The sequence below is a fragment of the Cupressus sempervirens genome, chromosome 8, assembly GCF_028749045.1.
Source record: "Cupressus sempervirens isolate cs-2001-9-10 chromosome 8, ASM2874904v1, whole genome shotgun sequence".
In the NCBI taxonomy this organism is placed as follows: domain Eukaryota; kingdom Viridiplantae; phylum Streptophyta; class Pinopsida; order Cupressales; family Cupressaceae; genus Cupressus; species Cupressus sempervirens.
In genome coordinates this window covers 486,172,577-486,316,755 of record NC_143125.1, presented here as the reverse complement: position 1 = coordinate 486,316,755, position 144,179 = coordinate 486,172,577, and the positions used below count along the sequence as shown (strand labels likewise).

Genomic DNA, 144,179 nt, shown 5'->3' with positions numbered 1-144,179 from the left:
TCTACATGACAACTCATATGAATATAAAAACTCCTAGGTGTCTACATGACAACTAATATGCTAATGCATTAACCTAAGTAAACTTAAGTAAAGTGTAATTAGTAAATACTTATTTACACCAACACCCCCCCTTAAGTGCAACTTAGGTGAATGCACTTAAGCTCACAAAAGCTAGATGATAATGAAAGATGGGTCTTGGCTACTAGGTTGTGTTAGGTACCCATGTACAATATGCAAAAATCATGCAAGCTCTCATAAAGTGGAGAAAGAGAGAAAACATCATGGGATAAACCCACCTCCAAAATGAGAGAAGAAAAATAAAGTAAGATGCATGTATGGATGGAGTAGTCAAGACCCTGCCATTATGACATACATCATGCATATACAATAGAGAATCCCTCCATAAGAAGGAAATAAGGAGAAATGAAATCCCCCCATAGTGAATGATCTCCTACAAGAATGATGAGTGATTGAAGACAAAAGAGAATCCAATTCCTACAAATAACATTTCTCCCTTTAGGAAGATGATACACCAAATGCAAATGCAAGAAGGCTTCCCATTATGGATAGGAAGATGGAAGGGGAATCCATAGGAAGCATGTTGTCTTTGAAGTCTAAAGATGTGTCACCATGTCTTTGAATAATGAAGATGTCAAAAACTAATCAAGATCAAGTCCAATAGAAGATGGTGATAGACAAGGAACCAATGGCAACTACTCTGTATAGGAATGTGGATCAAACTCCAAAGACCAAGATGCCTCCTCAACAAAAGTAGGAAGAGAAACAAAGAAGTCCCCCCTCAATGTAGAATTTTCACCCATGAAATATGCTCCTAGATCAATGTAGAAGTTGCACCATGAAAATTGAATGATATTTCTCCCTTTAGGAAGAAATGGTGTCACAGGTGTACAAAATAATCCTCCCCAATAAATAGGAAGAACTCTTAGAATTTAATCTGTCTTAGGAAATTGCATAGGAATCTACAACACATGAGTATGATTAACCATGCAACCTGACATCTCAAGTGAAGTTTGAGATTCATGTAAAGCAATGTCCAAAGACTTAAACATCTTCTTTGAAGTGAAAGGGACCTACTACAAATGTTGTAAGAAAGTATCCACAATCATGTCAAACTCAAAAGAAAGATCAAGTGGAGAATCATGAGGGTTAGAGTGTTCCCTCACAATAACTGAAGAAGGATCATCCTTAATAAAGATATGTATATCATCAATAGTGTCTCCCATATCCTTAATGTGGGACTCCACAAACAAACCTACAATGTCTATCAAGAAGTCATCCCAAGGAACTGAGTCTTGAAGACAATGAATATCTTGCTGCATTGAATCATGTGAATCCATGACTATGTGAATATAAGCATCATTAGAAATAATAGTAGATGTAGTTATCTCAATAGGATAATTAGTAGCTACAACTAGAGGTAAAAGATCTTTTGGGAATGGAGGAACATGTGGATCTCCATACTTCTCCCAAAGATAGATCCAAATATCATAAAAATTAGTTGACTTCATGTCATCAAGTGAATCTATAACCTCCATATTCATATGTAGAAAAAGTGCATGACAAATGATTGTAACAATGTCACCATTGTATGAAAATATTTTCACATATGGCAATGCATTACGCTCACTAAGATAAGTGAGAACTAATTCACTACATTGCTTATAGTTTTGTGTTGTCAAGGTAATTAAATCTTCCTCATCCATGATGTACTAATCAATGAAATCCCCCCTAAATAGATTTTTGGCACTTTATACTAAGTGCATGTACAATTGCCACTTGTCAAAATGAACCAAAGTGGACTTTTGATTTGATGGTTACAATAGAAAATATGAAACTATATATGACTCAACAAGATAAGACATAGGACATCTCAAAGATCTACTTAATTACAAGTGCCAAAATAGGCCAAAAATGACCAAATTGTAAAAGTATCATGTCTACTCAAAATTACTCCAAAATGATACCAAATATGGAAAGTAGACAAAAATTATGCACTTTCAAAAAAAAAGCACCTGAATATGTGTCCATATGAGCCCAAATGAAGCCTCTAAAGTTGTAAAAATTGGGATTTGCAATTTTTAGAAAAATTTAGGAACAAAGATCTTAAACAACATACACCAATATGTAGATCATGAAATTCTACCCCAAAACAAAAAAAACTTGCTCGAAAAAAGGATTTTGTATGAGGGAGATATCGTTGTTTGAAAATCATCTCTATAATTATTTTTCCTGAATCATCACTATCGCACCTTCAAAAATCAAATGACTCTAGATTTTACCTCAGATGTCTGATTTTGATGAAACAAAAGTCAATTTGGGGGTTCTTTGACCTTGTAAATGTGATGTCAACATCTAATTTGCACCACCAAGTTCCAATTTTGACCAAAATAAATAAATCTCTCCAATCGCTTTGATACCATGTAAGAATTTAATATAGTTTTGATACCATGTAAGAATTTGCCTAAGGAAACAATTCAATGCCAAGATCAAGAAGCTCAATCAATAGCACAAGAGAGACAAATGATGATCAAATGAGAATGGATATCAAATGATTGGATATTAGATAATTGGATGAATACATTATAGAAGTGCCTTGTATATAAAGGCAACTGATATGAGTAGGAGTCAACAAAGAGATAAGCATACCAACTAAGCACATGTCCAGCAAGAGTGGATTATACTCTATTGTGCATGAATGTAGGTGCAACAATGAGAGGATAAGAATGCAAAGGTGTATCTCATAAAGAGATGTAGTAGACAACATGTGCTCAATTGGAGTACAAACTATTGTGTTGTCTACATGACAACTCATATGAATATGCAAACTCCTAGGTGTTACATGACAACTAATATGCTAGTGCATTAACCTAAGTAAACTTAAGTAAAGTGTAATTAGTAAATACTTATTTACACTAATAGTTTTAAAAGAGGATATGAAATGATAATGCTCTCTCATCAATGGGAAAAGATAGATATTCTCCTTAATCTTTGTTGGGAGGCAACATGTCTCTCCAAGGAAGGAATCTTTCTATGGATTTCTTTACAAAGGAGAATCCTTACATCTGATAGGTTTACTCATATGGGCTTTGTGTGACCCTTGAGATGTTATTTATATGAAAATGAATCTGAGATAGATGAGCATTTACTCTTCCTTCATCCCTTTGCTAGAAAATATTGGGAATAGTTATGTCAAAAGCTTAATTGGTCAACAACCTTTCCTGTCAACTTTAGGAATTTTCTTTATTGTTGGCCTAAATATGGGAATTCCAAGGTTTACAATAGTTTATCGATAATTTCTCCATCCATACTTCTATGAGAAATATGGAAGGAGAGAAATAGAAGAATTTTCACAAAAAAAAATCTAGATTTAACCTTCTTTCTCAATAAAGTGGAAGCATGTATTATAGAGGTAGAAAAATAATAACCTCAAAAATGATCATAAGGAAGAAGGTTCTTTCTCTAAGTGAGATGTAAAAATACACAAAGAATTGGTTAAAGGCTACTAACCCACCTTTTATCTATTCAAAATAAAATTACCAAGCTAGGGAAGATTGCAAATGGGTACCCCCTCTAGTAGGTTGGGAAAAGCTTAATTTTGATGGGGCTTCAAGAGGTAATCCAAGACCTATTGGATTAGGATGCATTACACATTCTAAAAAAGATTCCAAGCCCTTAGGGGTTCTTTCTAATAAATTAGTGGAATTAATGGTCTTGATTGAAGGTCTAAAACTTAGTTTGGAAATGGATATTAGAAAGTTAGTCATTGAAGGGTATTCACAAATTATTCTAAATGCAATAAGGAAAATAAATATTCCTAATTGGATTTTAAACTCTAAACCTGAATACACATTAAAAATAGTTGATCAATTTGAAGAAATTAGTATTAAACATATATATCAAGAAGGAAATAAAAAAGAAAATATATTAGCCAACAAAGGAGCAAATGGTGAAGATTCTCTCCTATTTTTTAAAAAGTTGTTCTAAATTTATAACCTTAAAATAATAATCAAAGATACATTTATTAATCAGTTTAAAAATCTACTATTTAGCTATAGGATAAATTTGATAGCAACTCCTCCTATACCAGTCACTAAAGTAAGATATCAATTAAGAATAGGAAATAAATACCTAGGTATAATTAAGGACAACAAAAATGTTATAATAAGGATACAACAAAGATTATAGGTATAGTCATTTTTTAATCTTAAATATTATACAGTCTTGATTTCTTGTTAAAATGCTTTCTCTAATAATTTAAGGGTGACCTTAAAGAATTAAATCTTTCAATTAGTTAATCTAACAACAATCTTATTCAAGAAGTAATGTTTGTAGGCCATTTCATGGAGACATACAAGGCAATATGTAGTAATAAAAGGAAGTCATAATCATAAAAAACATATACCAAAGTTATAAAGGCCACTATCACAATCAAGAATGCAAAATGGGAACTCTTAATGATGTAAATAGGGGAATTCCTCTAAATTAAACATGTGTCACCCTTTTAAAAAAGGAAAAGGTTAACAAAAGTATAATTGTTCAACTTCAATGACATAAACATGGTATTATTATTATTTATAATCTGAAAATGAAGTAAAGTAATGAAATATGTAGAAATGGACGAAGTTTAGGACAACTATTTTTAATGATTATTTGGAATAAGAGTTGACATATTTTTCTAAATTTTAAGGATGATTTTTTACTTGCTAAAAAATAATGAAAATTAGGGGTCTAGTTCCCACCACAAAACTATATGAAAATAAACCTTTTTCTCTTTGATCTAAGAGTATGCTATAGATTACATATATATGTAGCTCAATAAAAAATAAAAAATGGTTTTTGACCTATATTTTCTCTTTTATAGGAATTCAAATTTCAACTCACTAAAAATCAATAGTTTTATCTCCCACCAATTTTTTAAAAACTAATCTATCCTAACCAAAAGAAAAATTATACATTCTAGAAGAGGATTCTCTCCTCTAGAACATCATATGTTTTTCTACTTTTTTATGACATTTACTATTTTTTCTTCTCAAAATCAACATCTTCTCGAGAAATATGTCCTTGTAGTATTTTTTAATTACAATATACTATATATAATTAAAACACTATAAACTCCATCTAAGAATATTCTTGACTTTGAGCTCTATAAAATATTGTTTATATCTTTAAAAAAAATTATTAAAAAGAGTAAGAGTTATTAAAATGTCACTTTTTTGAAATAATTCTATTTTTTCAGTAATTGGACACAAACTAGCATACAACATGCATTTAACATACATTAAAAAATAGAAAAGTATGACAACTTATATAACTTAGCTAGAATCAACTTTTCTAGATCATTTGTTTAAACAAAATTGATTTTTAGATAGAAATACTCAAATTTAGCCATTCTGATAAGTCAATCTGATAGGTGACACAACTTTGTACTTTTACCCATGAACTATGTAAATAGATTAAGGATCCCTAGATTAACTGGAGGAACCATGTAATTAATTAATTAAAATTTTTGGCTTAGGCCTTTGCCGATTATTTTTTTTAATAAAATAACCTTTGTATTATTGTAATAATTAACAATAATTTCAAATATACTCTACTCGATATTAAAACGTATTAATAATCAGTTTTAACAGTAATAATAAACCCACTTTTGTCAAAAAAATAAAAATAATAGTTTCAAAAGGTATAACTACATATGGTAACTAGGCTATGTTGGAAATATTCAAGACTAGATAAGTTACTAAGAGGGGAGGGGTGAATTAGTAACTTCAGAATTTTTCTTTAAATTCACCACAAATCCATCTATACTACTACATACATTAGTACTGAAAGATAAAACATTCATTACACAAAAGAACACAATGTTTTGGTGACCTAGAAACCTTCCGAATAGAAAGTAAAATTGGGGTGGGGATGGTACCCACAAAACTTCACTACTGCAGCACAAAGTTGGCCTGTTAAGGCTTACATTGACCACTTCTAGTGATCTACCCTATTAGGAGCACAAAGGACTGCCAGGTCCACCTTGTTAGAGGATTTAAAAACATATAATGAAGTATGCACTTGGTTAAGAGATTTATACAAAAGACTATTAAGTCTACCTTGTTAAAGGATTTAGAAACTGATTCACCTATTAGGATGAAGCAGTGGATCTACTTACAACTAATTTTTGATAAGATCCTTTATGTACTAATCACCTTATGTGATAGATATGAATTTTCTACTCTTGTATTGACCTTGCTGCATTCCTTAAACTGCTGCTGATAATCCTTCACATGCACTTCTCAAAAAATACTTCATAGTACTTCAATACAATTATATCTTATAATGCATCTTACATATATGCCTTTCCAATTTAGAAAACTGCAAGGTTGGCCAAAATAGAAGTGAACAACACATTACAAAGTTGGCCCAATAGTAAATAACTTGAGTTCACTGAACTGACTCGATGACCTTCTGACACTCAGTGTCCATTGCATTACATGGCATTGTCATGCATTTGGTAGAAGTGAAGGTTTAGTTCATACTAATCAATCGATGTAGTTCTAAACTCGATGACCACTGGTGACTTAGTAGATGTAGTGTCACTTAGTAGTTATTACATGCTAAGTTTACCTTGCTTTACTCGATAAACACTACTTCTTCCAATGCTCAGTTTACACTGAATTTCCATAACAAAAACTTACTACTCGGTAGATGCTATGAAGCTCAGTAGACACTGCTGGTCTTCACATTGCCTATATTCAATTGGTAGCCACTATTCTGCTCGGTGTAAACTGATGAACACTTTGAAGCCTGGTTAACACTAGAATGCTCGGTGAGCATAGGAAACTAAGTGTTGAGCTCGGTAGCTACACTGATATAGATAAGTGTTGTCACTAATGGCAATAATAACTTAATGCCAACAATCTCCCCCTTTGGAATTAGTGACAAAACACTTATAAGCCAAAACATATGTACATAATTTGACTCACTGAATTTTGGTTTTTCAAAATTTATCTTTGTAAAGTTGTTGCATATACATTCCTACATATATCTCCTTGATCACACATAATGTATATACAAAGATACTTATGTAGATAGCTATACACATGCTGACTCTATTGAGTGCTATCTCCCCCTTTCACTTATACTGATATCTCTTCTTATATACAATGTTTCCCCCCTTTTTTCTTATACCAATATCTCCCCCCCTTTTTGACAGTAATGCCAAAGGGCTACATATACTATTTATATAGTTACACAAAAATGAGATAGAAATTATTGATGTACCTTGAGAGTGAGGGTGAATGAGTTATCCCAATTCTCTTGCAAAATTTGGTAGGTGGAGAGGGCAATTTGAACTTCTGTTGATAATTTGATCATGTGATCATCCACTGAGAAGTTTTAATCTTGGACCAATGTTTTCCAATGAGCAATATGTTTCTGCATTGTATCCATTATTGGTAAGACCATGTTTTGAATATCAATCAAGTTTTCTCTTATTCTTGCTTCTTCTCTTAGAAGTTCTGCCTACACGTCTGCTAGATATTTCACCTTGGTGTGATGAGAGGAGTTGGAGCAGGGGTTAGTCTACAACTTTGATGCACTTGATTGCATATCAACATCAATCTTATTTATCTTCTCCTTTATTTCTTTAGTAAAACTAGAGACATCACAAAGTTTAGCAAAAAGTGATACTACACTATTAAAAGAATTTTCAAAATTACCCAAAAATGTGAACAACTCAACTTGTTTGATTGCAATCTGTTGAGCAATATGCTCTAGCACCTTGTCATCAAACTTCCTTTCAACCTTTTCAATTAGTTTCTCTTGTCTAGAAGAGTCCTCATTATATTTCTATACAACCTCTTCTAACTGAATCAAAATGTTTTGAGTGGAATCCACTTCAACACCTATAGCTTCTATAATTATATTCTTGGCATTCTCAATTATTCTATACTCCTTATCCCTTTTAGACCTTAACTGCTTCTGTGTAGCTTTCTTCTCTATGATTTAACTTGCTAACCTCATCTCTTCAATAGTAGCAGTGTTAAAGTCAATCTTAGGTATTTCTATCTTTGTGTCCAAGTCAATGTCTTCTTCAATTTCCTTTCTAGTGATCAAAATTTTCAATGGTTTCCTTTATTCTACTTTTTTGATTACTAGTTTGACCTTTGGAAAAGACACAATAGTGGAGATAAAAGTGCTAGTGGTGAAAAATGGGATAGGAGTTAAGGATTGAATACCAATAGGAGTACTAACTGAATTAAAAACTAAAGCACTTCCCAAAAATGGTGCCACACTTGGTAGAATACCAATAGAATATCTGAACTAACTAGAATTGAAGTGGATGCAGATAATGCTGATGAAGTTTTTTTTGTAGAGCTAATTGGAATCGATGAAGAAAAAATTGTAGAACTCACTTTTTCTCTTACTGATGATGCAAGAGCAGAGGGAGCTAACTCAATAGTTGAAGAAGCAATAGTTAGCTTAGTAGATGAAGTGCCTGACACTTCTATTGTAGATACCTGGAGCTGGGAGGTGGCTGGTGAAGATTGAGCAATTGATGTTATTGTTGTGCTCACAATCTCACTAGTAGAAGCTATCTCCACAGATGTGACAATATTTGGTGGAGTGTGAGGAAGAGATGTAATTACTTCAACTGCTATTCTAACTGGATCACCTTCATCCTTTTCTTCTTCTTCCTTCTCTTCCATTAGAGCATGCAATTCTTTTGCTATGATTATGATTGAAGGAGTATTTTCATCATCATCATTGTTGTCACTACTGTCATCATCTTTAATTTCAACAATTTCTTTTGATGGCTTGTTGAGATGATATATATCTCTTCAAATGTCTGAGGCATGCTTAACCACTAATTTTATATTCTTCATTAATATGAAGCATGTATTAAGCATTAGAATCATTCTATCTTCATGCTCTTTTATTGCCTTCTTCACTTCTACATTAGTCAAATTTGGTATCGACTATCTCAATTATTGTTTAAAGATGTCCTTTACAATTTGCACCATGTTCTCCCATCTGACTTTGATTTTAGCAAAAGGATCTTCATGGATTTGAGGTTGCATTTGTGTAGGGAAGTATTTCCAAATACCCATCTTTTCCATAGCTAAGTCCTCAATCTCTTTTTCTCAGCTGGAGTCCAAGTCTCATATTTGAGAACTTTGAAGTTGCAAATTCCTACTCCAACTCTTAGTTATTTCCTTCTTTCCTAAAATGTAGGTGTAGGGCAGATAAATACGGGTTCATTTTTACCTTTCCTAGTTCTCTCGGTGAACACTATAGTTGGCTACTTCTGAGGTTTGGTGATAAACACTCTACCTTTCTTCCTTGTTGGTTCCTCTTTCTCTGATTCTTCCTCTTCTTTTTCAGATTCCTCCTCTTCATCCTCACCCTTTCCCTCAGTAAGCATTAGAGGACCTTTAGCTGTCTTTAATTTAGCAATTCTCTTCTTGCCTCTACTGAGAGCTTGAGGAATCTTAATACTAAGCTCTATCCTCTTCCTAGCTTCCTCATATGTGCCAAATGTAGGAAGATTAGGATTGGCTAGCTCATTTTCTAATGCCTCAATGATGTCTCTAGCTTCATCAATGTTAATTTCATAAGGTAATGGTTTTACCCATGCCACTCTTGGTATGACTGCTTGAATGTACACTCTGTCACAGTCCACCATGAAACATATATCATCCTTGTAATCTTCGACAAGCTTGGGTGGGATCCAAAATCTATTGTTCATTTTCTCCTTGAACACCTAAAAATAGTTATCCAACACCTTTTCAAAATTTTCACCCATTTCTTCAATAAATTCATTTATCTAATAAAGAATAGGGGTGTCTTTCCTCCACATGACTGTGCCCTTAGATGGAAATAATTTTTGAACATAAAAGAATAAGAAAGTAAGAAATGAACCAAACTTGAATGGATTGTTCTTGGAAGTCTTCACACTATCAATGTTTTTGTTCAATTGCTTTAGTAGCACATCTAACAGATCATATTCAAGGTTCTTTACAACTTTGTATGCTAGGTCAACTACCTCACAAGGAACACTATTCCACCAACTCAAGCTATAGATCTTGTGTGAAATGATGTGGATGCCAAACCTAAGCTCTATTTCAATGACTTTATTTATTTTCAAACCTCTACCATCCCACTCGGCCAGGGTTTTCTTTTGTAGTTCCTCTCGACCTAGGGTTTTGGTTGTCTTAGCTTTGCTTAGCATTGGTGGACCCATAACCTTGTGTATCATCCTCTTTGTAATTAGAATGGGTTGCTCCAACAATAATTGTCCATTGTGGAACTGACTCAATATGTACCTTATCCATTTTACTCGGAAATTCTATAGCAAGTGAGGGATATGAGTTAATCCTTTCATTTCCAAATGCTTATGCTTGGGTTTCAAAACTCTGTCAACACACATTTCAGCTAGGGCATTATCCATTTCTAATCTCCCTACTTCTTGAATAGTACATTTAAAATGAGTTCTTATGTCATTAATTAGGAGTACCTTTGATGAGATTTGTGACTGAGCACTGTAAGGATCAAGTGATTCAAAAACGCCCAAAATGAGCTTGAAGTTTGGTGCTTTCCATTCGATGCCCTTAACCAACATTTTGGAACCCTTCTTTAGTTTAGTGTTGCTTCTTCTAGTAGATGGAATTACTACTTGGTAGATGATAGAATTCATGAATATCTCACTACTAAATTTCTTGAAAACACTATAATGCTCTTTCAAATCGCTCTGCTCTTTGAATGATGTGGATGTGATGAAAAAATGAAGTCAAAATTGCCCCTTTTGTTGAGAAATTTTCATAAATGCTTAGCACCATAATGGCATAGTGCATGATAGACTATCATCCACTAACCTAACTCAGCAAGAGTATCAACTCAACAAACAAACCAAATTTTCTTTACTCTCGACCTTGCTCGATAAGGTCTTCAACCAACTTTCCTTGGTGGAGTTTGATGCAACTCGGCTAAAGATAACCTTTCTATGATTCTTGTGTATCTAAAATACTGATTGGATCATTTGCATTCTTATATTTGTTGGAATTGCTTATGATTTTCTTGCTAAATAGAGCTCCAACACATTCTTAAGAATTTAGTTTGAGACGATGGAGTCACCCATCTCTTGAGTGACTTCACTTCCATGATTTGAGCTTGTATCCTTAGTAGATTTAGGAATCCATTGCTACTTCATTTGTTTCCTTATGTTGTCAGCCCTTGCTTTCTTTTCATCTTCAACTTTGCTTATATTCATGCAGTTTTTAGCTATACGACTGAGTTCAATGCATGTGTAACACCTTATAGTAGTATCATTCTTTCTTAGGTGATGCCTTGCACAATTTATGCCAATGTATCCATATTCTCCACAATAATGACATCTACACCAGGTATTGTAGTCCCATCCAAATATTGCCTTTACAAGTTGTTCAGTTGGGTTGAATGATTTTGATCTACATTGAGATGCTTTGTGACCATGCTTTTTTCATTTGTGACATTTACCTTAAAATTTTGGTTTCTCCTTACATTCATTAGCTTTGTGACCATTCTGATTGCAGTTGTAGCACTTTCCATTGAATTTTTCTTTTCCATTGCTCCAGCATTTGTTTAATGTATGACCAATTTTCCTACAATTATTGCATGAGGGTTTTTGATTCTTTTTTGCACCTTGCTTGGAAGATTCATCTTTTTCTTCATTGTATCCAAGTCTTGCTTTACCCTTTTGCCTATGAAGATTCTGCTCATTTTGCTAATTCAATTGATTCATGTCTTCTTGAGATTTCATCATTCTCTCATTGATCTATTTTTTAGCATTTAGGTCATTCTTCAATTTTTCAATGATTTTCTTTTTAGATCTTTGTTCTCTCATTGTTCTTTCATTAATTTCTCTTTCATAATTTAGATCATTTCTTATTCTTTCATTCTGTGCTTTGAGAATCCTAATTTCTTCATTTGCTTCAATGATTTGATCAATAAGGTCTTCATGTTGATTAGATTGATTTTGTTCTTCATTGTTTCTTGCTTCCAAGTCTTCTTTTGCCTTATTCCTTTGTTCCAAAATCTCACATAGCCTAATTGATTGAATTTCTTGTTCTCTTTTGAGTTTCCTTAGTTATTCCTATAGAGATCCATTCTTTTCTAGGAGTTCTTTGATTGCATTGTTTGCTTCATCTGAGCTGCTTGAAGGAAAAATAATCTTCAATCCTTTCTTCAACATACTTAAGGTCATGCATCTAATTTGCAAGTTAGTTTCTTCTTTTTAGGGATTGGGAAAGATGTTCCTTTGCTTCCTTTAGTTGAACTATGGTTATCTCTAGATCTAGCTTTTCATTTTCAATTGCCTTGTCAAGTCTGAATATCTCCATTTGTCCTTAGATCTTTGCTCAAGTTGTTAAACTTTATCCTGAGAATCACAATGCTTTGATACCAATTGTTGGAAATATTCAAGACTAGATAAGTTACTGAGAGGGGAGGGGTGAATAAGTAAATTCATAATTTTTCTTTAAATTCACCAAAAATCCATCTATACTACTACATACATCAGTACTGAAAGATAAAACATTTATTACACAAAAGAACACAATGTTTTGGTGACCCAGAAACCTTCCAAATAGAAAGTAAAACTGGGGTGGGGATGGTACCCAAAAAACTTCACTATTGCAACACAAAGTTGGTCTGTTAAGGCTTACATTGACCACTTCTGGTGATCTGCCCTGTTAGGAGCACAAAGGACTACTAGGTCCACCCTGTTATAGGATTTACAAACATACAATGAAGTATGCACTCGGTTAAGAGATTTATACAAAAGACTATTAAGTCTACCTTGTTAAAGGATTTAGAAATTGATTCACTTGTTAGGATGAAGCAATGGATCTACTTACAATTGATTGCAGATAAGATCCTTTATGTACTAATCACCTTATGTGATAGATATGACTTTTTTGCTCCTGTATTGACCTTGCTGCATTCCTTAAACTGCTATTGATAATCCTTCGCATGCACTTCTCAAAAAATACTTCATAGTACTTCAATACAATGATATATTACAATGCATCTTACATATATGCCTTTCCAATTTACAAAACTGCAAGGTTGGCCAAAATAGAAGTGAACAACACATTACAAAGTTGGCCCAATAGTAAATAACTTGGGTTCATTGTGTTAGAGTAAATAATTAATTAATTATTAATTATTTGTTCTATTTACTTAAGCGTACTTAGTTTAATGTATTTATTTAATATTTAGTATTTAATGCATGTAGTGATGAGTTTTTGACAACATGGGAGTTTGTTCCCTTCTAGCATGTTCCACCTTTTTGTGGAAAAGTGCTTAGTTTATCCTCTACCACCTTCTAGCTTGTTCTGCAAGCTTCCATGAGGCCTTTATATTCAGGCTCTCTCATTGTACAACATGTTGCATTCTCATTGTAAATACATTTTCATTGTTTTGCAATATGTTTTCTCTCATGTCCATTTAGGGTTTTTCCAAGCTCCACCTCTTCCTTCTTGGTTTCCCTTTCATAGGTTATTTTACATGTAGGTGATCTTGGTGACTACAGAGTTGGATTTCATCAACTCCTACATGGTATCAGAGCCTCCCTGCTGCTGCTTTGTTGAAAGATTTTTGAAACCACGATTCAAAGACACAAACCCTAGTTTTTTTGTGCTTTTTTCTTCAATCTAGAGGAAGAGCATTTTTTGGAGCACTTTGGTCCCAAACAGACACTGCTATTGGATCCGAAAGGCTATTTATAGTCAGGATTCATATAAAGCTTGTCAATTTTGGAGACAGAGCTCCAGGAGGCAAATTTTTTTTTGTTTCAGGCCCTACCGTACAAACTATACGGACAATTTGGCATTTAAAAAAAAAGAGAGATTTTTGGGTGTGCCATCATGGGACCACCCAGCAGCCAGTGCCACCACGAGGCTTCCAGCACTCTACCTACACCCCTCCATTGCCGACAGAGCCACCCTCCCATTGCTCAAAACCCACTCAGCTCCTCCAGTGGTGTTCCCCAGTTTCCTCTACCCACCTCCGCTTCTACAGTGCCTACCACTAGTTTTCGCTACTCTGCCTGGGTTGTGACACCAACTCTCCACTCCAGGTCTACTTGCTCACATAGATGTTATGTCACCTACTAGCATATTTTTTACTGCAGTGTCTGCATAATAGCCACCAATCAGTAGGTGACATGTAGCATGTGCTACGTGGCACTTTGCCATGTGGACACTACCATGTCACCCAACTAATGTCACCATTTTGCCATGCGGTGTCCACGTGGCATCTTTTTTGCCTCGATGAGCCATAGGCTATCAAATTTAATGGAGTGGAATGCTGACATCATCATGACATCATCTTGCATCACCCTCTTACACCTCTCCAAGGTTATTTTGACCTACCTTTGTTTTTTTGGCCATAACTTGACCATATGAAGGTATTTTTTCGATCTAAAAGAAGCATTGAAAAGTTGGTTCCGGTATGGAGACATTGATATAGGTATTTTTAGGTTTTGATGCAATTTTTTTTCCCTTTTTTAGTTGAAGTCCAAAGTTTTATTTTTGACTCTGACATGCATTTATTTTGGGTCTCGTGTTAATTTTTTGGAAACATTATATTTTTGAAAAGCTGGTTTTGTCACCTTTTCAAAAATGTGGTCTTTTTCCTTAGATTCTAGCCCATGCTCTTTCTATCATGTTTTTGGCATTTTTACTCTATGATGGATATCTTGGGTAGTTTAGGCCTAAGGATCATTTTCTTGGCATGGTTTCTTTTGTTTTAGGTTGTACTATCTTTTGTGTTAGCTTTTTTCCTATTTTGATCATTGTAGACATCATTTGTAAGCACTTTTTTGTATACACACTGAGATAAAGTGCCACTTTTGCATTTAGGTTCATGAACATTATTTTTTGAGATAGTTGTACATGCACTACTATTTTTATAGAGCACCATGGGACGGATAGTTGTTTGTTGTTTTAGGCCTTCTCCCTTTGTCAAGTGGGTGTCCCTTCCATGACAATAGCCCCATGCAGCATCGTTGTGACCGTGTCTTTATAGGTATTTGTACCTCTTCCTCTCTTTTCATTCTTGGTTCTATTTGCAAAGGATTTTGGCCCACCTTCTTAGTTACTTGTCATCTCACCCTATCTACATTAAGGGGGGGTTATGCTATTGTTCTAATGCATCCATGGTTCAATGGTTTGATAGTGTGAACTATGTATTTAGTGGTTGATCCTATATATCAGGCGATTGTAGTGGCTAGCTACCTATGCATTTCGGTGAGATGGATCATCTACCATATAGACATGCTCGGTTTGTGCCTTCTTCCATGGAGGTTCTTTAGATCAGCAATTTCTTTTAGATGGCAGATTTTGTGGCTTCTTCATGCTTCAGTGATGCTCTTCATGATCACTCCTTGTTCATGTTTTAGGGGACATTTCCCTAGTTGGAGGCTTCTTGTATTTTTCACTAGGTTTTTACCTCTTTTTAGGGGAGGTTTTTTCCCATGTAGTTTTCTCTCTTTCCCCATTTACAGAGGTTGAATTTTCTTGCATTGTACATGGGTACCTAACATGACCTTGTTGCCGAGACCCATTCTGCATTTTCATGTTAGTTTTGGAAGCTTAAGGAATTCCACTAAGTTGCAGTTAAGGTGGGGTGTTAGAGTAAATGATTAATTAATTATTAATTATTTATTCTATTTACTTAAGCTTACTTAGGTTAATGAATTTATTTAATATTTAGTATTTAATGCATGTAGTGATGAGTTGTTGACAACACAGGAGTTTGTTCCCTTCTAACATGTTCCACCTTTTTGTGGAAGAGTGCTTAGTTGTCAACCTTATCCTCTACCATCTTCCATCTTGTTCTACAAGCTTCCATGAGGCCTTTATATTCGGGCTCTCTCATTGTACAACACATTGCATTCTCATTGTAAATACATTTTCATTGTTTTGCAATATGTTCTCTCTCATGTCTATTTAGGGTTTTTCGCAGCTCCACCTCTTCCTTCTTGGTTTCCTTTTGAGAGGTTATTTTGCATGTAGGTGATCTTGGCAATTATGGAGTTGGATTTCATCAACTCCTACACAATGAACTAACTCGGTGACCTTCTGATATTCAGCATCCATTGCATTACACGACATCATCATGCACTTGGTAGAAGTGAAGGCTCAGTCCATACTGATCACTCGATGTAGTTCTAAACTTAGTAACCACTAGTGACTTGGTAGATGTAGTATCACTTGATATATACTGCACACTGAGTTTACCTTGCTTCACTCAATAAACACTACTTCTTCCAATGCTTGATTTACACTGAATTTCCATGACACAAACTTACTGCTTGGTAGACACTTCAAAGCTCAGTAGACACTACTGATCTTCACATTGCCTATATTCACTTGGTAGCCACTGTTCTACTTGGTGTAAACTACTGAACACTTCAAATCTTGGTTAACACTAGAATGCTTGGTGAGCATAGGAAGCTAAGTGCTAAGCTTGGTAGCTACATTGATATAGATAAATGTTGTCACTAATGGAAATAATAACTTAATGCCAATAGGCTAATATAAATATGAATATAGAGTGAGAAGAATAAGTGAAAAATGGATAGAAAGATGGAGATAAATAGAGAGGTAAAGATAGAAAGAGATCTAGGAAGATATAGAGGGAGACATAGAGAGTGAGAGACATAGAGAAAGAATTAGAATAAGATATAGATGGTTAGATGGATTGATAGGGAGATAAGGAGGTATAGAGAGGAAGAGAGGAAAACATGAGCAATAAAAAAAAACTTATTTGTGCTTCCATACTTGTTCCCTATACCCATTGCACACTAAGGTATGATTTTTAGTAATATTCTAATTACACCATAAGTGTTCTCCAATTTGAAAGAGGACATGTTAATCAATGGTCCAATTTTCTTAAAATGCCTTGCATGACCATTACATTGATCATGATTAGTCAATATTTCAATAGGTTTTATTGGTCAGAATAAAGTTTGCTTCTTAACATTTTGTACTGTCAAATTTTGTGCCTCTTCCTTGTAGTGTTCCCAGACTAACTATTTTATGTCTTATAAATATAGAGTTATACGTGCAATTAGACATAAGATCATATCTCATATTCGATGTGTATAGATGATGTCTTTTCTCTTTACATTGGGTGATTGAATGAAGTGTTTGTTTTTTATATAAGATATAATACATTCTCTCTCTCTCTCTCTCTCTCTCTCTCTCTCTCTCTCTCTCTCTCTCTCTCTCTCTCTCTCTCTCTCTCTCTCTCTCTTTGAGTGGCTTATCTAAATGAAATTCAAAGATCATATCAAGTACCTTGGAAAAATGGCTATAGAGTCATTACAATATGGAAAAGTCATTGATTCACAAGCAAGCTCAATATTTTAATGTTAGAAGAAGATTTGAGATTAATGGCCAAAAATAAATGTGAATATGATTATAGAAAATTAACCCAAATTTGATCTATTAAAAAGAAAATTACCAAGCCAAGGTAGATTGCAAATGGGTACCCCCTTTAGTAGGTTGGGAAAAATTTAATTTTGATGGGGCTGTTATCATTTTTTACACCCTGCCAAGATTCAAATTTTAAATGTTTTACCCGCCAACGGTCAATATGCAGAGTTAATATTATTTTAAATACCCAATCAAACCTTATAATATGTTCTGTAGCCCGCAAGTCTTCCATCGTCAGATCTAAAGAATATCTACGGTTGGCGAGATAGCGCCATGGGAAGTTGCATGGTGGATATATTAGTGACATAGCGCCCTTTTGCCACGTGTCCAGTGGGTCCCAGGCATGCCTTGTCAAATATTGGTGAGGATTCGTTAGACAGTTGGCATGTGGTCAGTTCCTTTTGGCTATGCACTAAGAAGTCAGATCTATCTTGCTCGTCGTTAGATCAGTTCAGATCAATGATGGGCGCTATCTTGCTATGGAGAACTGTGAGAATTTTAACCATAGCGACATAGCGCCTCGATGACACATGGCATGTGGGTCCATTTTCATCTTGTGGGCTACAGGATGAACAGGTGTGTTGTCTTTCATGGCAACTGTCAGAAAGGTTAGAGTATGTGGGAGGATCTTATTGGCCCATCCAATTAACCAGGTATGCAGTCCTGCAAAGAGTTTGAGCGCCGTAGATGTGAATTTGATCCATGATTGGCATCATGTCACTATTGAGAGTTGCACGATAGATACCCATAGCGACATAACACCTTGGCGACATGTGGCATACATGACGTAATGGGCCCGCCCTTCTTCAAAGTGATAGTACATCTCATCCTTAGTGACAGTTGTCAGATGAGCCAGAATACAGTGGTATTTTTTCATTGGTCCATTCAGCCAGCTCGAAACGTAGTTGTACAATGTTGTGGACCACTGTAGATCTAAGGTAGATCTATGACAGGTGCTATCTCGCTATGGAGAACTGTGAGAACTTTAACCATAGCGACATAGTGGCCTTTCGCCATGTGGACCAGGGGCCAGGTCTCACCAAGGTATGTGTGCCAAGGATTGCTAGGTGTCATTCGAGTGTGGTGCAGTTGCCGAGATGGTGCCAGGTATGATGGGCCCAGGTAAGAACAAGTGTAGTATTATAATGAGTCTTCACAATAGTCAAATTTCAGGAAGATCTATGGTTGGCATTAGCGCGCTATTGAAAGTTGCACACTATATACCATAGCAACATAGCACCTCAGTGACACATGTTAGGTGGGCCTGTGTTATCTCATGAACCTCAAGGATGATGCCAAGTTGTGCTAGGTAGATACCAGGTGTGCTGACAGCGTTTGGCAGGCCCAAAAGTTGAAAAGCAAAGTGTAAAACATGACGAGTCTCCACGATTGTCAAATTAAGAAAGATCAATGATGGGCACTATCTCACTATGGAGAACTACAAGAATTTTAACCATAGCGACATAGTGCCTTGGTGATACGTGTCTTGCAGGCCTATCCAACATTGACAGTTAATGACTGGCAGTTAGTGTAATCATCGCAACTAGAGTTGGAGGAGTTGGCACAGTTAGTGATGAAGAGATGGTCAACTATGTAGGACTTTCGCAAGGTGGAAAAATAAAAAGAGGTCATTGGTCCACATGGTCCATCCTACTTACAAAATTAGGTTGACTCACTGACTCTGCTGATTCACAACCCAAAAAATGAAGGTAATCAATTTTGTTGCACGATCTGATCTTCATGATCGATTCCAACTACCATGAAATGAATGCAGAATGAGAAGAACACTCCATCACCATCTTTTGATCCATTTACCAGGTCAGAGTGCAGTTATGGTGCCATTTTTGTCTTCTCAGGGCCCTGTTCCAAATCATTGTGTCTGGATCCACATCCAGATCAGATTTCCCCTTGATTGTTCTCTACAGAACTTAATGGTAGGTAGCTGCGAAGTCACTTCAGCTGGAAGAGATCTCAGTTATGCTTGAACTATAAAGGAAACTTTTGTAGATTTTGTTGAGGTCGGACCTTTCTCTGCCTTTTCTCAATTGTTGCTCTGCAATTCCAGTGTAAATTCCCCTATGCCTCTAAACTATATGATTCTTTATTTTATCTCCTTCAGCCATTGGTATGAAAGTGCAAGAACTCCTTGCCTTCGCCATTGTTTTATGAAAGTCTATAATTTGCATGACTGTATCTCTATTGGCTTGTGAATGGTATATAAGTGAATCTCTCTTTCCTTGTGACATTCATCTTGATCATCTTGTTCTGCATGTGGTTATTTTATTAAAGCAAGTCTGAATGTGTATATCCTTAGTTTCATTCTAGTTCAATAGTGCATATATGGGAAGAGATTGGTTTGAACACTCTATTTTGGTGCATCGCCTCTTTAGATTAGGCTAGGTAGATTTTTTTCATGCTCTCCTTCTCTCTTTTCCCCTCCAAGAGTAGTTAGGTGCACCCTGATAGTAAGAGGAAGCCGGCCTTCTCTAGAGACTCAACCTCATAGTTCAAGTCCCATAGCTTGGAGGTTGTTTCCATGTTTCACTAGGTTGTCCTCATGCATAGGCTTTGGACAAGGGTGCAAACCTAAGTGACAATAATTTTTGGCATGTCTGGTGGGACTCATTTTAGAAAATTTCAAGTCTACTGGTGTCAAAAGGGAAGATTTCAAGATTAATACTGAAGAGATAGTACCGGCTTCGCTTCAAGAGGCTCATTCTTCAAAGTACTTGGTGACTTTGAGCTTCAAACACATATCTGGTTCCAGACCAAAGTTGTAGTGATTCATGCCCAGAGCTGAGACAAGGACATCTTCTAGAGGTAATTTTCAATACCAAGAGCTTTCACTTTCAAACCCTAGAAGAAGGAAGACTAGAATATCCTTATAACCAGTTAGGAGCGCAGTAGTAACAAATACTCCTACAAGATCTATCTCTACTCCTCCTACTATTAGATCTCAGCCTAGACTGCTATCAACACATATCAATAGGTCACTTGTCTATATGGCATTGCCTAGAGCTCATACTTTTTCCACCTTTAATGGTGGGATCCCTCTCTTGTTAGCCCAAAGACATGACATACCAGTAGGTGCACTCAAAAGTATACCAGAATTTACTAGTGAAACTTCTACCTCCCCCTTAGAACACATTCAAGAGGTTGCAAATGTCTGCAATATCCATGGAATTACAAAGGATGATGTTGCAGTTAGGCTCCTAGCCTCATCCTTGAAAGGAAAAGCACTAAAATGGTATAAAGGTTTAGCTCATGGTTCTATAATAGATTGGGATGGATTAGGAGCAAGATTGTGCAAACATTTTGAGGATAAGAGTGACTATTTGTCACTTTTAGAGCAGTTGACTACTATAAAAAGAGCCCCCATGAAAGTATGACTGATTTTAACTATAGATTCCAAAAGACATGGGATAGAATACCTACTTTAGTGAAGCCTACCCCTGGTAATTCCTTCTTGCATTACCTTAGAGCTTTTAACAGTGATATTGCCACCACAATCCAAACTATGGGAGGAGATACCTTGTCTAACGCTTATGACATAGCAATAAGGGTGAAAAGCATCTTGATAAAAGGAGGTAAGTTAGCTCCAAGGCCTCCTATGCCCTTCTTCCTTGATGTTCCAAATCATCAACCAGCAATGGCTCCCCTCCCCACAACTTCTATATCACAACCCCTTACTCCAGTCCCTCAAGCTTCCACATCCTCACATGGGATAGATGAAATCAAGGGGATGATGCAATCTATGATGCAGAGCATGGAAAAAAGAGACAAGAACCTTGATAAAAGATTGCAAGATCAAGAGAAGAACCTTGATAAAAGATTGCAAGATCAAGGGAGGAAGATAGAAGACCAAGGAAGGAGGCTGGAGGATAATTTCTCTATGATGCAGAAAGTGAGCAACAAAGTGGTGACTTTAGAAAGATAGTAAGCTCAAGGTAGTAAGCCTCATCAATTGCAATATCAAACTCTGAATAGTGGTAGGCCTCCAAATCCTAATCATTGGAACCATTCTTTTGATCAAAGTAGGCAGGGTGGCTAGGCTTCAACCTCAAATGTAAACCAAAGTAGGGCCATAGTCCATCAAAACAATATGGCTAAAGATCAAGATTTTTGTCCCTCCTATAACTACTCCTATGCCTATTGTATGTGTTAGAAGGCCTCAATATCTTCTGATTGGTCATATATGTCTTTTAAAACTAGATATGGAGCTAATGCTTCAATCAGAGCAGAGCCTCAAGCCCTCCATCATACTGAATCTTACACCCCCAACCCCATCAACATGAATTTCCCTATTCTAGAGATGAATGAGAATGACATATTGAAGGAGCCCACCACTCCCCTGGTAGAGATACCTGATTTCTTCTTGGATGAGTGGGCTAATGCATATCAATTTGACCCTATGTTAGAGATCCTTGAGATAGGTCTCAGTACATATTGTATATTGGAAAAGGATGCCCTGGTTCTCAATCTTGTGGATGCTAAAGAAGATGAAAGTGGGATATGGAGTATGTACTTCGATGGATCAAGGAATAAAAATGGATCAGGAGCTGGTGTAATGTTAATTTTCCCTGCACAAATAAAGTATTCCTTCTCCTTTAGGCTCCAATTCAGTTGCACCAATAATGTGGCTGAGTATGAATCCTTGATCCAAGGTCTCTTACTTGCTCAAAAAAGAGGAATTCAAGCCTTAAGGGTCTATGGAGACAGTGAGTTGGTGGTTAATCAAGTGAGAAATCAGAATATTGCCAAAAATGGTTTGCTCAAGTCTTATAAACATAGAGTTTGGGATTTGCTTGAGGGTTTCAATGCATTTAACATCCAAAGCATGCCTAGAAAAGAAAATAGACATGCTGATAGACTTGCAGCAATAGGTGCATCTTATTATGTGCCAAGGAATCTTGAGGAGGAGAAGAAGCAAAAAATCAGAGTATTAGTAAGGCTTGCCATCCCTAACAATAACACCCACTGGCAAGTGTTTGAGTCTGATGAGCAAATTGTCAGATTCTTACAGAATGAGGCAAAATTTTCAGAGAGAAATTAGTCAAGACTACAAGATCAGTATGGTGATCAGATCATTCATTTCAGTTCTAACAAGTTGCCTAAAGGTCTCATTACTTTAGAGAGTGTTTTTAATCCTAATGATCAAGCAAAGGGCAGGGCCATGAACCTAGCTGCTGATGAGGATGACCATACTCCAGTCATGGTTGCTGATGGAAAATCCTTAAACATGGGGAAGGTATGTTCTGAAATTGAACAAGAAAATTTTATTCATCTATGTCAGGAATTTAATGATATATTTGCTTGGACATATGATGACTTAAAGGGTTTTGACCCAAGGTTATTTCAGCATACCATAGATTTAGTTGATGATGCAAAACCAATAAGACAAAAAAAAAGACCAGTGAATTCCAAGATTGAACCATTAATGAGAAAAGAGCTATCCAAGCTGATTGAGGCCAATATAATTTTCCCTATCAAGCACTCATCATGGGTAGCAAATCTTGTCCCTATTAGGAAGAAGAATGGGGAAATTAGATTGTGTGTGGACTTTAGGGACCTTAACCAAGCTTCCCTTAAAGATCACCACCCCCTTCCTTCTGTGGAGAAAATTTTGTCCAAGGTCAGTGGTTCAAAGAGATTCTAATTTCTTGATGGATTCTTTGGTTACAATCAAGTGCTGGTTAAAGAGTCTAACAGGTACAAGACTGCATTTACCACTAAATGGGGTACCTATGCTTTTTGTAAGATGCCATTTGGGCTAACCAATGCAGGTGCTACATTTCAGAAGCCAATGGAAATGGCCTTCAAGAAATTGATTGACAAGTTTATCTTAGTTTACCTTGATGATATCACTATGTATTCAAAGGATGTAGATGATCATTTTCATCATCTCATATAGGTATTCTTAAGATGTAGAGAGTTTGGGGTTTCCCTTAATCTAAGCAAGTGTGTCTTTGCTACTAACCAAGGAAAATTATTAGGGCATATTGTATCTAAGGATGGCTTAACTGTTGATCTAGAGAGAATAAAAGCAATACTTTCTCTCCCTCTTCCTAAACACAAGAAAGGGCTGCAAAGTTTCCTAGGCAGGATAAATTTTGTGAGAAGGTTTATCCCAAATCTTGCTACCATGGTGAAACCTCTTATAGCTATGCTTAGGAAAGTTATGGTCTTTGCATGGACCAAGGAAGGGAAGGAAAGTTTTGAAGAGATCAAGACAGCCATAGCCTCAGCCCCTACTCTCATGAACCCAAAATTTGAGAAGGATTTCATTCTGTATACCTTAGGTTGTGAGTCAAGCATTTCTGCTATCTTGACTCAAAAAAATGACAACAATGAAGAACAACCCATAGCTTTCTTTAGTGAAGGGCTTAAGGAGTATGAAGATAGGTACAGTTATGTAGAGAAGCAAGCCCTTGCAGTCGTCAGAGCTTTAAGGAAATTCAGACACCTCCTATCCCATAACAAGATTCATTTGTTAGTACCCCATGCCAATGTGAAGGATTTCCTTTTGAGCAAAGATATTAGTGAGAAAAGGGCTAGTTGGATTACAAGAGTGATGGAGTATGATGTCGATATCCAGGTCACTAAGCTGGTAAGAGGTAAGGGATTGTGTAAGCAGATGTTATCATCTCAAGAGCCTGATGAAGAAGTTTTCATGGTATTAACAGAAGAACAAGAAGCAAGAAATGATGGCCCAAGGAATTAGATGGATGACATGAAGGATTTCTTATTAGGGAATGGATACCCTCAAGGATTAGACAAAGCTAAAAAGAGATGGTATAGGCTACAGTCAATTCCTTATGTCATAGTTGATGATATCCTTTTTAAAAGAGATTTTAACGGAGCCCTATTAAGGTGCCTTGATATAAACCAAGCTGAAAGAATGATCAAGGAACTTCATGATGGTCCTGATGGTGGCCACTTCTCGGCTAGAACAACTGCAATGAAGATCATGAGGGCTGGTTACTACTGGCCATCTTTTTTCCATGACTATCATAAGTATATAAGGAAGTGTGAAAAATGTGCCTTCTTCTCTGGAAAACAAAGACTTGCAGCTCTTCCCCTCCAGCCTATCTAGGTGGATCAACCTTTTGCTTAGTGGGGGTTGGATTTCATAGGCCCTATCAATCCTCCTTCCAGTTTTGGTCACAAATGGATTTTAGCTGCTACAAATTACTTTACCAGGTGGAAAAAGGTAGTGGCATTGAAGGATGCCACCAAATCTTCAGTTGTTGAGTTCCTTGATGGAATTGTGACTAGGTTTGGTGCCCCTTCAACCATTATTTTAGATAATGCCAAGTCTTTTGTTGGAGCTCAGATTTGTGCATGGGTAGTGGATCATAATATCTATATGAGCACATCCTCAAATTACTATCCTCAGGGTAATGGTTTGGCCGAGTCATCCAACAAGAACCTAATTAGGATCATGAAAAGGACAATAGAGGATAATTAGAGGTGTTGGCATAAAAGGATGAAGACTACACTGTGGGCTGACAGGATAACACCTAAAATATCAATAGGGAATTCACCATTTATGTTGGTATATGGTAGAGAAGCAAGGCTTCCAATTTCATTGGAGTTCCCAGCCCTAGAACTAGCTCATCAACTAGAGTTGATTGAGGATGATGCCATGACAGTGAGAATGGAAGAACTGATGGAGCTAGAAGAAAAGAGAAATCAGGCCATGCAGACCCTAGAGGCATACCAGTAGTAGGTGAAGAGGAGTTTTAACAAGAAGGCTAGGGTCAAGATCTTCAGGGAGGGAGATTTGGTTCTGAAGTGGGATGCAAATAGGGTAAAACCAGGCTAACACTCAAAGTTTGATAAATTGTGGAGTGGTCCTTATCTAATTATCAGTTGTAAGTAGGCCAATGCTTTCTAGTTAAGCAGGCTTGAGGGTGAGATTCTGCCCATCCCAGTTAATGGGATTTACCTTAAGCCATGTTTCTGACAGGGTTTGGGGTTCCATGTATATAGTTAGTTTAGTTTTGTTCTTTTTTGTTCCCTATTTTCCAAGAAGTGCAGAAGCACGGGGTTGTCTCTCTGTGAGGTAGCAAGTTTTCAAAAATTTGAAAATTGTAGGGAGTTTTGGTCTCTGGTTCCAGTTGCAGAGACAGAGATTTCTGGGTTTTTTTCTCTCAGAACTAGGGTTAGGGTTTTGCAATGCATAGGATCTACATCTTTTTGACTTTGTAGCCCAATGGATGCTTTAGGCCATTGGTCTTATGCGTAGCAAGCTCGCATCCCCTGTGAATCGCCAGAAATGTTATCATTTTTTAGCCAAGATTCAAATTTTAAATGTTTTACCCGCCAACGGTTAGTGTGTAGAGTTAATATTATTTTAAATACCCAATCAAACCTTATAATATGTTCTATGGCCGACAAGTCTTCCATCGTCAGATCTAAAGAATATCTATGGTCGGTGCTATCTCGCCATGGGAAGTTGCACAATGGATATCTTAGCAACATAGTACCCTTCTGCCACGTGTCCGATGGGTCCCAGGCGTGCCCTGTCGGATATCGACGAGGATTCATCAGACAGTTGGCATGTGGCCAGTTCCTTTTGGCTATGCATTGAGAAGTCAGATCTATCTTGCTCGCCATTAGATCATTTGAAATCAACTATGGGCGCTATCTTGCTATGGAGAACTGCAAGAATTTTAACCATAGCGACATAGCACCTTAGTGACGCGTGGCATATGGGTCCATTTTTGTCTTGTGGGCTGCAAGATGAACAGGTGTCTTGTCTTTTGTGGCAGTTGTTAGACAGGTCAGAGTATGTAGGTGAATCTTATTGGCCCATCTAATTAACCAGGTATGCAGTCCTGTAAAGAGTTTAAGCATTATAGATGTAAATTTGATCCATAGTTGGCGTCATGTCGCTATTGAGAGTTACACGGTAAATACCCATAGCGACATGATACCTTGGCGACGCGTAGCATAGATGACATAATGGGCTCGCCCTTCTTCAAAGTGATAGTAGATCTCATCCTTAGTGGCAGTTGTTAGACAAGCCAAAATATAGTGGCATTTTTTCATTGGTCCATTCAGCCAGCTCAAGATGCAGTTGTACAATTTTGTGGACCATCGTAGATCTAAGGCAGATCTATTGCAGGCTCTATCTCGCTATGGAGAACTATGAGAACTTTAACCATAGTGACATAGCGCCCTTTCGCCACATGGACCAGGGGGCCAGGTCCTGCCAAGGTATGTGTGCCAAGGATTGCCAAGTGTCATTCGAGTGTGGTGCAGTTGCCAAGATGGTGCCAGATATGATGGACCCAGGTAAGAACAAGCATAGTATTATGATGAGTCTTCACGATCATCAAATTTCAAGAAGATCGATGGTTGGCATTATCACACTATTGAAAGTTGCACACTATATACCATAGTGACATAGGGCCTCAGTGACACATGTCAGGTGGGCTCGTGTTATCTCATGAACCTCAAGGATGATGCCAAGTTGTGCCAGGTAGACACCAGGTGTGCTGACAGCATTTCACGGGCCCAAAAGTTGAAAAGAAAAGCGCAGAACATGACGAGTCTCCACGATCATCAGATTAAGAAAGATCAACGATGGGTGCTATCTCGCTATGGAGAACTATGAGAATTTTAACCATAGTGACATAGCACCTTGGTGACATGTGTCTTATGAGCCCAGCCAAGGTTGACAGTTAACGACTGGCAGTTAGTGTAACCGTTGCAGCTAGAGTTGGAGGAGTTGGTGCAGTTAGTGATGAAGAGATGGTCAACTATGTAGGACTTCCATAAGGTGGCAAAATAAAAAGAGGCTATTGGTCCACATGCTCCATCCTTCTTACATAAATAGGTTGACTCACTGACTCTGCTGATTCACAACCCAAAAAATGAAGGTAATCAGTTTTGTTGCACGATCTGATGTTCATTATCGATTCCAACTACCATGAAATGAATGCAGAACAAGAAGAACACTCCACCACCCATCTTTTGATCCATCTACTGGGTCAGAGTGCAGTTATGGCACCATTTTTGTCTTCTCAGGGCCCTGGTCCAAATCATTGTGTCTAGATCTGCATCCAGATCAGATTTCCCCTTGATAGTTCTCTATAGAACTTAATGGCAGGTAGTTGCAAAGTCACTTCAGCTGGAAGAGATCTCAGTTATGCCTGAACTATAAAGGAAACTTTTGTAGATTTTGTTGAGGTCGGACCTTTCTCTGGCTTTTCTTTGCTATTGCTCTGCAATTCTAGTCTAAATTCCCTTGTGCCTCTAAATTGTATGATTCTCTATTTTATCTCCTATAGCCATTGGTATGAAAGTGCAAGAACTCCTTGCCTTCGCCATTATTTTATGAAAGTCTGTAATCTACATGACTGTATCTCTGTTGGCTTGTGAATGGTATATAAGTGAATCTCTCTTTCCTTGTGACATTCATCTTGATCATCTTGATCTGCATGTGGTTATTTGATTAAAGGAAGTTTGAATGTGTATATCCTTAGTTTCATTCTGGTTCAATAATGGATATATGGGTAGAGATTGGTTTGAACACTCTATTTTGGTGCATCGCCTCTTTAGATTAGGCTAGGTAGATTTGTTTCATGCTCTCCTTCTCCCTTTTCCCCTCCAAGAGTAGTTAGGTGCACCCTGATAGTAAGAGGATGCCGACCTTCTCCAGAGACTCAACCTCACAGTTCAAGTCCCACAGCTTGGAGGTTGTTTCCATATTTCACTAGGTTGTCCTCATGCATAGGCTCTGGACAAGGGTGCAAACCTAAGTGACAATAGGGGCTTCAAGAGGAAATCCAAGGTTTTATGGATTATGATGTATTATAAACTATGACAAAGACTCTTGGATTATCAAACATTCCAAGCCCTTAGGGATACTTTCTAATAATTTAGTGGAATTAGAGGCCTTGATCAGAGGTCTAAAACTGAGCTTGGAAATGGACATTAGAAAGTTAATCATCGAAGGGGATTCACAAATTATTTAAAATACAATAAGGCAAAGAAATACTCCTAATTGGATATTAAACTTTAAATTTGAATACATGTTAAAGATAGTTGATCGATTTGAAGAAATTGGTATTAAAAATGTATATATCAAGAAGGAAATAAAAAAGAAAATATATTAGTCAACAAAGGAGTAGATGATGTTGATTCTCTCCTAAAAATTTATCAAGTTATTCTAAATTTATAACCTTAAAATAATATTTAAAGATACATTTATTAATCAGTTAAAAAATCTACTACTTAGCTACTAGGATAGATTTGATAGTAACTACTCCTAAATTAGTCACCAAAGAAAGATATTAATCAAGGATAAGACATACATAGCAAGATATAATTAAGGAAAACAATTTTTTTAATGAGGATTCAACAAGGATTAAAGTTATAATCATTTTTTAAATCTTAAATATTATATGGCCTTGATTTATTGTTAGAATACTTTCTCTAATAACATAAGGGTGACCTTATAGAATTAAATATTTCAATTGGTCAATCTAACAAAAGTCTTACTCAAGAAGTAATGTTTGTGGGCCATTTCATAGAGAGAGGCAAGGCAATATGTAGTAATAAATGGAAGCCATAATCATACAAATCATATACCAAAGTTATAGAGGCCATTATCAAATCAAAAATACAATTTGGGAACTCTTAATGATGTAAATAGGAGAATGCCTCTAAATTATACACGGGTCACCCTTTTATAAAAGGAAAAGGCTAACAAATGTTTAATTGTTCAACTTCAATAACATAAAAGTGGTATTATTATTAAGAATTTGAAAATGAAGTAAACTAATGAAATACATAGAAATGGATGAAGCTTGTGATTACTAATTTTAATTATTATTTGGAATAATAATAGACATATATTTCTAATTTTTTAGGATGATTTTTTAGTTGTTGAAAAATGCTGAAAATTAGGGGTCTAGAACTTCCCACCTTAAAACTATATAAAAATAAACCTTTTTCCCTTTGATCTAAGATTATGTTATAGATTACATATATAGCTAATTCAATAAAAAAAAAGATTTTTTTGACCTATATTTTCTCTTTTATATTAAGTCAATTTCAACTCACATGAAATTGATAGTTTTCATCTCCCACCACATTTTTCAAAACTAATATATTCTAACCAAAAGAAACATTATACATTCTAGAGGAGGATTCTCTCCTCTAGAACATCATATGTTTTTCTATTTTTTTATTTTTTGATATGATTTACTATTTTTTTTCTCAAAATCAACATCTTCTCGGGTGTTAAAATATGTACTTGTAGTATTTTTTAAATTAAAATATACTAAATCTAATAAAAAAGACTATAAACTCTATATGAGAATATTCTTCACTTTGAGCTCTACGAAATATTGTTCATATGTTTAAAAATAATATCATTAAAAAAGGTAAGAGTTATTGAAATGCCACTTTTATGAAATAATTCTAGTGTTTAGTAATTAGACACAAACTAGTATACATTATGCATTTAATAGACATTACAAATTAGAAAGTTGTGACAACTTATATAACTTAGCTACAATAAGCTTTTCTAGATCATATGTTTAAACAAAATTAATTTTTAGATAGAAATACTCAAATTTAATTGTAAATTTAATATTTCTAGATTGTAAATGAACTATGTAAATAGATTAAGAATTCCCCAATTAACCAAAGGAACCATGTAATTAATTAATTAAAGATTTTGGCTTAAGCCTTTTTGTGATAAAAAATAATAATAGAATGACCTTTGTAATTGTAATAATTAATAAAAATTTCAAAATGTATAGTTCTACATATGATAACTAGGCTAATATAAATATGAATATAGAGTGAGAGGAATAAGTGAACAAAATAGATAGAAAGATGGAGATAAATAGAGAGGTAAATATAGAAAGAGATCTGGGAAGATATAGAGGGAGGCATAGAGAGTGAGAGATAGAGAGGAAGAATTAGAAAATGATATAGATGGTTAGATATTTTGATAAGGAGATAAGGAGGTATAGAGATGAAGAGAGGAAAATATGAGCAATAAAACAAATACTTAGTTTTCCTTCCATACTTGTTCGATGTACCCATCACACACTAAGGTATGATTTATAGTAATATTATAATTACATTGTAGATTTTCTCCAATTTTCAAGAGGGCAGGAAAAAAAATGGTCCAATTGTCTTAAAATGTCTTGCATGACCATTACATTGATCATGATTGTTCAAAATTTCAATAGGTTTTATTGGTTAGAATAAAAGTTTGCTTCTTAACATTTTGTACCATCAAATTTCACGATTCTTCCTTGCACTACCCCCATACTATCCATTTTATGTCTTATAAATATAGACTAATCCTTGCAACCAAACATAATATCATATCTCATATTCAATGTGTATAGATGAAATCTTTGCTCTTTGCATTGTGTGATTGATTGAAGTGTTTACTTTTTATATAAGATATCATACCTTTTATCTAAATGAAATTCAAAGATCAAATGAAGTACTTTAGGAAAATGGAGATGGAGTCGCTACAATACGCAAAATTCATTGGTTCACAAACAAGATTGACTTTTTAATATCAGAAGAACATTTGAGATTAATGGTAAAAAATAAAAGTGAAGATGATTATAGCAATGCTTCAATTTGAAGATTTTGTTGATTTAAGTAACTTTATCTTCAACTGTGAATACAAAGGGCATAAACATCACACATTAAGACTTAATTTCTAGGCTAACATATTTTAAATAGTCAAAGTTGACTTACTTTTCCAAGCTTAATTCTTCCATAAGTGTGTGATGTTTAAGAGTAGTTCCATGAAAAAAGTGAAGAATAAAAAAAGTTAGATGATTTATTTGATGCATTCAAATTTTTTGATGAGAGGAAAAAAAAAATCTCTTCTAAAGAAGTGCAAAGAGTGGTCTTGAAGTTGGGATCAATTCCTTATGAGCAAGTTGTCTAGAAGAGTTCCATAAAATGATATAGAGATTCAATTTAGGCTACACTTGAGTCTTAGATATTTAAGAGTTCAAAAATATGATGTGTGCTATAGTCTATATACAATTCATGTGTGTTAATATCTCATTATTTTGTATTCTTGAAAAGAACATAAATTTTCTTGTATGATGAGAGACACTTAAAGTTGTCCAAAATCCTTAACAGAAAAGCAAAACATATTCAAATAAGCACAACCAAGTTTTACAAGGACTTGAAACCTATAGTATAAAAGTTACAAAACTAGGTCTTATACGGACCTGAAACCACAAAATAAGACCAATAAACAAAACTAGGTTTTACAAGGACCTGGAACCTAGAGTTTGAACAAAAGGAACAAAAACTAGTTAAGAAACCCAGACCAGAGACCAGTTACTAGAACCACTAGCAGGAGCTATTGTAGCTCCTTGATCATTTTCACCACCTCCTTGCCTGCCTCCATAGTGTTTTGGATAATGTCAATAGAAGATCCCCTAGTTGCCTCAACTGCCTTCTTCCTTGAACTCTATCTTGTTCTTTTGCTTGGCCTGCTAGGAGACATGATTTTCTTATTATTTCTCTTACCTAAGCTAGCAGTAGCCACACAGATGCTTGAACTGACATGTTCCATCTTGTTTCCACTCTCTTTGATCAAAAAATGAAGCTTATGTTCATATTCCTTTATCTTCTTTGGGATATTACCAACCTGAACTTCCAACTAAATGATCTTAGCCCGGTTGGCTTCTTGGTCTTGTTGCATCTTTTGCATTCTTCTTTTTAGATTTATTAACTCATTGTACATCCAGGAATCACCTTAGAGAGAGGATTCTACCTTGAGCTTGGTAGTGTGAAGGAAAGAAAGAATTGCATCCTTACCAGTTGAGTCATCCTTCTCCTTTCCTGTATCTTCCTCCACACTCATAGCACCCTTACCAGTGAAGTCATCCTTCTCCTTCCCCGTATCTTCCTCCAAATTTTCCTCCCTAGCTTTCTAGGGTTGCTCAGTCTTGTTTTTATCCTCTTCTCCAACATTTTTCAACCCTATATTTTTGTCATTACTTTTCTTAGCCTAATCCTTTCAAGTCTCACCTTTGTTGCTAGGGTAACCCTCTAGATTTGAACTAGAGTCTCCCATATCTGTATTCTCCTGATTCTCCATTTCATTTCATCATTTTTTCTAAATTCTCAAACTCAGTAATTTCCTCTACATTTTTCTTAGACGTGTCTTGGTTTAGACTGTTCTTTCTCACACTAACCCCTTCATCTCCCTTACTCTTCCTTGAATAGGTTTCACTAACAGAACCACTCTTTTTCTTAGAGGGTGGGGAAGATACAATAGCCTTACTCTTATAGTAATTCTCAATTGAAAGGATTAGCCCTTCATGTAAAATTAGATGGGAGTCTTTTTTCCTATGGGCTTGAAGGCTTTGAAGCAAGGAGAACCTCAAATAAAATGGAAATGAGATCCTATCCTTATACTGAAAATGATTAAAGAACAAAAAATGAAATTTATGAATTCTTTTTGCCCATGAGAGAACATCCTACCAAATAACTTTTATTTGACTCAGTTGGTAAAAGTCTCCATTTTTCTCTAGCTTTTTTTCCTCCTATTCTATTTTGAGAAATTTTTTAAATGCAACATTGGACATACTAGTTTCCTTGCTGAATTTTATACCCTCCTTAGGAAGCCCCATGACTTTGGTAATGAAATCTTCAGACAAATGAACTGTAACTCCATGCATGGAAACCCTATCTTTGATCCAATTTTTAAAGAATGCCTCCATGACATGTGGTTCATAGTCATGAAGGCACTCCAGGTAAGTAGTGACATTACTCTTCTCTAGAATTTTCCAAATAGAGGCTTTGGCCTTCCATTCTTTACAATTCTTTGGTTCTTATTTTCTTGGTTCCCCGCACATTTTCAAAAATTTTGTTCCTCTATGAGAGCCCAAAGTCAAGGAGACTAGGAGATGTAAAATATTTGAAAAAAGCTAAGGTGTTTATTAAAACAACCAAGGTGCTCATTAAAACACTTATGTGCCAAGTAGGGGTAATAATCACTTTTAAGTACTTTCTAGGGAATATAACACTGTCCTCCATAACCCCACCTCCACTTATCATTAAATTGCTAATCATAGAAGATCTTGCCTTTTGTTGCTTGAGTTATATCATAGTTAATTAGATCTTTCAAATCCATGCTCCTTCTTAGGTCATTATGCCAAGTCATCTTACATTCCCATTGGACAACCTGGTTAGCAATCCAGTCAACCACAACATTTCCTTCACGGAAGGAATGAGAGAAAAAGACTTTATCAAATTTATCCATTAAGGATTTAATTTCCGTTATACTAGCTTCAATAGACTATGTAATCAAAATTTTTCCATTAAGCATATTTATGATATTCAAGGAGTCTCCTTCCATCTAGAGGTACTGGAAACCATTTCCACTACTAGCCTCATCATATAAAGAGCTGCAGTAGCCTCAACTTTATGACTAGTAGAAGTATCAATAGGTATAGCAATAAAATCTATAATATTACTAATGTGATCCCTCAAAACCCCTCCACAACCCACTTTTCCAGGATTTCCTTTAGTAGCACCATCTAAATTCCCTTTAATCCATCCCATAGGAGGAGCCCTCCACTTAGTTTGTAATGTAATCAAGTGTATAAAGTTTTTCATTCATATTTTTGATAAATCAAAAAAATTATTCACATGTTGTTAACATACCTAGTTCTCTCTATTTTCAAGAATTTCTAGAAGCTAAAAACTTTTAGCCAATTAGATTTTAGAAAACTAATTTCTAAAAATTAATTTTATTTTAAAAATTGGTAAATATCTCAATTACTATTGGAATTGATTGAAAAGATCATGAGGGAGATTGTTGTAAATGACTGAAGAGATCATATATAAAAAGTAATGGAACTGGTAAAGAATGTTCTCAATCATTGTTTTGTCATTGATGTCAAACTTGCTACTTGCAGGAATGACAATTGCTTTAGTGATCCAAATACTATCAATTGGTTGATTGACAAGGAGGAGGCAATCAATAAGATGTAACTAGAACACCTAGAGAAAGGTTGAAGTTATGATGTTGTAATGAAGTATAAGGATCAACTAAGCCATTGATGAAAAAGTGTATTGATGACATACTCTAAGACACAGAGAATGGGCACATTGAAACATATCAAAGATGTAAGGTTTTAGCTAAGTCATTTGTAAAGCCTAAGTAAGTCCATTAGAGAGAGAGAGTCAAGCAAGCAAGTTAGTGCCGACCAAATTCCTAGTTGAAGCTGAGCAAGTTCAACTTCAAGTGCTGAGTCAAGACAACAAGTGCCAAGTGAATGTCAGATGCCGAGTAAATATCAGATGCCTAGTGATCTTCAAATGTCGAGTAAAGATCAGATGCTGAGTAAATATCAGATGTCGAGTAAATATCAGATGTTGAGTGATCTTCAGATGCCGAGTAAAGATTAGATGCTGAGTAACGATCAGATGCTGAGTGAAGATCAGGTGCTGAGAAAATACAAGTGCCGAGTAACACAGAGATGTAGAGCATCAGTAAACCAATAGTGCCAATTTGCTGCATTATTTCAAAGATCGAAGATTCAAGCTGACAAGGTTGTTATCTTAAATTCTGTGAATCAAATAGAAGACAAGAGTGATGAGCTGGTGGCATAGAACACCATGTAGAATGTTTTTGAAGAATACAACTGGACTCTAGAAAAAGTTTCTAGAAAAGAGCAAGATATGGGGTAGATACATTGTATCTTACCTAATCCATTTGAAACCCTAAAGTTGGAGAGGGAGAATCGAGCAACAAAGGCAATCCAGATTTCTATTTAAGGAGTCATAAGGTTATGAAGGAAAGAGAGAAGAGGTCAAGCATGAAAGCATAAAGTGCTGAAGGAGGTGCTAAGGAGTAAGAAAGCACAGTTACTCTGCTTCAACAGATGACCACAAATATGGTTGCATTGGTATGATGAGTAAGAAGACTTAAGGAGATGAAGCTTGAGATGATAAGCTGTCAGAACTGAAGTGATTAAAGCCAAGCAAAGGATTGAGCTGAAGTGTGATCTGAAATTTGCAAGATATGTTGTAAGATGTATCAGATCAAAAAGCCATTATTTTTACTTTCTAGTAATTGTAATAGTTAGTTTAAATCCTATGGACTTAGGTTGGTTTAATAGCCATGTTGTGAATCATTTAACAGGGTGACATTCCAAGTGAATGATCTAAAGTCCTTTGACCAGGCCCATTCCTAATAGTATGGTGAAATCCTCTAACAAGGTCACATTTAACAGTGTGTTGTAAGCCTTTAACAGGGTAGGCCTTTAATAGGGCATCACTTTAGAAGAGTGAAAATCAAGTAGCATGTTATTGGTGGTTTTTCCCAAATTGGGTTTCCACGTAAATCACTGTGTCATGTGTTGATCTTGCATGTTTTATCTCTGCATATTGATTTACTATAATTTGCTAAGGATGATTGATTTAAGCTTGGATGGATGAAAAGTTTATGGATTCACTATAATTTGTGAAAAAGTATTATTAGGGCATTTGGACCTTGAATAACTGATTCACCCCCCCTCTTAGTTATTCTAAAGAATTCTAACAATTGGTATCAGAGGTTAACTACTGATTCATTTTAAAGGGACTATAAGCAGGAAAGATCAAAATGCCTAAGAGAGAAGTCCCCAAGCTCAATAAAGTCAACTTTGTTGCATGGAAAAGTTTGATGAAGCTACATCTTGGATCCATAGGATATTATGCCCAAAATTCAATTGTTACTAAACATGTTGATCTAACTGGTACTCTTACTGCAGAAGATTTGAAAAACAAATAGGAACACAACCAAACAATGTTGGAGATTACTTTTGCACTCAACTATGCTGAATTCGATGATATCAAAGGATGTGACACTGCATTCAAAATGTGGAAAGCCCTATCAGACATCTATGGAGGAGATCAAAATGTCCAAAGAGATAAAAGAGAAAGCCTTAGAGAAAAGTTTGATGATATGAAAATGGAGGAAAATGAGAATGCTGCTCAATATGGTGCAAGAATAAAGGAAGTGGTAAGTGCAATAAGATGTTTGAGTGGTCAATTGGATGAAGATACTGTTAATAGTAAGTTCTTAAGAACCTTGCTCCCTATCTATGCTATTAGAGTATCAGCAATATAAGAAGTAAGATGTGTACTAGGAAACAATCTAAGTTTTCAAGGAATAGTGGGTAGACTCACTACATTTGAGTTATCTAACTTCGACAACTACAGACCTGAGAATCTTGAATCTGCTTTCAAGGAAAAGCTATCACTAAAAGATGCTAAACAGGTGAAATCAAAGAAAGAAAATAAAATGAAATATGTATCTAGTGACAGTAGCACTGATGAGGAAGATGTGGAACAATTGGAAGCATTGCTAGCTAGAAGATTTCACAAAGGCAAAGGAAAATTCAAAGGTAAGATGCCTATCATTTGTTTCAATTGCAATGAAGTAGGACATATTGCTACAAGGTGTACACAGAAAAAGGATTACAAGGAAGGCAACAAATACAAATATAGAAGAGAAGATGACAAGAAATATTACAAAGACAAAGGCAAGAAGTGGTATATTGCTGAAGAGAATTCTGATGATAATGATGATGAAGTTGTTTATGTAGCCATGAAGGACCAATTTGATGAAGAAGAACCTATAGCACTGGTAACATGTATGAACAAAAATGACAGGTGGATCATAGACAATGGATGCTCACATCACATGACAGGAGACAAAAGTAAGTTTGTTAACTTTACTATGTGTGATGGAAATAGTATTAGATTTGGTAATGATAAAAACCATAACAATTGACTTACCTCAAGCTTTTGCAAGAATTGTCTCATGTTGTCAACAATGTTGATGAGGAAAATAGATAGAGAATCCATTCCAATGTAGAAATAATTTTAAATTAAAGAGATTGAATTAGAAATAATAGAGTTTAGGCTAAACAAAATCTATTAAGTGAAGAGTAGAAAATGGAAATTGTCAAAAGAAAAATTCCTTATCAAAAAATAGAAATTCTGGCAATGGTTGACAATTTCCAATAAGACTTTGACTATTTAACACTTTTAAGCTAGGAACCAAGCCTTATTGTAATGTTTAAATGTCTACATTTGAATTCATTTTTCTAAGGCTATAAAAAATAAAAAATAATCATTTCAGTTATATCTACACAAATGATGAATACATTTTTCTAGGTCTATCAAAAAAATTATCATTTCAATTAAATCTACACATTGTCATTTAAAAATTCTTCAAATTATTTGTACCTTCTGCAAACCTTTTGTATGTTACACTCAATAATAGTTGACATATGCCCTTCAAAAAAATAGCCACAACAAATTTTAAGGAGAATATTTAACAACATGTTTCTCATAAAAGGATTTGTTGCTACTATTGTTACACTTCCTATCTTCTAGAGTTGATATATTTTTAGGGGGAAAATTGGAAATTTGGTGTATTGGAGAAGATGATTAAAAGTTATTTTCAAATTGCCAAAAAAGAGAGCTTAATAATGCCTAAAATGAGACTTGAGTGTTATTGAAAGTATGAAAGACTAGCATGCATTAGGTTTTTATTTTTTCTTGATCCCATTTATAGAAAATGTGATGCCATTTTTCCCATTAACAATTTAATATTTTATGTTTTATTCTTCTATGAAGATTTGTTGTTAAATTGTTGTATGGGGTACCTCTGCATTTTGATGGTGTTTTACCTATGTCACTGTAGTGGAGAAGCTATTATTTATCCCCATGCTATGCAAGAGACAAAATTACCTAAATAATGATTTAATAACTAGCAATCACACCTTAGGTGTGATGGGGTATGCTTGTTGAAATATTTGATGCATGAGCGGTTACCCCTTGAGCCAAATGACCACCTACCACTTTGATAGCCTATAGGAACAACACATAGAAACATTAAATGTAGGTAGGTGAGTTCAAATCCAAAAATAAGAGGGAAAACATTTTACTAGAAGACAAAATGAATGAATATTATTCATTTGACCAGAGTAGAGAGTAAGAGAGAAGTTCAAAGTAGAGTGCAGAGACAAGAAGAAGATCAACATATCAGAGTAGAGGAAGAATATACAGAATAGAGATCATAGGATAGAAGGAAGGTTCACTTTCAATGTTTGTAGTAGCACGTGTTGAATCTCTCTGTCATTTTGTAAGTTCACTTGGTTTATCCTAAGTAGCAATGATTGCTCCAAGTGTTATTGTATGCAACCTTTGTGCTGTAAATTTGAGATTAAGTTTTATCAGTTTGAAGTATTAGTGTTTTTTTGGTTGAAGCCAAATGCTCCCAGATTTTGTAATAGTTTAACCTATTTTGAATAGAAAGCAAGAAAACATGCATACTTATTGATCCAACTAAGTTGATTCATTTTTGTCTCCCTTCTATTCACTATTGCATGGTGTTTTGTATTTGAGAAGTTCATACTTGCAAGTTTCATTGTTATCTTCTCTGGGTTTTTTAATGGTGAAAAAATTTAAACTGTAAATCTACAGTTAACACACTCGGTTCACTCCTTAACCGAGCTCTTCCTTTGTCAACTCAGTTTTCTCTTATTGAGTACACTCAACATCCTCTATGTTTCCTTCATGAACTAAGCTTCTCCTTTGGTGACTGAGATCACTCGACATCCATACTGCCAAGTTCACTAAACACCCTCTTGTGTCAAGTCTCCCCCCTTTTGTGTGCCGAGTAACTCAACACCTTCTCTTTGCCACTTGGCACCCTCTTGTGCTGAGCAAAGTTGTCACCTGAAACCTTTGGTTGCTAAGAAAAATTTTAAGTTTGTGATTTATTTTTTCACATGGTATCAAATCTTTGAGGCCTAACATCCATAGCGAGTTAGGACATTTTTCTAGGTATATTTGACATGGTAGGAGATGTAGGAAAGATATGGTAGCAACCACCATCCTTTAATGGATAGAATTATGATACATAGGCAAAGAAGATGAAAACCATAATGGTAGCTAATGATTTGTGGGAGTTTGTAATCAATAGATTCAATGATGTTATAGTCACAACACTGTATGCTACCCTCACAAACCATAAAAGAATCAGATGAAAGAGTCAAGGAGAAATGATGCAAAAGCATTAAGTCTGATAGAGGCAGCAATGATAGAGATAGTCTTTCCAAAGATTATAGTAGAAAATTACTCAAAGGAAGCATGGGAAATCCTTGAGATGAAATTCAAGGGGACTAATAAGGTTAGAGTAGTGAAGCTATAGATGATCAAAAGGGAATTTGAGAACGTTCAGATGAAGAACAATGTACCTATTGCAGAGTTCAGCTCATGAATCTCCACTTTGGTAAACTAGCTCAAATCAAATAGAGAAGATTATGAAGGGCAGAGGATTGTGGAAAATATATTAAGAAGTTTACCTCAAAAATATGACAGCCTTGTGTTAACTATTGAGGAAGCAAAGGACCTCACCACATTGACCATGGATGAGTTGATGGGAACTCTTCAAACACATGAGCACTAGATAAATAGATCAACAACAAATTCCCAAGAGTAGTCCTTTAAGGATCAAGGGAATTCAAGAGGCAAGGGAGAGGAAGAAATAGCTCTGGTAGAGGGTCAAGAAGTAGAGGTCATGGAAGGAATGGTCAAAGGAATGCTGATGCAAAAAGTTCAAGATGAGCTAGCAACCAAGAGGGAGCAAGCACCTCTCAAAAAAACTCTAGAGGAGGTAATAAGAATTACAACTCTAATATGAGAAATGTAGAATGCTACTACTATCATAAGTATGGGCATTATGCTAGTGAATGTTGGAAGAAGCAGGGTGATTAGTAAAATAAAAATGCAAATGTGGCTAATGTGAACATGAGAAATGCTAACAATCCCACAACCTTCATCATGTGTAACATTGGCAAAGAAGACAACCTTGAGGTATGGTACTTGGACAACAGTTGTAGCAACCATATGAGTGTTAATGAAAGTTTAATATTTTTCATTGATAAGACTTTCAAGTTGAAATTAAGATGGGAAATAATGGAACTATTCCCATAGTGGGCATAGGATCTATCATGGTCCACATCAAGTTAGGTGAGAAGAAGGAGATACATAATGTATATTTTGCCCCCAATATGAAGCACGATTTAATGTGTGTTGGATAACTCATTCAAAATGGTTACAAGATGCTGATGGAAAATGAGAAGCATGTCATACATGAAAAGGATGGAAGTAATAGATTGCTTGTAGCAATCCAAATGACAAAGAACTAGATGTTCCCTTTGAGGATAGAGACATGCTTCTCTTCTCAAGTTAGTGTTGCACCACCCAAGCATGCATGTACAAAAATAAATCAACAATCAACTCTTCAAATCATGATTGAAGACCCCTCCAAGCTTTGGCATCTTAGATATGTCCATCTTGGCCTTGCTGGTTTAAATTTGTTGTCCAAGAAAAGAATGGTAGATAGATTTCCAAGCATAGTAGATTCATATGACAAGTGTGAGGCTTGCATTTAGGGTAAGAAACATAGGCTTCCCTTTAATTATGGAAATTCTAGAAGGGCTAAAGCACCATTAGAATTGGTTCTTTTTAATTTAGTAGGCCCTATGCAAACTACTTCTATTAGGGGGGTACTTATTTTATGACATTCATAAATGATTTCAGTCATAGGACATGGGTATATTTTTTGAAGAACAAATCTGAGGCATTTCAAAAATTTGTTGAATTTAAAGCCTTGGCTGAAAAAGAATGTAGACACTATGTTAAGGTACTTAGATTGGATAAAGGAGGGGAGTATACCTCAAATTTGTTTGTAAATTTTTGCAGGCAGAATGGCATAAAGAACAAGCTTACAAATACTCCACAACAAAATAAAGTGGCTAAGAGAAAGAACAAGACCATTGTTGAAATGGCTAGAATCATGATGAAAGAAAAAGGGCTCCCAACTAAATATTGGGGAGAAGTTATAGCAACAACAATATATTTGATCAACAGGTATCCCACAAAGTCAGTTCGTGACAAGTTTCCTCTTGAGGCATGGTCAAAGAATAGATGAATAGTTGAGCACTTGAGAGTGTTTGAATGTGTAGCATATGTACATGTGCCTAAGGAACAAAGGTAGAAGCTAGATGACAAAGGTATGAAGTGTATCTTCATAGGGTATAGCTCAAAATCAAAGGCTTATAGGTTGTATGATCTGATCACCAAGAAGATCATCATTTCAAGAGTTGTGGAGTTTCTTGAAAATTAGTCATGGGATGGCTTGGTTGATGAATCTTCAAGCACTTCAAGAAAAGTTCCTAATATTGATGAGGAAGAGGAGGAAATTGGTGATGAGTAGGTTTATTGAGAAAAAAACATTGATAATTGTAGACAAAGGAAAAAGGTAAGCATCCCCTTACATGTTGAGTGACAACTCCAAGCAATTCAAGATTACCCCAAGCTAGTATGTAAAATAGTAGCAACAACAATATTGAAAATCTAAATCCTACTCTTACCTCCCTATTGCCAAGAAAGACTAATAGTCTAAGGGAGATATACCAAGATGAAAGGTATGAGAAACATTATGATGAGTGTTAATTTTGCATTATTTTCTCATATTGATTCAATTTACTTTGAAGATACTATGAAGGAAGAGAAATGGTGTAATGTCATGGATGAGGAAATAAATGCTATTGAAAGAAATAAGACATGGGAGCTAACTAATTTGCCTCCCAAAAAGCAAGTAATTGGAGTGAAATGCATTCACAAGGCCAAGTGCAATGTTGAAGAAAAATTAGATAGGCATAAGACATGTTTAGTAGTCAAGGGGTACAAGCAATAGTATGGTAGAGATTATGATGAGACATATTCCTCAGTTGCAAGAATGGAAACTGTGTGTGCTATCATAGAAATTGCCACCCAACACAAATGGAGGGTATATCAAATGGATGTGAAGTCCACCTTCTTGAATGGTGTATTGAAAGAAGAAGTATATGTGGAGAAGCCACTTGGTTATGAAGTTCTAGGTGAAGAACATAAGGTGTATAAATTGAAGAAAGCTCTATATGGGATCAAACAAGCTCCACGGGCATGATACAATAGGATTGACTCATATTTGATGAGCAATGGCTTTATAAAAAGTGATGGTGATCCAACTCTCTATGTCAAGGTAGAAAATGGTAAAGTATTAATTATTGTCTTGTATGTTGATAACTTAATCTTCACTAGAAATGACAATTTCCTAATTGGTGAGTTCAAAGAGGCCATGGAGAATAAATTTGAAATGACAGACCTAAGTCTCTTGAAGTACTTTCTAGGAATAGAAGTAAAAAAAATGCATGATGGTATCTTCATCTCTCAAGAAAAATATGAAAATTAGATCTTAGAGAGATTCAAAATGAAAAATAGTAAGGTAGCCCCAACACCAACAACACTTGGCCTGAAGTTGACCAAGGAAGATTGCAACAAGAATGTGAATCCAACATTATACAAGAGTATGATTGGAAGCTTAATGTATTTGACAACAACTTGACTAGACATGATGCATGTAGTAAGTTTAATTTCTAGATTTATGAAACTCCAAAAGATTCCCATTGGCAAGCGGGAAAGAGGATCCTAAGGTATGTAAATGGTACCAAGGGATTTGGGATATTGTATACTATAGATAATGATTTTAACTTGGTTGGTTAAACTAATAGTGATTAGGATGGAAGTCTAGATGATAGGAAGAGCACTTCCAGATACATGTTCCATATGTGATTGAGTGTGATTTCAAGGAAAAGAAACCTATTGTTGCTCAATCTATAGAAGAGATTGAATACATAATATCAAATGCAACATGTCAAGCTATTTGGTTAAGGAGAATCTTGATAGATTTGAATGAAAGACAAGAAGATGAAAACAAAATCTTTTTTGAAAACATCTCCTCAATTGAACTATCTAAGAATCCAATCTTGATGTAGGAACATCTTGGGTTGATGTGTTATCCTACTCAATTTTGTTTATTTTAGCAGTTGTTGCCAAGTTTTAGTCATTGCCAAGTTGCTGCAATTGCCAAGTGCTAATAATTTTTCATTTTAAGCCAAGTTGAGGTTATCCTTCATTGTGTTAACACTCGAGTTAGTCTATTATCTCATCTCACTCTATAGTGTGTTTTGAGTTCCATAGTGTGTTCCAAGTGACTCTTCATGTACTAAGTTTTCTTGTTGATGTTGAGTGTTAGCATTTTGGATGTGTTTTCTACATTTTTGGTGTGAGCTGACTTGTGGGATTTATTTCAACCATGATGTTCATGATAAGATCTTTCCTTGGGATGTGTCCAAACTATTTTTGGGTCAACCTTCCTATTTTGTAATGTTCTAGAATGTTTTGTAAGCCATTTTGGCAAGTATAAATAGGGGTCTTGTGGAGTCTTTTAGGGATTCATTTCTTTGGAGGGAATGATATTCCAACTTGGGAAGAATGAAGAGTACATGCAAATTTTGAAGAGCTAGGGCTACGACTTGAGAACCAGAGGATTTCTTGGTGGACCTAAGGGTACAAGTGTGGATTCTTCTTGGTGTTCTTATCCAGTTCTATATCTACACTAGCTGGGATTGGATTTGTAAGTGGATCTTGTTGTATCTTGCAGAACTAATTTTGTAATTGTTGTTTTGGCCCTAACTTGAAAGGCCTCAAAGCTGGGCATATTGCATGTAATTAGTTATATCTATGAATAAAGAGTTTTGATTTGGTATCAGATCTTGCTTTCTTGCTTCTTTCTATTGTGTTTCCACTGTGTGGTTATTTGTTGGGGGCTAGGACATCTCCTTTGGGGATTCTCTTGCCTTGTATTGCATCAAGTGGTATCAAAGTGAAGGTTGTTCCTAATTGTGTAGAAGGTTGGAGAAGGTTGATTTGGTGAAGTTGATTGATCTTCTGGATTTGTGGATCTATTGTTTAGGGTTTGTGAAAATTATGGAAGATGCCTCAAAGATGATTAGACCCTACGGCGATTGATGATATTAGTGATGTTGTGGAAGAAAGGATCTTAGAGAAGGTTAAAGAAGATTTTAGATCTAAGCTAGAGGAGGTTAAAGCCAGTTTCAGATTTGATATTGCATTGATGAAGAGTGACATGATTTCTGAAATTGTAATTGCTTTAGGTGGCATACCTAGGCATGTAGGTACTAAAGGTAGTTATGAGGAATATTTTGAAGACTTTGATGTTACAAGATTGAGTGGTGAGGAAAAAACTAATCATGTGGAGAGACCTATTACAATTAGGGCTAGTCAATTTGCTCAACCTAGATCTCAGTTGAAGCTAAACCATAAGATGGAGGTTTCTAATTTTTTAGGTACTTTGAATCTTGAAGACCTAATTGATTGGATTGGTGAATTGGAAGACTACTTTGAGCTTGAGGATATTGAGGATCCACTCAGAGTGAGGTTGGCACAAACTAAGTTGAAGGGACATGCTACTCTTTGGTGGAAGGAACTCCAAAGAGATAGAGAGGAGGAAGGTGAAATAAATATCTCTAGATGGAGATTGATGGTGACTAAGTTGAAAGCTAAGTTCATTCCTGCTAATTATGAACTTGAGTTCTTTAAGAAGTTGTAGAATCTAAAATAGAAAGATATGACTGTAAAGGATTATATCGAGGAGTTCTATAAGTTGACTATTCAATTTGGGCATGGAGAATTGTCAAAGGAAAAGGTAGCTTGATACATTAACAATTTAAGATTCAATATTCAAGATGAGATTGGTATGTTGAATATTCATTTACTTGAGGATGCTTATCAGTATTCTTTGAGAGTAGAAGACAAGCTAAAGAGGTAACATCGAGGTAATTCTCGAGGAAAGGAGAAGTTAGATTGCTTAAAACAAGCTAAACCAAGTGCAGAAGGTGAACAAAAACTTGTTGATCAGAAAAGGAGGATAGGTGGAGGTGTGTTTAGAGGTAACTATTTCAAATGTGGCAGAGAGGGGCATAGATCTTTTGAATGTTTGATTCTTAGGATAGCTACTATTGTGAATGAGGTTGAAGTATAGGACATTCAACCTAAGCAAGGAGAGAATTTGCTAGCTTGGTGAGTACTGGTGGATCAGAGGACATTTGATTCTTGTCAAAGATTGTGGATGGTGGTAGCACTGATAACCTTATTACTGAGGAGATGGTTTAAAAACTTGGTTTGAAGAGAGTGAGGCATCCTTTTCCTTATAGGATTGGTTGGTTACAAGGTGAGCATGCTTTGGAAGTGAGAGAACAATGTCTTGTTGATTTCTAGATTGGGCAGTATAAGGATCAAGTGTTATGTGATATTAGGGATATGAATAGTTGTCATGTGTTACTTGGTAGACCTTGGCAATATGACTGCAGGGCTATGCATGATTGTGTCAAGAATGTGTTTACTATTGAGAAAGGTGGCAAAAAGTTTTCCTTGATTCCTTTGCAGAATGAAGAGATCGACAGGGGGAACTTGAGTATTGGTAGGCGAGTTGGGTTGGCAGATTTTGAGAAGGTTGGAGATCAACATGAAAAGTAGAACTATGGAATACCTAAGATGAATGTGAAGAAGAAGAAAAACAAGGGAAAAAGTGTGCAAGTTGAAGAGTTGGAGGACATGTATGTGAAGAACCAAGTTTGGGATTTATGTGTTGAATCCCAGAAGATGTTCTTCTAGCTTCGAGAACATCTTTTCCAACCTGGGGTGTCTAATGCAGGAGCATCTTGGGTTGACAAGTTGTCCTACTCTTTTGTGTTCATTATGGTAGTTGTTGTCGAGTTTCAGTCATTGCCAAGTTGTTGCAATTATTGAGTGCCAGTAATTTTGCAGTTTAAGCCAAGTTGAGGTTATCCCACATCATGTTAACACTCGGGTTAGCATGTTATCCCATCTCTCTTTGGTGCGTGCCAAGTTCCATAGTGTGTGTCGAGTGACTCTTCATGTACCATGTTTTCTTGTTGATGTCGAGTGTCAACATTTTGGACATGTTTTCTACATTTTTGGTGCAAGCTGACTTGCAAGATTTATTTTGATCATGACGTTTATGATAAGATCTTGCCTTGGGATGTGTCTAGACTATTGTTGGGTTGACCTTCCTATTTTGTAATGTTTTAGAATGTTTTGTAAGCCATTTTGACAATTATAATAGGGGTCTTGTGGAGTCTTTTAGGGATTCATTTTTTTGGAGGGAATGATATTCTAGCTTGGGAAGAATGAAGTGTAGATGAAAATTTTGAAGAGTTAGGGCTGCAACTTGAGATCCAAAGGATTGCTTGGTGGACCTAAGGGTACAAGTGTGGATTCTTCTTGGTGTTCTTATCCAGGTATGTATCTGGACTAGTTGAGATTGGATTTGTAAGTGGATCTTGTTGGATCTTGTAGAACTAATTTTGTAATTGTTGTTCGTATTTGGCCCTAACCCAGAAGGCCTTAAAGTTAGGCATATTGCATGTAATCAGTTATATCTATGAATAAAGAGTTGTGATTTGGTATCAGATCTTGCATTATTGTTGGATCCCTGTTTTGTTTAGCTCAAGACAAAGGGGGAGTGTTGAGATATCTGATGCATGAGCAGTTTCCCCTTGAGCCAAATACCCATCTATCACTCTGACGGCTTACAAGAACAACATACAAAAACATTAAATGCAAGTAAGTTAGTTCAAATCCAAAAATAACAGGGAAATTTTTTTTTTGGAAGACAAAAGGAATGAATATTATTCATTGGACCAGATTAGAGAGTAAGAGAGAAGTGCAAGGTAGAGTGCAAAGACAAGAAGAAGATCAACATATCATAGTAGAGGAAGAATATTTAGACTAGAGATTAGAGGAAATAAGGAAGGTTCACTTTTAGTGTTTGTAGTAGCATGTGTTGAATCTCTTTTTCATTCTATAAGTTCATTTGGGTTTTCCTGAGTAGCAGTCATTGCTCTAGGTGTTATTGTATCTAGCCCTTGTGTTGTAAGTTTGAGTTTAATTTTTATCAATTTGAAGTATTTAGTATTTTTTTGGTTGAATCCAAATGCTCCTAGATTTTGTAATAGTTTAACCTATTTTGAATAGAAAGCAACAAACTAGGTATAATTATTAATCTAGTCGAGTTGGTTTATTGTTTTCTCCCTTCTATTCACTATTGCATGGTTTTTTGTATTTGAGAAGTTCATACTTGTAAGTTTCATTGTTATTTTCTCTTGGTTTTTTAATGGTGAAAAAGTTCAAACTGTAAGTCTGTAGTTAACACACTTGGTTCACTCCTTAATCAAGCTCTTCCTCTATCAACTTGGTTCTCTCTTACTGAGTATACTCAACATCCTCTATGTTTCCTCTAGGAACTGAGCTTTTCCTTTGGAGACTGAGCTCACTCGACATCCATACTATTGAGTTCACTCGACACCCTCTTATGCTAAGTTTCCCTCCCTTCATGTGCCATGTAAATTGATGCCTTCTCTCTGCCACTGGGCACCCTCTTGTGCTATGAAAAGCTATCACTCAACACCTTTGGTTTTCGAGCAAAATTTTAAGTTTGTGATTTATTTTTTCACAACACTTAAGAGGTCAATTGGAAAAATTTAAAGATCCTCTCAAATAGGAATATGATCATAGTTCATTACCAAAATTGTATCATAAGATTTTAACCTTAATTACAAATCAATATTTACTCCAAGGGAGTACGAAAAAAATAACAAAAGTTATACTTGTGGTATGATCCAACACAAGATCTCTATTCATATTCCTTCCAATAGAATTAGTACCAAGTAGTGTAAGCCCAAAATGCAATATACAACCTTAATGTAGTGTAAGCCCAAAACAGAATGGAAATGACTAGGCTACACAAGGTAGATTGGTAAAAATGAAGTGAATCCATGCCCTTATCATTACCCTTTTCATTGCAACTTACACAAGGGCCCATCCTCCATGAATTAGTGTTCTTCATCTTCGTCATGGTGGTGGGATCAACTTTCTTATGCTTTTTTGAATGGGAAAGAGAGGGTGAGACTGAGATGGGTACAAAGAAATAGGGTAAACTTTAAGAAACTTGCCTCCAAAAAAAGATATAAATTATTGGTGAATCTTTCATTATTTTGAAAAACCAAATTAATTTTATTGACGAATCTCTTAATTTTTTTATTTTAAATATTATTTATATTAGTGATTATTTTGAAATCATAATTTTTGAGTAGAAAATATTGGCAAATCTCAATAATAGTAGGAAGTTCGCTAATCATCATGGAATATTACAAATAAAAATTGAACATACTTTATCTCATGGATATTTTGAGGATAATTACATTATATTTTAAATTGATAGTGAAAACTAAATATTGGTAATATATCCCTAAAGTAACTAATGATTATGATATTTATTAGTGAATTAATTTTAATTTCTTTGATAATATATAATATTTAGGTGAATCAAATCTAATCATGTATTGAATATTGTGGAGAATCTTTGAGTTTAAATTTTTTAATAAAATAAATTATTGAGGGATTTTTAATATTTTAGAACTAAATTTAATAAAAATATGATGATTTAGGTTGCATTAAATCTTAAATTATCAGCCAGATTACTAGCAAAAATTATCTAAAATTTTAAAAATTACGAATATTCACCACTAAAAAACACCCTAGACAGAGTAAATATATGATAGTAATAGTTATCACTAGAAATGGCTTAGTCAAATTCTACTTTTAGAGGTAGATGTGCATCCTGCAAAAGTGCATATAATCTTTGTACATTTGTAATAAGAAACTGATACAATCCTCTTGCGGCCTTGCTAGGATTTTTACATTTAAAAAGATCCAAAAGAACATGTATTTATCTACTTAGTATCTAAAAAGATAACAAAGTAGTGTCAACATCAATAACTAAAAGATCACAAGTTACAAAGAGGATAAAAGAAAATTGCATTGTTTATACTCATGGTTGTGTCCTGTACACATCTTGTAGGCCAAATGAAATTATTTATGTAGTTAACATGTATCTATAGAAGTGTGCTATTTTTTAGGTCACTATCAAAGCAAGATGCTAAGTTGTGTCATTGGACCCACAAAAGAATTATTATTATTTTCTATTTATCTTTGCATATTTTCAAGTGACTTGAGCTTAAACTTCATCCATAGACTAGTTCACCCTCAGACCCTATGAATATTATACATGCATAAAAACACTTTTGCAAATGTTTGTGTTTAACATATAGATGGGGTGTAATAGAATCTTTACGCATTTGTGGTTTTATGGCATAGGGAAAGTTTCACATAGCTGATTTTTTTTCTTGAGTACCACATGATAGGTAATTATTATCATTTCCAAACAAAATAGAACTTCCTGCTAACACATGTATATCTTACCAAGTCTACCAATATTGGGTAAAGTTAATAGGGGAACTTGGTAAATGGATTTTCAAAAAAAATCTCATTAGCAAATTCATATTTATGAAAATATAGCTAGCTAATAGAAAATATCCCATACAAATATTCAAAATCTTAGGTTTATAAGAAACTATCTATTGTTTGATTTGGGCAGTGGGTATCTACAAAAGGTTACCTAATGCTCATTAAGAGGCTAAGCTCAAAAATTAGTACAAAACTTAGCATAAATTCTTTTAGTAATTTCTTCTTTGAGGGAATGAGAAATGTTTATAGGGCATGTGCTAGATTTAGTACTTGGGTACTCACTTCCAGAAGCATATTCAAAGTCTATCTTCAAATGGCTGGAGCATTTAGCTTCAATATTTTTTCTCTTGTGACATTCACTACTAGAGGTAGAAGGATTCATTTCATATTAACTGTTGACTCCACTGAAACCACTATGATTGTCTTGGCTACCAAATGCCATCCTCCAAAAATTTCCTGATGTTTGCATTCCTTTCCAATGCTCTCACCACCTAGGGGAAATAAAAAAGAGAGATTTATATTATAGAGAGGTATGAAATTGCAAAAAATACATTGAGAGTCACAAATCGATTACATACTTATACCATTTGCGGTCTTCTTTGAGTTTAGTGGTGTACACATGTCACTGTTGCCTAAATCATCCAAAAAAATTTACTGCGTAAGGTTGTTCTCAAGCCTTGGGTCAACCACTACTTAAGAGTTCCCATCTTCATGGGCATGAATTGGTAAAGGTATAGCCTAAAAAAACCAAATCTCACTAATATAAAAGAAGCAATGATCACCGAATACTGCAACAATGTGAAACATCATAGACGCCAACTACTCAAGTTGTGAATACAAAATTTTAGAGATAATGTTGGAAAGAAAAAGGGTAAAAGGGAAAAAGAATACATCAAAGTGGGAAAGGAAAAAATAGAAACTTAATAGCAAGACATTAATTTAAAAGGCTAAGTTAGTCCCATCTAGAGCTACCAATGTGGGGGCTGTTATTTTTGTAAGAAAGTCATAAAACAAATACTATAGTTTCTTAATTAAATTCTTTTCATACTTTGAGTATCATAGTCTTTCAGATTTCATCTCGAGTCTTCTCTTTCTCCTTGTACTATCCATTTTTATTTTATATTATTATACAACTATATAAGATCTCATATCTTCTTTAATTTCTTGTTCTTTTAGTTACATTATTTGACCTACCAGAATTTAGGCTAATCTCTCAATATGTTCTAATATGCAACATCTGAGGGAAAAGATATTGTATTAACATTTTAGTAGATCAATGCCTCTTATGATACTAATAATTAATTCAACTAAATTAGACATGAACCCTATTTAAGATAGAGTGGGGTACATACAAAATATCTGATAACAAATTAACTAAAATTTCAATTTGAAACTTAAAATGACAATTCTTGCTACTTATATTTCTATTACAATAAAATAGATAGATAATAAAATCAAGAAGCACATTGCCATGAATCTAGGCTTCCATCCTCCTATTGGTATCTCTAACTATTATTGTCTATTAATGTCAAACACTTAGTCATTTACAAGGAAAAGTTAGATGGTCATCATTGCGATTGAGCTACTCTATATAGGCTGAGTCATGTACATAAGCAAGTATGTACTGAGCTCTATAGGATTCAAGTAAGTATATGGTCATCGAGTATTTTTTATACAAGCTGATCTCAACATTGACCAAGTAGTTTCAAGAATATAAGTGCCGAGTTACATAGTATGTGTCGAGCACAATACAGACTAAGCAATAACGATGTCGAGTGTCAAAAAATAGTAAAGGCTGAGCAATGCAGAGTTTACATAAAAGTTAGGAATGGAATAGATTTTTTGGTAAATCATTTTTGAGCCAACATGGAAGAAACATTTAATATTTGTAGACGTTTTTACAAAGAGTCTTACGCATTAATGACATGGATTACAAATCCCTATGTTTTGTAATCAATGATTCAGATAGAGAGGCTATTATGGAAGCATCTAGAAAACTCTTTACAAAATTCTTTAAATAGAGAAGATCTTAACCTAGATCATATGGTGTGGCATGGAGATGAGAAGAGAAGAGTATGCATGCGAACATAGAGTAATATGCAAATAGAAAAGTGAAAGATTGAGAGCATATGAGAAGTCAGTAAAGGTGTTTTATTATCTCTTAACAGAGCAAGTGACCTAATCATAGAAGTGAAAGGGGAAGAAAAGTAATATTAGATCAAAGGAGAGGATCAATTAGTAAGGAGAAGACTCAAAATTATCTTATAGAGCATACCATGAGTTAGGTACTGAATTGGTTCTAACTAACTTGAATCAAGGTAAATCATTTAACAAAGTGGTCTTAATAGATCTTTATAAATCTCCTAATAGAGTCCTTACTTTGTTGTAAGTGTTAAATCCTCTAACAAGGTGAGACCTAGTAGTCTCTTAATTTTTGAACAGGGAAAAACCCTTATAGGGTAGATCATATTTTATGATCAAACATTGTAACCATAACATGTTAACTTTATTATTGTTGTAGTGAAGATTTATGGGTGTCATCCCCAACCCAGTTTTACCTTCACCTCGGAAGGTTTTTGGGTAACACATATTGTGTTATGTGTTTATTTTCATGCATGTGATAGATCAGATTTACATGATACAAGAAGTTTATTATTGCAAGCTTTACATGCATAAGTTAACTAGTGAATGTGCAAATGAATTGGTGAAAAGTCAAAGTACTTAAGATTTTGATTCACCCCCCTCTTAGTATCTTGTTATCTTGTTTATACCTCCATAAGTCAATAATTGGTATTAGATAATTGGTTCTCTGAGAGAATCTTAATTTCTTGGAGATTAGATCTTGGAGATGGATGTGTTTAAAACAAACAAGGTTATTGACAATAAAGTGATTGACATCCAACTCATACTGCAAAAACTTGAGAAAGCAAGACAAGATCTGAAGGATTCCCTAAAAAGGAGAAAGAAAGTTGTTATCCAAATAAAAAAAAATTCCTATGAAGAAGTTGAGATTGAAGGATTGTTTGAATCAATCAATCCAAATAACAAAGTATCTGTAGATCTACTTGAAAAGAGAAAACTCCTGCAATGAATAAATAAGAGGACTAACAAGAGAACATGAAATCCAATCAATAAGATTATGTGAAGTGACTGAAAAAAAGAAGAAAGTTGAAGAAGACATGACTGTGGCTAAGGAAGAAAAAAGAGTAATGGCTACCAGACTTGAAGAAAGGATATCATGTGTAGAAGCTCACAATCACACAACTATACATGATGAATCAACTAATGCTTGCAAATTAGGAATTGAATCACAAGGATGTGAAAATTGAAAATCTTAAATCACAGAAGGACATACTGAAGAATGAACTGAATACTAAAAAAGAATCTATGGAGAGATTGAACAAACCTAAAGAGGCAATGAAATACTTTGAAAAACTTATGAAGTCATCTAACCATTCTGATGGATTAGAACATTCATGCACTAAGCAATGTGAATCACCCAGGAATGGAGAGTTGAGAAATGAAAAGTCAAAGGACAAATTGATATTCTATTAGTATGGAAAACTTCGTTATACTGCAAAAAAATGTCAAAGCAAACATGGTATGCAAAATCCTAAACCTAAGTTTATTGGTTACTATTTTTACTACAAGAAATAAGGACATCAAATACATCAATGTAGGTCAAGAATAAGGAATGCATCTACTACACCTAGATTTGAAGGATATTGCTATAACTATCATAAGTATGGGCATAAAGCATATGAATGCAGATCTTAGAAAAAACCCTTATGAACAAATCAAAAGAAACATTATGCACCTAAAAATGCATGTTCAAAATGTCATAAGTTTGGACATCTAAGAAAGAATGGCAAGACTCAAGTACATTTATAAAATCAAACAAAAGACAAAGGTAAATGAAAAGTAGACATTGAGTAAATTAAGAAGGAAATGAATCACAAATGAAAAAAGAGAGTAGAAGATGGAAATAGTGGAAGTGGAGCTAAGGTCACCGAATCCAATGGAGAAGGTGATCATGTCATCTCAAACTAAGAAAGAAAGGTATATATGGAAATGTATACTAAATTGATATATCATACATAAATTCCTTACATGAAATTTCTCAAAGTTCATATTTGCATATACAAAAAAAAAGAAGAACAGATTTATGAAGGATTCTTGAACATTAGTAAAATGGTTTATGTTGACTGAACATTACAACATAGACTGAGCACTTTAGAAGTGAAATTATAGAAACTGAGTGAAATGGTAGAGACCAAGTGATATGGAAGAGACTGATTTGTAATGAAAAGACCTACTTCAAAAGGCACCAATATCAACTGAGACAACTGGCTTCCACCTACCTAAGTACATAACATTAATGGAGACCCTAAATTGATCAAAAGAAGGTAGATATCAAATTTTGAAGAAATTATCTTATAGATTTCATACAAATTTCAAGAGCACTGAAGATATGAACCATGTCGAGTAATTCAGAGTAGAAAGAAAATAATTTCAACCCTAACAAAAAATATGGAAGCTTCATCTACCACTAGAATGAGCCAAGAGGTTACTTAAAATTCAATTGGTGAAGAGGGATGCTTGTCCTCCACAAAAGTTGCACGCTATTCTAGAATTGCAATGAAAAGAGATTCAATGGGTGCATTGTCCTTGTTACCACCCAAAGTTATCATGATCCATGATGTTAGGAGTTGTTACATGTGTAATATAGGAGAAGTAGGAGACTATGAGATCAGAGAAGCATATGAGAAGTTATGCAATGGAGGAATCTTGGGGATGCATATAAAATTGTTTAGAGGAAAGGGTTAGCTTGTCCCCTAGAATTCTTGAAGAATTTCAAGATCAAATGGATTAAAATTGTTCTAAGAAGAATCCATGATATGAAGTATTGGTTATAGAATGGACCCATGGAAATCATGAAGAAAATGATTCATAGAGTGATAGTCTATCCAACCCTAGATAAGAAGAAAACCATGTGATGCCTGAGCCATGAAGAAGTTGAGGCAAACACTGGAGTTGAGTGGAATGGATGAGGTCTATCCATTACAAACATTTCTAATCCACTAATAAAATTTGTAGTGAGAGTCATTTCTCACAAATTTTACTAGTCAATAAGATTGAATAGTGTGTTGTGTATAGAAGTAGATCAAGCTTGGAAGATAGTGATGAAATATCATGAATATGATCTTGCCAAGCTGCAAGAATTGCAACTAGCAGAGAATCTGTCATTTATAAGAAAATCAAAAAATCCAATGTGTAAGTTTGGATCCTTCGTTGTATGCATTTTATTTTATATCCAAAAGTATTTTCCTAGTGTTGGTGATATTGTTTGGGAACAAGATGAACCAATGACTAGATAGATAAATGAATACATTACTGTATTAGAAGCAAATTTTGAGAATGTGATGGATACTTACTTTGATGAATTTAATCAAAGAATGAAGATGCGGATGAGGATACCAAAAGAATTGATCACAAGGTATTATAGTGACATTTATCTTCTTATAGATACAGACAACACATTTGTGTAGGCAGTGAAGCTAATGAAGGCTTGGTTACAAATTTTTACTATGAAATTAATAGTGATTTAGTGAATGAAAACATTGTTTCGCTATTGAAAGAAGAGATAGACATTGATGTTGAACCTTTTGGGAAATATGAGAAAGCTAAAGAAAGAATAACTTTAACTATCAAGATAGCTTCTAAGGAGAAGAAAATGAAATGAATGGTTGAAGACTTATAAGCAAAATTGGGCACCCTAGGCAAAGGAAAGGAACCACTATAGTTAACACAAGGTCTTGGAGAGGACATGAAGACAAAGACAACGGTGGTGAGGAAGACGAAGAAGAAGAAGCAGAAAAGGGTAAAGCCCTAGTTTTTGTCACTCCACCAAGAAAGAAGGCTCAAAGAAACAAAAAGAAGCTAGTAGTGACACTCCTCTCTCCTCCACCACCAAATAAGCCAAAAACCAGGGTAGTTGCTAGTGCTAAGTAGGCTGCAAAATAAATAGTAGTAGAGAATACTAAGCCCAGTGCCCCTAAAGAAAAGAGGAGGAGATTGGTCAAAGGACCACCTAAAGGGCTATCTAAGTCTATTGAAGAGGTATGCATAGATCTAAAAATATCTTCAGGATTATCTAGCTTTAGATTCTTAAAGTATGATACATTGGATAATGTTGACTGAACCAAAATTGAGGAGGCTATAGTGGCTATGATTGCTAATCATAAGCTATCTCCTAGTGAAATTAAGAAGAAAATACCTAAAGACTTATATGAGAGATTGGAGAGAAGATGGTAGCAAGTAGAAGTAGAAGAGAAAAAGATAAGGAATGACACATTAGTCAAAGTTATGCCTGAACTATCCCAAGATCAAAAGGAAACATTTTGGTAAAGTATAGGAGTAGATTAATTCCTAAATATAGAATGTTTTTGATCTTATAGAATAAAATAGAAGTTGTAGCACAAAAAGATGAATTTCTTTGGAAAAACATTTTCGGATTATCAACTAAGGCAATAGAGACAGAGCAAGAAATTGCAAACATCGAAGATGATTACAGTAGTGGAGAAAGTTTAGTACTGAGTTTGCAAGGCAAGATGACACCAATACATGCCAACACCCCTAACACTCTAGAGGCCAAGAAATAAAGGCTCACCGATACAGAGGTAGGAACTATTGGGCATTCATTTTGCATGAGGTCAACGGTAGGAATCCATAGTGTAATTCCTCTCTTGAAAAGAAAATCTTTTTAAGGATCCACTCCAAGGTTCAGTGTTTGTCTTGTGACGTACCAAAATCCGCTCAGTAGAAGATAAATGTGAATGTTCACGAGGAGGCCTTTGCTGGTTCCAAAAAATCTTTTACCTTGGAATCAAGTAAACTCTATTTGCTGTCTCAAAAATATCACACCAAAAGAACAATATTTTTGTATTTTTTGTTTTTCAATGAATGCAACTCTAACAATGCAACTACTATGAGGTCCTATTCTAATAGGGGGGTGAGCAAAGCAAATAACGAAACTGAAAGCAAATAACATGAAATCAAATAACTTGAAATTGAAATTCCTAAACGGACATAAACTACAGAACACAACATGCTGCGAGTTAAACCTTTGAAGAAATAGGTAGGAAACTAATGAAAATAGGAGCAACACTTCCTAGAATCCATTGATGCAATCGTCGGTGAGAATCTGTAACAAATCGAATGATATTTCACTCTTCATCAAATTGCAAGGCCACGAAACGTGTGCTCATGCGAGACAAAAAGCTATGTAGACACAATTGGGTGATCTCTTCTCAAGCTCGTTACGTCAACATAATTCATATATTTGTAGCAAACACCAGAACTAAAAGATCGCACAACCAGAAACAACGCAATAAACCTTTGGCTCAATCACAATCTCATGAATAAATCCACAAAACAATGACACATTCAGGAAAGAATAACTACACTCCGAATGCTAGCACCAAAAGCATAACTTTATTGCATAATAACGGTAGCCCTTGTTACATTTTACAATGGGGTATTTATAAGAAATCATCTCCTCAATTTGTGTTGAGAGTGAGAGATATCTTGATGCAATAAAATGTTTTTAAAACATTGAAACAAACTAAATATATACAAACTGGTAATCTAACTGGTGCTTAGAGGGACTCCATCCATATTTTATTCATTAATTGGATGCATGAGCCCTTTACATGTCAAAAATAATGAAAGCATGAGAGAGAAAGTAGGAGGGAGCCATCAGTTGAAGTGGAAGCACATGGAGACACCAAAAATAGAAGTTGCCCCTTCACTAGGCGTGTGTCAGTGTTAAACTTGCCATCAGAATGTGCTTCCAATGCATGGAAAGTGCTATTTTTGGAACTGGCAATCAACTGTCGGTGCACCTTTGAATTGCGGAGCTGCGGACCTGTGGACTTGCAAATCTATAGAGCTACGGATTTGCGGACCTACGAATTTGTGGAGCTATGGATCTGTGAACCTGCAGAGCTGCGGATCTGCAGACCTGTGGATCTGCGGAGCTCAATTCGCCAAAAAAAAAATCAAAGTTCTCAATTTTGCAAACGATTTTTGAGTTTTTCTCAAATGAGGTTTTAGATCACTTTTTGTATACACTCCATGCCCCTTTTTGATGATTTACACCCTCTTTATAGCCAATTACTTTTTATAAACTTGCACTCCCTCTACTTCTTCAATCGAAAATCTCAAGGCACCTGTATTGAATCTTGTTCCTAATAGCTGCATAAGATGAGGAACCTAATTTGCTTTATGTGTCCAGCCTCTGTACCTTTGACCTTTGTCTTCTCTCCACCTATCCAATCCTTCCCGACGAGAAACCAAGTGATCCAGATTATCCAAGATGATCAAATGTTTGCAACTTTTTCATATTTTTTCACAAATTTTCTAGGCATTTTTAAATGACCTTTTTGGAGGTCTTTTGCTCAAAATTTCAAGTTGAAACTTTCATCAATCTCTAAAATTGGGCAGCCAGAGGCTCACTATTTTAGGGATTGAAATTAGATCTTTAGTTCTTCTTTCCAACAGTGTAAGCAGTTTTTAATTCCGAGTCCCAAGTCAAAAGTTATGATCTCAACAAGTTGAGAATGCCATTTTTACCTACAAAAGAAGCAAACATTAGATCCTAAAGTTAACAATGCATAGTAAAGACATTAGCTACTCAAACAAAATTGGAGGTGAATCTTGAAATCTAGCTAAGTCTGAAATTTTGAAGCCCCAAAATTTGGCTAAGTCTGAAATCCTGAAGCTCTGAAATTTGTCTAATTCTAAAATCCTGAAGCCCTGAAATTTGGCTAAGTTTGAATTTCTGAAGCCCTGAAATTTCCTAGAATCTTTACCTTATCTCTAGGAGGCTTGAAACCTATCTCAAAATATTTGTCGCATATATTAAAATATATCTTAAGTTAAAATTCGTCACATATACGTCAACTTATACTTAAACGATATATTTTAAACCCCTCTCATTGGCTATTCAAGCAAAACTGGATGTGAAAGGGCAGCTTGGCAAGGGCACATGGTGCTTGAGAGCGCATGCACACACTTAGAAAATGCATCAAAGCGCGCGCGCGAGACGCAAACCCGTGACAAAGCGCGCGCATGCGAGATGCAAACCCATGACAAAGCGCGCACGAGCGCACATGCACGCGTGCGAGGCACGATGGTGAGGGCAGCACTGGACACGTGTGGCGAGCAGTGCTGTGGTGTACTTAGCGCTCGGGCGCGCACTGCGTTCAGCACAAGCGTGGGCAAGTGCGTGTGATGCTTTTTATTTTTTATTTTTTTTGATTTTTTGATTTTTTTAAAAATATATTTATGTGTTTTTTTTTATTTTTAAAAAAAAAAAAATTTAATAAATTTTTTTGATTTTTCTTTTGCGATTTTTCCAAATTTTTGATTTTTTTGTGATTTTTGAACTCAACTATAAAATCCTTCTCTTGAGTCGAATTGTGAGTCTAGAAGTCGAAAAAAATAGGGGGTCCCCATTCCTAGTGAGGAATGGGGAGTGTGTTGTAGACACCACAACAAATAGCCCCAAAAAAAGGAAGAAATGACCAAGGCATTTGTTCATCAGCAAACATTCCTTCGACGTGTGTCAAACACCAACCAAATTTTGAACACCTTGAGCATATTTCAAATGACTTTGTAATCAAAATCTTAGAAGCCGAAACCTTCAAACTCAGTGTGTGCATTGTGTATTCGTTCCCTTTGATGCATTAGGATGCAATTAATCAGAGTTTTCTGAAAACTCAAAACAATCTTCCCTCCTTTCAGCTCATTCATTTAGAATCTCCATGAAGGCTCTTTATCAATCAATTGCTTGACCAGATGAGAGAATCAGTTCGAGGGCTCTTAGTGGGATGTCACGTTCTTTTAATTTCTAGCCTTTTGCATAATTGCTCCATGTCATTCAGCATGTTACTTTTGATGAAATAGTATTTTTGAATACAAGACACTTTGTTTTGCAATGTATCTTTAGCTATTTTAGATCTTTAGAATCCTTCAGACTTAATAGTATATTTTCTTTCTTTCTTTCTTCTTCACTTTTTTTTTTTTTTTGAATTATGTATCCTGACTACGCTTAGACTATGTAGTCAGAACATTAGTGTCATTTCTTGGATTTGATCTCTTATGAACATCCCTTGCGTTCCTCTTTTAGAACTTTTTAGGAAACTCTCACACCAAACAATGATCTTAGTAACCTTTCGAGGAGACCCCTCCTACTTGAACTAGTTGAAGTTTGGATCATTCCTCATCATTTTTGACTTTAATTCAACAACACCCAAAGCAATCAAATTTTAAAATTTTCAAAGTGTTGAGAGCTTGTTGGTCTATGCTTCTAATTTCCAGACTAAAAGTCCCCTATTTCCACAAGAAATGTTGGTTGCTCGGTTGGTATTAGACACACAATCATCCAAATGTTTTGACAAAGAAATACCTCTTCCTGAAATCGAAACCAAAGAGTGGTTAGTAAAATCTTGAGAAACATCTCAAGTACACCTTACCCCTGAGACTGACAGAATTAAAAAAAATGAATATACGACTGAAAGAAAACACGTAACACCTAAATAGAACGACTAAAAAATCTAAGAAAAACAAAAACAAAAACTTATTTACAGAAAAACTTGAATAATAAAAATGTGGGGTAGTTGTCAGTAGATTTCTCATTATGTGCAACAGTAATGAACCACCCCATATAGTTCTCAAAAATGTTGACTTGTCTTTATACTCAGAAAAATAAACTCTGGACAATCTTAGTTCAAATTCAGGGCACAAATCACACAAAATTAGAAGTTGTGGTAACTCTTTATGGCCATGATTAATCCACAAACAAGTTCTCTTACCTTTAGCATCATATTCAAATTGAAAATCATCAAACTAAGAGGGATAATGGAAAGATATCACCTAATCTAGCAAGTCCTCCACCACAGGGGTACACTCACATATTGTAATTTCTCCTTCTGGTGGTCTCATCTCATGGTACACCACTTCACGTGCACATGGAAACACTTTAGGTTTTGGTCTAGGCACCCTTAGACTAGGGAACTCAATTCCCAGTCTCCCTTTCAAATTACAAGATTCATTACTATCATCGACCAAGATGTTTTTCGCCTCATATTCCAAAGAAGCTTGTTCAAAATCATACTTTCCCTCCATTGCGATCTCCCAAGCTAACAAGAAATTGAGGCAACTTTCTTCTAAATGGAACCCAAATGGATGGATTCTACATGACTTAGTTATTACATGGTTTGATATGTGTGTGGAATACCCGCAAATAGACATTTCCTCAGTCAAGCTTAAGACCAAATTGAACACTCTATCCATCTCTTCTAATGACAAATCTTGTTTTGAGGGAGATATCTTATCTTTATCCAATGGGGAATCAATATCACAGTAGGAAGAATTGGTATCTTCTTCTTGATGACTTTTTGATTCAAAAATCTCACCAACCTTAGGATCTTTTGCATTTCCATCACCTTTTGCAACTTCATGAAGTTTTGGAACTTCAAAATTTCTCGTGTCCTCAAGATCTCTTGGCATATCCACACTTATTGCGACATCAACACTTGGAAGAATTTCTTCATTGAATGGGAATGCAAACTCCTCTTGACCATCTTCATCATTTAGTCCTCCTGTAGATTCATCATATGATTCAAACATCATTGCACTAAACTGCAAAGGTTGTTTCTCCATGATTTGGAGAGGCTGATCCGAAACATCATTGTGCCGATACCCATTTTTACTTGGACTCATTCCTATAATATGATTATTCTCATTGTTGAGATTCCTGTAAAGGTTAAAATTCCCACTTTGATTTTGAGAATAATTGTTTTGGGTAGAAAGTTGTCTTGGATGATTGACTTGGTCTCTTGAAGAATTCAACTTTATTCTCACAAGTTCATTGGATAAAAGAGACATCGTCTCCTTCATGGCCTTAAGCTCTCTAGCCATATTGCTTTCTGCTTCAACGGATGCAACTACCTTTTTCTCAAAGAAAGTGGTCTTTTGAGACCCATATCTGAAATATGTAATTGTTGGCATTGGAGTAGCAGTAACCTGACTTGTGAATATAACAGTCTCTTTGAAAACCTTTTCAATGGTATCAATGTCTCTAGGTGGGAGCCTTCTTAGAAAAATAGAACTTAATGAATCCATTGTTCTGAAATAGACCTGGATGGCAGCCTCCTGTGGTATAGTGTATGGAAACTCCATTCTTTGATACATCCTATAGAAGCGATGATTAAACTTTGAAATAGTCTCATGGGGATCCTCTTAATCGAGATGAACTGATGATATAGAAGATTTGGATCAACATAGATCTTGAATTGTTCCAGAAACTTGCTCTCAAAATAGTTCCAATCCCTTATTGATGCTGGTGGCAGATTGAGGTACCAATTCAATGCCATTTCCCCCAAAGTGTAAGGAAAAAGGCGGCATACCACATCCATATATTGAATCTGGTTTCGATTGCAAATCTCTTTGAAAATTTTGATATGATCTTCTATTGTTCATGATTCTCCATAGATGAACCGTGGGAAAAACTTTTCAAGATTTTTGGGCAAGTCATGTAATGGTCCAGTTAGGTTCAAAGGTGAACTTTGGGCATTGAAAAAAGACATGGTGCATAATGATGAAAATGTGTCAAGTGGAATGTAAAGCGAATGATGATGATGAAATGTGTAACGTGAAAGGGTGGAGTTCTTGGAATCCCTTTATCACTATGATGCTTATGAAAGTGACTGAGTTGTAGGAACTTGTCTTTATTCTGGAAAAGTGTAACTCTGGAGAAACACACTTTTTCAAAATAGTGCACCACAAAATTTTGCGGAGCTGTGGACCTGCGGATATGTGCAGCTGTGGATCTACGGGCCTGTGGATCTGCGAAGCTACAGACCTGTGGAGCTACGAACTTGCTCACCTGAATTTCTGAAAAACTCAAAAAAAATTCTGAACTTGTGCGAAGTGCAGATTATTGCAAGAGTGAAAAAATTTTGAAACATTATCAAATCTTTCTTGTTTCCAAGAGCAAGTTCTTTGTTTTGGGCCCTCCTTCTAGCGCCACTTCTGTTGGGTGTTCATTTTGCATGAGGTCAACGACAGGAATCCATAGTGTAATTCCTCTCTTGAAAAGCAAATCTTTTTAAGGAGCCACTCCAAGGTTCCATGTTTGTCTTGTGACATACCAAAATCCTCTTAGTAGAAGATAAATGTGAATGTTCACAAGGAGGCCTTTGCTGGTTCCAAAAACTCTTTTACATTGGAATCAAGTAAACTCTATTTGTTGTCTCAAAAATATCACACCAAAAGAACAATATTTTTGTATTTTCTATTTTTCAATGAATGCAACTCAAACAATGCAACTACTATGAGGTCCTATTCTAATAGGGGGGTTAGCAAAGAAAATAACAAAACTGAAAGAAAATAACATGAAATCAAATAACTTGAAATTGAAATTCCTAAACGGACATAAACTATAGAACACAACATGCTGCGAGTTAAACTTTTGAAGAAATCGATAGGAAACCAATGAAAATAGGAGCAGCGCTTCCTAGAATCCACTGATGCAATCGTCGGTGAGAATCTGTAACAAATCGAATGATATTTCACTCTTCATCAAATCACAAGGCCATGAAAAGTGCGCTCATGCGAGACAAAAAGCTATGTAGACACAATCGGGTGATCTCTTCTCAAGCTTGTTACGTCAACATAATTCATATATCTATAGCAAACACCAGAACTAAAAGATCACACAACTAGAAACAACGCAATAAACCTTTGGCTCAATCACAATCTTATGAATAAATCCACAAAACAATGACAGATTCAGGCAAGAATAACTACACTCCGAATGCTAGCACCAAAAGCATAACTTTATTGCATAATAACAGCGGTCCTTGACAATGGGATATTTATAAGAAATCATCTCCTCAATATGTGTTGAGAGTGAGAGATATCTTGGTGCAATAAAAAGCTTTTAAAACATTGAAACAAACTAAATATATACAAACTGGTAATCTAACTGGTGCTTAGAGGGACTCCATCCATATTTTATTCATTAATTGGATGCATGAGCCCTTTACATGTCAAAAATAATGAAAGCATGAGAGAGAAAGTAGGAGGGATCCATCAGTTGAAGTGGAATCACATGGAGACACCAAAAATAGAAGTTGCCCCTTCACTAGGCATGTGTCAGTGTTAAACTTGCCATTAGAACGTGCTCCCAATGCATGGAAAGTGCTATTTTTGGAACTAGCAGTCAACTGTCGGCGCACCTCTGAATTGCGGAGCAGCAGACCTGTGGACTTGCGAATCTACAGAGCTGTGGATCTGCGAACCTGCAAATTTGCAGAGCTACAGAGCTATGGATCTGTGGACCTGCGAAGCTGCAGATCTGCAGACCTGCGGATTTGCGGAGCTGCGGGCCAAAAAAAAAAATCAAAGTTCTCAATTTTGCAAACGGTTTCTGGGTTTTGCTCAAATGAGGTTTTAGATCACTTTTTGTATACACTTCATGCCCCTTTTTGATGATTTACACCCTCTTTATAGCCAATTAATTTTTATAAACTTGCACTCCCTCTACTTCTTCAATCGAAAATCTCAAGGCACCTGTATTGAATCTTGTCCCTAATAGCTGCATAAGATGAGGAACCTGATTTGGTTTATGTGTCCAGTCTTTGTATCTTTGACCTTTGTCTTCTCTCCACCTATCCAATCCTTCCCGGCGAGAAACCAAGTGATCCAAATTATCCAAGACGATCAAATGTTTGCAACTTTTTCATATTTTTTCACAAATTTTCTAGGCATTTTTAAATGACCTTTTTGGAGGTCTTCTACTCAAAATTTCAAGTTGAAACTTTCATCAATCTCTAAAATTGGGTAGCCAGAGGCTCACTATTTTAGGATTGAAATTAGATCTTCAGTTCTTCTTTCCAATGGTGTAAGCGGTTCTGAATTTCGAGGCTCGAGTCAAAAGTTATGATCTCGACAAGTTGAGAATGCCATTTTTACCTACAAAAGAAGAAAACATTAGATTGTAAAGTTAACAATGCATAGTAAAGACACTAGCTTCTCAAACAAAATTGGAGGTGAATTTTGAAATCTAGCTAAGTCTGAAATTTTGAAGCCTCGAAATTTGGCTAAGTCTGAAATCCTGAAGCTCTGAAATTTGGCTAAGTCTGAAATCTTGAAGCCTTGAAATTTGGCTAAGTCTGAATTTCTAAAGCCTTGAAATTTTCTAGAATCTTTACCTTATCTCTAGGAGGCCTGAAACCTATCTCAAAAGATTCATTGCATATATTAAAATATATCTTAAATTAAAATTCGTCGCATATACGTCAACTTATACTTAAACGATATATTTTAAACCCCTCTCATTGGCTATTCAAGCAAAACTGGATGTGAAAGGGCAGCTTGGCAAGGGCACATGGTGCTTGAGAGTGCACACACACACTTACAAAATGCATCAGAGCGCGCGCGCGAGACGCGAACCTGTGACAAAGCGCGCGTACGCGAGACGCGAACCAGTGACAAAGTGCGCAAGCGCATAGGTGCTCGCACGAGGCGCGATGGCGTACAAGAGCACATGTGTGCACGCACGAGGCGTGGCAGAACGCGAGCGCACATGCGCACGCGCGAGGCGTAGCAGTGCAAGCGGTGCTCGACGCGCGCATGAGGCGTGACGACGCGGGAAGAGCTTGACGCGCACAATGCGTGGTGCTGCGGCGCGCTCAGCGCACGAGTGCATGGTGCGAGTGGCGCTCTATGCACACGGCACACTTAGCGCTCGGGCACGCGGCGCGTGCTGCACTCGGCACGAGCACGGGCAAGCGCGTGTGACACTTTTTATTATTATTTTTTTAAAAAACTTTTTTAAAAAAAATTTTAATTTTTTTAAAATTATACTTATGTGTTTTTTTTTTTTTTTTTTTCAATTTTTTGATTTTTTTGTGATTTTTTCAATTTTTTGATTTTTTTGTGATTTTTGAACTCAACTCTAAAATCCTTCTCCTGACTCGAATTGTGAGTCTAGAAGTCGAAAAAAATTGGGGGTCCCCATTCCTAGTGAGGAATGGGGTGTGTGTTGTAGACACCACAACAAGAACCGAGGCAAAAGAAAAAAGTGTAGATAGTTAGAGCATTTCAACACCTCACATTGGGGAAAACAAAGGACTAAGTAGAGCTAAATCAAGTGCGACCATTGTTGTCTTGAGAATCGATGTACCGACATGATCAAGTGGTGAAACTTCTTCACCAAATCCCAAAGCAATGTTGAGAAAAAACAATCCTTCACCTAGTGGAAGAGGAAAATCAATAAAGGATACTTCACCAGATATTGAAGTCAGTTTGGATGAAATAATTGAGATGCCATAATTAGACTTGGAAAATCTCACCTTGGAGAAAATAATTTTGTTACAAGAGGTTTTGGTGAAGAAGTAACGACAAGAAGAGCTAAGGAGAGAACATAAGAAAAAATAGGTACTCTACGATGTGAAAACCATTTTTGTTGACACTTTCGATATTCATAATTTTGATGAAGACTCTCCAATCATTACCCAACTTGCAAATATTGTTGAACAAGTCAATGCTGATAATATGGAGTCAAATGAAAAATTGATGGATTTTTCTATGAGAAGATTTGAGAATAAGGTTGTGGACAAAGTTTCCATAACCATTGTTGAGCAGAAAGTACAATTGCAAGAGAAAATACAAGTTATGATAGAACTAATACAAAAGGTACAACATTTTTACAACATTTTTTCAGATGTGCCAAGATTCAAAAGTGATCTTCAAGCACAAATAAACTAGATTCAAGCTAAGATAAAGAGATCCAACAATATTATTTCATAGTAAGTAGGATCTAGCACAGATCATTACAATAATTTATAGAATGCTCAAGGTACATTGGCCAAGCTTCAGTCAACTAGAAACAACATGAGATCTAAATTGATCTCTACTTAAGCAATGTTGATACCTCATTTAGAGGTCATGCAAAGGGAGTTGCAATCAACCCAAGATCTTATCAAAGAAGATCACAATCTTTCAGTGGATAACATCTTAGTTGATTTAGCTGCAAGACTATAGTTTCAAAATCATATTTTGGAAGCAACAAGAACCACATGTGATCATGCATTGACCATGATCACTTGGTTTCATAAGACATTCATTGATAAATTGGATTGCTTCCACCCATTCAACCCCAACAACTATGACATAAGTGTTAAAAAAGGGGGAAATTGATATGAAGGGGGAAATAGATTTCTTAAAAGGAGGAATAAGAAGGAAAATGAATTTATCATATTATTCATTTTTGGCATAAGTCATAAGAGATCAGGGGAGAACTTATATTAGATTGTATTTGTAACAATGTAAATATGACAAAGTGTTTTTTCCACTAATGTCAAAGGGGAGATTGTTGGTATCTCTAACTATTGTTGTCTATTTGTGTCCAACACTTAGTCATTTACAAGACAGAGTTAGATGGTCATCACCGTGACTGAGCTACTCTATATAGGCTGAGCCATGTACACAAGCATGTACCAAGCTCTATAGGAGACCAGTAAGTGTATGGTCACTGAGTATTTTCTATACAAGCTGAGCTCAACATCAACCGTACAATTTCAAGCATACAAGTGTCAAGTTACATAGTATGTGCTGAGAACAATACAAACTGAGTAATAACATTCCTAAGTGTTAGAAAATTGTAAAGGCCAAGAAATGTAGAGTTTACATAAAAGTTAGGAATAGAATAAATTTTGAGGTAAATCATTTTCAAGCCAACATGGAAGGAACATTTAATATATGTAGAGGTTGTTATAGAGGGTTTTACACATTAATGATGTGGATTATAGATCCCTATGTTTTGTGATCAATGATTTAGATGGAGAGGCTATTATGGAAGCATCTAGAAAACTCTTTAGGAAACTCATTAAATAGAGAAGATCTTAACCTAGATCATGTGGTGTGGCATGGAGATGAGAAGAGAAGAGGATGCATGCGAACAAGGAGTAATATGTGAATAATAAAGTGAAATGGTGAGATCAAATTAGAAGTTAGTGAAGGTGTTATATTATCTCTTAACAAAGCAAGTGACCTAATCATAGAAGTGAAAGGGGAAGACAAGTATTATCAGATCAAAGGAGAGGATTAGTTAGCAAGGAGAAGACTCGAAATCATCTTATAGAGCATATTGCTAGTCAAGTACTGAATCCATTCTTACTGACTTGAATTAGGGTAAATCTCTTATTAGAGTGGTCTTAATAGATCTTTGTAAATCTCCTAACAGAGTCCTTACTTTTTTGTAAGTGTTAAATCCTCTAACAAGGTAAGACCTAGCAATCTCTTAAGATTTTAACGGGATAGACCCCTCACAAGGTAGATCATAGTTTATGATCAAACATTGTAACCATAACATGTTAACTTTATTATTGTAGTAGTGAAGATTTATGGGTGTCATCCCCTCCCCAATTTTACCTTCACCTTGGAGGGTTTCTGGATAATAAATATTGTGAACTATGTGTTTATTTTCATGCATGTGATAGATCAGATTCATATGATACAAAAAGTTTATTATTGCAAGTTTTACATGCATAAGTTAACTAGTGAATGTGTGAATGAATTGGTGAAAAGTAAAAGTTCTTAAGATTCTAATTCACCCCCCCTCAGTATCTTGTTATCCTATTTATACCCCCATCAGTCAACACTTCCTCTCCATAATAAATATGTAATAAATTAAATATATCATCAAGAATATGCAAGGACAATAGATGGTCCCTCTAGCAAGGCTCGTATGTATGGATCCATTATTTTATTTTGTATATCAACATATTAGACCAATTTTCCATGTCATTATCCAAAAGGTGGTGATATGGAAAAATACACACAACCAAGACTTGAAATGAATATTATCAAGATAGAGTTTTGTTAAATGTAGGCTTACTTGTGGATGAAAAAAGAAGCTAACACTTGAAATGAACATCGTCAAGATAGAGCTTTGTTGAATGTAGGCTTAATTGTGGATGAAAAAAGAACCTGACACTTGAAATGAATATAATCAAGACAGAGCTTTGTTGAATGTAGGCTTACTTGTGAATGAAAAAAGAAGTTGACAAAAATTGTCAACACTAGTGCTTCAAATCCACCATTTACTATAGGAACCCATGAATCCAACTAAGAGATCAATTACACCAGTTTTGTGGATGCAGACAAATATGATTAAAAAACCAATTTATTTCAGTCATACTTTGTAATTTTCATAAACCTCAAAACTGAACAATAAGAAAAACAATGATCACATATTTCTATTTACACTATCTACCTGATAAGGTGTACTCAATGAATATAAAGAAATTAATTAAGATTCTACCTTTACCTTTGACAATATACAATGTTCTTTCAAATTTGAAAAATGTTGAGTCCAACCACTAGCAAGAAATCCCAAAGTAGGACATATGTACTAATGGCATGAGATGGTTAATGTAATCAACATGTTAGACTATAATTAGATAAATTTTGTTACAATTTGAACTATACATAACTGAATGCCCCCTATTGGGAAAATTTTATTTGAAATAATTTATCATTCTAATAGTATTTCATTGTTCAAAGATGAGATATAAATGACAACAATTACCAGAATTTGCAAGATAGGAGCCACTTCTGCACCAGCATCCTGATTTTCTTTAATGATAATTACATTTCTCATGTGAGGTTGCACATTAAATGATGCTCACAATATTAGACAATTAGTAAACTTGGACTGTTTAGTTTTTAAATTTCAAAATATATTATGTCAAGAAAACCTCATATGGCATTACATATCAATTTTACAGTATGCTATCATAAGATAAATGCATCTAACTATAATAAAATTTCCATAAGAATATAATGACAATTGTAGACATTATAAAGATAAAAAGAACATCAGACCTCAAGTTAGCAAGAACGTATCCAAACACCAAAACTCCAGAGGCCAGAGTTGGTGATGGACCTGTAGCTTATTCAGTTAGCATGTTTGTGAGCCCAACTAGCAACAAGCCAGGGACCCCACCACCACATGGGTCTTGGGGTGCATTGGCCCAACACTAACACCACATGGGGAGAGGGGCGAGAGTAGAAAATAAAGCTTCAAAGGTTGTTGACACCCTACCATGAAAGCACAAGGACCTAGTAGGTTGGTGGCTAGCATTCCATAGGGAAGGAGGGATGCTGGAGAGCCTTGGGACTTGCTCCATCGACAATAAATCTCATGCACAGAACACAATGTAGAAATGGCTTCTTTTGTTCCATTCTTCTAAAAAATGAAGGGATATATATATATACACACACACACATATATATATATGTGTGTGTGTGTGTATATATATATGTGTGTGTGTGTATATATATATATGTATATATATATATATGTATATATATATATAGATATGTATATATGTATATGTATATATATATATATGTATATATACATACATATATATATGTATATGTATATATATGTGTATATATATGTATATATGTATATATGTATATGTATATGTATATATATATATACATATATACATATATATACACATATATATACATATATGTATGTATGTATATATATATATATATATATATATATATATATACATATACATATACATATACATATACATATATATATATACACATATATATACATATATAAAGAGAAGATATATAAATTCAAAGGGCCCTTGGTCCATTGGTGAAGTTGAAAGATTCACAAAGAGCCCACCAAGGATCAAGTCTTGCTAAGTGTTAGGCCCCCGACATCTAAAATGGATGAGGCTGGGATTGTGCCCCAAACAAATTCAGTGGAATAGATGCCCCTCAGTCCTTGGTTCTTAACCAAAGAGGCTAGGAAAAAAAATCAACACTATTATTGTTGGCTACATGTAGAGTACATGATACAAGAAAGACATAATGCATAGTCCTCTACTTATCTTGTTATCCTGTTTATACCCCCATCAGTCAACACCTCCTATCCATAATAAATATGTAATAAATTAAATATATCATCAAGAATATGCAAGGACAATAGATGGTCCCTCTAGCAAGGCCCGTATGTATGGATCCATTATTTTATTTTGTATATCAACATATTAGTCTAATTTTCCATGTCATTATCCAAAAGGTGGTGATATGGAAAAATACACACAACCAAGACTTGAAATGAATATTATCAAGATATAGTTTTGTTAAATGTAGGCTTACTTGTGGATGAAAAAAGAAGCTGACACTTGAAATGAATATTATCAAGATAGAGCTTTGCTGAATGTAGGCTTAATTGTGGATGAAAAAAGACGCTGACACTTGAAATGAATATTATCAAGATAGAGCTTTGTTGAATGTAGGCTTACTTGTGAATGAAAAAAGAAGTTAACAAAAATTGTCAACACTAGTGCTTCAAATCCACCATTTACTATAGGAACCCATGGATCCAACTGAGAGATCAATCACACCAATTTTGTGGATGCCGACAAATATGATTAAAAAACCAATTTATTTAAGTCATACTTTGTAATTTTCATAAACCTCAAAACTGAACAATAAGAAAAACAATTATCAAATATTTCTATTTACACTATCTACCTGATAAGGTGTACTCAATGAATATAAAGAAATTAATTAAGATTCTACCTTTACCTTTGACAATATACAATGTTCTTTCAAATTTGAAAAACGTCGAGTCCAACCACTAGCAAGAAATCTTGAAGTAGGACATATGTATTAATGCCATGAGATGGTTAATGTAATCAACATGTTAGACTGTAATTAGATAAATTTTGTTACAATTTGAGCTATACACAACTGAATGACCCCTATTGGGAAAATTTTATTTGAAATAATTTATCATTCTAATAGGATTTCATTGTTCAAAGATGAGATATAAATGAAAACAATTACCAGAATTTGCAAGATAGGAGCCACTTCTGCACCAACATCTTGATTTTCTTTAATGATAATTACATTACTCATGTGAGGTTGCACATTAAATGCTGCTCACAATATTAGACAATTAGTAAACATGGACTGTGTAGTTTTTAAATTTCAAAATATAGTGTCAAGAAAACCTCATATGGCATTAGATGTCAATTTTACAGTATGCTATCATAACCTAAATGCATCTAACTATAATAAAATTTCCATAAGAATATAATGACAATTGTAGACATTACAAAGATAAAAAGAACATCAGACCTCAAGTTAACAAGTATGTATCCAAACACCAAAACTCCAGAGGCCGGAATTGGTGATGGACCCGTAGCTTATTTAGTTAGCATGTTTGTGAGCCCAACCGACAACAAGCTGGGGACCTCACCACCACGTGGGTCTTGGGGTGCATTGGTCCAACACTAACACCACATGGTGAGAGGGGTGAGAGTAGAAAATAAAGCTTCAAAGGTTGTTGAAACCCTACCATGAAAGCACAAGGACCTAGCAGGTTGGTGGCTAGCATTCCATAGGGAAAGAAGGATGCTGGAGAGCCTTGGGACCTGCTCCATCGATAATAAATCTCGTGCACAGAACACAATGTAGAAATGGCTTCTTTTGTTCCATTCTTCTAAAAAATGAGGGGATATATATATATATATATATAAAGAGAAGATATATAAATTCAAAGGGCCCTTGGTCTACTGGTGAAGTTGAAAGGTTCACAAAGAGCCCACCGAGGATCAAGTCTTGTTGCGTGTAAGACCCTCGACATCTAAAATGGATGAGGCTAGGATTGTGCCTCAAATGAATTTAGTGGAATGGATGCCCCTCAATCCTTGGTTCTTAACCAAAGAGGCTAGGCGAAAAAACCAACACTATTATTGTTGGCTACATGTAGAGTACATGATAGAAGAAAGACATAATGCATAGTCCTCTACTTATCAAGCCATATTTGGCTTGATGACCTCTTCCATCCTGAAAATTATTTTAGCAAAATGTTTTGTAAGTCTTAATTCATGATGAAAAATGCATTTATATTTACTAAAATTAAAAGATACGAAAGACCACGAGGACAGTAAACAGAACATGCAAACTCCAATAATAAAATTCAACAAGTCGTTCATGAGCATAAAGATCATCCAAATCATCATGACCTGATGAGGAGAGGGCATCGAGTAATCTTCAAATCTGTTCATCTCATTATCTTTTTATATAAAACCATTTCCATTACCATTCCTTCAGACTGTCATGACATAAAACAAATCATTTTCATTTCTTGCAAATAACAATAGAGAGAAACCTATTCATGTTCACTATTATAACCTTCCTGACAGAGATCAAAAGCCGATAGAAGGAAACATAAAGACTTAATAAAAATACATTTCATTTAATGTCACAGTCAACAAAACATTAATGGCTCTCTGGTTAAAACCAGAGAGCCCAATTTCCTCTCACAACCTATTCCTTATTCCTCTAACCACTCGGTTGATCTCTCTCCGCTATTACAATTTTCTTTTAAAGGTCATGAGTGATCCCACAATAATGGGTTCCACTTTTTGACCAATTTTGACACTGAAATCAATATTTTTGCAACAAACGTCATGTTCAAGTGACTATATCTCTAAAACTATAAATAATTTCAAGATGACATAAACTAGTGATTTTGAGTACTTTGTTCCTACTTTGTAACCATATATTTTAATCTAAATTTTTTTTATTTATGTCAATTTTTTTTATCTCCTCTAAAAAGTGGTACATAATAAAATTCAATATTTTAAAAAGTGACAGTCTGTTTGACACACATAACTTTTTTTCTAGAAATGATAATGAAGTAATTCTTTCGACGTTAGATTTGTAACATCAATATCTAGAGGATGCATTTGGTTTGATTTATTTTGGTTGAATATTGTATAGTTTATGAAGTTTTGAAGTGACATGAACTGTAATTTAGACATACGTTCTGTTTGACACAAATAATTTGAAGTCAATTTATCATAAACCTTTTTTTTTTTTTTTGAATAGAAAGGTATCTCAATAAGCCAGTTCCTCCATATTTTTCAAAAAAAAATTGACCTAATTTACTAATTTTCCCGAGGTGTCAAAGTCGATTGATGTTCAATCGGTAATGAACCTATAATGAGTTAAACTCATATTTGAAAGTCTTAATGATTAAATTATGTATTAAAATTATAGTCGTTGGAAAGCTTGCTCCGAGTAGCACATTTTGACATTTTTTATTTTACAGTAGGAGATCATTCTCCTACAATTATTGAAGTCAAAAGAGCAGAAAAAAAAATATGAAAAAAAGGTTAAAATTTTTGTGATTTTGCTTGTTCGTGTGAACATGGCATTCACGCTGTTCGCGTGAACGTATGTTCGCGCGAACATGCAAATCATGTTTGTGCGAACATATTTATCACATATGTTTGCGTGAACATATGAAATATGTTCGCGCGAACATGATTAAAAAAAAAAGTTTGCGCGAACACAATAAGTGTGTTCGCGCGAACATATGGTAAACTCAATTTTCCATTTTGCAATTTTTTTCATTTTTGTTCGTCCTACTAAAGTGGAACCCATTATTGTGGGTTCACCCAAACAACCTAAAACAGTTACAACCGTTTACCTTCCCGTGTCCCTTCCTATCCATATTCAAATTTTCATTACAAATTTCATATGATCCCAATTACAATAACATAATAAATAGACCATTTCACATTATGGTTCCAATGACTTAATAAATAAATCATTTTGGAGATGAATTTAAATAATATAAAATTAATAGAGGGAGGTGCCCTTGCACCATACTCCCGAACTTCAAAGTTTTCCATGACCTCATGAAAACACATTGATGAGAATCTACACCTCTTCACCATCATTGCTTCAATGCCTCCTCTACTTTCTTTATCTCTTTTAACTGACTCCTATCAATGGAGTTATGCTGGTCACCTCCAATGGTGCCTTAGCCATTGCACAATCCACTTGTCCATGTTGCATCACAACCTCCTATCCCTCACCTGGGAGTCCCATCATGCCTCTCTCCCTAGTCTATTGGAGACACACAAAGGACCATCCTCTCTGGCCCTGTATCATCTCCTATGATCCTTTGGTAGACCTCTTCTGTCCACCCATTGAAGCTGAGAAAACCGGCACCATTTTGCAACCACAAACCTCAAAACAAGAATCCAAAACAATCCAACACTGCTTGGTGTAGATCATCTTCCATCTACATGCTCAGAATCTTCTGAGCTCTGATACCAATCTGATGAGGAGAGGGCATCGAGTAATCTTCAAATCTGTTCATCTCATTATCTTTTTATATAAAACCATTTCCATTACCATTCCTTTAGACTGTCATGACATAAAACAAATCATTTTCATTTCTTGCAAATAACAATAGAGAGAAACCTATTCATGTTCACTGTTATAACCTTCCTGACAGAGATCAAAAGCCGATAGAAGGAAACACAAAGACTTAATAAAAATACATTTCAGTTAATGTCACAGTCAACAAAACATCAATGGCTCTCTTGTTAAAACCAGAGAGCCCAATTTCCTCTCACAACCTATTCCTTATTCCTCTAACCACTCTGTTGATCTCTCTCTGCTATTACAATTTTCTTTTGAAGACAACCTGAAACAGTTACAACTGTTTACCTTCCTGTGTCCCTTCCTATCCATCTTAAGATTTTCATTACAAATTTCATATGATCCCGATTACAATAACATAATAAATAGACCATTTCACATTATGGTTCCAATGACTTAATAAATAAATCATTTCGGAGATGAATTTAAATAATATAAAATTAATAGAGGGAGGTGCCCTTGCACCATGACCCCAAGCAAAGACCATAAATTTTTATAATTGTTAAAAATGAAAACTATGAATTTTAAAAAATCTCCAGATACATTGACATCTATTGTACAAATTCGTTCGCAGTTTGATCAATTGAGTTTTGGGAATTAATCAGATATCAAACTAGACGATAGAGTGACATTGGTAATCACAACCACACATTTACAGGGGCAACAACACTTCCTTATTAGGTCATTTGCAAGTAAGGACTCTATTAGAAAGCATTTTGTTCTATCGACTTTTATAATTTTGTGGTGTAAAACCAACAACAATTAATATGTAAAGATAACTAGTGCATTTTACGTGTATTCTTAGGTATCAAATAATTCTAGTACAAAAATCTGTCAAACATTTAATTCACATTTTTGCTCGGGGGTACTCCTTTGAGATAGGGATGCTCAATACTTACACATCAAAGTTCAGACATTTATGTATTACAAAGAAAAAGAAAATGAACGTGCAACTAATTGAGATCGAGAGCACAAGAACTAATATCACATGAGTTTGACTTAAAATCACACAGTTAAATCCTGATAGCAATATCACAACTTGACTTGCTGTAGAAATTATCTCCTACTTAATAATATCACATTAACAAAATGATTTGAATCAGAAACTGGCATTGGTAGAATTGTTTTTAAAAATTGAAACAGAAGCTATGATTTAACAGAAAGGATGTCGTGAATTTTAAGGTGAAAAACTGAAAAAAATTCTCTATACAATAAAATCTCAATTCCAAGAATTCAAACAAATGTCTAAAAACCTAAATAGGGTAACCTGTCCAATCTGTGGCCAAATTGAGGCAAGATATGCATGCCCCTTTACCGAAAACCCCTTGAAATTATAGTTGTTTACTTCATATTTTCGCAGCGTATTTATGTGCAATGAAAAATGGTACACTACTACACGAAATGTTGTGGAACAACAAAAACTATGATCAAAGAAATGCTAAAACTCTAAAGATTTCAGGAAAAATCTGGAAAGAATGTCGCGTGCTTTCCGCAGATTGCTCAAGTGTATTGTAATTAATTTTAGAGGGACAAAGTGGCATATTTGTTGCGTGCAACATCAGATACAGTGGACAACATGGGAACGACAACACAGAGTCTCTGCAACCTGCACTCTGTGTGTGGGGAACCTTTTTGGATCGAATAGTCAATGACATCTCACACGTCTTGCACTGTCTCTCACGAAATTATTTTAATTTTTTTTCACTTTAATCTTCGAAGCACTGTTTTTCTTTTCCGCGGATTTGGCGATATTGATCTGTGAGCCAACCGCAGATTCGTTTTGCACCGCCAAACATGCTTTTCTTGGAAAAAAAACTATGATTCCGCCCTGCCGGAATCGAACCAGCGACCTAAGGATGTCTCAGAGATTTTGTTTCCCCCTACAGTCCTCCGCTCTACATAGATATTGTACATAAATGTTAATAGTGTAAATCAAATCAATTGAACGAAATCAAAATGTCAGAAGTGGGATTTGAACCCACGCCCTCGTTAGAGGACCAGAACTTGAGTCTGGCGCCTTAGACCTCTCGGCCATCCTGACTTCATTGAATACTTTTGAATAAAACATATTTAATATATATCCTTGTGGTCTAACGAATTTCTTCGTACTGCAAGAGTTATACTCAAGTTATTTGTATACAATTTTAATAGACACGCTTGTGCTTCATTTAATTGCTTTTTAAAGATATTTATAAGAGTAGTATATTTTTTATGTTTTAACGAGCATGAAGGTGAGTAAGTGAGTGTTAATTTTTACAATCAAAATATATTAAGTTGAAAAATCATTTTATTGTTTAGTCGATAGGCTATTTGTGAGAACTTTGTTTCTAAAAATTGAATTTTGGTCGGAAAAGTTGTGAGTTGGCTGAAAAATTGTAAATCCTTCTGAACAATTTTTATCTCACTCCACTTTTAACTCTTGTTTTAATATTTATTAGTTGCTATCTCCATTTTCAGCGATTATTTTTCTTTTTAAATTTATTTATAAAAATAATTACTTGTATCTGCGCATTAGCTCATGTTGTTATTTATTTAATTTTAGATTTTTAAAATTGAATTAGATTTCAGTTTTTAAAATATTTTAAATTATTTTATATTAGTTTTTCTTTTCCTATTTATTTAAAAAATAATTACTTGTGATCTCCACATTAGCTTATCTCTATTTATTTAATTTTTGATTTTTAAAATTGATTTAGATTTTAGTTTTTAAATTATTTTAATTTACTTTTTATATTAATTTTTAATATTAGTTTAGTTTTTTCTTTAAATATTATTTGTTAGTTTTTCTATAATTTATTTAGTCAATAGAATATTTGTTAGAGATGTTATTTTTTCATATTATTTTTTATATTTCTCTTATTAATTTTTCATAAATTTTTATAATAGATTTTATGATGGGATTTTTTTAAATGATCATTTTTTTCATATTTGATAAATTGAATTCAAATAAATAATATTTATTAATCTATTTAAAATATTTTAGTAAATATTATGTTATTTAAATTTAAAATTATTAATAATCTAATTTATTCATATATGATTATATTTTAATTTTTTTAAAATTATCGCGCACCTATTGACTTGTCATTGCAAGCACAAAAGTGTGCAATTGCTAGTTTAATTAATTATGAATTAGAAATTTTTATTTTTTGATTGACTAATGCCAATTTTGCCAGGGGTAAAAATATATATTTTTACACAGAAAATTAGGAAAAAATAATTTTGAAAACTTCTTCCAATCTAACTTTGTTAGTGTTGTGTGAAGGGGTACTTAGGACAAGTCCCTATGTTGTTGCTTAGCGCACTCTTGCACAACTTTTTCAGGCATGGTTTGTGGAGTTGATGGCCCCATGCATAGAGCATTTGTTGCTTATAATTTTAAGTAATCTTATTAAATATTATTTAAAATTATATTTTTAATTGTATATCTTGCAAAAAAAAATCTAAAAGCAAAATTAGAGACAAATATATAGGAGATTAAAAAACTTCAATTGCTTATTTTTAGCCCTTCTTTAACCAACAATATGGGGAGGGCGGGGCTTAACCGCCACACAAGTGTTGGATAATAGTGACTAACAGTGGGCCCAACCACTCTTAGCCAATAGCTTGGCCCACTTTATGCATTGGGCTGCTATTGACTAATAGTGGCTGTGCACACTTTTATGCCACTGCCATGGCATGGGGACATGGAGAGTCTCTTTATTGCTCTCAACTTTTTTGAGCTCTCCCTACTCATTGTCCTCCACTTGTTTAATATTAAGTCGAAATTGCTCTTAACCAACAACATGGGGACGGCGGGGCTTAACTGCCACACAAACATTTTATAATAGTGACTAATAGTGAGCCCAACCACTCTTAGCCAATAGCTTGGGCCACTTTATGCATTGGGCTGCTATTGACTAATAGTGGCTGCGCCCACTTTTATAAACTATTATTCAATTCTTTGAGTGTGCCAGCTAAGCCGCTGCCATGGCATGGGGGCATGGAGTGTCTCTTTATTGTTCTCCACTTTTTTGAGCTGTCCCTCCTCATTGCCCTCCACTAGTTTAATATTAAGTCGAAATTGCTCTTAACCAACGACATGGGGACGGCGGGGCTTAACCGCCACACAAGCGTTTTATAATAGTGACTAACAGTGAGCCCAACCACTCTTAGCCAATAGCTTGGGCCACTTTATGCATTGGGCTGCTATTGACTAATAGTAGCTGCGCCCACTTTTATAAACTATTATTCAATGCTTCGAGTGTGCCAGTTAAGCCGCTGCCATGGCATGGGGGTTCTCGACTTTTTTGAGCTGTCCCTACTCATTGCCGCTGGTTTTTTGTGGTTGGATTATCTTACTGTGCATGTGTTCGATGTGGTTCCTCACTTCTCCGAGGTTATTTACTTCTATGTCTGCAACTACGCTTGTGTAATGTCCTCTGCGGTATTCCGAACAATCAGTGTCTCTTGCTGCCTTCTCTATTAGCCTTATTGTTGTGTCAGCACTGTTTTGTTGGTTTTGTCTAGGTGGTTTTCGTGGATTTGCTTTCAAGTCTTCGGGCTGCAACAAGGATCATGGCGTTCGCTCGTTGTCGATTCAATTTTTGGTATTGCCAGGGCTATTTATTGATAGTTAAAGTGCGACGGCTTGGATAATGTTCGTAAAGTGTTTGACAAAATGGCTTCTCATAGAATGTTTTAATTCCATCTTACAAAAGATGTGGATATGCTCATGTAGCACTGATACTGTTCCACAATATGCAACAACTCGATGTCCAGCCTGATTAATTCACCTTTGCCAACATTCATGGCTGTCCATTATAACATAATGGAAAATGGCTCTCCGTCAAATGTTATAGTTGTGAGTGCTTTGGTAGACATGTACTGAAACTGTAAAAGTATTAAAAAAGGCAGGGGAACTGTTTGGCAAGACACCTCAAAGAAAACTGGTCACATGGACTATAACGATTGTAGGATATGCACAATATGGTATTATCAACGACGCTTCAGGGATTTTCAAAAAAAATGTCCACTCAAGTTGTGGTCTCATCCAATGCAATGATTGAGGATAAACTCCGAATGAACGTTTTGACGGCTGTTTTAGCAGCTGTAATTGGAAGGTATATAACCAAACTCTATAATAGTTGACAGTTTCCTCCCAGCCTGTGCAAAAATACCATCGATGAAAACATATTGTAAGTGGTTTCTTGTCAGACATTGTAATTGTGAGTGATTTGGTAGATATGAACGCAAAATGAGGAAGTATAAAGAGAGGCCGCAAACTGTTTCATAAAATGCCACAAAAGAATTTCTTGTCGTGGAATACAATGATAGCAGGATATGCACAAAATGGTGTGTTTGATGAGGGCTTGACACTTTTCAATGAAATGCCTCAAAGAAATGTGGTTTCATTAATTGCAATGATTGCAGAATATGCACATAATGGTGTTCTTCAGAAGAGTTTGAAGTTTTTCAAAGCAACGCTTCAACCATGATCGGTGTCGTAGAATACCATGATTAGATGGTGCTCTTGGTGAGGCTTGAAAGAAACATGGTCTCATGGACTACAATGATAGCAGTATATACACACAATGGATATGTGGAAAAAAGGCTTTGAATATTTCTTAAAAAAATGTAATGCAAGTAGAAGATGTAAAGACAAATCCAGCAATCTCCCAGCCTGCCCCAAAATGGAAGTCAAAAGGGAGCTTTGGAACATGGCTTGGACATCCATCACAGACTAATTTAATATGATTGTTCTTCATATATGACAATCACCAGTGTTCTAGTAGTAGACCTATCCAAAAATGTGGAAGGTTAAGAAGATGTAACAAGAGCTCAATGGAGGTTGAGATTTGTACAAATGTGGAAGGTTAAGAAGATGTAACAAGAGCTCAATGGAGGTTGAGATTTGTACTATGATTTAACACAACTCTAAGCTCCTTAAAGATAAATATTATAATAGTTTTTTAGAGTATAAAAAAATAATACAACTCTAAGCATCAAATATAGATTTTATAGTTTAGTCGAATAGATATGTACAAATTAAAAAAGGGGTCATTTCAAAGTGTAGTGCAAAATATTTTCTCTATTGCCTCCTTACATGTTCCCTTTCAGCATTATTGATTAAATACTAATGCACATATACTACAACGGTTGTATTATTAGTATCAATAAAATTACACAAAAAAAAGTTTCTATTGACCCATTAGATTATTGATAGACTTTTAATTAGAAAATCTAATAAAAAATAATTAAATAAGAAGTAATACTCTTCCTCAATACTATTACAAATATTATATTAAAGTTCTGCCTTTGTTTATAAACTTTTACAGCTTAAGTAGTATGCTTAAGTAGTATTGTTGATGACAATTGTAATATGTTGCCTGGTAATACTTTTTTAATGATCCTTCAAGTGTTGTTTTTTCTTGATTAGCAATAGTGGTAATCTGCTGGTTCTTTTGTTAGGGTCCGCCCTCTTGTTTTTTAGCTGCTTTTAAATTCGAAAATAAGTACTATTACATATCATATACAAATAGTGAAATATTTCTTGAAATATTACAAGAAATATTCAAATCTTACTTTATTTCAATTTATTTAATTTTATATTTAGATATATTAAATTATGTATTGATATATATTTAATGTTAATAATCTAAATCAACATTCAAAGTAGTTATTTACTTAATTATAATCTTTTAATCTTCTACAAAGTAAATTATATTAATATATGATATAATAGCTTTCAAAAAGAAGTATGTCAAACAACTACATTAAAAATAATAAATTATAATAGTAATATAAATTATTATTCATGTGGACAATTTCTTTCATGGTAGTAAAATATCTCTAATTTTAGAATCTAAAATAAATTTGGTTGAGAACACCAAAATAAAAACACCCATAAAATTGATAATTACCAATATTCTTAAAATATATACATATAACACAGAAAATGATTGGAACTTTCCCTTGAAAAAATTATTCTAAGAAAATCAAAAGTTTGATAGACAAATCTACTCATTTTTATCTCGTATTTAAAAAATATATTATATATATCTATTTTATTGTAATTGTTGTGGGCAATATACTATTACATTTAGTTTCTCTCAATTAGTGAATTAATTCAACCAATAAAAACTATTTATTTTTTCACAATTGGAATATTTCAAATATTTAGTTAATTTCCTATATTTTTATAAACTATTTTCTCTATTTTGATTGGGTGATATAATTTTGTGTTATAGGATTCTTTTTTCGGAGACTAGCTCCATAATTCATTTTTTTGGCAAGAATTTAGGAGATGCATTTAGAAGATATATGGGTCAGTGCAAGAAGTTGGGTCTCACTTTTGGCCAAAAAGTGGAAGCGTTTTTCCTGTTTTTGAAATATTTTGTCAATTGATGTCAAAATTTGAGGCATTTAGAGATTAAATATAAAAAAACTCCAAAAATAAAAATTGGATTACCTGGGATCTTCTTTTTTAATATGTAATTTATTTGTATACCCATATGATAGATTATTTTTTTGGTATGGATCTTTAAAAACCACTTTTTCCAAATGCTTGTTTCAGGACCATACCACGCTTGTGTACGGACACCATAATTCGACAAAACTAAATGAATTTTTATGAATCCTTTTAAAAAAAGTTACCTAACACACCAAAGATTGATGAGAATATTTTTCTTAAATTTTTAAATATTTTTATTATTATTAATTATTAATTGATGATTAAGCTAATTTCTAAAAATTCTTGTGTACGGACACCATAATTTAATCAATTTAAATTTTTTTTTTTTTTTTTTTAAAACTTTAAAAGAATTGTGTGAGGATTGATGATATCTAAATTAATTTTTAAAATGTTAAAATTAAAAAATTTATGAAAGTTTTAGTGAATGCCACTATTTAATGTTTAAGAGATACTTTTGATTAATAAATAATAGCAAAATAAAAAATGAACTCATAACACTATAAAATTTACATTTTCGAAATCATAACAGTAAGACCTATAATGGGTGTTTGTTTTGTCAAAAAATTCAACGGGGACAACCATATAAAAATTACAACAATCCCTAAAATTTTTGATTAAATGCCTTAGAAAAAATGGTTCATGAAGGCATGGCTTGGTGGGACCGAGCCTATGCCATGCCTTTCCCCAAGGCAAAACCCGAAGCAAATTCGTGACCATTCTAAATTCTTGCCTATGTCAACTAGAATTGGGCACCCGATTTGTAATTCAAAAATTGGGTGCTCGATTCGATTTTAACCATTGATAGAAATGGGTACCCAATTGTTTAAAAATTGGGTACCTGATTCTTATATACCCGTTGGGCCCCAAAAGATGCCCCACAGGCCACTTTTCAATGATTGCAGTCACTGAATAACGGTTTTGATTTGCAACAACAAATTCTATCATAGTTATTCTATTTTCTTGTCTTCTTCTACAATTTGCAAGTGGTTGATTTGAATTCAAAACTGGTGCAAACATGGGAGCAAAACAATGAAGAAAGAAGAAATTAAAAGTTCTGGAAAATGAGGAGATTGCAACAAATAAAGAGCATGAAGCATAATGTCAACAAGAGAGAAGACAAAGAATTAGAGAATTGAGCAATGTTTCAAAGGAGAAAGAAATTGAGGATACCATAATGGATGAAGAGGCTAAAGAAGAGAACCCATTAAAAGGAGATTTAGGTGCACATTCTAATCAAATATTCAATACAGGTGTGTCTCCAAACCCTAAATTTTTTTCTCATGATGAAATTGGTGAGTTTTTAGAAGCAGGTTATGATTTAAATGATTTAGATTTTCTTCATGATAATAGATTGTCAAACAATCATGCACAACAAACTCCAATAGAAATGCATGCCCTGAAAGAAATACCAAGAAAAATTGAAAATGAGATTCAAATCCCAAATAACAATGAAAATAAAATGCCAATTGAAAATAACAATTGTATGAATGTAGACATAGAAACATCAATTGCTGAACAAACATGTTAGAATGATGCTAAAGTGCTTGAACATAATTTTCATTTTCCTAATGATGTGCTAGATAATCTTGAGGGATTGGTTTCATGGAGACAAATTAGGACACATACTAATAGATTATATATATAGACATTTTTTTTATAATAAGAAATTTGGGTTTCAATGTCAATTGATGTTGCAACTAATTAAAATGTCTAAAATGTGAAAAGTAATGAAAAGTTTAGGAATGTATGTGAAACCCAAGAATAAAAATGAGTCTTTAAAACAAGTTGTATCCACTATTACTAGTGTCTTTGATTTTATCAAAAAGAAAAGTCACTCTAAAGATAAGAATGCAACACGACAAGAAATAATAACAGCTTTAGTTAACAAATCAACAACTGACAAAAGATTGATTAGCAACATAAGTGGATATCTTAATGTGAATCATAAGACTTTAGAAAGAGTTGCAAAGAGAAGGGTTAACTTTGAATGTGGTCCAACAAATATTTTGTGGACTTCTATTGGTAGACTCCCGAGATGTGATATGAAACTTACTAGTGAAGTCAAAGTTTGTTTGAAAATTTTGGCATGATAATACAAGAGTATCACCTAATTCAAGAGATGTTCTTAAATTGAGAGTTGGGTCAAAAATATGTGATCCACATCCTAAACACCTTTTGGACATGACTCAAACTAAATTGTTTAGAAAATTTGTAGATGGTAAGGTGTTAACTATTACCATTAGTCAAAGGTCTTTTGAAAAGTGTAAACCATGGTATGTAAGGATTAATAAGGAAAGAATCACATGTTGTTGCAAAATTCATATTCAATTTCATTACCATTATACGTGGTACCATGCTTAGTAAAGAAATGTTGCAGGAATGTGGTATAAAAATACCACTTGAAACTATAAAGGATTTCATATCAGGTTTGTTTTATAAGCCACCTAATGATCAATACTTTCTTTTCAATGCATGTCTTTCTGGTACATGTGATATGTGTGACAATCTTTCTTTATTAGATGAATGTTTGCATGAAAATACTTTGACTACTTTTGGACAACAGTTAGTTGAGGTAAAAAGATTCAAAACTATTGAATATCCATTGAAGAATGGGAAGATTGGAAGAAAGCATGATCTAGTTATAGATAAAGTTAGTTGTCATGCATTTATGGATGAGTTTAAGAGTGTGATCATACCAAAATATGTTAAACAATCTCAATATGATAGATGGCTTGATGGATAATTTCACATATGTAAGAATACATTTCCAATTGGTACTATACTTTTAGTTGTTGACTTTGTAGAGAACTGCACACTTGCACCATAAGGTGAGGTACAACCACAATATTACAATTCAGTGCAAGTAACAATTTATGTTCATATAGTTTATAGGCATGCACCTAATAGTACAGAGGAGGATCACAAAATATTGAGAGAGTACCATTTGTATATGAGTGATAATAAATTCCATTCATCTGAGTTTGTCCAATATTGTTTCAAGGTCTTTTATGATAATTTAAAGAGAGACAAATTCAAATGACACAACATTGGATATGGTCAGATAATTGTACATGACAATTCAAGAATGCTAGAATGTTCTATTAGTTGAGTAGGACACATAGGCAAACTAACATCCAACATGTGTGGAGTTTTTTTGAGGCTGGACATGGTAAAAGAGAACATGATGGTGCTAGTGCATGCATGAAGAGAGCCCTTAGTAAAGAGCAATTAAAATTTGAGGAAAAAGCCAAATTCAAAAATGCACATGAAATTGTTGAATGGTGTAACAAATATGTATACACGGGATCAAGTGAGAACTCTACAATCAAACGTTTCTTCTATCTAGTTGAAGAGAAGAATATCCTTTCAAGATATACATGATACAATTAGTAGGTCAACTAAATGGCATTCATTTAGGAGTTCAGATTCTAACACTTGGACTATATAGACTAGAGAGCTTGCTTGTTTTTGTCAATTTTGTCTTTTAGTTGAATGGGAAGAATGCGAGAATACAAAATGGGTTGAATATTGGCAACAAAAATCATTAGCACCTATTGACACACATTTTCAAGATGATATAGTAAATGAAGGCCAGAATGTTACTTTTGCATCAGAAGACTATGGTCATATTTTAGACCTCATAGAACCTGGTATGCACAATTTAATTAGATTTTGTTGTGATCATGCTTCAATTTTTATTATTTATTTATGTACATTTTATTAATATAACTAAAGTACATACATGTCTTTAACATATTATTTATATATGTACACATGTGATTAAAGTGTTTATGTACTTTATCTTATCTTGTAGGACATGTTTATGTTGTTATTGCACCTAATGATAATGATGAACAGACTGAGTATTGGCTAGCTAGATGTGTGGAACCTAAGAAAAAATTGATATGTCATCAAGTAGACGATGATGGTTTTGAGTAGCCAATTGGGTCTGTCATTGTAGCTGACACCTGGCTATGTAGATACCTAACAAGAAGAAATGGTTTACCAACATTTGAAGACTACCAATCTGAAAAAAGGATTTTACACTATTCTCATTTGGTTGTGGCAACGAATATCAAACTAGAAAGATAAAAAGGGAGACCCACCAATAAGGTATTATGGACAATTTCAATGGATGAGCATGAGACAATCATAGATGCATTGCAAAAGAGAGAGGATGTAGATGGTACAATGGGATGACTACATTTAAATCAAGCACATGTAATTTTTTTTTCTTTATTGTGCTATTTTTATATATATCCTTAGAATATTTAATTACATGTATGTATGCATTGTCAATAGCAAATTAGAGAAGTTATATATACCTCTTATTCAGGTCTCAATTACAATTTATGCAAATTTAAATGTTAAGGTGGATCGAACATCAACATCTTGTGCAATTACACATAGTGAGTAGATACAAATTACACATATTTACATTGTTCAGATAAATTTATGCTTTTATTAACATGTGTTTATATTTTACAATTTTATTTTAATAGCAAATTAGAGAACTTATATATACCTCTTATTCAGGTCTCAATTACAATCTATGCACATTTAAATGTTAAGGTGGATCGAACATCAACATCTTGTGCAATTACACATAGTGAGTACATACAAATTACACATATTTACATAGTTCAGATAAATTTATGCTTTTATTAACATGTGTTTTTGTTTTACAATTTTATTTTACAAGACCTCATTTGAAGAAATGTGTTGAACTAGTTTTATATTTTGAGTTCATTTCTATAAATATGTCATTGACATTGTCTTACATGTATTGTGAAACATGTTATAAACATTTAAAAATAGGAGTTGACTTCTATTTGAAAGTTAAAGGTGTGCACTTGACATTAAATTAATCGTCAATTCAAGTAATGACCTAATTTTTTCCATTACTTTTACATTCAAACATGTTTAAATTAATGTTTGTATATATAAATAGCTAAAATTATTGTTAAATTACCATATACTTACAAAATGTTTCATAACATGAATAAAATATGTCGCAATAAAGAAAATGGTTTGAATAGTTACAACATAATCTAACATAATAATATATACTACATACACTCACATGATAAGAAGTTGTAAAAAAATAGTGCATGGTCTGACATGTCATAACATGATCTATGAAGTCAAAAAATACATATAATACAGTTAACTATCCTAATACAAAGTGTATCAAAATAAACAATGTGTCATAAAAACACAATCTAAAGGTGCCAAAAAGACCTAATCTATTTGATCTGCAGTCCTCTTTAGTTCACGTGAAGATGACTTAGATGGATCATCCTATGTAACATGAGTTGTCTCATCATGTGGGACACCCTATGAGGCAGATGGATCATCCTGTGTAACATGAGGTGTCTCACCATGTACATGCTTAATTGAAATGGGTTTCAAAATCTAGCTTGCAAATAAATTAAATATTCATTACATAATAAAAATAATACCACATGAGATGGGTGTCCCTCTGTAATAGGAGGAGGTGCACTGTGAAAGCTATCAAATGCAGCAGTCGTGAGGTCCTATAATTTACAATACATACATTTTTAAAATTTGATAAAGAGCATAATGAACTATGTATATGTACATAAATCACAATACTAACCTCAAAGGATGATGTAGGTACCTCCATTTGGCTTAGCCCCGTACTCTCAGCAACACTCATGGCAACATAGTCCTAAAATTATGGATACATAAATGTTGAGTCAATATTATATATATATGAATTACTAAAGTACGTAAACTAAAAAGTACATGATTTCTACACTACATTTTTTATACACTATAAAAACATGAATATATATCATACCTGAGTAGTAGCCAATGTCACAGATGTGTCTAAAGATGTGCTAGTATGATGATCAAAAGATGGAGTCGAAAATAAACTATATCAAGGCATATATGGATAAGTACGATCCATCTCTTGTTTGAAAAATCAAAACACATAAAATATATATACATGAGTCAAAATTGTTTAGGTTATAAGTTAATGAGGAATCAATACTCTTTTGACGGCTCTGCAATTTTTTGAACTTTTTTCCTGCCTGGCTCCCTGCGCCTAGCTTCGGCTTTAGATTTGGCTCCTTCGTGGGTCCTGCTCTGAATCTTGGTTTTGGCTTTGGTTCAGGTTTTTTCTTATGTTCAGCTTTATGGCAGTCCCTTCAACTTCTAGGGTTTTTTTGCCTGGTGTGGGTGGTTTGGCCATTTCCTATGCTGATGTGCCTACCCGTTGAGGCTGGTATTGGTGGTCTTTCTGAAAAGTCAGGGTTTCATGATACCGTGCGTTCAAGGGTGCCGATTGTGGTAAGTAACCCATTAAAGATTGATTTAAAATTTGATATTGTTGATGAGATCTCTATCTATATGGCTGATTTCTTAGCCAATGCTGCTATCTTTTATTTTAAGGGTTTTTGGCCTTCTTTGTCGGACCTGCATGCATGGATTTCCCATTTTTGGGACCTCATCATTTCAGAGACAACCCATATTTACCCTATGCCTAGGGGTTTTTCATCATTAAATTTGAATCTTCTATAGATAGAGATGCCATCCTTCACCATGTTTTCTATTGGGAAGTGAAGTTTCCCTTGATGGCAAAACCTTGGCATAATGATTTCAACCCATTGACAAAATCTTTTAATAAGTTCCCTGTTTGGGTTAGGTTGTTGAATCTCACCCTTCACCTTTTGGTAGATCATTTTTTGGAGGAGGTGGGGAGATCCCTTGGTGGATTCTAATTGATAGATAAGGATTCTATCAATGTGTTTCGAATGATGTATGCTCACATTTTGGTAGAGATTGATGTTTCTAAGGGACTCCCAAAAATGATTTCAATGGCTTCTACTTTAGGATCATGGAATATCCTTCTTGACTATGAGGGTATCCCCTTCCAGTGTAGGAAGTGCCACAAGTCTGGTCACCTGGTTGTAGGCTACTCCACTAGTAAATCTAGATCGAAAATGCCCCCTTCTTGGTGGAAGGGGGTCTCGAAAGATCACTACACAATCCACAAGGTCCTCTCTACAGGGTATGATGACTCTCTTCAAGATATTTTGGTGGAGGATTCAGCTGCTATTCCTGGCATTTTGATAAAGGATCATCCTTTGGCTCCGTTGGTTGCAGCAGATCGATCTTTGGATTCTACTATCCCGTCTTCTAGTGATTTGGTGGAGGATCCTCCTTTGGCTCCTTCTGCAGATGCAGGTGGTCTGTCTTCTAGTGATTTGGGGGTAGCCACCTCTTTAGCTCCTTCTTAGGTTGATGTTCCTTCTCTTGTTTCTGTTGTAACGTCCTCTGCTATAATTTTTTCCCTGGCTTCAGGGGTTTCAGGGTCTGGTTGTGGCTTTGCTGATTCACAGAGCTAGAAGGCAACTGGTTTGATGGGGGTTGGAAGGACCTCAGTAGAAGGAAATAAGGTCATGCCCTCCACTTCTAATTATCAAGGATGGACCTTCCTGTGGCTTCTTCTCAGGTTGCAGATGTTCCAGTTGCGGTCTCTTGCCTGGTCTCAGGGATTTCTAGGATTGGCTCTGGTGTTGCTGATTTATGGTGGCAGAAGGCTACTAGTTTGGTGGAGGATGGATGGACCATAGTAAAGGGAAAAAAGATCAAGCCCTCCAGTGCCTCTTTTGATATGACATTACGTTCTCAAAAAAAAGGATCTAATGGCAAAGCCTGACTGGTTTTTTTGGCTTGTTGTTCTTTGTTTTTTCACCTGGCTTTTGGCTTGTTCTTTGTTTTGTCCCTTTTCTTCTTTTGGTTTCGGGAGCCCTGTCAAAACTTGTGTTGGTGGCTGTTGAGATGCCACAATGGTCACCTTTTGTTTGGTGATCTATAGCACTAGCCTTTTGTTTGGCCGTTGTCCTTTGGCTGGGCTTTAATTGCTTATTTTTAGCCTTTTGTTTTTTTTTAACTTGGGTTTCAGGATCCCTATAAAACCTGTTTATCTAATAAAAAAATAATGTACATACATAAAAATAGTACAAATTATTTGTCTTCAGTCAAAAGTTCATTAATTTGAGGTTGTGCCTCAATGGTGAATGGATCAGGACCTGTATTGAGATCAAATTGTGTAGCAGCCAACAATCCCTACAAAATTAGATTAAAAAAACATATGAGCACATGTTACTAAATTTGAGTTCAAATGTACATTTTTACGGTGTAATTCAAAGTGTATACCATATGAGGGATACCAATGTCTGTAGGTCCTGAAAAAAGACTATACTACCTCCTAGGAGGAACAATATCATCCATCCTCTATTATTTCAAAATCAACATGTACATAAATATGGTTAATACAATTACACATGTATGTAGAAAGTAAATAATTGTGTACTTTATATTTAAATTTAAATTAAATTTTAACCTACTGCTCTTGACTATCTCCAAGTTCTCCCTACATGAGGTCAACAAATGATGACACATCAATGTCATCACTATCATCACCATGGGAAACATATGTGTCTTCATCAAAATCAACAACCTTAGCATAATGGTCATCGTGGGTTGCATCAACGTCACTCTGGGGGCCTCTACATATGCCTCCACAATTAGTACAAATTTGTCCAACTGGATGAATATGTCTTGCCTATGTCCATTGCTTTGCTAAATTTCCTGAAAGGGCACTCAAAGAGGTAAGATCAGATGAAACTACTCGATGATGGTGTGGTGCTAGTACAATAGGCACAAGAAGAGGTACAAGAGGCTGAGGTCACCTACAATTTCTCATTCTATCGCTCAGCTTTTCCCCAGGCCTATCCTAAGGCATCCCTCCACCAACCCCCTGAAATGATTTCATATCAAAATAATTGGGTTTCAAACCCAATTCAAACTCAACCCATAGTTTCCTAAGGAAGTACATGGGCACCTCATGATTAGTGTGTGATAGATGGTCAAATACCATCCACCACTACTCCCAAAAGTGTGCTAATATATATGCGGATGTGTGCACCATCTAATGAAATACGAGGCTTCTTCTCATTAATATCCTCACCCATCTTAGGGTTTACAAAATATCTTGTAAAATGTCCTTTACCTATTTTGAGGTTATGGACCTCTCTATATGATAAGCCATCAAAATAGTAGGCATGCATGTTTTGCCTCCATAATCTAAATGAATCAATATCGAAATCCAAATGCTATATAGAGTGAAAAATGCCTTGCATGCTATCCGCAAGGCATAGTAGGTGAGGAGGGGGGTGGGCCTCGTGCCTAATAGCCTCAATATCTCACATGAGGTCATTAAGATTATACCTCATGCTCTCTCATAGATCATCTATAGTAGGTGGTGGACGAGGACTAGGCAGTCATGGAGGTGGGGGTGGCGGTGGAGGTGGAGATGGAGATGGAGGAGACGGAGGCAGGGGTGGGGGAGGGGGAGGGGGTGGCAGTGGATCCATCAAATATAATCTGTATATATGTTTAAAGAACATAAAAAATTAGAAAATTACTATATAATAAAATAAATCTAAAATACCAATTATATAAGTGCAGATCTTTAAAACCATATCAATTAAATAAATAAAGTTAAACACTAAAGTAAACTTTAATGTTAAGGCTAATTGAACATTATACTGAATTGAAGTCTAATCATAAAATAATACTCCAAAAAACTATATTAATAAATCAACTATAAATCTGATTTTAATGTTAGATACAAACTTGTTTTGTCTATGCAAGTTCAAGGGAACATGTTTTTGATATTAAGGAAAAGGATGTGAAAGTGCCAAGTAGTTTAAGCAAATTGTTTTGTTATATTATGATCTAGATCCTAAGTGGAATTACTTTATGAAATATTGTAGTGATTTTATTATTATTAATATTTTATATTGAATGCTAGAGTAGCTATATTCCTATTCTATTTAGTTTTTAAAGTCTTGTTGAGATAAAAATGAGGATAATATAAGGATAAGATGAGTTAAAAATAAGAATAATTAAGATTATGGAAGGAAAGTATGAAGAAATTGGCAGGAGGACTAAGAATGCAACTTCTAATGTGTTGATGGAAATAGATTATAAGGGCACATAAGTACCATAGTCTATGGGTGTAATAGTTAAGGATGATTTAGACAAAGTATGTGTGATTAAGGATAGAAAAAAGAAATCAAGGACTCACTTCTAGGTAATTTCATCAATAATGAGCAAAGAAGAAGAGAAGGAACTAAATAAAGTTAAGGATTACAAATGTTGCAAAAGATATTGTGACTAAGAAAGAGAATAGAAAGGTAATTAATGAAGGGTAGGCCTTCAATGATTTTCCTTAAAATCTTGTGATTCTGAGTGAACAATCTTTGCGATAAGGGTGATAGATAAAATGGAAAATATTATCTAGACTGACATTCCTTGTAGTGGTAAGAAATTAGGCATAAGTTTATTGTTGGCATGTGATTTTGGTAAGACATTAGCAAAATTTGGAAAGGAATAAGACTTAGAGACATATGGTGAGGATCAACTCATTAAAAAATTACTAATCCTTTGTGAAGCAAAATGAGAGGTTAGAGAAGAAAATAGAAGAAGATTGTTGGAAAGTGTATTCCATGTGACCATATAGATGTTATCATTGCTGGAAACATATATCTCGGGTATGATTGGTAGTCATGATGAGTCAAATAAGAATAACATGTCTATGTCTAGGAAGGACTCACGGTGTTTCTTGATCCTAATAAAGGGGTCGTTAGTGATGGCCTAACCAATCATTTGGTTTCCCAAAGAAACCTTAGCAACTAGATTTAATGCCACAAAACCCTCCTCCGACAACAAATGCACTTTTGGTAAAACCTATACAAGTGCCAACACAACTAGTAACTAATCCCAATAGAAAACCCTTGAAGCATTAATTTTATTCTCTCATATCTAAATCAACAAAAACATACACCATAAGGATTAATGATATCGATCTTAGATCAACAAATATTATTCCAACCTGACCATCTAATACTATAACCATAGAGATACGTTAAGAGGAAATGGCCCAAGAGGAATCTATTGATCCACTTGCTAAAAAAACTTCAATACAATGACACTTCAATCTAGTTCATATATTTGAAGTGGTTTCTATGTAAAATATAGTCAGTTCTCCATCTAAGAATGAGAAAAAAATAGATAGAGACAACTGACCCCATTGATGTATTAGGTGCTTAGTGGACCTCATAGTTGTTTCTTGGAATAGGCCCATGATTTTGAGATTCAATTAGCTTTTTTTAGTTCTCCTTATTTGACTCTTATGTGATGATGGATCAATTATGTAATATTTTTTGGTACTAAACAAGTGAACTGTTGAGTACTCATATGTGTATCTCAAGATAGAAAGCTTCATGATTTTTATTTGTGCATGATATTTTTATTTAAAGATAGATACTTCTATTTGATGTTCATGATGAACAATGTAGAGTTCCTTTTGGATTATGAGATAGAGATGTGTTTTTTGTTGATGTGGTATTTCACAATACTTATTTATGTTTCTTAATTGTATCATGTTATTAATATGGGAAAACAATGAGATTTTTGATTGGATTCAAAAGGTCTCTTGGAGTGTGTTGATGTATTATTGCTCGACTCAGTTAGTTGTCATGTTGCATTAGATCATGAGTGTGATTGATAGATCATGGAATACTAGAGCTTATATATGTGGGTCCTAACTATCTCTTAGTTTACATATCTTGGGTAAAATTGATTATTGTAGTTCATTTTTGTAATTAATATGATGGTTAAGATCAACCTTTTTTATGTTAATTGCATGTATATAAAGATGAAATTATTTTTTAATGTTACAAGAAAATGGCGATGTTATGAGTGTATGAGATATAAAGATGTGTAAGAATGTCATACTAAAGATTGATCTAATAGGTATTCTCATTATGGATTATATGTTCATCTCAGGATCAAGCAAAGTTTGGCAATGTTACCTTTGTTGGCTCAAAATCTTAGTAATGAATGGGTTAAAAAGGTTATAAAATCTAATACAATCATACAAACTCATAGCTAAAGTTATAACGAATGTAGACTTCATCACAAGTTGAATGAGTAATAGACAATTATAAAATATACTTAATTTAATAGTTTGATAGAGGAAGTTTATATTTGGTATAGTTTTAGTGTCTCAAAATATATCAATGTACTGAGATCTAGTATTTAACTTGAGATAATTATATCTATTAAATAGTTCTACATTAATAAATGAATTTTTATACACAATCCATTTCATTATTTAGAACTAATTATTAATAACATATATTCTCAAAATAATATTATTTATATTATCCATAATATTTCTTCAACCCAATTTAATATCGTTAAATATAGTTTTCAAACTTAGGATGAGGATTACTTTCCATTATACCTATTGTTATGGTTACCTGGCTAGGGATCAAGTGTTAGGTTTAAGATTTGAAGTTACAACTAGAATTAGGGTTTAACATTTAGGATTAAGTTTATTAATATGATTATTGTTAGGCTTAGAACTAAGTTTATCGATTTTAATTATATAATTTGGTTAAAATTTTAATCAGTGTTAGGGTTAGGTTAGAATTATGGTGAGAGGGAGATTTTACATCAAGGTTAATGTACTATGTTTATGGTTAGTGTGTAGTTTTATTAAAAAAGATATGGTTTTAAGGTAAGGGAGCACATTACGTAACACCCAGCCAAGGGATCCAAAGAACTAACTGAAAGTTTTACTAAGTAAGAAATAACATGTACAATAACTTACATAAAAAACATAAGAGATTACATTCCTTAACGATCCCAAGACATTGAGTCACATTTTATTTTTAAATAATTATACTAGAAGTAAAATAATTAACACATCCACATGAAAGAATAACTACAAGTTCAATCTATTTAAATAATATACATTTGTTTTGAATGCCACTTGGCATTAATTCAGAATGCACAATCATCCACTGTACATGTCACAGGGTATGAAAGGCTGAAAGAATATACATTTATAAAATAGTTTACATCATCCCTTTTCTATCCATGAAACAAAGTACAATACAATAAGTAAAATAGTTAAATACTAAGTTTTGTGTTTGGATCCCTTGGAGGGGTGTTACGTGATTAAATACTTAGTTTTATGTGTAGGGTTTTAGTGTACAGTTATGGTTAGGTCGAGGTTAAAGTCTTACAAATATAGTTAGTTTTACTTTCTTTGTTATATGGTTTACAGACTAATCTATAATTAATCACTATTTATGAAATAAATATAAAATATTGAATGTAATTACATGTTTAAACAATGAATTTACATCTATCTAATTATTCAACATTATAATTTACATATTAAATACATTTCAAAATATCTAAAATAATAATTTTTAAATGAACATCTACAAAACTATTATTTAAATTAACACATACAATAATCTAAAGATAATATTGTTAATAATGGAAATTTACAATTTTATGTATATAAAAAGTGAAAAAATAAATAAATAAATTGATGGTATATAAAATGTAAAACTAAAAACAATTAAATAAAATAGTACAAAAATAAAATAAAATACTTGGTATGTCAGAAAATAGTAGCAGGGGGGTTAGTAGACGTCAAAACAGGCTCCCGCATTGCTCTGAAATCGGGCTCATGTTTTTCAAATGATAAAAATGACACAAAAAATGCCAAAAAGCGAGGGATTTGTAGTTTTTCAAATTAGGTACCCGATATTTTTAGAATTGGGCACCCAATTTTGAACAAAAAGGTTCAGGTAATTGAACCACATTTTAAAAATCAGGCACCCAATTTTTGAAACATGAATTGGGTTCCCAAAGCAGGATTTCAGAATTGGGTACCCGATTCTAAGAAAATTGAGTACCCATTTCTAAGATGTCTAATTCCGTGGAATTGACTTCTGTGGAATTGTGACCCAACTTTGTGCTCCTACCCAGATTATGTTGATTAATTAATAATGTTCTACATGAAAAATAAATAATTTTGATTATGAAATACACACTTTCTACTATTTTCTTCAAAATCATAATACATTACTATTTTAAAATTTATTTATTCAACATATCTAATTTTTTGATAAAAAATAATAATTAACATCTTATTTATTATATTTTCTTGATTACTTTCGTATAAATAATAATAGTTTTACAAAGACAATAAATACATTAATTTCAAAATATTCCATTCTAAAAATGAAACCAACACATAAAGCTAAGTTATATTATATTATTTTATGATAGAATTTTATAATAGTAGATAATAATATAATACATAATTATTGATAAGTAATAATTTTATCAATGCATTTTATTTTTTAATGTTTCATTTAATATATTAGTTAATTTCTATAATATTTCATTTCTATAATTACAATGTACTATAACGACAATTACACACCACTATGTGGCACTTGTTGGATTCCAAATCATTAGATGGATTCTATCATGTTCATCTCACTTTTTGAACCATGATTTAATTTCATTGTAATTCTTACAGCTTTCTTTGACTAATAAAAAGACAAAAATGATCAAAACAATTTTATTAAATGAAAAATATGTATTAGCTAATTAATTAATTGAACAAGCTTCTTGTTGCCTCTACCTACAAGTTGTTCCCTGAACCCCTCCCACAGAATGCCTTCTAGCCTCACACTTCCTTTCTTTGTGTTTGTGCAGCATTAACAGAGCCAGAGCTAGGATGTTGCTTATTCAAATCATTGTTAATAACCCAAACATATGTTTGCCCCTTTCTTGAATGATTCTTAGATTTTTATATTTAATTAAATATTTTGGTTTAGATTCCTCCATCGAATATTGAAAATGAACAATGACAAACAACAACTTGTCGTCTAAAGAATGAGACATTGACTAAACAAGTTGCTCTATGGACCCTGTATTACTATCCACTAAATCAAAAATTCAATTCAATCCAATCCCTTTCCAATTGAGGCATCAAACCAATAAATTGGAAATCAAACTGTAAAATACATTAATATTTGTTTTGGAACTATTCAAAAATGAGTTTTTGATTGCTAGTTGCTTATTATCTAAGTTAAATAGATTGATATTAATTTGATGGAGCTGAAAACATTGTAGGGAAGATAGAGGAGATAAAATTTATTTTGATGTATCATTTAATTACCTATGCTAGATTCAAATGGAGGCATTGGAAAAGTTTACATGGTCACTCTATAGAATAGGGAACTTGTAGCAGTTATGAAAATCGATAACCATCAAGAAAATCAGGAAGAAATCATGGGAAAGATGGTTTGCAGAAGAGAGTAAGAGTAAAATGGTGGAAGTGGAGGTGGATAAATTGGGATGCTTGAAGCTTCTCTATTGCAACTGCTACACTACAAGCTACACTTGGACTCATCATCATGTCATTCTCTAAACTGCTAGGGTTTTCTCGTGACAATATGTACTGTTAAAGCTTCAACCATGGCTAGTTCTCTAGAAACAATAGAATTCACGAGAAGCTCCTAGAATAGATATGAGGTGTATTTTTCTTATTTTTGGATTGTAAAGGATGATTTTAGCCCTAGCAAAATTGATAGTAGCCAATCGGATTTTAGAAATTAATATACATAAATATATTTTAAAAATAAACTACCTTGAACCTTAGCATATTAGACACTTGATTTTAGGAAAATCAATTGTTAGACTCTACTAAAAACATTAGTGCCCTACCTATTATATAGGGAGGGACTAATAATAAATAAGAATTTGTCAATTTTAAAATCTTTTACTTATTCTATAATAAATTAATAAAATTCTTTAGTAAAATTAAAATAGTAATTGTTCTTGTATTCATTCTCCATCTCCATCTCTATCTTCATTTATGTGTTCATCTCTATCTATATCTCCTTACCACTCCATTGCTCCCTATTTTAGCTCCTATCCCTCTTGTTAACTTATTTCTCTCAATATCACAAACATATCACGAGCTTATTGGTATTGAAGTATAATTATCTTCTTGATTGTAAAGGAAAATGAGAGCACCTCAAAAAGCCATCTAAGATGAGTATGCACATCTTATATCCAATGGTTCCTTCAATATCTTCTAATAAGAAAATATAAGTGTATGCTACTATGCCATAAAAGTGGAAACAAACATAGTTGATTTCCCACAATTAAAACCTTAAAGGAAAGTGATCGCAATTTATCGATCTAAATAAATTTTAGTAGCATTATGACATACAAATTATTTTTCTACAATCATGAAACTAGAACAATGAGATAGAATAGAGAACATAGATATACATGGGGAAACCTTTCCAAGTAAAAATCCCACCCTCAAAACCATCAAGCTAATGTATTATTCAACAACAAGTTACAATACATTTTCAGCCTTCACATGGAGATTTACATCTTGCTCCATTCTAGAGAAAATCCAGTAACACAACCCTGTGCAAATAACTTCTCCTCTCTCTCTCTCTCTCTCTCTCTCTCTCTCTCTCTCTCTCTCTCTCTCTCTCTCTCTCTCTCTCTCTTAATTCTCTACAATAATGCCTTTTACTTATAGAGTTTTCGTAGAAGAGGAAATTGTTTCTAAAGTGTCTACATTCAATGCATCTATGAATTATTTTAGAAAATTCATTATGCACAACCCTTGTATAAAAAAAAAAGCATAACAGAAAAAATCACCAAAAAATATAAGCTTTATATTTTTCTACTCCAAGTATTTTCTTGTGGACAAATCCAACTTCATTTAGCAACTTTCCAAGAAAGCACAAATAAAATAACAAATAATGGTAAGGCTGGGTCACCTTATCCCAAAAATCTCCCACTTGACAAAGACCTTACAAGATTTAAATTGATGAAACTATATGATCACATCCATTCATGAAACCACATAAATCTTAACACATGCTCTAATGCTCCAACTAGACACTAGTCCAACCAACACAAGCATAAGACCCTAGTGACAAAAAAGGCTACACAATAATGCAACCACTCCATTGTTCTCATGAGCTACACAAAAGCATAAAAAACATCAACTTCTTAGCCCAACACAAATATGAAGTCATCCTCCAGAAAATAAGATAAAACATCAGCCAGAACAACAACCAAATTGATTGGTCCAATCCAACTAATAAAAGCACGATATTGAAAATAACATAAACAATAAATGCTAACCCATTCAGTCTCCCATGCCTCAAAGGTATCCAACACTATAAAAATCATGCTAGCAACATAACCAACCCATAAACTACAATTTTAAGCTCTATCTGCAAACCATTTGATGGAGACCAAACACATACAAGAACTCCCACTGCATGGGTAATGTCAAATCTAAAAAATAAAAGGCATGCTGAGTCTACTAATAACAACACAAAGAAAGTGTAACCATGTCATACCAAGGACTGTCCACAAAGATATGCAAATCCTGTGTAAAAATATTGCAAGAAACAACTCTCTCATCCAGTCTTCACAACTCTCCCATGTTCTCCACATCCAACAAATAAAAGAGATCAATGAACCATCTTGTAATCACAAAAAAAATGAAGTACATGTGATAAAAAATGACCACAAAAATTGACCACCTTAGCTCTGTTAAATCTCAAAAAAAAAATGTTATGTGAACCCAAACATCCAAAAAGATAACCAAGACCAAAGAGATAATTTGCAAATCATAAACATGTCGAATGTCCTGATACAAACACCTCTAAATGTCAGCTATGTAAAGTATGATTTCCTTCACAACCCCAAGAGAAAATCCACAACAACATCCAAAACTATTCAACCTCAGGAGATCAAACATAACACAATATCATGAATCTATATGGATGTAAACAGGTCTTAAAGAAGATCAAACAATTCCATTTTCAATTTTAGGAAATCAGCCCATTACTACATCCTATTGTCATTGTAAATGACAATACACCTCAAGGAGATAATCATGTCACCCATCTCTCAGAATGAATCCTCCAGAACCATCTAATTACAGCTCAAAATCCATGAATATAAAAGAAAACATAAAGCACATGAAAGTAACATTGGGCAATACCTCTCAAGTGATAAATTTCCAAGTTGACCAAGAGCATGGAATGAGAATGCTCCTCCAAGATATGAAATTCACCTCATGATTTATCCAAGACCAATCTCCTCATAGTCCTCTATTGAACTCACGTCCAACAAAGGTGTAGGCTCCTTAGACTTTCTATTGAAATCTCATCAAGAGTATACATCTCAAGAACAAAGGGTTTTGGTTCCCTTCAAAACCTATTTTTACCTTAATCTAAAATAACATGTCTTTCATATCAAGAGAACTCTAGCCTCACCTAAGTCTCCAAGTATCCACAAGCACTTGTAATCAATAACTTGATGCAAAACTCCACTACAACATAACACTACCATGAAGTATAAAGCAAATGATCAAAGTACTCAATACCAAGAAACTAAACCAAGATCAATGTCAAAGCTCCAACCATGGAATTAGGAACATAAACATGACAATATGATCTAAACCATCTCCTCCAAAGAGATAACATGCTCCATGTGATCATATCAAATAATTTTATCATGTCACAACTCTAAATTGGTAATAAAGAGAAAACCATGACATAAAAGCCACCATGATAACATATCAAATAAAGTATAAAAATCATCTCTACCAAGGACCCTTGAATCTTAAGATGTCAACATCTACAATCACACACAAATACCATCTCCAACTAGTGAACCAACAAATGTGAAAGACCCTTCTGTAGCAACAAGATCTAAGACATCCTCTAACATCTACAAAACTAAAGAAGGTCATCCATCACCATGTGATGGAAAAATACAGCCACTCCTAAAGTTCCCATTGATATGTGATACCAAGCTATCAAAGCATATGACACACCATCCCCCAAATTTGAAAATCATCCAGGCTCACACATCACACTGAGTGAAACCAAGATCCCCACACCAAGGAAATTCATCATACTATAATACCCCATTACTGACTATCCAAGTACTGACTTATCATCCATCCTCTCATCCCAAAGCAACTACACCAATACACAAGTGACCATAGACAAGGCCAGCTAACAAGTCTACACCAACACTGAATCAAATCTAGTGGATATAGACAATCCACATCAAGTTGTCCCACTGCAACTAAATTGGTGGCCTACCAACTTGACTGCATAACTTTTAGATCCAACCATTGCAACATGAAAACCCACTAACACATTAGTGACATGCACAAATGAGATCAAAGAGAATAAACATGTAGACAACATGACTCAAACACCAAATCAAGCATAAATCTGATTTTCCAATTATGTCCACATAGAGCACCATAGTCCATGAATCCAAAAAAGCGTCACCATAGAAATGTTGAGTGATTGATCATGTACCAACATATCCATGAAGAGAAAGAAACACACCTCCTCTCACCATGCAGAAAACATGCATGCATGTATAACTACAACTATCTCATCCAACAACACCTTAAAGGAACCAAAGTTTAGAAATAACTCTTCGATAGATCCACAAAAAACTACAATTTTTTGTTTTAGCATGCAAAACCTACAAAAAAATCGTGTTTAAGAACACCCATGCACATCCACACCCACCTCTCATCTAAAAGACTCAAAATTCTAAGAAAACACCAAATAATTGAACCCTAAATAATGGATTTTCATAGATGAGCATCATCATAGACTTTGAAGAAAAATATATAAACCCCTTAGATCCAACAGACAAGAATCTAAGCCATGCATGTATAAGCATCCAAGAGGAAAACATAGTATAGGAACTCCAGGCCCACTTGTATACCAATTCCACAACCACTACTAGTACATGCATTTGTGAGAGATAGGCTATGCAACGGCTTCTAAAGCATCCAATGATCAACTCCATAATCTATATGTATTCTAGGTAAAAAAAGAGACATATTTCAATACCAATGCATCAAGAAATATTCAACTATCAACCGAGACCTCTAGATCAATGTCATTTCAACATGATCAACTCTATTTTCTCTGTCTTCACCATCCTTCAAGAAATGTCTATTGTCTCCTGAAAAACTAAATCAACTGCAAGACTTTCACTCATCAATGGATTAATTATCAACCAGTTGCTTCAAAACACACTTCTTCAAGCTCTACAGGCTAAGAAATCTTAATAAAAGAAATACCCAGAACCATAAACTCTTTGAATCCTCACATGCAAGCAACATGCAATTTAAAAAACCAAGGTTTGATACCGATTGAACAGAAATGAGTGTTAGGGTTTGACAGATCTAGAACAATATAAAAATAAATAGTTATATGCAGAAACAAAAGAAGAAAACATAAAGAACATCGATAATGCACAGATTTAACATGGTTCACCCAAAACCTAGGCTACATCCACCTACACAACCTTCAACCTTTCTATTATACAGTAAAAATGTACACCAACATTACAATGCATTATGCATCTCAATAACTTATAAAAATGCTCTAGGGAAACCTCTAAAATCAACCATTTTAGGGGTTTACAATGTTGTTAGTTTTCAACAACATCAATACCCACTACATGATCAATCGCCACAATATCAACAATCTCCCACTTGGAGACTGAAACCTAATGACAATGTAGTATGTGCAACTCCCACTAGATAAAAGACTTTTCTATGTATTAACTCCACAATCATCAGTCATGAATCCCAATAGAAGCTGAGCAAGAAACCAACTTCTCTTTAGGGACTCCCTTCGTGAACATGTCTGTAGGATTTTCACTTGTGTGAATCTTTTCAAGTTGCAATTGGCCATCCTCCAAAATAGACCTTATAAAATGGTACCTAAGCTATATGTGCTTTGTCTTTGAATGAAAAAAAAAATTCTTTGCAAGATGAATGACACTATGGCTGCCATTGTACAATGGGAAATCTTCCTGTTTTTGATCCAATTCCTCTAGAAAATGTTGTAACTAAATCATCTCCTTGCTAGCTTTTGTAGCACCTAAATACTCAACTTCTGTGGTTGAAAGTGCATTAACCTTATACAATCTAGAAATCCAACTAACTGTAGTACCCCTGTAGTGAAAACATACACTGTAGTACTCTTCCTTGTATCAATATCTCCTGCTAGATCAGAGTCAACAAATCCACTCAAAGCAGAACTGGATCCTGTAAAACATAATTCCTTTGTAGTAGTACCTTTCAAATATTAAAGAATACATTTGACAACATTCCAATGTTTCTTATCTAGATTGCTCATATACCTGCTATCAACTCCCACTGCATGAGCAATATCTGGTCATGTGCATACCATTGCATACATCAAACTACCAATGACTGATGAATATAGAATGTTAGACATTTTATCTACCTCTTCTTGGGTCTTTGGGCACATTTCCTTAGTCAATTTGAGATGACCAGCCAAAGGTGTACTGATTACTTTTGCATCTTGCATATTAAATCTTTTCAACACCTTCTTTATAGACTCACTTTGGGACAAATTCAAGGTTCTACTTTTCTCGTCCCGTGTAATCCTCATACCAAGGATTTTCTTAGTAGCACCCAATTCCTTCATACAAAATGACCCTGTTAATTTCTATTTAAGTTCATTTATTTGTTTCATATTAGACCCAACAACAAGCATGTCATCAACATAGAGTAACAGGATAATGTAACTCTCATTATCCAATCTCTTAAAATATACACAGTGATCAGAATGACATCTATGGTAACCTTGTTCGACCATGAAACTATCAAATTTTAAATACCATTGTTGAGGTGCTTGATTTATGCCATAAAAACTTTTCCTTAACCTACACACCAAATTCTCCTTATTGTTGACCTCATATCTCTCTGGTTGCTGCATGTAAATTTTTTCCTCTAAATCTCCATGGAGAGAATCTTTCTTGACATCTAGTTATTCAAGATGAAAGTCATCTACATCCACAAGACTTAGTATAGTTTTAATTGAAGTCATTTTTTACAATAGGGAAGAATATTTCATCAAAATCAATACCCTTTTTCTGTGCAAAACCCTTTACCACAAGTTTGGCCTTATACCTTTTATTTCCTCCATCTTCCTTCTTCATCCTATAAACCCATTTTTTAGGCAAGTATATTTTTCCTTTAGGTAGAGGGACTAAGTCCCAAGTCTTATTTTTAAACAAGGAGTCCATATCCTCTTTCATGCCTATCTTCCACTATTGTTTGACATCTACATGCATTGCTTCTTCATATTCTTCTGGTTCACCATAATTAGTCAACAAAATGGAATACAAAGAAGGAGAAAACCTTTTAGGAGGTCTACTTGACCTTGTAGAATTTCTAACACTTATAGGAGTTTGTGGGAGAACCTATTCTTGTTGAGCATCATGTACCAGTGGCTTTTCAATTTTAGGAGTCTCATCCAACACCACACATTCTTGTTTGACCTGCTCATCCCTATTTTCTTGCAACTATTTTTTATACATGACCTTCTCATTGATTATAAGATCTCTACTTCTAATTATTTTAATATTTTTAAAATCCCATAATTGATAACCATAGTCATCTACTCCATATCCAATGAAGGTACATTTTAGATTTTTAGCATCAAGCTTGGTTCTATCTTCTTTATCAACATGGACAAAAGCTTCACAACCAATTTTTTTTAGAAATAAACAATTTACCATTTTTCCTATCCATGCTTACTATGGAGTACTACCATCCAAAGTGACTAAAGGTCCTCTATTTATCAAATAGATAACAATGTTTACAACATCTTCCTAGAAATGAAGGGGCAAACCAACATGGAATCTCATGCTCCTTGCATGTTCCATGATTGTCCTATTCATTATTTTTCACACCCAATTTTCTTGTGGAGTTCCTAGAACTATCTGTTGTCCTCAAATTCCATTAATAGAACAATACTATTCAAATGTTGTGCTGCAATAATCACCTCTATTATTGGATTTGAGACACTTCAACTTCTTTCCCATTTCATTCTCAACCAAAGCTTTCCATTTCTTAAATGTTTCAAAAACATCAAATTTTTATTTTAGGAAATATACCCATGTTTTCTTGGTTGAATCATCTATAAAAATACAATAATAATGAGAGCCACCTAGAGATGATACCTGAGCTAGTCTCCATACATCTGAATGCACTAGCTCTAACTACTCACTCTTCTTTTCTTTCCAAACCTTGAGAAATCTGACTCTTTTCTATTTGCTATAAACACAATTTTCACAAAACTCTAAATCAATATTTTCCATCCTAGCAATAGATTTTTAGAGTGAAGGATTTTCATCCCTTTCTCACTCATGTGCCCAAGCCTATGGTGCCATATTTTTGAATACGTCTTTGCAACATCTATAGTGACTTTCCCTACATTAACATTATTAGTAGCAACTAAGGTTGAATAATTGTTACCCGTACAAAAATATAATTTTACTACATTCACACCTTTAGCTACTACTAATGAACCTTTAGTGACCTTCCAGACATTTTCTGAAAACATGACTATGTAGCCTTCACTACCTAGTTGTCCAACATAAATTAAATTTCTTCTTAACTTAGGGACATGCCTTACCTCATGTAGTATCTAGTCATTTCCATTTGACAACTTGATCTTTATTTTTCCTTTCCCAACAATGGGATAGGGTTCATCATCACCCAAATATACCTTCCAAAATCACCTTGAACATAATCTTGAAAATATTTTCTATGGGGTTTAGCATGGAATGAAGCCCCATAATCTATTACCCAAGAATCATTAACATTATCCAAACATAAGATTAAAGCATCTTGTAAAGTATTACTTGCAACATTAGCTTCCTTACTATTATCTCCATTTTTGTCTTCTTGTTTACTTTTTCGAGACCAGCAGTCTTTCTTTAGTTGACCAAGATTTCTACAATGCCAACAATATTTATTTCCTTTAGATTGAGAACATCCTTTCTTTTACTTCCCTCATGACTTTTCATGTGAAGGCCCTTTGCCTTTTTCCCTTGTTCTTCCTTTGTTCTCCACATTTAAACCAAAATCTGATGAGGTCAAAGTGTCACCTGTGCTATTTCATCGCATTTCCTCACTTAGGATATGGTGTAGGAGCACCTAGAATAAATCAATACCAAATCTTGGATATCAATAGGCATCTAGACCAAAATTGTATGACCTAGTTCTAAGATTGGCACTATTATAAGCCCTTGGTCAACTATGATCAAATATGGTCAAAGGGCCTAGAATCTTAGGATTTTGGATTAATTCAGGTTTTATCATGTTTATGACCTATTTAGTTCATTAGATTTAAGTTTTAATAACATTTTCTTGTAAAGCGCAAAAAGTGCAAAATTGCTTGAAAAGCTAAGCAACTTTTAAGAAACATTTTGTAATTCAAAGTAAAAACTTCTCCAAATGCCATAAAAAGTTTGAAATGTTGTTGTGACCATTGGAAGGCCTATAATAAGAACTTTTAGGTGGGTGATAGCCAAATAGAATGTACTTTCACTTTTCAAATCAATAAAATACCCTATTTTACTGCAAACAACCTGTTGTTCTGTGTCATATAGATTTGTACGAATTATTTCAAAGTTTAAGACCTACATTTTTGGATAGGTAAATGAAGTAAATTTCCAATCCTTCTAGTTTGAAGTCTCCATATATTCCCTAACTCAAGATATTCACATTCTTGTGTAAGTAGGTCCAAATTTCTTGCTAACTTAGGGTTTTGAAGCATTTTCAAGCATAAAGGAGGATTTCACCATGGGAATTTAACAACCTCTGGTGAAATCCTGGTATTAGATATTTATTTTTAAGATTCAAGTGGATTTAAGTTTTTACTTGTAGGGATCATTAAGAAATTTTATGCCCTAGGCATGCATTTCCCATGGGCATACTAGGAAAAGGATGCAACATCTCCCACAACTCCAACCAGACTTGGCATCAAGGCTTAAAATCAAGTTTGTAACTTGTATAGGGTTATCCTCACATGTTCCCATAATTTTTTTGTAGGATGGAGTCCTAGAACATGTACTTCCTTTGTAAGTCGATGCCTAATTACCATAGTTGCCTAAGTGAGAAAGTGAACAAAAGCCCATTTTTTTGTGTCATCAAACCTTGGTGCCTTAGTATGTTTTGTAAATCCCAAAAGGTGTCCAAAACTGAAGTTTTTTTCCATAGGTTGTGTGGAGATATTTCCTTTAAAATTGATTTTCATTAAAAAGGGCTACTAGTCTTTTTGGATGATTTAACAAAGTAACTATGTGGAAAAACTTGCATAGTTTAGTTTTAACCATTGTTTCATGTCATTGGTAACCTAAATATACTATTCCAATGTGTTGGATTCTTCCTTGGTCATTTGAAGAATTTTAAGGTTGTTTTTCCAAATTGGTCAATTTGTGCATTGTGGGCAACTTGTGATAGGTTGTCTTGTTCATAAGGTTCCCTAGTAATTAGGGTTATCCTTATTTGGGTTTAGGGCTGTGATAACCTATTATCATCCTTCTAGCACTTGTGATTAGTGCTTGCAAATTTGATCATCCTTACCAAGAGATTTGGTTAAAGGACTTCAGTGAAGAGGGTTTTTGGACCAATTGATCACCTTGTGATCAGTCCCACTAGGATCCATTGTATAAAGTGGTATTAGAGCCATGGATCTTACTAAAGAAGATGAAGAAATCCCTATGAGGGTAACAAATGCTGAACTAGAAAAAATAGTGAGAGAACAAAGAGCAACCAATGCTACTCTTGCATAGAGGTTGAGAGAACTAGAAGGCAGGGTAGACAAGCAAAAAAGGACATAATTTGATCATGAAGATTAGGATACTGAGGCTAATGAACTTGAATAAGAAGGTGAAGTAACTACTAAATAGAGACCTCTCTTGAATTCTCTTAAATCCATGGAGAAAAGAACCATGGAGGGGAAGTTGGAACTACCAACTTTCAATGGCAAAATGAATGTTAATGTAGCATTGGATTGGATAGAAGGCCCTAACTAGTTTCTTTGAGTTTGAAGACATTGTAGAGAAGAAGAGAGTAAATATGGAAAAGTACAAGTTGAAGGGAGCTGCCCTAACTTGGTGGAACTTCATCCAGATAGAGAAGGTGAAGAAAGGAAGAAACATGATTTCTTCTTGGGATAGAATGGTGTCACTAGTTAGGGAAACATATGTGCCTGAAGACTATGGTGTACAACCCCATAGGAGGAACCAATCTCCAAAACAAAAGAATCTAGATGTTAATTCCTATATAGAGGAGTTCTTAAAATCGTGTATGAAGACCAACATAGTAGAGGATGAGGAAGAAGAACTGGCAAGGTACATGAATGGCCTTAAGTTACCCATCCAAGAAGAACTCAGCCTTCACACCCTCAGTTCTATGAAAAAGTGCTATCAATTAGCACTAAAGGTGGAAGAAAAATGGAAGAGGAGGAAGGACATAAATAAAGGCAAGGAGAATAATAAGAACTTCAAGCCTAAGAATAATTCTTGGAACAACGGGCATAATAGTGGAAACAAACCTATTGATCAGAATAAGGATTAGGGAGGACAAAATTCTAAGGGAAACTATAGAGGATGAAAGTATTTTAGAGGTAGTGGAAGAGGCAATGGCCCTCTCACATGCTACAATTTTAATCAAATAGGACACTACACAGGAAAGTGCCCTAAAAAGAGAAAAAAAATCAAGGGGAAAGAAGAGCTCAAATTATGAAAGAGAGAAATTTGACTATAGAGAACTTGAACCTAAGGAAGGAGCATGTCTAATGATGAGGTAAGAATTTTTGTAGATCCCTCACACCTAAGAGCCACCCCAAAGAGAGAACCTCTTCAAAACAAGGATCAAGTGCCAAGGCAAGGTATGCATTTTGTTGATTGATTTGAGTTCTACTAAAAATCTAGGTTTTTTTGAAATGGTAGAAAAAATTAAAATACTTTAGAAACCCCACCCCTTTCCATATCATATCTCTTGGCTAAAAAAAGGTCAACAAACATTAGTGACTAAACAAACATGGGTAGAATTTTTTCTAGCAGAATTTTAAAGATAATTTATACTTTGTGATGTTGTAGAAATGGATGCATCTCATATACTTCTAGGAAGACCCTATCAGTATGATGTTGATGACATCCATCATTGCAAGAAGAATACTTATTCTATAACTAGGAATGGTGTAACTTTCACCATGAAGCCCATGGCCAATCCTAAAGCAAAACCTACTATTATAACCATAGGGGAGAAAGAAATGATTAAAGCCTTGAAGGAACCTAATGCCCAAGTTTTTTATTTTGATCTCTAAGCCAAAGGAGAAGATAACTTCTAAGGACAAGGATCCTATCCCTAAAGAAATACATGATTTTTTGCAAAAGTATAGTTAGGTTTATGTTGTTGATCTACCCACAAGCCTCCCTCCCATTAGAGATATTAGTCACCAAATTGACTTGATACCTAGACCTTCCCTACATAACAAGACACCCTATAAAATGGAACCAACTCAACATGCTAAAATTGCCAAGTAGGTGAATGATTTGTTGGAAAATGGTCTAATACAAAGAAGTTTAAGTCCTTGTGCTATTCCATCTATTCTTGCTCCTAAAAAGATGGAAAATGGAGGTTGTGTACTAATAGAAGGGCTATCAAAAAGATTACCATAAGTTATAGATTCTCAATACCCAAAATTGAGGATCTATTGGATCAACTAGAAGGAGCTTGCTATTTTCCCAAGATAGAATTGAAGTCTGGCTGCCATCAAATTAGAATAGAACTAGGTGATGAATGGAAGACAACATTCAAAACTACTGAAGGTTTTTTTGAATGGTTAGTAATGCCCTTTGGGTTAAGCAATTCCCCTAACACTTTTATGAGGCTTATGAATGAGATATTCATATATTTTATTGGAAAATTTGTTATTATTTACCTTGATGACATACTAATATTCAGTCATGGCAAGGAGGAACATCTTGATCATGTGGAACAGTTACTAAGGAGGCTTCATTAGAACAAGTTGGTGATCAACTTGGAAAAGTGCATGTTTATGAAGAAGGAACTTGTGTTCCTAGGATTTGTGATCTCACAAGGTACCCTCAAGATGGACCCTAAGAAGGTTGATGCAATCATCAACTAGCCCCCACCAAAGAACCAAAGTGATGTAAGAAGCTTCCATGGTCTTTCCACCTTCTATAGGAATTTTATCAAAAACTTCAGTCATGTGTATGCACCCATGCTTGACACCATCAAAGGAGGAAATAAGACTAAATTTTCTTACATAAAGGAAGCCAATGATGCATTCTAGTACTTGAAGAATAGAGTCTTTCAACAACCAATCTTGGTTCTAGCTGATTTTAGTAAAGTTTTAATTGTGAAAATTGATGCAAGCAATTTGGCCATAGGTGCAGTCCTAAGTCAGAGAGGTAAGGTAATAGCTTTCTTTTTTGAGAAACTAAATGATGCCAAGAAAAATTTTTCAACTTATGACTCAAAGCTTTTCCATGGTACAAGCCCTCAAGAAATAGAGGCACTATCTAATTCTAAAGGAGTTTGTAGTATACACTAACAACCATGCATTGAGTTTCTTCAAATCTTAGGAAAAGCTATCTATTAGACATCTAAACTGGATGGAGCAGTTGCAAGCTTATACTTGCAACATCAAACATAAGAAAGGTGTTGCAAACAAAGTTACTGATGCCCTTAGCAGAAGGGTTGGTCTAGTTGAAGAAGTACAACTAAAAAGTGTGGGATTGATTCCCTCAAGCACTTATATGGTGATGATCTTGATTTTGTAGAGATTTTTCAAGTTTGCACAGAGAAGGTTGGAAGATATAATACATATTTCTCTGAATATATGATTTAGAATGGAATCCTATTCAAAGGAGCTCATTTATGCATTTCCAAATTCTCAATGAGGATAAATATCATTAGGGAGAAACACTATGGTGGTCTAGGAGGACATTTTGGCATTGACAAGACAACAAACATGGTGAAAAGAAGATATTATTGGCCAAAGATGAATAACGAGGTAAAGAAGTTCATTGAGACTTGTACCATCTATCAGCAAGCCAAAGGTATTTCAACAAATCAGGGGTTATATCAACCCTTGCCAATCTCCACAAGACCTTGGGAATCAATCTCAATGGATTTTTTCATGGGGCTACCTAGAACTAAGAAAGGTTTTGATAGTGTTTTTGTGGTAAGGGATAGATTCAACAAAATGGTCCACTTTATACCATGTAAAAGAACAAATGATGCTTCTCATATTGCATATCATTTCTTTAAGGAATTAGTTAGGATTGATGGTTTACCACAAACTATTGTATCTAATAGGAATGAAAAATTTTAAGGCCATTTTTTGGAGAACACTTTTTGCAAAACTTGGTACTAACCTAACCTATAGTTCTGCCTACCATCCATAAACTGATGGGCAGACTAAGGTGGTAAATAAATATTCAAGAAATCTCCTAAGATGCCTCACAAAGCAATATGCTCAGAGTTGGGATCTACTCTTGCTCCCAGTAGATTTTGCATTTAATGACTCCATGAATAGATCAACATGTAAGACTCCCTTCCAAGTAGTGTATGGTCTTCATCCCAAGGGACCATTGGACTTGGTAGAAATACCATTTGATTTCAAAATCAATGCTTAAGGAGAAGAGTTAGAAGAACTAATTACAAAGGTACAAAATGAGGTTAGGGAAGAATTACAAAGATCAAAAATAAAATATAGGGAACATGCTGATAAGAAAATAAGGGAAATCCACTTCAAAGTTGGAGACAAGGTTTGGGCATATTTGAGAAAAAAGAGACTACCTAAGGGTAGATATTCCAAACTTCAGATGAAGAAAGTTGTACCATGAAACATACTCAACAAGATGGTTGAAAATAAATATGAGATCTCTCTACCCCCTACCTTGCAAATTTCTCTAGTCTTCAATGTTGCAAACCTCACCCCATACAAAGACACATCAGGTTCAGCAAGTGAACAAAGTGAGCAAGCAGACAACCATAGTGAAGACTATGTAATTGATCTCCTTCAAAGAAAACCAATGGAGTTAGAAGAAATTTTGGATACCGAGTTGATAAAGAAAGCTAGAACCAATAGGTACATGAAATACTTAGTCAAGTGGAAAAGGCTCCCAAATATTGATGCAACTTGGATGACAGAAGACTAGATCAAACAACATGGTACTTCTGTGGAGCAATAAACCTCAAGTAGGAACTTGAGTTTTCAAACACAAGGAGAGTATGGGGTAGGAGCACCCAAAATAAATCAATATCAAACCTCAGATCTCAATATAAAACCTCAGAAAGATTAATCAATAGGCATCTAGACCAAAATTGTATGACCTAGTTCTAAGATTAGCACTATCATAAGCCCTTGGTCAACTATGGTCAAAGATCATTAAAGGGACTAGAATATTAGGATTTTGGATTATTTATATTCTTATCATGTTTAGAAACTATTTGGTTCATTAAATTTAATTTTCCATAATATTTTCTTGTAAAGCGCAAAAAGTGCAAAAAAGGTAAAATTGCTTGAAAAGTTGTTAAGCAACTTTTTTTAATTCAAAGAAAAAAATTCCCCAATGACCATAACAAGTTTGAAATGTTTTTGTGACCATTGGAAGGCATATAATAAGCTCTTTCAAGAGGGTGATAGGCATATAGAATGTACTTTTAATTTTCAAATCAATAAAATACCCTATTTTATTGCAAACAACCTGTTGTTTTGTGTTTTATAGATTTATAAAAATTCTTCCAAAGTTTATGACCTACATTTTTGGATAGGTGAATGGAGTAACTTTCTAATGCTTCTAGTTTTAAGTGTCCATCTATTCCCTAACTCAAGATATTCACATTTTTGTGTAAGTAGGTTCAGATTTCTTTCTAACTTAGGGTTTTGAAGAATTTTCAAGCATAGAGGAGGATTTCACCATGGAAATTTAACGGTCTCTAGTGAAATCCCAGTATTGGATATATATTTTAATATGTAAGTGGATTTAAGTTTGTACTTGCAGGGATCATTGAGAAATTTGATGCCCTAGGCATGCATCTAATGTGCATGCTAGGAAAAGGATGCAACATCTCCCACAACTCCAACTAGACTTGGCATCAAGGATTGAAATAAAGTTTGTAACTTTTATAGGGCTATCCTCACATGTTTCCATCATTTTTTTAAAGGATAGAGTCCTATAACATGTGCTTCCTTTGTAAGTGGGGGCCTAATTGCCCTAGTTGTCTAAGTGAGAAAGTGAATAAAAGCCCATTTGTTTGTGTCATCAAACCTTGGTGCCTTAGTATGTTTTGTAAGTCCCAAAAGGGTGTCTAAAACTATTTTTTTCCCTAGGTTGTGTGGAGATATTTCCTTTAAAATTTTATTTTCATCAAAAAGGGCTACTAGTATTTTTGGATGATTTAACAAAGCAACTATGTGGAAAAACTTACATAGTTTGGTTTTAACCATTGTTTCATTTCATTGGTGACCTAAATAGACTATTCCAATGTGTTGGAGTCTTCCTTGGTCATTTGAAGAAGTTTAAGGTTGTTTTTCCAAATTGGTCAATTTGTGCATTGTGGGCAACTTGTGATAGGTTCTCTTGGTGATAAGGTTCCCTAGTGATTAAGGTCTTCCTTATTTAGATGTAGGGTTGTGATAACCTAGTATCATCCATATAGCACTTATGATTGGTGCTTGTACATTTGATCATCTTTACCAAGATATTTGGTTGAAGGACTTCAGTGAAGAGGGTTTTGGGACTAGTTGATCACCTTGTGATCAGACCCACGAGGTTCCATTACATCAGGATAACACCAAAAAGTTCATCAAATTTTAAAATATTTGAACCAGAGAAAGAGTTTCTTACAGACATAACCAAGCTATTCCATCTTTTTAAAAAATAACAATAGATTAAGAGAGACCTAACCTCTTCATCGAATGAAATTCATATGGATGACAACTGATTGGTGATTGTGTTAAATTCATTTAAAAGATTCGCTATAGATCCTCCCTCACCCATTTTCATATTAAAAAAACACTTCATAAGAAATACCTTATTCAAAGCTAAGGGTTTCTTGTATAAAGTAGCCAATGTCTCCACCAACTCTACTATCATTTTTGCCTTTGATATGTTAAAAGTTATAGATGGTGCAAGGCATAGTTGAATAGATCCTAGTGCCTTCCTATCCAAGATGTCCCAATCTTCATCTATGATAGTTCCCTATTTCTTGTCTTTTCCTTCTAATGGCTTTCACAGATCCTTTTGATATAGGTAATCTTCCATAATTGGAAATTTTGGCCATTGAATTTTTAAATCTTGAATTTGGAATTCTCCTTTTCTCCCACTCAAATTTGAAAGTCCTGTCAATCTGCAACAATAAACCTTGCTCTAATACCAATTGTTAGAATTTGACAGATCTGAAATAATATAAGAATAAATAGTTATATACAGAAATAAAAGAAGAAAACATGAAGAACATAGATAACACATAGATTTAATGTGGTTCACCCAAAACTTGGGCTATGCCCACCTACATAGCCTTCAATCTTTCTATTATCAAGTAAAAATGTACACCAACATTACAATTCATTATGCATCTCATCCACTTATAATAGTGTTTTAGGGAAACCTCTAACATTGACCATTTTAGGGTTTTACAATGTTTTCGATTTTCAATAACATCAACACCCACTACATGATTAGTCATCACAATATCAATAATGAGAGGACCCCATAAAGCCATCTAAGATTAGTATGCACATCCTATATCCAATAGTTCCTTGAAAATCTTCTAATAAGAAAATACAAGTGAATGTTACTATGCCATAAAAGAGTAAACATACATAGTTGATTTTCCACAATCAAAACCTTAAAGGAAAGTGATTGTGATTTATTGATCTAAATAAATTTTAGTAGCATGATGATATAAATATTATTTTTCTACTATCATTAAACTAGAACAATGAGACATAATAGAGAACATAGATATACATATGGAAAAACTTTCCAAGTAAAAACCCAACCCTCCAAACCATCAAGAAAATTTATTATTAAGCAACAAGTTACATTAAATTTTCAGCCTTCACATGGATATTTACATCTTGCTCCATTCTAGAGAAAATCTGACAGCATAATCCTGCACAAATAACTTCTCATTTCTCTCTTAATTCTCTACAAAAATGCCTTGTACTTATAGAGTTTTCATACAAGAGGAAACCATTTCTAAAGCATCTACATTCAACACATCTACAAATTATTTTAGAAACTTCCTTATACACAAACCTTGCATAAAAATTAAAGCACGATAGAATAAATCACCAAAAAACATTTAAACTTTATATTTTTCTACTGCAATTATTTTCTTGTGGAAGAATCCAACTTCATTTAGCAACTTTCCAAGAAAGCACAAATAAAATAATATGTCGTGTTGATGAAAGATCAATCCCACAGCTCCCAAGAATCACCTACACACAAACACCTGTCACAAGAAAAGAAAAGAAAAAGCTATGGAGGCTCGAATTCCTAAATCCACAGATGAGACATTCTTGATGAGAAAAAAGAGAAAATGCTATTATCAAAAGTGAATTAAATAATTACAAAGAGATCAATCCTTATAAAGGAGATCAAATCCCTAATAGGTAACTAACCTAGGTTGTATGATAATAATTAATTATCATATGCCCAAAGTTCAACTTAATCAAACTAGAGATAATAAGTAACTTAATTATTAAATCAATATGATTTAATTAATAAGAAAAAAATTTATTACTCAAACACCCCCCCCTTAAGATAAACTTAGGGAGTAGCTAAGAACCTAGAAACTACCACTGAAAGTAAATTTGGGTTCTGACAACAAAGCTTGATGAGGTACCCAAGCACAACCAAATATCTAAAAAGAGGAGAAATAGAGAAAACCACATGGGAAAAACCCTTCTCCAAAAAGAAATGGAAATAATGTTGAAAAGAACTAGTGAAGGATTGAAGAAGCCTCCAAACTAGGGAATGTCCTAGAAGATAGGAACAAAAGAAGATCATGAAGAACACTACTAAAGCATGAAGCTGCAAACACTGCCAAATTGCTGATCTAAAGAACCTCCACTGCATAGAACATGACTAGTAGAGAAGACTAAGTCTGAAGAGTTGATCAATCAAACATGGAATGTATCTCCATGGCCTCTAAAAATAGGAATGAAAGAACATCTATATGGTAAATGATTCATCTCAATGAAATGCATATGTACCCAACAACTACAATCACTTAGTACATAGAATCAAATATTCAATACATAGCTCACTCCATCAAACCAAGGAATAAATATAACAAACATAACCCTCCTATAATGCTGAGAGGTAAGACATGAACACTAAAACTAAATGCAATATCTCCTATAGAAAAAATAAATAAAAACCAAGAACATTGAGAATGCAAAAGAAGTAAAAACATCTATAATGACACATGTTGTCGATACATCATGTGGCTAATGTCATGGTATGAACACTCACTTAACAAATGAAGATGAAAAATATGGTCAAAATGAAACCCTCCAATGCACTTATAATGTAGTGTGAGTACAACAAAAAAAAAAGATGTGCAAGATCCTAAAAATGCAATAAAGTGGCACTTTATCTCAGTCCATTTACATAAATGCTACAAAAGGATGCCAACAAGAATAAAAAAGGCATAAGGCTCATATAAAAAAAAATATGGCCCATGATGAATCATCTTAAGAAACAAAATCGATCTTTGGACCTGAAACAACCAATATATCCACCAAAATGTTAAAAACCAAAAAATTGAATGGGATGTGCCTGGAGTAGAATCTAGAAAATAGAATGTCTCAAGATATGTCTCCTAGAGTGCAAAATAGAACCTCTAAATTTGATTTCATAAAAGAGAAACCAAACAACATCAAAAGTCCAAATAAATGACAACATCACGACAAGCTTAGAATCAGCTTTCCTACGATATCTCGTTTGCAAAAAATAGTCTGGATGAACAAGTTATGACCAAACAAGAGCCAAAATGACAAAATATAAAATCATCACCTTGACAAGCATGTCTGATAGTGCTAGTTCATACCAGAAACTATCTCAAGAAGCATGCCAATTTTGTACCAAACAATGTCTCAATCTTTGTGCAAAAAAATCTCAATTTGTGTACCAAAAAGTCTTGATATGCATGCAAAAATCAACTTTTGAGAAAAAATCTCAAATTTTATGCCAAAAAACACAAATTCACCACCTCAAGAAACGTGCCGAATCTAGGAGCAACATTTTTTTCCCTCATATTCTAGCTATGTCCAAATTGGACAAATTTTGTGTGAAAATAAGAGTTTTTGGGTAGTTTGAGCTCAACAGTGAGGTCCATTTGGGCTCAAAGTGCACCAAAAAGGGGCAACCTTACTAAATTCAATAAAAAAGAACTCTAAAAGCTCAAATCTTAAAACCAATGCTAAATTTCTCAGAAGTAGAATAGGGGCATGAAGATCTAGAGCTCTGATACCATGTTGAAGTTGATGAAAGATCAACCACACAGCTCCCAAGAATCACCTACATACAAACACCTATCACAAAAGAGAGAAGAAAAAGCTATGGAAGTTGGAATTCCCAAATCCATAGAAATTATCAAAAGTGAATTGAATAATTACAAAGAGATCAATCCTTATAAAAGAAGATTGAAACCCTAATAGGTAACTACCCTAGGTTGCATGATAATAATTAATTATTATATGCCCAAAGTTTTAGATTACCATAAAAATAGGTTTTGAAGGGACCCCAAAACCCTATTACATCCTCAAAAAAGGAAAAAACACACTAACCAAAAGGAAAGAGTCCATAAACCTACTAAGAAGTAGCATCAAAATCAAGTTTTACAGGGACCTGAAACCACTATAAAAGTCCAGATAATAAACCCAAGTTTTACAAGGACCTAGAACCAACAGTATAAAAAAAACTAAAAACTAGAAACCAAGACCAAACAAAGGAACTAGAAGAACTAGCCAACAAACAAGACCTGCACAGGAACCCGAGTAGAAAAGAAGACCTAGGAAACTATTGCAGTTTCATAATCATCTTCACAACCTCCTTACCAATCTTAGCCGTATCCTAGATGGAGTTAGCAGCCAAAGAAGCAGCATCAATCAAAGCTTTTTCCCTCAAACTCTATCTTGTCCTCTTGCTTGAGCCCTCTGAAGATATGGTTCCTTCATTAACTCTTTTACCCAAAGTTTCCGCAACTGCACAGATGCTTGAGGTAACTTGCTCCATTTTTGTTCCACTTTCCCTGATGAGTAGTCTAAGATTCTGATCGTAATCCTTAAGTTTTTTTTGGATATCTTCCATTTGCACCTCCATGTGTTGAATAATAGCCTGGTCAACCTCCTGGTTATGTTGCAATGTATCCACTTTCTTCTTCAGCCCCATTATTTCATTATATAACCAGGAGTCGACCTAAAGAAAAGATTCAGCTTTTTGTTTAGCAGAGTGGAGGAAGAAAAGACTGTTTTCCTTCTTTGGGGAGTCACCCGCATCATCAACACTAGTGTGTGGAATAGGGCCATCTTTATCAATATGAATCCCCTCGTACAACGGTTCCATTTCTACATGCTCCTCTTGAGTATGGTGGCTTTGTCCCACCTTATCCTGTCCCTCAGTCTTCTTTAGAGGAGTGGAAGCTTTCCTCATATTTTTCTCCTCACTCAAAATGGCTAAATCATTATTTTTTTTCTCTTTGTCACCTCCCCTAGACTTGAGATGGGTGTCCTCTTATCAGACTTGCTTTGTTTTGAATTCACCTCCGTAGTATCTTCCTCTCTCCCCTCCTCATTATTATCTTTCGAGTCTGGGTAACCATCCAAGTTAGAGCTAAACTCCCCAGCATTAGTCCCCTCCTCTTTCTTAGGGGCCTCCTTATTAGAGCCATCAGTGCTCTCCACCTTAGTGTCCTCTTCCTTAATATGTTTTTGAGAACTAGAGGGTTTCAGTTTAACCTTTGTTGTCTTTTTAACACTCTCATCTATTTTTCCTATAATGGGATTAGGACTCTTATGCTTGGCCATGGATGGGGATGAAGCAATGGAATTATTTTTACAAAAACCCTCAATGAGTAAAATCAGACCTTCATGTAATATGGGTCGAGACTATTTCTTTTTATGGGCATTCAAACTTTGGAGCAAAGAAAACTACAAATAGAAAGGGAAGGATTCTATCCTTGTACCTGAAATGGTTAAGGAAAACAAAGTGGAATTTGTGCACCCTTTTACTTTTACCATCAAGGATGAAATATTCACGAATACAAATAAGCACATCATGCGAAATGCCTTTTATCTATTTCACATCAAAGAAGTCGCCGGTCTTTTCCAATTGCTATTCTTCTTCTTCCATCTTTGAGAATTTTTTGTAGGCCACTTTGGAAATACTAGTCTATTTCAAAAACTTGATACCTTTCATGGGAAGACCAGTGAATTTGGCAATGAATTCCTTAGACAGCTTAACAGACACTCCATGTAGGGTAACTTTGTTGTCTGCCCAATTTTTAAAGAAGGCAGTGGTGACATGGGGTTTGAATCCATGCAACTGCTCTAGGTAGCTGGCCACCCTTCCCTTTCTGGAGAATCTTCCAAACATCCTGCCTAGCCTTCCAATCATCACATTTTTTGGTTTCCTATTTCCTCAGTTCACCTCCCATATTGCAGAGTAGACAAAAAACTAGAGACACCCAGATATCAAAAGCCGAGAGAAAGAAGTGAGACTAGTTTTTTGTGACACGATATTGATAATGCCTTTTTTAGGATATGTGTAGAGAGCATATAGCCTTCACATGAATGTACCTCCTCAGGAATGTTGAACTGATAATCGTATGGCCACTCCTACGAATCATTAAATTTCTAATCCAAGCAAATATTTCCCACTTTGGAATGAATAACATCATAATTAATCATTGCTTTAATATCCACTTGTTTGTGCAAGTCATCGAGCCACCTCATCTTTTGCCCCATTTGAACTGCATGGTTAGCTATCCAATCAGCAACCCCGTTGGCTTCTCTATAAGTATGGGAGATGACCACCTTTTCAAAATTTTGAAAAACAATTTTGATTTTCATAACCGTTGCCTCTATAGACCAAGAGGTAGTATTTTTTTTGTTAAGGATATTTATAATATTCAGAGAATCACCTTCCAACCATAATTTGGAGTACCCCGACTCAACAGCAGTAGCTTCAGCAAGATGACTATTTGAATGACCAATAGGGATTGCAACAACATCAATAACATTTCCCATATGATCTCTAAGAACACCTCCACATCCTGCTCTTCTCGGGCTGCCCTTGGCTACTCCGTCAAAATTTCCTTTGATCCATCCATAAGGAGGAACAAGCCATTTTATCATCGATCTAGGATTATCAATTTTCAACTTAGGATCTTGAGATCTTAAAGGGTGATCTAGTTGGAAGGTCTGAGTAGGTTCCCTCTGAGACAAAAAATTCTCCTTGCATGCTCTGATAATATTTTGACCCAACACCCAACCTAGAAGATCTTTGTTTCTGAATATCCTATTGTTTCTTTCTTTCCATAAACCCCACCAAAGATGGGGGAGTGTTAGTTTCCAAAGAAATTGAGCGTTAGGATCCTTAGATGGGCATCTCCAGCTCTTGAAAGCAAGCTCCACATTATTTTGATGAGCCCATTCATGCCCCAAAAGTTCAAATTTTTAGTCCAGACTTCCTAAGAAAAAGAACAACTCAAAAACATATGATCTCTATCTTCATAACCCTTTCTGCATAAAGAACACCTGTTAACCAAATTAATACCTCTTTTTTGCAAATTATCCAGAGTCATAATTTTGTTTTGGAGGAGATTCCAATAGAAAATGTTAATTTTGGGAGTGAGACCCTTAATCCAAGCTAGAGTCCAAAGAGGTTGATTGTTCTTATTCTTAGGAGCAAAGATAGAAGAGACTTTGAAATTCCCACTAGGTTTAGCAAACTAGATAATCTCATCCTCTAGACAAGGGTAAAGAGAGACAACATTAAGGAATAATTGGATATTATTGAACACTTGGCTAACATCAGTTAAATTCACCCATGAGTCATTCTGCCAGTAATGACAAAAAAGAGGGCCAAATCTCTACTTGCACCGATCAATAAAGGTCTTGTCATTAAAATCTTCAGTCAAAGGGTGATCCAAAAGCTAGATATCTTCCCAAAAATTCACTTTAAATCCATTGCCAACTTTCCAAGCACAACCTTTTTTTAAAGTATTCTTGGTCCCCTAAATAGTTTCCCATATGGATGAAGAGTGAATAACATTAGGAGAATCAAGGAAATCAGGAAGGGAGTAAGCATTAGAGAGATACTTATGTTTCCATATGGAACTCCACTCTCTATTGTCATGATACACTCTCCACCCCTATTTGGCAAGAAGGGTTTTATTCAAACTACTGGTTTTCCTAATTGCTAATCTGCCTTCACTGTGAGGTTTACAAACTTGGTCCCATGCAATTAAAGGCATTCTCCTTTTATCCTCTGAGCCAGACCATAAGAAATTTCTTTGAATTTTATTAATTAACTCAACAAATTTAGAAGGAATTCTAAAAATACTTAAAGCATAAGTAGGAATGCTCTGGAGACAGGCTTTGAGAAGGGTTAACTTACTAGCTTGGCTTACAAGATTACCTTTCCATCCCACCAACTTTTTGCCGAATTTTTTAATAAGATCTTCCTAGAAAGCATCAGGGACCTTCAGACCAAGGGGGAGCCCCAAATAAGAGGAAGGGAGAGAACCTATAGAACAACCCAATATTTTAGCAATTTTAATTTTTCTATGGATAGGGGTGTTCATGAAGAACACATCACTTTTTCTCTAGTTAACCCCTTGACCAAAAGCAGCAGAGTATAAGTTAATAGCCTATTTTAAAATTCTAGCTTTCTTCACTTTAGCCTTTCCCATGAAGATAGTATCATCAAAAAATTAACCATGGGAGCAAGTTAACGGTTGAGAAGAAGGTTGTGAGCCCTTGAGTAGACCTTTTTGGACCAAGTCCCCAATAAATCTCCCCAAACAATCAGCCATAATAACAAAAAGGATGGGGGATAAAGGATCTCCTTGTCTCAGCCCACGAGAAGGAAAAAAGAAGGGAGAGGAACTACCATTAACCAAGACTGCTATAGAGATAGTAGAAACCAATTGGCAAATCAGACCCACAACCTTATGATCAAAGCCAAAAGCAAGCAAAATATTACAAAGGAAAGACCAATCTACTCTATCATATGCCTTGGCAATGTCCACTTTCATAAGGAAACCCTGATTGTTAGAACAAGACAAGGAATGAATATTCTCATGAGCAGAGATGATAGAGTTAAGGATTTGTCTACCAAGGACAAAACCATTCTGATGATCAACAATAATCAACGGGATCACCTTAACAAGTCTAGAAGTTAGAACGTTGGAAATAATTTTATAGAAAGAGTTACATAGGATGGTCAGGCGAAACTGATCCGAAGAATTAGCCCCAGCTTTCTTAGGAATAAGGCACAGAAAATTGGAATTGAGTTCTTTGAGCAACTGTTTAGCCCCAAAGAATTCCTTAACCGCATCACAAACATCTATACCAACCACTTTCCAAAGCTTCTGGAAGAAGAACATGGGGAAACCATCAGGGCCAGGGGCTTTATCTCCTCCCAGGAAACTAACAGCCTTGAAAATTTCATCATCCTTAGGGATTGAATATAACATTTTATTCTGATCCTTAGTAATCAGTGGTGAAATCACTTTAAGGAGTTCAGCCTGACTTTCCACATTAATGTTAGAATCAACCATCATAAGGGAAGAAAAAAAAAGTCACCATCTCATTCATGATAGCCTTATCATCAATAATTTTCACATCACCCCTTTTAAGATGTGAGATGTGAGTTTTGGCCCTGTGCTTTAGAGTTGAAAGATGGAAAAACTTAGTATATTATATGCCCAAAGTTTAGCTTAAGTAAACTAGAGATAATAAGTGACTTAAGATTTAATTAATAAGAAAAAAATTTATTACTCTAACATAATAAGTCATGATAAGGCTGAGTCACCTTATCCCAACAGATTGAGAATTTTTATTTTAGTCCTATCATGTATGTGGATGGATAGTTAACACACATCATTTGCTAAAAGTAACACAATTAACCTTGCACACCAAAAATGTATGTAAGAAATAGGCCAATTCACTTAAATTATTGAGCTTTCATATCTATTCAACATACCCATTGCACAGTGAAGTGCAATTACTAGCTATCTACCAAGGACTTCAACTACGTGGTTTAAAACTTGTTAAATGTACACCACTCTGGCTTGATGCAATAAATATTTTTCCATGAATATAAGAACCTTGCTTCACACTCCCCACAAGGCAAACATAGCTCTTGTTTTAACTAAAAACCATATTTTCATTCTAGCATTTACAATTTTTTTCATTATTAAAGTGTTTTAAATTTTATATGATATACTAAAAGTATGGTTGATGATTGTTTTACATATTTTGAATGCTATAGAATTTGTAGGATTAGGAAGGGAACTTTAAATTAAGTAAAGTTCGATGTATCAATAAATTTTGAAACCATTTTAAAATATTGTGTAAATATAATATATAAGAGATATATAATTATATTGATTGTTGAGGATGTTGAAGCAATCTCAAGATTAATATATAATTTTAGCAATTTAATGTTTATTATATATAAATAGATATATAAATATGATTAATAAAATGTATTAATTATGTATATGAGTTAAAATAAATTTATTATCTTATTTTAAGTGTTTGATATTTTTTATTTTTTATTAGGTTGTTGTTAAGCATATTTTTAATGAAGTTAAATGTTGTCTTATTAATAGGAAAGATATTTTGATTTATTTCAGATTCTATTGTCTACTATTTTGTTAGCATCATAATGGACCATGGAAATCTAACGCTTCTTAAGTAATATAAATTTATACATACATTTGTAACTAGTAAGTGCACCTTAGTGTGCAATGGGTATGCCATAGAGTTATGGAAGGTCATATATGTATTTGTCACTTTCTTCATCACTCCCTCTCATCCTTTATCTATGTTCTTATCGCTCTATCTATATATATTCCGATCTAGATATCTCTTCATATCTCTTCCTCTCTATGTCTCCCTCTATATCTCCATAGATCTCTTATCTCTCTATCCCTCTCTATCCTAATATATCTCCACCTTTTTTTAATCTCTCTCTCTCTCTATATATATCACTTTATCCCTCTATCTTTATCTTTATCTCTCTCTCTCTCTCTCTCTCTCTCTCCCCCCCCCCCCCCCCCCAATAATTCTCTTCTTTTTTAATATCTCTCTTTCTCTCTCATTATTGCAAACATTCATGAGAATGCTAGTGATGGGCTTGAACTTTCTTCTTAATAAGGAAAGGACAAAGATACAAATATATAAAGAAGAGAGAATCACACACACACACACACACACACACACACACACAGAGAGAGAGAGAGAGAGAGAGAGAGAGAGAGAGAGAGAGAGAGAGAGAGAGAGAGAGAGAGAGAGAGAGAGAGATTATTAAAGATAATAAATTTGGATGAACTTTATAAATGTATATACCTAGGTAATAATTAAATAAAATAATAATATTGTGTAACATTAATCTACTAGAAATGTCACAATTTGACTTGTGAAAAATATTTGCTACCTATCAATTCATAAATTAAAGGAGCTCTATAATGAATGAATCATAATTAGGCACAACACTTGTTGAAGGTTTTCCATGTGAGATATAAAGTTAAGTGGGATTAAGCTTGGAGGAAACTCCATAGTTAAGCACACTTGAGCTAGAGTTGTACATGGATAGGTGATGTCCTAGGAAGGCTAGACACTTCACCCTTGTGAGCATAACTTATTGTACAATGGGTACACCAAAGAAGTATGAAAGGTCAACTCTCTCTCTCTCTCTCTCTCTCACACACACACACACACACACACACACACACACACCTCCATCTACCCCCTTCTCTCTTTATCTATTCCCCCCCTCTCTCTTCAAATAAATATTAATTGAACCATCTACATAAAATAAATGTTCACATTATAGTGAATTCAATTTATAAATTATAAAATAAAATATATATTATTAATTAAAAATAAAAGTTATATATATATATATATATATATATATATATAAAAGATCTAATGACCTTTCCATAGTGATTTATATATATTTATTAAACATACATATGCTATTAATAACATTAAATGATAGGTAAATTAATTTATTAATTCAATCAATAAAAAAATCACTTTTAAAATATTAGTTAAACAAATTTAAAATATATAAAATCTATTATATAATATACATCTTGAATATTTTTATATTATAGTGAAATTTATTATTTAATCATTTTTATTATAAGAAACTTAAATAATAATCATTTTAAAATATTATTTGTATTGTAGAATATTTTAATTAATATAGCTTAGTTAATTATAATATCTACTTTGCAATTAAAATAATTATTGATCAATAATAAATTATTATATATTTAATCTAAATAATTTAAGTAATTTATTTATATTATACATATAAATCATAAGGTTATGTAATTATATAAGAAAACTTTTATTATATAATTTTTGTTTTGATAAGCAAGACGCCACAACCATATATTAAATATAAAAAGAGTACAACCCAACTCATGGGGCACTGAAAGGACGACATTGGGTGATGGTCCCTCTATTTAGCCCAAATTTTAAATATATATCATTTACTTCACATCCAATGGTTATAATTTTCCATCTTCTCCAAAGAGTTCCACTCTTGTGTCTTAAATTACCTGAAACATCACTGAAACACTAACCAAAATAAACAACTCCATTTTTCTTTGTTAGGGGTTAGAAAACTTAAATAAGATACTTTTAAAAGATAAATATAAGAAACTGTAGAAGGTCATCAACCAGAGATTGAGGAGAAAAAACCCAAAAAGTCTTAAAGGAGCATTTAAACAAAAAATAAAGACATCAAATCAAATAATTATCAACACACCTAGAGTTGATTAATGACATGAAAAAGTACCTTTTTAAAATACTTCTACATACCAATTAGACTAATACATCTCAAAACCTTATCAGAAAAAGAGTAATAAAAGGAAAGAAACTCGAAAGAGAGGAGGTTTCTACCAATTGCTTCAAGGGAGTAATAAAAGCCTCGCTTACAACTTTAGATTTCCAACTTCACAAAGATTTAGAGCTTGCGAATGTAATCATGATTCAATAAGGGAAAGAGCAAAAGCCTCACTTACAACTTCAAATTTCCAACTTCACAAAGATTTAGAGCTTGCGAATGTAATCATGATTCAATAAGGGAAAGAGCGCAAAAACTAATGATATCTCACTTTTCCTACTTAAAAGAAAACTTGTACTTACCATCTTTTTTAAGCCTTGTAACTAAAATTAACAAGGAAGATGAGGCAAAAATTAAACATTTGATGCTAGAAAGGCATTAATCCCCATATTAGCTAGCTCATCCACTCACTTATTACCTTCCTTATAGATATGATTGAAGATTATTTTATCAAATATTTGCAAAGTTCTAAAGCTATTGATAATTTTGCATTTGTTCTCTAGTTAGGAAGGGAACCTTTTCTAAGGTGTTAATTGTGATGGCAGAATCCCCCTCAACTTCTAAAAATTTAATATTTAAGAACTGGCACAATCGAAGGCCCTCCACTAGAGCATAAATCTCTACCCATTAAATAGTAGCTTCACCTATGTATTTGGACAAGTTAGCTACTTCTATCCTTGATCATTGTGTATTCAACACCCTATACCTGGTTGACCTAAATTTTCTCTAGAGGCTCCATCAAAATTGAGTTTGAACCAATAATCCTTTAGAGCCTACCAAACACATTCTAATCTATTTGATTTACCTTGAGTCCCTCCATCACCCAAAAAGGGAGGAATTTTGGCACAAGGAGGGGTATGAACATCTAGGGCTAAGGGCACACCTAATTGTCCAAACACCTTCTTGAGTGAACACAACAGAAGAAAACACATAGAGAACAACACCAAGGAGAGAGAGAACAAAAGACTTTTATTGGTTCATCAAGTTTTCAGCATACATGCCCAATTGTAAGGCCTTCTGGGTTACAACTAGATATAAATTACAATGCAACTTCAAATTCAAAACATCTTCTCTAAACTCTCTAAGTCCCTTTTTCTTCTTATGTTATACCCTAGACTAAGCCAAATACCTCTACTTATACTTGCTAAAATGACTTACAAAAGATTCTAGAATAATTCATAAAAGAGAATTGACCTCAAAATGGTCAACACTCATCCCTAAACAAGATCCTATCATTAAATTCATGATCTAAATTAAATACAAGAGTCATCTCAAACTAAGAACCAAAACACAAATAGCTCGATCAAAGAAGGACTTCAGCATCAACAAACAATAGGTTCACTCAGTGCATGAAGGAATACTTGGTTAGCTCTGAACAACTTGGTTAACCTTGAAGGAACTCAGTTAACATTGATCAGCTCGGTTAGCATTAAACCACTTAGTCAAAATTGTACTCAAAAAATATTGCAACTCAAAAAGCTCAGAAAGAACTCGACCATAATTGCAACTTGACATATACATATGAACTTGGTTATCACTAGAGAGCTTAGTCAACATAGCTAGATCTTAGTTAAACTTCTAGAATGAAGAAAAGTGTAGGATTGCAAGGAAACCTAGGATGCTCCTACATCAGACAACCAGGATTGAAAGAAATGATTGTCATGAATCATTCAAGTATCACAACCTAAGCTAAATCCAACTCAGATTGAGAAATCCATGTAGCATCTTCAACTAGTATATTCTTTCACTTCACCAAATACTCATAGTAATCTTTTCCTCTTGTTCTCTTACCAACTCCCTGATCTAATACCTATTCAACTTGTTCAATCTTCTTCTAAGGATAATCATATGACACAAAAAATTCATCATCTGACTCATGATACTTATACACTCAGCAATATTGAATATAGGAGATATATCGATGAAATTAGGTAACTCAACTTCATAAGCATTTCCACTATCAAATTTCCTCAAGATCTTACAAGGTCCAAACTTCTTTGTCTTCAAGTTAATGTATGTTCCAATAGGAAATCTACCTTTCTTCAAATGAACCTATTGACACTCAAAATTGAATCTTTGATTTTGAGTACCATTCTAAAAAGCCAAGAAAAATTGGGCCCTTATAAGAATTTTTTTGTGCATGTGTACCTGATTGTCCTTTTAAGGTCTAAGATGTGTTTTAGTTATTCTAGACCTTTCATTCAACATATGTTTACATCTCATGATGATAGGTTTCTTTTGGCCATTTTTCCCCCCCTTTCAACCCATTACTGATAATTGATTTGAGAAATCTTCCATGGGTTGTTTTCCTTGTTGTGGGTTAACGTGCAATTTGGTTGGGGTTAACATTTTGTGTTAACTCAGTCTCTTCATGAACCAAGCTAGTTTAGGTTATTTTTTGATTGAGTGAACTCAATTTCCTTCATGTGTCAAGTTGTGGGTTAACACATGCATCTGTAGGGTTAACATTTCATGTTAACCATTTTTTCTTTTTTGGGAGTAGCTTTTCTTACTTCCATGAAATCATGAAATTGCATGTTGTCTCCTCCACCATGCATTTGGAAATGTATTGACCAATAGATTCATGCCACATGGTAGATTCTTCTTGTGCTAGGCTATTTTTAATCAGATGGTGATCATATTTTTGCAACATTACTTGGGCTTGTTGCAAAGATACAATGGACATTAGATTTTTGGAGCATCTTTGCATATTTTTGAGTGCATCTTATCGATCTATGGTTATGTAGAGGTATTGGGTCTACGGTTGCATTTTATTCTTCTATTGAGGATTTTTCTTGCAGCATATGGGTTGTCTATTTCAAAATGAAGATCTACATCGATGACTCATCTTATTGGGGACAAATCAAATTTTTTCCATGCAAGTCAACTCTGCATTTTTGTGGCAAGTTAACATTGTGGGTTATCCCATCTCACATTTTTCAGCAGGGATCTCTTTTATCCCACATGGAGAACTGACAAGTGGCACTTGGGGATTGGTGAAAAACAAGGTAAAGTGATAAAATCAAATAATGAAATATCTATAGCCTATGTGCATTCTAAAGATTTGAAATATTTTAAATAAATTTGGGATATAATGTAAAGTTCAAACACTATTAAAATGTTAAATACTTTCAACATTTAAATGGTCTATTCATGGCCTAGGGCCAAAATTTTCAAACACACACTAGGAGCACCATTTTTATCATAAATATGCAGTATAGTATATTGCCAGAACCAAGAGAAGTTGAATTTTCCATTTTCACAGTTAGAATTTGTATAGGTCTTCAATGGAAGAAGTTATAGACAATTTTGTAATTTTGGGGCATTCTTAGTATTAATGAGGATTTGATGTTTCAGATGGAATAAAATCAGATGTAGATTAGATATAGATGAGGTTGGATTCACTAACGGCCATAAAGAATGAATTGAATGTTTTTTACAAATGCAATTTTAAGTAATATGTTTTTTCACTAGGGGAAATTGAAGGTTTATGGCTGAGGGCAGTAGAAGACAAACCAAATAAAGTTGAAGACTCTTCAAATACTTACTTGTTGCCAACTTTGCAACTACTTCCCCAAAATTTTATCTGAATACAAAGAATTTTTTTAATGTATTATTATGGAAATATCTCTGTAGTTTTGTTTCTAGTCAATTTTTGACGTGTGCCCTCCTCTCATCTATAGATTGTTGAAATACTTTATAAGGATTTCTAGGATGAGGAGGAAAGGGTTCCAATTTTACCATTGTGATACCATAGGTTGGTTCTAGTCTTTTGGTTAAGATTTTCACTACTATGATACTACAAGGATGGTTCCAGTTTGAAAAGTTTCTCCATTGTTGTGATACCCATCCTCAACATATTTTATTTGTTATGAACAACAATGTAGCGTCTTTTGAGCAATTAGTTAATACAAATGTCTATAGTGTATTCTTTAAGGTTTTGCATACACTTGACGTATTGGTTTCAATGAAATTAATACAAAGCTTTTATTCTTAGTTTCATTCTAATTCTCATCTCCTTCCTCTATTGCCTACAATATTTTGTGGTTTAGGAACAAAGAGCTTAAACCCATTTGCAAGCCCTTAAAGTTGTATGTCTTGTTAGGTTTTGCTATTGGAACAAAGAGCCACGTAAATGCTTATTTAACTTAATAGTGTTGCAGTTTTCGTCAAGAGGATATTACAATAAGTATGAGAATTTTTATGAAGATAGATGTCTATTTGCAAAGTAAGTAGATAAATTAGATATCTGAGTATATGAGTATATTTTGGGTATCCATATGTATTTTCTTACTTAGTTCATGCCCAATAGATAAGTGACTGATCAGCTTGGAGATTACATGTTCTTGTTGTTGCATACTTGGCTTCTGCTAATATTCAACATCAGTTATCAAATCTTTTCCCTTTCATGTTGAAAGAGCTAAAAGAGTTACCCTCACTTGTATTATCTAGCTCATAGGTTGTGTTATTAGATATTCTATGCCTATGTTGTATGTATAAGCATTAGAAGATTAAGGGTTTTATCTATTATATAGATTTAGTTATATGGATTTACGTCGATACCATATAAAGAATTTGAGGTCCACTTGCCTAGGTCTTGTAGAGCCTGAAGAGAAGAAGGAGATTAAATAACCTTATAGTTGGCCTTGGTGTCTGAATAGGTGCATTGAACATGGGAATTAGTTGCCCCTAGGTGTATGTGTTCTTATCATTGGGTTATTAAAAAGTTGTTAATTCAGGAGCCAATTAAATGGCGACTCTATCAGGGACTATTGAATCGAAAAGGTGATTCAATATGGTTAGAAGAAAGGCATGGGCACAATTTATTATCAGCAACAAGGTCATGCTGAGGTTTCATGCCTCCTCGTAATATTTTATCTAGAATGACAGTAGCTTTGAAGGTTGAATGAAAATTGTATTGTTAATAATGATTCATCGTCAATTAGTTCAACTGAGAATTGTTTTCAAATTGTTTTAGTGTTTAGAGTCAAGAATGAACAAAGTTGTTTGTTCTCATTTTCAAGTTTGTAAATCTACAAGATTGGTTTTGATGATTTGCATGTTTCCTACAATTGAAGGTCTAGTTCAGATTTTGTCAAGTGACAAATTATGTTTTATTCTCACATTTGTGAGTGGTGACTTTGTATCTTTTTACCAATGTATCCTAGTTGATTTCATGTTAAAAGGTTTGAAGGACTTTCAATTTGTATGGGCATATATGAAGCTCTTGATAGTTGTTCTTGGAAAAGAAGTTTTGTTTCTTGATTAAATTTGAGTGTTGTATGCTTCTATTGTTATAAGAAATTTGAATGGTAGAAAGTGGATCACAATTGTGATCTCATTTTTTGTTTTCAAGGAGGTGGCTACTCTACAAAGTCTTATCAATGGTGTGAAGGATTTTCTGTATGCACCCATGCTAAATCAATAGATGAATTTTTGCATCAACACTAAAGGTGCTTTACTTTTCATGATTTTCCCTTTCATAAAAGTTAAGTGCTAAAATTAGTGCCTCTATTTAGTAATTATTAGCACTAAGGAAAGGGGTAGTTAGAAATTTTGTTCCATTTTAAGATGGAGTTAGATTTAAGATCTGCGGTTAGTCTTCCAACTTCTAAAAGTTTGGAAATTTTGGTTAATTATATTGCTATGTTGAACAAGAAAATTCACAATAAAATTGTTAGTTTTATAAGAATTGTAGTAAGAAATACTCAAGGTCTAAATGTTGAGAACTTTTTAATAAAGTTTAATTCTATAATCACGAAGATGCCTTTTCCTTCTAGACCTGAGGAATCTTCCCTACCTAGTATTTTCCTATATATTCTTGTGCCTAATTCAGCTAGCTAGCCAACACCTATAAGATTACAAGAGCTTTTGCAAGCTGAAGAATTCATTAAGAACATGGAAAGTGATAACAATAGAGTACATGTTATATCTTCTAATGATGATATTAAATGTGTTGAGAGTCAAGATGAATGCAATGAATCTATAAACAATGATAATTTGTCTTTCGAGTGTGAAGAGATGGATTCAATTTTTAGTGAATCACATGATTGCAGTCACCATGAGGAAGATAAATATATATCTGAAAATGAGTCTTGTGACAGTGAATATGAGATTGAAGAATTGTATAAAAGCAATAGAAGTAACTCTTACCATGATGATAATGAATTTTTTAATGATTCTAATGTTTCAGATTTTATTACTAATGTTGCTACAACTATGAGTTCTTCATGTCATCTAGATAATAATCACAGCCAAGAGAAGATTTGTGAGGCAATCTTCTTGAGCCCTAATGAGATTTCAGCTTTCTTGGCTCATGATTTTGAGAAATAAGTAAGTACTTCTAAGGATGTTCATATTTTCCATTAAAATGTTTCTTCATCTAGTCAAGTCACTTCCCCAAAGTTTGATGTGGAAAGAGATACAAAATTAGAACATTCTTTTCCAAATTTGGAGGTGTATGTGATAGTACCTCAAACATCTATGCACATGATGACTTGTTAGATTTAGGGGATGTGATTGAAGGGAAGTTTGGTACTATTTTAGAATCTTCTTGTGTTGGTAGTGCTGCAATAAGTTTTGATATTTTAGGTGATGAAGAGGAACATGGTGAGGGTTGTAATTCTAATTTTGGGTTTTCTTTATGTGTTGATAAATCTTGTAAATATAAGTTCAAGGTTCCCTCTAATACTTTGTTAGATGAAGACTATGATTATGATCAACATATTTTGTATTAGCATTTTCAAGATAGTTTTTCAAGCTTGGTAACTAACCAATTTTTTTTAGTGTGACGAGGTTCTAGCAAATGAAAAATCTAATTCGATGAGTAACATGACAACAAATAATGGAGAATCAAAATTTATGTACTCTTCACATCTAGGTACACAAGATGAGTTGCAAATTTATGATGAATATGACTCTTTGAATGAAGAAGAGTGTGGGCACTTTATGTTTCCAATTAGTACCAGGTATGAATCTTTTGATATTGAAGACTCTCAATTTGATTTTTGTATTCAAGAGAATGCTATTTCATTTTCTCATGGTGAGCATGATGTAGAAGTAAATGTTGATTGGTATATGCACTATGAGAGTGAAGGAAGTTATTTTGTTTTGCAAAATGAGTTGCTTTGGAATACTAATCATGTTGCTAAAGTTGATGAGAAAGATTTTTTTAGCTTACCTCAGGAATATGTAAATGAAAATCAGATGTTTGATGGAGGTAAGAAGTTTGAGAATTTTGGTGGCCTAGGGCCATCATATTGTACTACTAGAGTAGATTTCTTGCTTTCAATAAAGTTGTTTAGAGAGTTTTGTTGGATTGGTCTTCTTCCTCCAAATATATAAATCCTTGTCATGCCCACAAAGGGCATGCATACCAAGATAGAGCCATTGTTGGCACTCAAAATTGAAGCTCTAATTTTTAGTACCATTCTAAAAAGCCAAGGAAAATTGGGCCCCTATAAGAGATTTTTTGTTTATGTGTACTCAGATGTCCTTTTAAGCTCTAAGATGTGTTTCAGTTGTTCCACACCTTTCATTCAACATATTCTTGCATCTCATGATGATAGGTTTCTTTTGGCCATTTCCCCCCCCCTTTTAACCCATTACTGATAACCAATCTGAGAGATCTTCAATGGGTTATTTTCCTTGCTATGGGTTAATGTGTGATTTGGGTAGGGCTAACATTTCGTGTTAAATCGGTCTCTTCATGAATTGAGCTAGTTTAGTTTGTTCTTTGACCAAGTGAACTTAGTTTCCTTCATGTACTGAGTTGTGGGTTAACACATGCATCTGTATGGGTTAACATTTTGTGTTAACCATTTTTTCATTATTTTGGGGAGTGACTTTTCTTGCTTCCAAAAATCAAAAAATCACAAATTGCCTCCTCCACCATACATGAATCCTTCTTGTGCTAGGCTATTTTTAATCAAATGGTGATCGTATTTTCACAACATTACTTGGGCCTCTTGCGAAGATATGATGGCTGTTAGATTTTTGGAACATCTTTGCATATTTTTGAGTGCATCCCATCCATTCATGGTTATGTGGAGGTATTGGATCTATGGTTGTTATTTATTCTTCTATTGAGGAGTTTTCTTGTAGCATTTGGTTCGTCTATTTTAGAATGAAGATCTACATTGATAGCTCATCTTTTTGGGGGCAAATCATATATTTTCCACACGGGTCAACTCTACATTTTCGTAGTGGGTTAACATTGCATGTTATCCCATCTCGCATTTTTCAGCAAGGATCCTTTTTTATCTCACATGGAGAACTGACAAATGGTGCTAAGGGATTGGTTAGAAATAAGGTAAAGTGATAAAAGAAAATATTGAAATATCTCCGACCTACGTGCATTTTGAAGATATGAAATATTTTAAATAAATTTACGACATAATGTAAAGTTCAAATTTTATTAAAATGTTAAATACTTTCAACATTTAAATGGTTTGTTCTTGGCCTGGGCTAGAATTTTCAAACGCATACCAGGGGCACCATTTTTATCATAAATATGCAGTATAGTATACCGCTAGAATTGAGAGAAGCTGAATTTTCCATTTTCACAGTCAAAATTTGCACAGGTCTTTAGTGGAAGAAGTTATAGGTAGTTTTTTAATTCTAGGCATTCTTAGTATTAATGAGGATTTGATGTTTCAGATGGAATAAAATCAGATTTAGATAAGACATGGATGAGATCAGATTCATTGATGCCCATAAAGAATGAAATGAATATTTTTGACAAATATGGTTGCAAGTAATATGTTTTGTCAGCAGGGGTAATTGAAGGTTTATGGTTGAGGTCAGTAGAAGAAAAACCAAATGAAGTTGAAGACTCCTAAAATAATTACTTGCTGCCAACTTTGTAACTACTTCCCTAAAATTTTATTTGAATGTAAAGAATCTTTTAAAAATATTATTATGGAAATATGTCTATAGTTTTGTTTCCAGTCAGTTTTTGACATGTTCCCTCCTCTCATCTATATCTTTTTGTAATCCTTTCTAAGGATTTCCAAGATGAGGAGGAAAGGGTTCTAGTTTTAGCACCGTGATATCAAAGGTTGGTTCTAGTCTTTTGGTTAAGGTTTTCACTACTGTGATACCACAAGGATGGTTCCAATTTGAAAAGTTTCTCCATTGTTGTGATACCCATCCTCAGCATATTTTCTCTATTATTAACAACAATGTATTGTCTTTTGAGAAATTAGTTAATACAACCATTTGTAGTGTATTCTCTAAGATTTTTCATACACTTGATGTATTGGTTTAAATGAGCATAATACAGAGCTTTTATTCTTGGTTTCATTTTGATTCTCATCTCCTTCATCTATTATCTACAATGTTTTGTGGTTTAGGAATAAATAGCTTAAACCCATTTGCAACCCCTTAAATTTGTATGTCTTGTTAGGATTTTCTATTGGAACAATGAATTCTTATTTACCTAGATAGGGTTACAGGTTTCATCAGGAGGATATTACAATAAGTATGAGAATTTTTATGAAGATACATGTCTATTTGCAAAGTAAGTAGATAGATCAAATATCTGAGTATATGAGTATATTTTGGGTATCCATGTGTATGTTCTGACTTAGTTTATGCCCAATGGATAAGGTACTAATAATCTTGGAGATTACATGTTCTTGTTGTTGCATACCTAGCTTATGTTGATATTCAACATCATTTATCAAATCTTTTCCCTTTCATATTGAAAGAGATAAAAGAGTTACCTTCACTTGTCTTATCTAGCTCATAGGTTGTGTTATTAGCTATTTCATGCCTATGTTTATGTATAAGCATTAGAAGATTAAGGGTTTTATCTATTATATACATTTATTTATATGCCTTTACATCGGTACCATATAAAGAATCTGAGGTCCACCTGCCTAGGTCTTGTAGAGCCTAAAGAGAAGAAGGAGATTAAATAGCCTTATAGTTGGCCCTAGTGTCTAAATAGGTGCATTGAACATGGGAATTAGCTACACCTAGGTGTATGTGTTCTTATCATTAGGTTATTAAAAAGCTATTACTTTAGGAGTCAACAGAACCATCACCTTATTACGAACTTCAAAAACATGATGCCTTTTAGACTTATCAACATTCTCCTTATACTTTTGATTACTTTGTTCCAACTTCAACTTCACTTCCTCATGAAAAGACTTCATAAAACCAAAAAATTCTTCCCCTTCAACACTTCTCTTCTCTTCACCAACAACATTCCTCAAATCTGATATTCCTCTAGGCTATATTTCAGTAATAATGTCAAAAGGTGTTTTTCTTGTACTCCTATTCACATAGTTATTATATAAAAACCAATCTTGTGCCAATACCAACTCACAATTAGTTGGTTTGTCTCCAAATAAGCATCTCAAGATATTATCCAAGATTCTATTCACAACCTCTATCTATCCATCTTGTAAGAATTTTTATTAGGGAAAAATCACCCAAGACCAAGAAGCACAATAACTAGCATAAAATAGACCGACAAAGTCTGATTAGAATAACGATATGATATTCAATTCATTGTATAGTACACTAGGAGTGCCTATATATAAAGGCCTCTAGAATGCTTCTAGAATGTCTAGGAGTTAGCAATATGATAAGCCTCACAACTAAGCATATGTCCACCAAGAATGGGTTATCCTCCATTAAATACAAGACTTAGTGTGATGATGAGAGGATAAACCTACAAAGGTGTGTCATGTAAAATTATGTTGTAGACACCATGCGCTTAATTAAGAGTGCGAACAACTATGTTGTCAACATGACAACTAAGTTGATTATGAAAAGTCCAATATTGTAGACACCATGTGCTAAAATAGAGTTGCTTACTCCTATGTTGTCAACATGACAACTCATATGAGTACTCAAACTCCTAGGTGTCTAACCTAAGAAATAATAAAATAATGCATTTATCCTAAGTAAACTTAAGTAAAGTGTAAATAATAATTATTTACACTAACACCACCCTTAAGTACAACTTGGGGGAATGCACTTAATCTCACAAAAGTTATGATGAAATGCATAATGGGTCCCGGCTACTAGGCCATTTTAGGTACCCAAGTATAAATGCAATGAAATCTCTCTACAAATAGAGAAAGAGGGAAAACTTGATGGGAAAAACTCTCCTCTAAAAAGAGACATATGTACAATGTAGAAGACAAGGATCATGTGACCCGCCCTGGTGAAAAATCCCTCACCCCAAAGAGATCTCGCAAATGAATATACTTGACCTCTATGAAGGGCTTGATGAAGATGTTAGCTACTTGCTTCTCAATAGGACAATACTATAGTGTGATGATCTGCTCATGAATTAGCTCTCTGATGTAGTGCATATGAACCTCAATATGTTTGGTACATTGATGTTGCACTAAATGTTTTGAGATCTTAATAGCACTCTGGTTAGCACAATGGATGATTGTGGGTCTAGGTAGATCAAAACTAGACTCCTTTAGAATCTATTGTAGCCAAATAGCCTATGTTGTTGCATTCATAGCTCTTCAATATTTAGCCTTAGTCAATGAGAAAGAAATGGTGATCTTCTTTTTACTCTACCAAAAAATGGGGCTGGAACCAAGATGAAATAGATATCTTGAAGTATATTTATGATAATCAAGGTCCCCTACATAGTCTAAGTTTGTGTAACCCACTAACTAAAGGCCTATACCAGCTGCATAGTGTATCCCATGTGTACGTGTATGCTGAATATAGTTCAAGATTCATTTGGCTACCTTCCAATGAAGTTCATGTGGCTCTTGCATGAAGCGAGAAACCATGCCAACTGAAAATGAGATGTCAGGGTGTGTATGTGTCAAATAGATAAGACTTCCAACCAATTGTCATATCAACAAGTGGAGTGGAACACTTTGTTTCTAACTTAACATCTAAAATGAAGGGAGTAGGTGTAGTCTTGCAATCACTCATGTGATCAAAAAGTGGAGTGGAACAATTTGTTTCTAACTTAACATCTAAAAGGAAGGGAGTAGGTGTATCCTTGCAATCACTCATGTGAAACCAAGCAAGAAGATCAAGAGCATACTTGGGTTGTGATAATGTTATCCCTGTTGTAGACTAATGTATCTTGATACCATGGAAATAGTGTAGTAGACCCAAGTCTGTCATCAAAAACTTGTCTTGCAAAGTAGCCTTGACACTTTCAATAATGGATATTGTACTCCCTATAATGAACAAGTCATCAACATAAAGCACAAGAAGCAAATGTGAATCATCCCTCTGAAGAATGTAGACATTCAAATCAGAATAACATCTAGTGAACCCTATTGAGAGAAGAAAAGAGTCCATCTTGGCATAACAAGCTATGGGAGCTTGTTTAAGTTCATAGATATACTTCTTCAATTTGCAAACCAAGGAAGAATCCTGTATAAATCCTTGTGTCTACTCCATATATATCTCCTCATGAATATCCCCATTAAAAAAAGTGCTTTTCACATCCATCTAATGAATAGCCCATCTTTGAGCTGCTACAATAGCTATTGTTAAGTGAATGGAATTCATCTTTTCCATTGGTGCAAAGGTCTTAGTGTAATCAATGCCAGGTACCTAAGAAAAACCTTTTGCAACAAGTCAAGCTTTATGTTTATCAACAATTCCATCCACTACAAATTTGGTTCGATAGATCCACTTATACCAAACCAATTTTCTTCCCTTAGGAAGAGAGACTAAGTCCCATGTATCATTTCTCATAAGAGAGTTATATTCTTCCTCCATTGCTTTATCCCATTCTGGAATACTTGATGCTTCTTTAAATGATTGTAGATCTGAAGCAACTGCAATATAAGCATGTAGGAGTGAGCTTTTCTTTGATCTTGTCCTCCAATTATATAAAGGACTCCCTGCTAATAGTCTTGTAGCATCCAATGTCTATTTAGCTCATCTAGGTCTTGTGGAAGAAGATGTAGTAGGAGTATCCTCAATCTCAACTAGTTGATGCCTCTATTTGGGTCAGGGATGAACATCTTCCAAGTCATTGTTTTCACTATCACTCTCTACAATGAAGGAGGAAGAAGGAGGAGTTGAAGAAGTAAAGCTTGGACAACTTTCTTCAAAATGTACACTCCTCTCATAGAAGATCCATCAACTGATAGGATTTATGTGAGTCTGCATATCCAAAAAAGATGCAAGGTTTTCTTTGTGCCCATGTTGGACAACCAAAGACTCTAAAGTGCTTAACTGTAGGTTTCCTACTAGTCCATGCTTCAAAAGGAGTTACAACATCCAAATATTTGTGAGGACTTCTATTCTGGATATAGTTAGCATAATTCATTGCTTCAGCCCAAAAGACTTGATCAAGAGACTCGTTTTGTAGTATGCAAGTTATCATCTCTTTGAGAGTTTTTTTTTTCCTTTCAGCAACACCATTTTACTGTGGTGTATATGGTAGTGAATGCTAAAGGTCAATTCCATCTTGAGTGCAAAATTCTATTAGTCTTGTGTTCACATAGTCCCCCCATTATCTGTTCGAAGAACTTTGATGAATTTTCTTGACTTCTTTTCCACTTGAGCCTTGAAGTTGAGAAATTTTTCAAAAACTTCACTCTTATGAGCCATGAAGAAAACCAAAGTAAAGGGACAGTAGTCATCTATGAAGGTGAGTGCATAGCGAGACTTGCCAAATGATGGCACTGGAAATGGTCTTGCCACATCACTATGAACCAATTCAAGAACACATTATGCTCTCTAAGACTTCCCCCTTTCATACAATTTTTTTGGATTTTTTCCAAGTGAGCAACCTGAACAAACACCTTTTGAAAACTAGACTTGAGGTAGACCATTGACCATTTTCTTGCTGCTAAGCTAGTAAAGATATCTATATTTGAGATGTCCAAATCTCTCATGCCACAGTTTTCTTTCTACATTTGAATGTAATAACAAGGCTTGTACATTTGATTTTGGCACAAAGGAGGAGAAAGTGTAAAGCCTTGAATCATGATTGGCTTCACCTATTGCAATCATAGAGTCATCCTTAATGCTTTTCACTACCACTAAATCTAGAAGAAATTCAACTTTATTTCCACCTTCATAGTGAGTCATTTGGTAGACTAAAAGAAGGTTGGAGGTAAGATTAGGAACATACAGAACATCCTTGAATTCTCCATTATTCATTTCAACTTCACCTTTACCTTCAACTTCCACCTTAGTATCATCACCTACAAAGATGTGCGGTACCTCTAAATGTGACATGGAAGAAAAATCTTGCTTTGACACACCCATATGATGTGTGGCACCTAAATCAATGATCCATTCTCCCTGACTAACAATATTTGCGAGTAAAGCATGTGCTTTTCCTTTAAAATCTAAAGATGAAGATCCTTTCTCCTTATAAGCATTAGGAAGTGGAACATTGTGTTTCTTCATGATGTTCTTCAACTCATCAATTTGTTTATGATAACAATGATGTTCATCATGACCCATTTTCGTAAAATATGCACACTTTTTCTTCTCCTAATCAGTGTCTCATTTTTTGTTTGTATTTGAGGAAGACTTGCATTTTTGATGTGATGTTGGTGTTTTCTTTTTTGTATGCTCTTGTTTTTTGTTCTTCCACTTCTTCTTCTTGCCCTTTCCTTTGTTTGAACTTTGACTAGCTGAATTTTGAGAACCCTCATTATTAGCTACCAATGCCTTGGACTTTGATGACTTTAGAATTCCCATTATTTACAATTTAGTTTGTTCATCCTCTAACAGTTGAGCATAATCATAAAAATTTATTTTCTTATAGGAAGCCCCTAAGGTAGTCTTTGTGGTGTTGAAAGAAGAAACAAATGTGGAGTACTCAGATGGTAGTTTATTATGAATAAGATAGATCAACTTGTCATCTTTTTTAGGACTACCACAATCATCAAGCTTTGTTCTTAATTCATTCACCTTAATAATAAAATCTTGCATAGAATCAAAGGTTTTAGGATCTAGGGAGATAAGCTCATCTTCAATTTTGTAAACATCCTCCTTAGTCACTTTACCATATAGGTTTTTGAGGGCATCCCAAGTTTCCTTAGATGTAGTATACTTTTGGATCTTATAGAAGATTTTGTTTTCAACCCTCATCCTAATATCACTTAGGGCTTTCCTATCTTCCTTTTCTCAAGCATGGATATCACTTTGAGATACTTTATCACTTGTTGGTTTAGGAAGGGTACCGTCTACATATTGAGAAACTTCATCATGCATCAATTTACACCATATTTTAATAGACCATGTGGCATAGTTATGTGGTGTTAATTTTAGAATGTTAAGATTTCCCATGATGCAAGAAAGGAAAGTTAACAACAGGAAAAGAGGAACACAACACCAAGAAACACCCTCCTTGTTCACTCAATCAAGAAACCTCACCCCCCCCCCCCCCCCCCCAAAATGAAAGATTTTGGCACTTTATATTTAGCGTGATTACAAGAGCCACTTACCAAATTTAGCTTTAGTGGTCTTCTAATTTACTATTTACAACCTCCTTTTGGAGTCCAAATATGAAACTAAGCAATGTACAAAATTTTTGAAGCAATATAATATAAAGAATGGACCTAATTCTGAAAGTGATAATTTTGTCGACACAAGCCTATAATCTGATTACAGATCTAGAAAGTAGACGAAAAATTATTCACTTTCAAAAAAATGGAACTTGATTTGGAGTCCAGATGAGCCCATACAGAGCAATTGAAGTTGCAAAATGCAACATTAGATAGGTATAGTCACCAAAAACTAAAACTTATGACAAATCTATGCACTAAAACTAGAAAATAATAGTACCACTAAATTTTTTAGGAAATTCTACCCAAAATTAAAAAAATTACACTTGATTTAGAGTTTGGATGACTGAGATATAACTACCAAAGTTAGACTATCAAATCAAAATTGAATCTAAAGAGGGATCTAATTAGCAAACTGCTAGGTTAAATTTGACATCCAAATGGTCATCACAACGGTTCAATTTTGCCTGCAAATGACAATAAGATGGTCATCAATTTTAAGCCAATGTTTTGATGACATCAACAAAAATGACAGTCCCCTAGATGATGTGGCAATATAGATTGTTGACTGGGTAGTATGATCATACAAACAGGTTGAGCCAGTAGGTACAGCTGCTTGTGTGGCTTGTTGACTGGGACTGTATGGTAGGTACACATGGTAATTGAGGTGTCTTTTGCATCAATGTGGTCTATGGATTATGTGGCAGGTCAGACCAACATGCTTTGTTATCATGGTCATTCCACGTGGAAGGTGGCAAGGAGTTTTGCAGTGGTGGTCAGAAAAGGGTAGGTGATCAACATTTGGAAGCTAGTGTTAGTGAAGGGTTTGTCGAGAGCTACCACTATCGAAGGAGATTTAAATAGCCAATGAAGCTTTTCAACAGTCGGTAAGAGGAGTATACAAGCTAGAGAATTTGAAGCATAATCGACATGTTTAAAAAGTAGTGGCTACAGAAATCTTTGCTAGTACCAGAGGGTGGGATAAATAGTCCCACATGCACTATGGGAATAGCTTGTGAGGTGAATAAAAGGTAAAGCCCATGTAGTTCAAACAAACTTGAGTTTATCAGATGTGTAGCTTGTGCCCAGTTTCTTATTTAGGGTTGGCCACCATGTAAATAGGATTTTCCAAAAATATTAAATGTGTCTGCCAATTGGAAATAATTGAAATGCCAGTGGAATATTCAGCCTGTAGGGGTCAGGATTTCACTACCCATTTCCTGCAAAAAAAAAATTCTCTGCAGGCCTGGTAGGCTAGAATTTTAAAAAAAAAAAAAAATCCAAAAATTGAAATTGTAAAGAAAAAATCAAATCTAAAAAATAATTTAATAGATCTAATAAATGACCATACTGTACTTGCAAATTGGGCCTTCAGGTGCCGGTTTGCAAAAAAAATTGCCTCAAATTTGACTATGGCCCAATATAGGAAAATTTATAGTCAATTTTCATTGAATCAATGCTCTAGACATAATGGTGAGGTTCACTTTGGCTCTAGACACTCCTAATATTTGTGGATACTTTGGATTTGAGTTGAGGTGTCCTCAAAGAGGTGAAGCAAGAATGATTTCTAATGGCTATGTAATGATGCCTCTATGGCTATAATAACATGTAAGAATTTTTCGTAGGGAAAAATCACCTAAGACGAAGAAGCACAATAACTAGCACAAAATAGACCAACAGAGTATGATTAGAATAACAATATGATATTCAATTCATTGTATAGTACACTAGGAGTGCCTATATATAAAGGCCTCTAGAATGCTTCTAGAATGTCTACAAGTTAGCAATATGATAAGCCTCACAACTAAGCACATGTCCACCAAGAATGAGTTATCCTCCATTAAGCATAGGAGTTAGTGTGATGATGAGAGAATAAGCCTACAAAGGTGTGTCATATAAAATTATGTTGTAGACACCATGTTCTTAATTAAGAGTGCGAACAACTATGTTGTCAACATGACAACTCAATTGATTATGCAAACTCCTATGTTGTAGACACTATGTGCTAAAATAGAGTTTCTTACTTCTGTGTTGTCAACATGACAACTCATATGAGTACGCAAAATCCTAGGTGTCTAACCTAAGAAATAATAAAATAATGCATTT

At 34.4% G+C, this 144,179-nt stretch overlaps 1 non-coding gene across 1 annotated transcript; it reads right to left on the bottom strand.

The window, feature by feature from the left end:
* Positions 1-77,124: 77,124 nt before the first annotated feature.
* On the bottom strand, positions 77,125-77,208 carry TRNAL-CAA (transfer RNA leucine (anticodon CAA)). Its single transcript has one exon. It is a non-coding gene; the product is annotated as a tRNA-Leu (tRNA).
* Between the last annotated feature and the right edge of the window lie 66,971 nt (positions 77,209-144,179).